Raw genomic sequence first — 141,235 nt, 5'->3', positions numbered from 1 at the left:
CCCCTGCCCGGGATGGGCCGGCTGCTCTCTCCTCACAGCAAGTGGCCGCGGTTTCGTCTCAGTCATCATTTCTATTGTTATCTGCCCATTATCTGATCCTCTCCCAGGCTGGGCCAGGAAACATCCTTCTGTCTCTGTCTTCGATGGCGCTCCATCCTCTTCCTCCTTGGAGAAGACAAAAGCAAAACAAGCGCATAATGAATCAGCCGTTTCCCTTCTCACTTCGCCCCTTATTTCCCCCTCTCATTTTTCACACAGGCCGGTTTCTGCCTTTTCCCTCCTGTTTGTTTGGGATGTGGCCTGCGCTCAGCATCCCGGGGAGTCTGGCCGGCTCCTCTCGGAGTCAGCGGGAGTTCAGCGGTGGGTAAGGCTGATAGGGCTCCTCTGGCCCCCACTGCGTCCTCAAACGTCTGCAAGAAGCTTGGCCTCCTGACACCGGGGCATGGGATCAACTCCAGGGCAAGCTGGAGGTTCATACAGGTTCAAGAAAGCAACTGGACAGTTGGGTGGAGGAAAAATGTTCTATCAAGGGCGATTAAATATGAGATCAGCTTATCCAGCTCAGGATGTCACGTGGCAGAAAGGCGCTGAAGGCTGGAAGAGGGTGTTGGGGAAGCATTGCTCTGTCCTTGCCCTCGTTTTGTATTTCTCCATGGCATTCCTGGAGGAGAGGCGGGGCACTCACCTCTGTGCACTCCATGGGTTTTGTTTCGGCTGTAGAACAAGATGGGGCAAAGCTCTGCCCCTGAAGCCCAGCACTCCTTAGCCTCCGGGGACCTTTCCCTTTTGCTGTTCCAAACCAACATTGGGCGCCACATCTAACATTCAGTGGGATTCTGCTTCTAAGCCCGGTGGTCCTGGTCTTCCCTGGACCTGGTCAGGGTGGGAATATTGAGGGGCTGTAAAGAAAGCTCCCCTAAAACACCCACACCAGTCCCCATCTGAACAACACCTCCCTCCCCTTCACCTCTCCCCGCTACCCAACAGTGCTGTGCTTTGGTTCTCCTGTTAATTAGCCAGCTTTTCTTGGGATTTTCAGAAATCCCTGCAGTCCAGGCTCAGTGCTGCTGTGGGCTTGGTTGTGTCTTCCAGGTAGGAGTCAGGTCTTTGGAAGCTTAGCTGCTTTTTAGGGAACTCAACTGCCAGCTGGCCAAGGGCAAAGGCCAGTGGCAAAGACTTTGATGTCATTGGTGTGTGTGACGGGGGTCGGTGCCAATGGGTGTTCCTGGCCCCATTTCCATGACTGGGGGAAAGACAAGAATCTCCAGGGACTGATTCCAGTCCTGAAACTTTCCTGCTCTTTTCAGAAAATGAAGGTGAAAAACAAGACACACACACACACCCCAGATAGACGAGTTCCCCCAAATTCAGATTCTGCAGTGATTTTTTTATTATGAGTTTTCACTGTAAGTAGAAAGGAACAAATCATAGAATAATTAAGGTTAGAAAAGGCCTCCTAGGTCATCAAGTCCAGCCTTTCACTCATCACTACCACACCCACTGAACCATGTCCTGAAGTGCCACGTCTGCTCATTTTTTTAACACTTCCAGGGATGGTGACTCCACCACTTCCCTGGACAGCCTGTTCCAGTGCTTAACCACTCTTTCAGCAAAGAAATCTTTCCTGATAACCAACCTGAACATCTCCTGGCATAGCTTGAGGCCGTTTCCCCTTGTCCTATCTCTGGTTCTCTGGGCAAAGAGGCCAAATATGAGAATGCAGAAAGGAAAGATGAAAACATCCTTATTTCTTTACCTTTATAAAACACCCTGACTTTTCCTGTCATTTCTAACCAGGCCACATGGCCGAAACCAGAGGGATCTTCTCTCAGTGGATGCTGGGATAGTTTGTGGTTAGACACTGGGAAAGCCAAACTGCTGCTTTAGAGAAGACCCTGGAAAATAAGAAAGGGCATGGAAAAGGGGCTACAGAGATTATCTGAAGAGTGAAGAGGAAGCCTTGGCATGACAGTCTCAGAAAGCTTGGGCTGCTTGGCTTATCAGAAAAGGAGATGGAGATGTAACTGGAGAAGCACTGCCTGGGGAAAAAAATGCCTGATGAAAAAAGTGTCTTTAATCTAGCAAAAAGTGGCCTTGCCATGGCTGCAAAGCAGAGCCAAAACACCCAGGCTTGTGGTTGCTGCTGAGGGGAATTAGTCACCTGGCTAACCCAGGTTCTTCATCCCTGGATACCTTTAAATTAGGAGCAGATGGATTTCTGGAAGCAATGCTTCAGTCAGGTGCAAGCTGCTGAGTTTGCAGGCAGGAGCTGCATCTGAATATCACACTCACAGTGCTGAAATGAGATGGGATGAGCTCTGATGGATGGAGATTCCAGTTGGATTTGCTTCAGAAGTTCTGGAAGGACTGCAAAGGGAGACCTGACACCTCCTTGCTGACTGGTTTATGGGAGTTATGAGATTTCTTACTGGTTTGAGGGCACAGCCTTTATTCCTATCCCAGAGCTTCTGACTGGGGTAAGGCAATGGCTCAGCAAATCAAGGTGATGGGGAAGCCATAGTGAGAATCACAGAATCATCAGGGCTGGAAGAGACCTTCAAGATCATCTAGTCCAACTAGAATTTCCACTGGGAAATCTTGGAGTAGGCCAGGAAATGTTTCTGCTTATGAAGACATGCTGGGAGAGCTTGTGGTGTCCAGCCTGGAGAAGAGAAGGCTCCAGGGAGACCTCAGAGCCCCTTCCAGTGCCTAAAGGGGCTCCAGGAGAGCTGGAGAGGGGCTTGGGACAGGAGATGGAGGGACAGAACAAGGGTGAATGGCTTCCCACTGCCAGAGGGCAGGGTTAGATGGGATATTGGGAAGGAATTGTTCTCTGTGAGGGTGGTGGTGGGGCCCTGGCACAGGTTTCCCAGAGAAGCTGCAGCTGTCCCATTCCTTGAAGTGTCCAAGGCCAGGTTGGATGGGGCTTGGAGCAACCTGGGATAGAGGAAGTTGTCGCTGCCCATGGCAGGGGTTTGCAACTAGGTGACATGTAAGGTCCTTTCCAACCCAAATAATTCTCTGAGTCTATGGATTTTTGTGCTTTTCTGCTGGTGTTTTTACACTCTTTATCCTTCTGGGTGTGCAGGTCATAAGCAAACAGGGAGGCTGTTGGATTTAGTACTTCACCTCTTCAAAATGGACTTGTCCTTTCTTTAATACTTATCCTCTTCTTCCTTCTTTTGTTTCATTGTTTTTTTCTCTTTGAAGGGATATTTCACTCCCAGCTGCTTCATTATCAATGTTCGGTTTTCTCACCGGGCAAGATTTACAGGAGAGACTTTCAACAAATGTGTTGCTTGAAAAATGTTCTTCCTGAGCTCTGCCTGCCATTCTGAGGAGGATTCTCTGTTGGGGAGAGCCTCCAGCAGCTAAACAGGGTGTAAAAACCCCATTTAGACCACAGGCTGCAAGGTGTGAGCATCAAGAGAGCAACTTGAAGGAATTTTGAGCAAATTTTCAGCAACAGAGGGATAAAAAGTGAACAGGACTGAAGGATACTGTGACAGGTAGGGGGCCTTGAAGAACTCAGTCAGTCCAAACAGTGGATTAAACCTCCATAACCTTTCCTCCTTGTGCAGCCTGTTCTTGTAAACCACTGGTGATGGAGACACTGTTCTTCCTCTCCCTTCTCTCCCTAGACAGGGAAATGAGGAACATATCACATTTACCCCGTGCCTTATCTAGGACTGAACACTCCATGTCCTTCAGCTGCTCCTCCTCGTCTGTGTTTTTCACTCTTCTCCTCATCCTTGTTGCTGTTTTCTGCATTTCCCCCACTTCCTGCTGTAGCTCCGTGTGGTGCCCAGGCTGGATCCTGTGCTGGACCTCCTCTATTGCAGGTTTTGGACCAGTTTATGCATCTCAGTGTGGAATAAAAGCCCCTTGCTCCAGCTGATTGATGCTCAGCCTCTGATCTGCAATGCAGATTCCCTTCTGCTCCTGCTATGCTGCCTGGTGGCTGGTCCCCATCAATCCCACCTTATTGCATGCAGGATCTCTTTCCTAAATCCACCTTTTCCTCACAAACCTTTGTTCCCTGGAGATTACTGTATTCTCACAAACACTCAGCTTCCAGGAGTTTTTATATTGATATGCCAATGGAAATACTGTGTTCTCTTCTTGCTGAGTTTCTCAAACTCCCACAGAACCAGTGGTGATCCAAATCTTTTGGAAGTCAGACCAGTCCCATCCATATGAGGCGGAGGTGGGCTCCCAACCCTGGGGGACATCAAGGATTTTGTGCCCTGTGTACACAGCCCTCGGCATGGCAGGGAGGGGCTGCAGCCTCCTGCGTAGAGAGAGGCCCTGATACCTTTCATTACATGGCTGAAGACAAAAAAAAGCCTTTCCATTCATTCTGAGCAGGTTTTCCAGCCCCTCCCGTTTTGACCCTGATTGCTTATCAGCTGAGATATGTTTATCCTAAATCTTTCTTTTCTCCTTTTTGTGTCTCCCCCTCACCCTCTCCCTTTCCTGCTTTTTCTCCCACTGTTTCTCTCTCCCAGCAGCCCACATGCACACCCCCTTCCCAAGGCCAGGGCTGAGCTTGCAGAGGAGTGAAGCTTCAGACTAAACTTTATTTTGCACGCTCCCTCTCTCAAGGGCACCCGGCGTTTTTTCAGCTGTTGATCACTGCAGAACTGGAAGGTTCTGGTTTGTGCCATTGAGACAGCACCAGTGTAATTACAGCGTGTTCCCTCCCTGTGGAATTCAGGAGACACCAGCTCCTTTTATAGCCTGGCCAGAGCCCCTCTGAGGGGCTGCTCCTGTGTCTCTCTTACACCCTCTGTCCCTGGGAGTGGCGTGAAAGTGCTGCAGCGTTGACCTCAAGCCCTGCAGGTCCTTTAAGTGGTTCCTAGAAAACCCTCCTGGCATTTTGCCCGTGGGGTACAGTCACAGCTCTGCCCTGGGACAGCTGTGCTGGTGCTGGCTTGTGTCTCTGCAAAGTCTCTGCTGCTGCAGACACTATTCAGAGACAAGGTCCTGAAAAATTCCACATTATGGCTTAGAGACGTGGTTTAGGGCTAGGCTTGGCAGCACCGGGTTCATGGTTGGACTCAATCTTAGAGGGCTTTTCCAACCTTAATGGTTCTGTGATTCTCTGCAGCGTGAACTGCCCAGTTGTGCACATCTCCTGTTTCCAGGAGCTCTGCTTCTACCACTTCCTAGAGAATCCAGGAGCCCTTTACCTCAGCCTAGGTTTTGCCCATGCCAGGGCAGGTGTTAGGACGCAGATCAGGAGCCACCCTCCCTGCAATGGTCTGCTCCCAGAGCAGTGGTGCTGGTGGGGAAGATGCAAGAGGTGGGGTGAGACGAGAAATCCTGCACTTCTGTTGTCTGGGAGGTGCTTGTGCTGTGGGAAATCTGGGCCTTTTTGGCATCCTGGGAGTTGACAGCAGTGTCTAGTCAGGACGATTAAATAGGAAGAAGGGAGAACATCACTACATGCTGCTTTCCCAGCTGTTCAAACCCAACTTTCAGCCTAAATCACATGGAAATATCAAAGCACCAATGAGCATCATCTTCTCCCTGTGGACCTGTGACTTCCATTCTGTTTCTGTCTCTGGGAGCCCATCCTCTGGTTGCCCCCACACATCCCAGCCTGCTGTTGTTTTCCACATTCCCACCTATTGGATGGTATTAGCAGAAAATCAAGTGCATGCAATTCTTGGGGATTGGAGAGAAGTCCCTCCTGCTCCTTCTGTAAGGACACAGTGTTTCTGTGAAGCCATCCTGGAGTGTTCCTCTTAGATTGCAAAAGCAGGATATTGCAAAATCTCTGAGGACTCTGGGAGACTGAGACTGGATGGAAACCGAGGAGTCTTGTTCTCCAGAATTGCTTGGATGTTTTGGCTTTCCTCATTCCGAGGTCCATGGAGTGTGTTGTGTCCCAAGTGAGACAGATTTATTTATCCACTGGGTAGTGTTGGTCTGGGAAGTGAGGTGGGATTTAAACTCTCCTCCTTGAGTGTCTCATCATGCTTCTCCCCAGCTGTGAAACAGAGGCAGTGCAAGAGTGGGATGAAGAGAGCTCAGTGTTATCATGAATTGCAAGAACAAGTGTGTTTCTAATCTTGGAGATGAGATGATCTTTTCCGTCACAGGACACAGCTCCACTAATAAATAAGACAGTGGCAAACACAGACACTGGAGCTTGATTGTCTCTGTCGTTGACACGGTGCTTGGCATAGTTTTGGCTCCAGCCAGCTACTGCCATCCTAAATCTGCACAGGGCAGAGCACAGGGGTGCTGCTTCACCCAGACAAAATCCTGATGGAACACCCAGTCTTTTGGGGTGCCCTGTAAGAACCCCCTCTGGGTGCAAGGAGCATGTGGCCAAGCACAGCTGAGCCTGTTGATGCATCACTCCTCTTGCGCTGCTTCTTAGACCCTTTGCATAAACATTTGCGAGTGGCCAGGGTTGGGAAAGAGCCCGTGAGAAGATAGGGCTCTGCTCTGACTCCATGCGGCCACTCAGATGTTCTTGCCCTGCTTTTCATGCAGATGAGCTCAGACCATGGCAGAGGTCAAACCAGCACAGGATATCTTTAAAAAGCCCAGCGCTGAACATGATAGCTCTTCCCAAAAGCTTTCTTCGTCAATTTTTTTTCCACTCCTGCTGTAGTCAGGTCATGCCAGCATTTCTGCTTGTAGCGCATGGAAAGTGCAGCAACTGCATGTCAAAAAATGTGGGGAATAAAGAACTACAGAAGAAAAGGGCAGATAGCACAGGGCAGTTCTTGTTTATCTCGCACTGGGGCTTGCAAGGTTGCAGAGATCCTCAGGCTAAGCTTGGATGGAGAGGAGATGTCCATTAGCTCCGTCTCCTTCATTTTCCATGTAAAGCTTTCCCCCCACTTTGCCACTCCGGTCCCCCCAGCACTGCCCCTGGCCCCTGTCCCATTAGGACCCAGCGGGCTGTCGGAAGCGTAATGGAAGAGAGAGCTTTCATCCATCACAGACCTTGAAGAGTTCAGCGAGGCAGAGCCATCACAGAGGAGAAACATTCCTCCGCGAATCCCCTCTTGTCTCTCGGGTGGGAAGGGGGAGGAGGAGGGAGAGATAAGGACAAACTAATTTGTCTTTTTTAATTGGCTCAGAATACTTGAACGAAAGCTGGTTTGTTATCCTTGGCTTTGCTCTGGCAGGCGTCCAGGATGTAGGGCAGGGCCGGAGGCTTCTGAAGAGTTAACCTCTCCTAAATATCCTATTAGGATCCTCTCCATTTAGTGTAAGGCCAATGTAAGCAGAGTCAGAGTGGGAGAGCCTCTTTGGCTTTCTTTTTTCCCTTTTTCTGGTGGAAACCCAGCTTTGGAAGGGACACAGGGACACAGCGAAGGCCTGAGGGTGAGAGTCTGCTGGTCAGATTTTGCTGTATGCACTGTAAACATCCAGAGCTGAGCTAATCACCCCCAGCTCACTCTGTAGTCAGCGAAGAGAGACAGGCGCTTTCTGAGGGACAATCGAGTCACACTAAGACAGGATCTGAAAGACGTCAAATGATTCAGACCTGGAGTGGCTGGAAAGGGACAATAGAATGATTTGGGTTGGAATCAGAGAATCACAGAATGGTTTGGGATGGACTGGACATTAAAGATCATCTAGACTCAACTCCAAGACAATTTTTCACAGGATGTTTATATTTATCTGGTGTCACACAGATGGGACAACAGATCTGTGGGAGGCCTGTGCAGGTCTTGGAGAGCAGCTGGGGGCTGAGGGCATCTAAAATGGCACTTGATGCCAAGGCATGGGCAATGGATCAATCTGATAAAGTCACTGTGGATGACTCAGACTCTAGATGTTTGGCCTTAGCTGATCATGTCTTCAATACACAGTTGTGCAGAATCATGGAATCACAGAAGGGTCTGGGTTGGAAGGGACTCTAAAAATCATCCATTCCAATCCCCGTGCCACGAGCAGGGGCACCTCCCACTAGACCAGGTTAAGAGGCGGCACTGAAGTCAGGCTTGGGGTCAGATTGCCCGGCCACCCATGATTTCTGTTGAGTGACCTGTTTGTTGTAAGAGGGAGATCACCAAATCCTTTACAGCAAACTCAAAAGGCATATTTACAAGACTGTTTAGGCATGAACTCCACCTTCATCAGTCTTTATGGTCATGATGTCTGACAGACAAAGTGGCTCAGTGCTTCCTTGAAGGGTCCCAACTGTACCTTTCATGAAGATGGATGATGTGGGCCAGGCTGGTCCATGGGCCTTGGAGCAACCTGGGCTAGTGAAAGGTGTCCCTGCCCATGGCAGGAGGGTGGAGGAAGATGAGCTTTAAGTCCTTTCCAACCCATGACATTCAATGATTTTATGTGTGTGGAGCTGAGCTCAGGACAGTGCTGGTGGATCTTAGAACGACCCTGGACTTTTCCAGGGCTCCTCACATGCCCAGCTGAGGTCCAGCCAAGGGGCATTCTGCAGAAAACCAGTGAAGCTGCACTCTTTGGCTTCCTCCTGTGCTTGAAGGGGTGGATCCTGTGTTTGCAGATGGTTGCAGTCCCAGGTCAAGGCCTGTGCCCTCCACATGTCTGGGAGCATCAGATTTGCTTTGGTCTCTGACAACATTACTGCAAAGTAATTTCTCTCTTCAGGCCGTGCAACTTCAGCAGGGGAAGAGGCGAGAGGCAGAGCTCAGCAGCTCTGACAGACAGTTTGACAGGTCCAAGGGTTAATTCTGTGCTCCGTTATGAATTTCCCTTTGTAGAGCTGGCAGGCCTAATTGATTTAGGAGCCAAATTCCCGTTTCTCAAACAAAACTTATCCGGACTTGTAAAAAGTGGAGCTTGCTTTCAACCCCAAAGCAGGAGAGTTAATGTGCTCTCTACATGTTCTGCCATCTTAAATCATGCTAATTAACAATGTCATTTAATTCACAGAAATGCCTGATTCCATTTTTTTTTAGAAACCCATGTTGTGATCAAAACCCATCATGTGGGCAGTTTAGTTGCATTCCCCAGCCTTATGGAAAGGAAATCTACCTTGTAGGGGAGTTGTTTGTGCAAATAAAAGCTGACAAAGTGAGAAAGGGAAAAATGTTCTGGAGAAAGATATCCAAGACTGGAATGGCACAGCCAGGGCTGTGTTTTCCAGGGCTGGAAGTCCCTGCTCCTTTTTTCGTTGATGGAATATCCTGGAGTTCACCCAGTGTGACCCAAGTAACGCCATCGCACACCAGTCCCAGCCCCTGGGTTTTGCTTTTCTCAGAGGGTTTAATCAGCTCCTTTGACAGATGCAGGCAGAGAGGGGGTGGCCCTGCAGCCGAACACTGCCATGGGTGCCCCTAGAGATGGGTCTTGTTCCCTGCTCCATCCCAAAAGTCCCAAGACGCCTGGGGCAAGTCCCATTCCATGGCAGCTGCAACAGCCTCAGCCAAGGATCAAAGAACCCCGGGAGTGAAGGGGCTCCTTGAGGGCATCTCCCCCACCCTCCTGCCCCAAGGCAGAGTCAGTATTTGCCTCCTTACCCTTGCCAGGGCTGTTCTGAGCAATATTGAGTTTTCCAGGCAGTTTCTCCTTCCTGCACTTCCCTGTCCTTGCCACTAAAAGTCCCTTCCCTCCCTTCTTTTACCTCTCATGAAGGAATGTCACTCCTCAAGCGTCTCTGCAGACGAACCAATTTCACTGCTCCCTCCTTAATCTGACTTTCCTGCTCCTTTAGTCATTCTCTTGGCATTTTTTTGGGCTGTCCCCAGTCTGACCCCTTTTTCCCTTAAAGCCTGGAGGGGGGCCCAGTGCTCCAGCTGAGACCTTCCCAGCACCAAGGAGATAACTCCAGAGCTGACTTCAAAGATAATGCCGAAACTCCATGGAGCCTTCCAACGGCTCAGAGGCTTCCCAGCTTCACAGAGGTTGGGAAGAGGAGTTCCCATTGTGAAAGGAGACTGGGAAGGCAGATCTAAGACATTTTGGTGTCCACATCCACCTGGCCAAGCCTAGGGCTCTGCTGCTGAGGGGAGCAAGGAGCTGTGGTGGCTCCATCAGCACTGGGGTGGGATTTGGTTGCCACAGGGGTGTCTAAGGTCATTTTAGTCTGAGATCCTGCCACCAGTTGGCCTCCTGTTGACATCTCAGGTGCTTTCAGACTTTCCCAGTGCCTCTATTCAGCCAACTGAATAATATCTAAGGGTATAAAGGGAATAAAGGGAAAATAAAGGGAATTTAGACATCCAGGTCACACAAAGACACTGACCTGGAGAAATTTATTAGTCTTAATCCACAACTGAGCCCTGACTTGTCATGCCAAGTCTCACAGCTTCCCTTGGTATTTCAAATCTCCCTTCTCCATTCCCATCACTTTTCCCTGTGCAAAGACTCCCCTTTCCCTGCTCGGTGGAAGCACTGCAAGACCCCTTCCCTCTCTGTCCCTGAGCATCCCCTGGGAGCAGGGGACTAAGATATCCAACATTTGGGACTTGAGTCTTGTACAGAGGAAAAACACCTTCCCTCAACTCTCCTCTCACTGTTGAGCTTAGCCTGGAGAGGAGCTGCCTCCTCCTGCCTGGGGATGTGCTGGAGGCCGAGCAGAGCCCATTCCTTCATGGAAACCCCCCTTCCCATTTCCATGGCTCCCAGACCCGGGCACCCCCAGCCCCGGGAGGGCTCTGACAGTAACCATGCCATGGGGGGCTGTCAGTCAGGGCAACGTTGGGCAGTGTCAGCCACAGTTCGCTGTAATCTCCCGGGGGGAGAGCGGTGCCAGAAGTGACAGCTACCTTTATCCACTTCCCAGGGATATAAACAATATCCTGAAATAATGACAGGGGGAGCATAAGCATCAATATCCTTCAGCTGCTTCTCCTCCCGCTCTCTCCACCCCAGAGTACGTTCCTGAAAAGCCTCGTTTCCTAATACCTGGGGTTTCTTTGCTTATTAGCCTTATCTGCTGGAGCAAAGTACCTCGGTGAAAGACATTTTTTGGTGACGTTTTTTGGAATGTTTTTGTAATCCTTGCATTTATAGGCAAAGACAAGGAGATCAAAGCTGCCCGGGGTTTATAAAGCATGTCAGGCTGAAAGTTTGACATCAATTAGGGTGATATACACGTTGTCCAGATTTATGAGAAAACACTGATTTGGCCCCATCCCCTGCCCCCAAATCACTGAGACTCTTTGCAGTGACTTGCATCTCTTTTCAGGGCCTGCTGATGAGTGATCAGGGATCTGTGGCCCAGTGGTTCTTCCCAGCTGGAATCCTGCATGCCCTGCATGCACTGAGCTGGCCGGACTCAGCTGCTTCCATTCACTCTGCCCATGGCACTGCAGTGGCAGCAACCAGAAATTACTCACTTGAAATGTGTTTGGAAGGGGAAAGGGGGATACAGGACTGAGGATTTAGTTTTCTTCTTAATGCTTTTCTGCTCAATGCTTTTTTTTTTTTGTGTGTGTGTGTGTGTGTGTCTTTTTTTGCTTTCTTTTGCAGTAGAAATTACTGTCACCAGAAGGAATGGCTGAAAACTGTAAATTCATCACGGTTTGGTTGCAAACGGACAAATTCCTTCTCAAAAGGCTGCTGAGGGATTTCCTAATGAGAGAGGTTTGGGTCCCCATCCCCACCATGCTCACAAACACTGTCCCAGTCTGGACACCCTCTCTGTGACACAGCAGGGAAAGTGCAGGGGAGCCTCATGGCTGAGTTGTTCAGGAGAAAAGAAGAGATTTCAGTTCACAGCCTCTCTCAGGCTCAGGAAAGTGAAACTGGAATCATCTGGTTCCCAGAAAGGAGCCATGACCTTCTCTCCAGTCCTCCTGCTGAAGGTGGCCATGTCTATTAACAAAAAATAAGTGACTTGTGGAGCGTGAAGGTAGCAGAGGGGAGGGAAGGCTGTGCCTTTCATCTTCGGGCTGCTCCCCTGCACAGGTGGCTGTGCTGTCTTTGCTTTTGCCTTATGCAGTGAGAAGGTGGGGATGGAGCTGGAATCTGATTTATGGACACAGACTCCCTCTCTTGTGGTCTTCTGGGATTTGTGCTAAGAATCATGGAATAGTTTGAGTTGGAAGGGACATTTAATGGTCAGCTAGTCTACTCTTCCTGCAGTAAACAGGGACACCTTCCACTAGCCCAGGTTGCTCCAAGCCCCGTCCAACCTGGCCTTGGACACTTCCAGGGATCCAGGGGCAGCCACAGCTTCTCTGGGCACCCTTTGCCAGGGCCTCACCACCCCCAGTGTAAAAAATTTCTTCCTTATATGTAGTCAAAATACAGCCTCTTTTAGTTTAAAATCATTACTCCACATCACAACAGGCCCTACTGAAATTTTGTCACCACTCGTGCAAGGTGATTGTGATTAGCAAACCCTGACCTGCAGGAGCATCTTAAAAAAGCATTTTTGGTGCTCAACTGTGTGTTTTGCAGTTCCCCTGCCTTTGGGAATTTGGTCCAGGGAGAAGATCTGAAATGTCAGGAGAAAGCCACCTTTCCCCCAGCTGGAGGAAGTCCCTAGACATGGATTTGGAAGCAGTGGAGCTGTGTATGTATCTGTTCTGCAGATTTCATTTACGTCTGGTGTCTGGACAGGCAACAAATCCCACAGAATCATTTACCTCTGCATGGCTGGAGTAAATATGAAAGCAATCCTGAACATCTGGGAGCCTAAAAAAGGTTCTGGATCTAAAAATGGTCAAAGCAAAGGCAGGGAGGGGGATGAGGATAATAAATGCGAATTGGACTGTTTATCCCTAAATTAGACCTCACTTCCATCTCATATCCCGTGCTGCCTTAGATATCCTCCAAGTGTTTCCTGGCAGTCCCTCTGCATTTTTAACATCCAAATTTTCCTTGTTCACCCCAGCGTTCACTGCTCTTCCTGTGTCTTGTGACCGAGGGTTGATTGCAATGGACATTGTTCCTCCAGAGCAAACCAGGAGCTGATTGTCCCTTTAAACCTCCTGGAACGCAGAAATCCACCCAAACCAAGGAATTCTCCGAAAGTACCTGTGACAATTAGAAATGGAGTTTGCCAGGAGGAGGGAACAGGAGGTGAAGATTTCAGCGGGGATTTTTGTCCCTGTGTTGTCACAAGTCATTCTGTGCCACAGTTTTGTAATGAGAACAGAAACTTCCACCAGGATTTTCCATTTCCTCCAAGCAAAGCCCAGTGCTGCAAGGATTCTCTCAAATCTCAAGGCTCCTACACATCTCAATACCTCCTCCAGATCAGACTCCAGGCAAAGGATAAGATTTAATAATTTATTGCTTTTGCATTGAAAATATCTCAGCACAGGGCTTTTTCCACTCCTTTTTGCTCACGGTGGCTGTCAAACGTGTCCTGTGATGGTCGCTGGAGGTGTCACCCAGACACTCAGCAAAGCCTGGAGGGATTCAGCTCATCTTAAAGCAGACACCTCCATCCTGCTGAATTGCTCTCCAAGCTCCACTGACTGTGGAGCCTGGGGGGCTACAGTGAATTCAGATGCCTAAAAACATCCTTGATCATTTTTTGGGTCCGTTGGCTCTGATGCAGAGTGGTGCCATTTATCTGGGAAGAGGAGATGTGCTGTGATGTTTGTGTGGTCCAACAAAGCCCATGCATGTGACCCAACCTGTCTTCTGCCCATCCTTTAGAGCAGCACTCTGAAAATTCCTGTAGATCCATGAGCTGGCCTGGCAGCTTCTGTGTCTCTGCAGCAAGGGATGCTTGAAAATGGACCAGAATCAACATTCAGGGACAAAGAGCTGATGTGGGGGTGTCCAGTACAGCTATTTTAGGATGAAATGAATGAGGAACTCCTATGGGACCCCCATTATTGCCCTTTTGCTGATCTCTGGAGCCATTTAGGATGTCAAGGTGTGCAGGTTTTCTTGAAAGACCTTTTCTTGAAAGACCTTTCTTCCTGCAGACCCCGGTGGCTCAGCACTTCCCACCTTGGGATCTTACAGTGGGAGCTGATGTTTTATCAGTGAACTGAGCTGAGTGATCCAACTCACCAGGGAAAGCAATATTAGTTACAGCTTCTCTACAAGGGATGTTAGAAGGTTGGCTTTAGTTGTGGTGCAGCCACATCCTTTATTCCTTACTCCAGGCCAAACCAGAAATGACCTTGAGTGCCTACTCTGCTAATTTCTCCCAAATTTTGGGACCTTCAGCTTCTCCAAGCTGCGCTATTCAGTCCATGCTTGCACTTGCTCCTCATTTACAAAGCCATAATGAACAAATTCAGTCTGGGAAAGGCACCAGAATGTGGGAGCCCTCTTCCAAAGAGCTGCTCGTGGAAAGGTGCCAACCAGGGAGAGAAATGCCCTGGTGTCCCCTGATGTCCACATGGCAGTGGGATATGGGGCTGTACCTTTAGCTGTCCTGGCTGCAATGATTCCTCCTATGATTGCAGACAGGAAGAAATGGGAAGCCATGGAAATGATTAGAGGAAAGGCTGAGATAATTGGCATTGTTCAGTAATTTTGAAACTCAGGGCAAAATGCATCCAAGTTTTCTCTGGGGCTCTTTCGGATTGGTTTTTTTTTTGTTGTTTTTGTTTGTTTGGGGTTTGTTCTGTTTTGTTTTGTTTTGTTTTGTTTTGTTCTGTTTTGTTTTGTTTTGTTTTTTGGCTGGACTTGCCAAATTTGGCCTGAACTTGCAAAGAGACTTGATCTGCCAAAACCTGCATTTTTGAGTGAATTAATGATGGTTGTGAAAAATTTCAGCCAGCTCAGACAAAACCCAGAGCTGTCTTGAAGAGATAAAGTTGAAATGGTGCAAAAGTCTTTCCAGACAAGCCTTTATGGTTAGCTCCTTAAAGGAATGCATGTACCTAACTCCCTCTCAAATGATGGAGAGTCACTACTTAATTCTTGGATGACATCGGCCTTTCATGCTTAGATGGTGATGGCTGTTCTTGACAGCAGAAGGGACTGAACCAACAACCACTGAAAGCAAAAAGCAGAGTTCACACTAATTCCATGCACCCCATCCAAGGATTTGCACAGATTTCCTTTTAGGACAGTGTGAGAAACATTTGGTGGCACAGGACTGGATCTAACCCTTCTTCCTCTGAGCAAATTCCTGCACTTGGCACGTTTCAAGCCCAGTTTGCTTTAGCCTTAGCTGTAGAATGCAGATTCTGTTGAAAAATGCCAGTGACTGTCTCTACTCTTTGGCCTTGCTTCGTTTTCAAATCAAAGAATGGCCTCAGCATCCTCCCTCATCCTCCCTTTTATTTCCCTCTTGGCAAAAAATAAACGCGTATATTTTTCCTAGGATGCTGGTATCTCTGCCCAGAACATGCCATGACATTATTTTTAACTCTGTTTTCTCTTTCTTGCCTTTCTTTATGGAAGAGCCTTGGAAACCTGTCTCTTTTTTTTCATCTGTGCCTGCATCTGCTTTGCCCTTTCATTCCCTTCCTCGCTGCTCCTGATAAAACACCTTGGTCTGATTCCAGCAAAATGCCAAATGCACCGTGCAGGGAGCTGGGCAGAAATACCTCTGCTGATTAAATCACCCTTTTTAAATAGCCTGAGCTGTTCATGTCAGCCCTGGTGCCAAAGAGTTTCTTGCCTACCCAAATCCACTCAGCAGCAGCAGATCAGTGGCAGCCAACCTCTCTTGCTCCGGGCTTGTGCTGAGGAAAGGCAGCTAAAAACCAGACAGATATGGAGATATCTCCTGAAACAACAGGAGGAGGTGAAGGAGCTGGAAGAAACATTTCTGGGCAGACTGGATGCTGTATTTCACCAAAATTCTGTTGTTTTCTTGCTGAGTGTGGGCTGAGAGTTGTGTTTAGGGCCTTAGAGGGCCGACTGTCAGCTGTGGTGTGTGCTGGATGGACAGGGCACTGAGGGGTTTTGGGAGGCTCAGATGTGTCTTGGTGACCACCAAGGTCCTGCCTTATCTTTGAGATCTTGTGGCACTTCCTGGTGCTGAGTTTTCTCCTCAGGGACACGGAGCAAAGGGACTGCCCTGCTCATGGGTGGCTGAGCTTCCCATGGCTCCAATGCTCCTGTTCAGGTAGGGAGGAGGGTGGAACTGATTCCATCTTGCTGGGCACTCAGGACCTTGCAGATGTTGCATCTCTGACAAAAGGTTAAAGGAGGAAAGGCATGAGGAGGAGAGCTGACCTCCTCTGGGCTGGCTGTGCTCAGTGGGTGACCAGGGAAGGAGAAATGTTCTCTGGCTAAATGCAGACTTCTCTTTAGGATGGAAAAGACCTTTTTTCCCCCCACTATCCATACTGGTGGGCTGACTGGACTGCAGCAAAAGCTGAAAGATTGTCCCTGTTCACGGTGGGTGCAGGTTCCAGTGCACTTTTGCATCTCATCTCCAGGCATTCCAGGGCCTTGTCCTAGTTTGGGTCCAGGCCATTAGCACTAACAGGTGACTGGGACTGTGGACCAGGGAAAATCCTGGTCAAATTCATGGTGGATTTATAATCCACATGAAAACAGTGTGGATTATACATGGATAGATAGAAAGAAAGAAAGAAAACCCAGTTTTACACCAGCAAGACTTTAAATAACACACCAGGGCTTTGTAAGGGGTACAAATCCTTATGTCTGAGGGAGGAGGAGAAGAATGGAATCTAAAAAATATCGCATGGGATCTGCTCAAGCTGCTGCTGGGGGTATCTGGCACTTTCTGTTGAAGCATCACCCTGGAGCCACCAGCCTGGGGAGGGGACACCGGACCAGAGCATCCTGCACCCCAACCCCGTTACTCCACACTCGTCTGCCAGCGCAGCCCTGGCCTGTCCTTCCCGTTCCCAGGCAGGAGTCAAGGTCTCCGTGGCAGGAGAGCCTGACGCAGGCAGCTCCCGCGGTGACGCTCCCGCTCCCGGGGACAGAACATTCCCGAGGGGAGGCGAGGGGTGGCCGGGGGGGACAGGGCACGGATGCGCACAGACAGTCACCTTGAGGAGCTCTGGAGCAAGCAGGGACACAGCAGGATTGTTTTGCCATCCTGCTCCAAGCAACAGGAGGAGGAGGAGGAGGAGGAGGAGGAGGAGGAGGAGGAGGAGTGGGGCTGACAGCAGGGATTTTGTGGGAGATTGTGTTGGAAGTAGCCGGCACAGCTGGGCTCCGTCCCGTGGCCTTCACCTGCTGCTTTGCCAAGGGAAAAAGGAAAGGGGAGATGTGGCTGCAGAGCTCTTTGGTTTCTCCTGCTTTCATACTTTGTTTTCTTTCCAGGTGGAAGGACCCTCTGGTCCTGCAGCATGGGTTGGGTCCATCCTGTTAGGCTGTCTTCACCTTCAGAAAAGGGTGGCCAGACTCACAGTGATTATTGGGAATTTGTGAATGGTGTCTGGTTCATAAAAACCCCCAAACTATGCCTGGGACTCACCTGGGTCAGTGCTACCCAGGCCAAGCCAGACCTGTGCCAGACTAAGCAGGATGGACTGTTTGGAGGTGGAGCTTCAAAGGGTTTTTTCCATGTTTCTAGGAGAGACAGAGCAATGAGGTCATCCCCTTTCCCTCCATCCATCTTTTGAGCTCCTCCTGCTTCAGAGGGAACATTGGTTGGGCATTTCCCCTGCAACAAATTATCCTGATATTCCTTCCTTTTCAATCCAATGGGACAAGGCTGTGGGAGTCCCTCTGAGTAAAATACAGTCCATCCCCAGGGCTCAGGCCCTCCTTGCTTGTGTACAAGGAGTTGATGATGGGAAGCTGGAGCAGGGCTTTGGACAAGGGCCGGCGGGACAGGACACAGGGAATGGCTTCCCACTGACAGAGGTCAGGGTTAGATGGGATATTAGGAAAGAATTCTTCCCTGTGAGGGTGGGGAGGCCCTGGCACAGGGTGCCCAGAGAAGCTGTGGCTGCCCCTGGATCCCTGGCAGTGCCCAAGGCCAGGTTGAACAGGTCTTGGAGTACCCTGGGAGAGTGGAACAAGATGATCTTTAAGGTCCCTTCCAACCCAAAGCATTCAAGGATTCTATGAAACTGGAGGCGAAATTAGATCACCAGCCTGGTGCTTGTTGCTTTTATCCCAACAAATGGCTTTAAACTTTCAGGCCACACCTTGGGGCTGGGATGCTGTTGGTCCATGCCGAAGGCTTTGCAGTCTTCCACTGTCCCACTCTTTTTAGACCAAATCCATAAGAGACAAAGCAAGGCAATATTTTAGAAACACCCACAAGTGCTTCTGTAGCACCACACACTCAAACTGTGCACGCAGAGCACACACACAAACCAGTGCTCCCGCCCCTGCAGCCTTCCCCAACTCCCCAGCCCACCATATCCAACACTCAGCCCCAGCCTGAGCCTCTCCCAGCAATTTTGCCTCAGAGCAGCCAAAGTGGGAGTGAGAAGAGGGCAGGGGGCTGGGGGGGAAGGGTGTAAATTGCTCACGGAGGATGCTATCACGTCAAACGCTCTGTTTACAAGCTGCTGCCAGGTTATTGAAGATCAGAGAGTCACTGGCTCTAAACACAGCTACTCCTGGAGTGCAGCGTGCCGGGGCTGGGTGATACATGTCCCCTCGCTGCCCTTGGGGTGACCTTTGAGACCCTGGAGTTATCAGGGGGAAGCGACCATGCGGTGGGGCTGGGGGACCACCTAGGGTGTGAGGGGAGCTGTGGGGAGATGCTGCACAGCCCAAGGGGATGAGATCTGGAGATACAGAGGGCTCCTGGCCTGTACAGAGCCAGGGCTGGGAACGTACAGGAGCATCTAAACACCTGGGATAAACATTTGCCGGACCATGGATGGCAGAGGTGACTTTTTCCAGTCTGACCAGTTGGGTTGACTGGCATCCTCTGTGGTGCTGGCGCATGGAGAGGTGGCTCTGTCCACCAGATGAAAACCAATGCTGGTGATTTCAGGCAGAATTTGGTTTATTGGATGTATCTGTAGCATTAAATTCAACAGAGCCAGGAATCTGATCCTCTGCACTGCTAAAGTCTTAACCTGTTCCCAGAAACTGTCAAAGACCCAAACAATCCCTGGGCATCAGACTGGAGACAGCACACACCAAGAACTGCTCCCAAAATATATTTTGGATCTGTCCACACTGGTCTGGAGGCTGCGAGAGTTTAATAGCATGGACACGGCCAGGGCAGACCAACTGGCCTCGGGATCAGGGGAAAGAACTGGTATTTTTTGTTTACCAGCACAGCTGTACGGAGTAGGTGCCAAAGTTTAAGGTACTGGAGAGTGAACAGCAGACAGAGCAGCCCTGGCAGTGTTTGTCAAGCCAGAGGAAGGCCCCTGAGTCTTTGTTTGAAGATGGCAATGGCAAAGTCTGGTGGAAGTGTCCCTGTCCGTGGCAGGGAGGCTGTAACTGGATGATCTTTAAGGTGTCTTCCAACCCAAACCATTCTGTGATTCTGTGATTTTATGAAAGTTGGTCAGATGCAGATGGGAGAAGCAAGGTTTGATATTAATTTCTGATCTGGATGGGACAGGCGAGTTGTTCTGGGCGTTGGATCTGGGTAAGAAAACAGGGGTAAAGCCTCTCACATTCACCTGTTCAGAGCAGCTGAAGATCCCCCTGCTTGCCAGAGCACATTCCCCAGTCAAGGCTTTTCCCTGTGGCTTGGAGTCTCCCTGTGGTTATGGAATCATTTAGGCTGGAAAAGCCCTTTGGGATCACCAAGTCCAACCATCCCCCAACACTGCCAAGGCCACCATTCGCCCATGTCCCCAAGTGCCACATCCATGTGTCTTTTCATCCCTCCAGGGATGGGGATTCAGCCACTGCCCTGGGCACGCTGTTCCCTCATTACCAGCGGTGTCCTCATTCCCAGATACGAATATGGCTTTAACTCCCATTCCTGGTCATGACCCCGAGCATCCTCAGCCCAGGGTAGTGGACTGACCACAGCAAAATTCCCACCACCCTGCCAGAGCTGCCTTTCCACTGTCTCCACCCTGTGGCTTCAGCCTGCCCTGGAAAAATAAAAACAAAAGAGGAAAGATAAGGCCAGAAAGAAGGTTCAGGTGAGGATGAGTTAAATATAGATTTGAAAGGTTGAGGGGAATCTCCTGCTATCACAGAGACAATGATGGCCAGCAAAACATCTGTCTCTGGTACAATTAGGCTGACATCTGGCATTTAGAGGATGGTGTCAGGAACTGGAGACTCCAGGGAGATGCTCCTTCCTCCTGCTTTGCTGGCAGAGGGCTGGAGCTCAGGTTTAAGGCAGAGAGGATGAGCTGGCTGCAAATCCTTCGCTTGTGACCATGGGGATGGCAAGGCCATCCCCATCTCCAAGGACAGTCGGAGCTGGATTTCCTCTTGCCAGCTCCCAGGATTGTGAACAGGCCAGAGTAGCTGTCCATCCCTTCTCTCCAAAGCTGGATAAACTCCTAATTTTAACTGGGAATGACCTTGGGCAGATTGAGGGAGGAGGAAACCCTGGAGAAAGGAGGTCTGGAAGCAGCCTAGTAAAGGAGAACCCATGGCAGGTCACAGCCTGTCTGCAGCGGTGGGCAATCCCAGATCCCCTGGAGGAAGGTGCAGCCCATGCCCTGGGAGAGCAGAACAAGGAAATCAGAGATTTAGAGGCTTTCCAAGCCAGGCTCGTAACACCCGGCTCAGCCCCCTGAGGGATGAGCAATCCTCCAGAAACAGCCCCAACCCTCTGCCTGCAACCCAACACAAACCTCTTTGGGGCAGCCACGGGCCCTGAGTGATTAAGGAAAATCTTAATCCTTCTCTTGAGTCCTTCCCTTGAGTCCTCTTATCCATGAAGAGTTCTCCTGGCTGGTATCACAGATGGAATGTTGCCCTGAGCACCCACTGGGGATGGAGACAACTTTCCTTGGGCAGATGAGGACTCTGCTTCCCACCAGGAACACATCTCTGCTCTCTGCCACCCTCACAGCCTGGCTGTGACACATGGCCCCAGCATCTCCTTGGTTAGGGGTGCTCAGGGATGGCCACAAACGCTTTTCAGAGCCAGCCTGGAGCACCACAACCCTTGGGGATGTTCTGAACCAAGATTCCTTGGAGAAGCAAGCTGGGTGAAATCTCCTTGGCACTGGGCTCCTGAGCTGTCTGGCCAGGGGAAGCAGCCCTCCTGGAAAAAGTGGTCATTGTTCCCTTTGGTGGAGCAGCTCGGAGACCAGAGCTCAGCCTGGCAGGACATTGGTGCCCTTGTTTGCTCTGCAGTGTTTGCCAGGGAATATTTACCCTGCTGTGTGTGGGTGGAGGTAAAACAGAGCCAGGTGAGGGCTCCTCACCACCTCCCTTCCCCAGCAGCCATGCCTTGGTTTTCAGTGGCAGCGTGGCAAGCTCCAGGCACCCTGTCCTGCACAGAGAAGGTGGAGACACTTGGGTCATCCCTTTGGGAGTGATCCTGAGCTCCTGTAATGTGGCAGCGTGCATGTGGGTGAGCTGTGCCAGCCAGTGTGCTCCAGACAAAAGCCCAGCATGGGATGGCATTGAAATAAAATCCCATTTCCCAGGATGTGGGACAACGGCTTTCAGCTGAAGGGAGGTAGATTTAGATTAGGTATTAGGAAGAAATTCTTGTCTGTGGAGAAGCTGTGGCTGCTCCATCCCTGGAAGTGTCCAAGGCCAGGTTGGACGAGGCTTGAAGCAACCTGAGATAGTGGAAGGTGTCCCTGCCCATGGCAGGGGGGTGGAATGAGATGAACTTTCAGGTCCCTTCTATCCTAAATCTTTCTGTGATTCTGTGGTTCTGTGACATGACTTTGGTGCTGCTTTGGTCTTCTCTACCCAGCTGACCAAGCCCATCTCGCAGCTCCAGAGTCCAGCTGCAGATGGAGCATGTGCTGTGCTGAGTCTTCTACTGGTGATGAGAAAACCCACACTGCTGGGAGTGCCTGGGTTCTGAGGAAAGCTGGAGCTCACACCTTATCAGATAGACAGCAGGAAAACCACCCAGTGCTGTAGCTCCCCAGTCCCACCCTCTCACTGGTTTTCCTGTGCTCTCCCTCCCTCTCCCACCTCTCTCCCCTCAGCACCTGCTGGTTTTTCCATGCCTGTCTCCCCCTCTGGCCCTGGCTCCAGGTATCCAGATGAACTTCCCACTTTGCCAAGACATCACAGTGCACAGCTATTGCCTGGAGAAGGTTTTACACTGCAGCATCTGCAAGGTGAAGAACTGAGAAATACCACAAAAACCTTCTCTCCAAAGCCTCAAACCACTTGTAAATAGGTGTTAATGACAACGAGCTCAGCACAAGACCAGACATTACCCACAGAGATGAAATTTCAGACAGAAGATGGGGATGCAGTAGCAGGACCAAGGCCACATGGGAAAGCAAAGACTGATAATGGAAGTCTGAATCTTTCAGTGTGAGAATTGGAAAGACCATCCCAGTGGCACCCAGGGAAGAAATGAAAGGATTATCTCGGATATTGTGCAGGATACACATCACTGGGCAATTCTTTTAATCCTTGTCTGAGACATCCAGTGCTTCATGCTCTGTCTGTGGCAGGAATTGACTCATATCTTGTAAAACACCTTTGCACAGCCCAACAGGTTCTTCTTGGTTAGGTTCACAAACTGAATTTGAGAGCCTGGATCACTCTTATCACCTTCCTCCTGCTCCAAGACACCCCTGTGAGCCTCTGGCTGGAGCTCACCCATGTGAAGAGACGCCTCTTAGGCTGCCAGGTTGGTGACAAAGGGGCTCTTGCAGAGCTTTCTGATGGCATTGGAGCCATCCTGGGCTGGAAGTCACAGAGGACAGCACCCCACTCCTCGCCTGGGATTGTGACTGCAATCCCTGGTGTCCATGCTCAGGAGGGCAGGTCCTTTTCTGTCCGGCTGTGGTGGAGGAGTAGCAGGCTCCGTTTCTCAGAGGTTTGGGTGGGTGCTTTGTAAAACAGAGGATATTTTTTAAAACCACAGCTGCTCACAGAGCTCACACTCTCCCTCCATCCCTTGGAGAGGCTCAGCTTGGTGGCACAGCCCCAGTCCACTCCCCAAAGCAAGGGAGGAGTTTCCAGTGGCTTCTTCCAGGCCTTCATGGAGGAGATTATGGAGCCGGGTCTGCTGCAGGGAACAAATTTAATGTGTTTGTGCAGCAGGAACAAAAAGGACAGCGGTGTCCAGAGCAGAGGAAGCTCAGCTCACAGACTCTTGTTATGTTCACCCTGGGCTCGGCCAAGTGCTGCTACTGGCCATAAAAATATCCATTTCCTTTCTAATTTGAGCTACAACACTTGACACTTTGGCCTTGGGCAATAATGCAATGTACAAGTGCTCAGCAGACACCCTGCAGCCCTTCTTCCTGCTTTGCTCCAGCACAAATAACCCACAGTTTTCACTTCAATAAAATATTAACAGCCAAGGAGTCAAATAGCTTTTATCTGTATTTATTTCCTGACTATCATCTCATTAGCAGGAATCTGCTGGTTCTGCATGGAGTTCCTGGGATCTGGGAGAGACCAAGCTGGAGTTCAAGCAAGGAGAAAGACTTTTCCTTCCACTCCAGTGAAGTTATTAAATAAATGGCTTTTCCCCCCCCCACCGTGGTTTAAGATGGGCTTTGTGTAGTTACAGCACAAGTAACTTGTCCCTAGGGAACCATGAAGGAACTAGGCTGAGGCTGATTCATCTTAAATTATTTCTAGGTCTTACTAGCACTGAGTTCATGGGGATCAGATTGTGAGGATGGGGATCTTTTCCACTGCCCAAGGTTTCCCACCCAGCTCCAGTGCAGTCCTAGAGGGGTACAGGTCTCCCATAGACTTCCATCCATCATCCCTATGGAAAAATCCCAGACACCCTGGGGTTTCTCCCCTAGACCAGCATTTCTGAGGCTGGATCATCTCAGCCAGTTCCCTTCATCTTGAGCCTGGGAGATCATTAATTGTTATTAAATCCTCCTTCCCCTGCAGGCAGACAACTCCTTTTACTCTGAGGCTCTTGTGCAGCAGTGGCATGAACAGATAATTCTGTGTCATGTCTTGGGGTGTGTTGGGTGTTTTTTCTGGCACACAGGTCATAGAATCATGGGTTGGGTTGGGAGGGATCTTAAAGCTCATCTCATTTCCACCCCCTGCCATGGCCAGGGACACCTTCCACTAGCCCAGGTTGCTCCAAGCCCTGCCAACCTGGCCTTGGACACTTCCAGGGATCCAGGGGCAGCCCCAGCTTCTCTGGTCACCCTGTGCCAGTGTTTTACACCCTCATTGTAAAAAATCATCTTCCTTATACCTTTCTTAGGGTTTAAATCTACCCTATTTTAGTTCAAAAACATCACTCCTGATCATGCTGCAACAGATTCTGGTAAAAAGTTTGTCTCCATCTTTCTTATAAACTCACTTTGGATCTTAGAAGGTCACCCCAAAGATTTCTCTTTCCATCTCTGCTGTTTCTTTCCCGTCGCTTCCCTGTTCCCCTGTGAAACGCACCCTTTACAGCTGGACTCAAAGTCTCCTCCTTGGAGAAGAAAACAGCAGATGAAGCACCCCGGGGGGATGATTCGGGAGAGCTCCCCGTGTCCCAGCCTGGAGCTCGCTCCTGCGGCCCTCACACCCCTCCCATGTGCCATCTGTGCCTTATTTCTTTGCTCTCCGCTCACCAGCCCAGTGAAACTCCTGACTGGAGACCAGCCTGAAGCCTCTTGAGGGCATTTCCCTGGTCAGAGATTCACCAGAAACCAGGGAAATGGATTTGAACCCTGCCGGCGCTGGGTGCGGAGCGGGACCGGCCGTGATGCTGCAGCGGGAGCTTGTGCGGCGAAGGCTCAGCCAAGCGAGGAGGGGTTTCATTTCTGAGCTCTTTTATTACACGAATTTTTACTTCCCATGAGCCGTCCAGATTCGCTGGGAGGGAGGGACACCTCGTGGCCACAGCACGAATGCATCTCCTGCTCCTCGGGCATCCTCCCCTCCCAGCCCCGGGTACATCACCCCGCGCTGCCCGCGGAGCCCCCCGGCCTCTCCCTTCTCCTCCAGGGGCTGGAGGTGGTCACGGGAAGGACAAGGGAAGGACAGGGGCTGGCCACGGGAAGGACAGGGCCTCACTCTCACCCTGATGCCCCAATAGAGAGATGGGAAATTCTCGTATCCAGTTTTTCTTTTATTACTGACTTGAGGCGGAGCGGGGGCATCGCCTGGAAGGAACGCTCCAGAGCTGGTGTGGCCCCAGGAGGTGCGGACAGGACACGCTCCCACCCTGCCCGTGGCACGGAGGGGGTGTAGTATTGCCAGCAGTGGCATCAGAGGTGGGGCAGAGATTCTTCACCCCCATACCACCACCCTGGCCACGGTCCCCTCTTCCCGGGGTTGCATTTGAGGAGCTGAGGGGTTTTTCTGTACCCAGGTGGATCACGAAGGAGCTTTCTGTCCTTCGTGCCAGAGGTGATGCCTGCAAAGTGGGTACAGCCCTCCGAGGCGGACGAGGAAGGAGCTGTGCCGTCTCTCAGGCACCTTTTCAGTCTCTGCGACAACCACAGAGCCGGCAGCATCCGCCTCCCTCACGTCCCTCCTCATTCCCCATCTCCAGGCGCGGACAGGAGGAAGGGAAACGCCTGCACCGGGCCACCGCCGGGTGGTGGCCGTCCTGCGGCGCCGTCCCCAGCCGCTGGCGGGGCGGTGGCTCAGGGCTGCGGCTCGGGCTCGTACTGCTTCTCCGTGGAGGTGTAGAAGTCCTCGAGCACCGACTGCAGGTACTCGAAGGTGGGGCGCTCCTCGGGGTTGCTGCGCCAGCACTTGAGGATGACGCTGTAGAGCTCCCCGGGACACGTCTCCGGGCAAGGCATGCGGTAGCCCCGCTCCAGGTTGCGGATCACCTCGGGGTTGGTCATCCCTGGAGGGGAACAGAGCCCGGCAGGAGTTATTCAGCATCCCGGGGGTGGGGAGAAGGTCAGCGCTCCCAGCAGCAGCTCACACCCAGGGAGGGGCTGGAGGGGCTGCGGTGGTTCCCATACCTGGGAATCATCCCTTCCTCAGGGCTGAGCTTCCCCTCCGTCCCTCTGTCCCACCCCTGACTCCCCTCTGTAAGTTTGGCTTTGGACAGGGAACTGAGGGAAGGAAACCCAGCTTGAGGAACCCCTCAGGACACTGAGGGACACGTGAGTGTCCCCAAGAGGGACGCTGAGGGGCTGGAGCACGTCCAGGGAAGGGAATGGAACTGGGGAAGGGGCTGGATCACCAGGAGTGGCTGAGGGAGCTGGGGAAGGGGCTCAGCCTGGAGCAAAGGAGGCTCAGGGGGAACCTTGTGGCTCTGCACAACTCCCTGACAGGAGGGGGCAGCTGGGGAGGGGTCAGGCTCTGCTCCCAGGGAACAAGTGAAATAACAAGAGGAAATGGCCTCAAGTTGTACCAGGAGAGGTTTAGATGGGATATTAGCAAAAATTTCTTCACTGGAAGGGTTGTCCAGCCCTGGCACAGCTGCCCGGGGCAGTGGTGGAGCCCCCATCCCTGGAGGGATTTCCCAGACGTGTAAATGTGGCACCTGGGGACATGGGGCAGGGGTGGCCTCGGGTTAAACCAATTTAGAGGCCTTTTCCAACTTAAAGGATTCCCTGATTCTAAGAGGCAGCTGAGTGTGTCTGGGCACACGTCAGTGAGTGCCTCCAAGCCTGAAGCAGTGCTGGATGCTTGGAAGTGGCTGGACACTCATCCGGTGTTCCCAGAGCCCTGTAGCTGGGTAAGGGATCCTGTACCTGGATAAGGGATCCTGCCGTAGGTGATGATCTCTGTCAGGAGGATCCCAAAAGACCACACGTCAGATTTGATGGTGAACACCCCATAGTTAATGGCCTCTGGAGCTGTCCATTTGATGGGAAATTTGGCACCTGTCCCAAAGGAAACAAAGGGAAATAACACCTGGAGTTGGAGCATCTCCCTCACCTCCCACAGGCACAGCAGATCCCCAAAACTGATCCCTGATTCCTTTGGGCTGTTGATTATGATTCTGTGATTCTTCCTAGGAGAGGAGCTCCAGCCCTCTGATCATCTCCATGGCCTCCTCTGGACCTGCTCCACCCCAGAGCTGGATGGAGGATTCAAAACCAATGTCTCTGGCAGATTTATTATCAGACAACAACAGTAGGATTTTATTCTGTATAAAATTTCTTTGGAGTTTGCCAAGAAAAATTGGATCAGATGATCCTTGAGGTCCCCTTCCAACCTGGTACTCTGTGGTTCTGTGAAACCACTTATCAGAAGGGAGTTGTTTTTAGCAAAAATGCATAAATATTACAGCAAATATAAATTCCCCAGTCCTTAAAGCTGCATATTTATATTAAAACCAGAATAATCCCCATCTTATTTTGTCCACCAAGTTCTTGCTTAACCTGCTGTGGATGGCAATGACTGTAAGGTTGCAATTTCAGTTTAGCTAAGAGAAAAAAAAAAAAAGCCAGCAGCCAAACCACCTTGATAAGTGGGAACTGATCATGTTACGCTGAGGAGGAAACCACATTTTTATTTATACACATCCTCACAGGACTGAAAATCCAACTGCGGGGTGTGAAACAAGCGCCTCAGTTGTTGCACATCACGCTCTGAGTGACAAGGCTGGGAAATGCAATCTACGAAGTGAGAATTGCTCAGAGCAGACAGAGGGGAGCTGCTATTCCAGAGCAAAGCTAGCTGGAGAAATGCTGATGGAAGCTGCTTTGCACTGGAAAAGAAGCTCCTTTGGTTATTAACAGAAGCACACTGATTTCATCAAACCTTCTCTGAAGGATAAAACTGCCTTAAAAACTTGCAGCAAAGCCAAAGTTCCCCTTCATGGCAGTTTCCAAATTACATTTGGGATCTTTTACTACTCCGAAATAGTTTTGCATGTTGAAATGGGTATGATTTGTATCAAAAAGTGTTTTGGGGACAGGAAATTGAAAGAAATGTTTCTTACTTTATTAAAAAAGCCCACAGAGTATGTCTTAAGGGGTATTTTATCTCTTCCCAACTCTAGACGAGGACAGATTCCAAAATTTGAAAATCTTCTGGTAAGTGCCACTTATGCCCGACTTAATTGTGTTATTTCAGCCGCTGCTGCTGCTTTCCCTGGTGCTTTGTAGAGTCTCTTTGCAGTCTGAATGATTTGACCTCATACCTGGCTCAGAGTCAGAGCTCAATACAGGGATGATCTCAGAAGTATTTTCCACACTAAATGATTCTGTGATTTATTGTTTTTAAAGTTGTCCCGCTGCTGTGGAAGAGACCTGATGTGGTCAGGCCTTGGTTTGCCTGGCACACCCAGAAGCTGCTGCTGGGCCCAGATTTGTGCCTCCAGCTCCCCTCTGCAGTGCAGTGACTGAGTTACTCTGTTATTCCTTCCCTCTGGACTGAATCCCTGGGAAAACCTGGGCACAGGCATCAGCTTTTGTTAGCAGAGGCCAAATTTCTCCAGCAAACAACTGGAGGGCCAGCAGAACTCCCACAAACAGAGCCAAAAGGGTTTTTTCCCATTTCCCTCTGCAGTTTTCAGTTGGTTTTATAGTCCCCAAGCGCTGCTGCCTCTCCCAGGACTGGATTTTTGGGTGTTTCTGTTTCTCTGCCTCTTGCCTGGCGCTGGCAGCAGCAGCCACGTGGGCTCTGGTGCCCTGTGCCTGATCCCAGCCCAGTGTCCTGGCATTCCCGAGGGCAGCAGAGAGGGAGATGAGGGCAGTGCTGGGAAGGACACCCACCTTCCTGTGCCAAGTACTCGTCCTCGATGAGCCTGGCCAGGCCGAAATCAGCGATTTTGCAGCAGAGCGTCTCCGAGACGAGGATATTGGCAGCCCTCAGGTCCCGGTGGATGAAGTTCATGCGCTCAATGTAGGCCATGCCCTCTGCCACCTGTGAGGGGAGGAAGAGCCCTTCTTCATCATCACCTTCCCATTTTATCTCGGCTGTTTCCCACCCACCTTTACAAAGCATTTGTACGGCGTTGCTGGTATCTCTCCCTGATTGTGGATGTGCCTATGTTCCCCACGGATGGATGGATGGATGGACAGGTGGATCAGCAGACAGGTGAATAAATTGATATTGCCCTTGTACAGGTGCAGATATTCAGCTTCAGCAGCCTGAGCAGCTGAGTGAAGCAGAACTGAAGTGCCACTCTCTGTTTTGCTCAGAAGTCCTGAGTTGTGTCTGCAGCAAGACCTGAAACCACATCATCGGATTCCCAGTTTCTGCCACAAGTCTCTCCTCCCCTGGGGATTTTAGTCATAAACAATCCAGGTTAAATACATGAATTAAGAAAAGGAAGAAAAAAACCCAAAACCCCCCAAACTAGCAAATCATAGAATCATGGAATGGTTGGAAGGGACCTTAAAGATCTCATTCCACCCCATGGGCAGGGACACCTTCCACTAGCACAGGTTGCTCCAAGCCCCGTCCAACCTGGCCTTGGACACTTCCAGGGATCCAGGGGCAGCCACAGCTCCTATGGGCAACCTGTGCCAGGGCCTCCCCACCCTCACAGGGAAGAATTTCTTCTTAAAATCTTATCAGGGTACCTGGTGTGTGATGAGCCTTTATCAATGACAGCAGCAATATTTCATTGATGAGTGCTGGGGGTTGAAAAAGAAGATTGATAGAAGACAGAGATTGCCAGGCTGAGTCTCAGACTTGGATTGGGCATTTATTGGGAAGGTGAGTGGGTCTGTGCAGCCCTGGCCAGCACTGGGTAGTACCTATTAAAGCTTTTAGATGCCTGTGCGTGAGGGCAGAGCAATTTTCCACTCCATGCAGATTCTCATGAGCCTCAGAAGTCACATGTGGTTTCAGACAGGATACTCACACATACTTTCCAGTGCTGCATTTCTAACCTGTGTCAACACCCCTCTAGTGCAAGGGCTGCTTTCTGCAGCGGAAAATGGAAGAATTGATGTAATTTCCTGTCCTGATGTTAATGAGATAGGACCTGGTGCTCAGCCCGTTCCAGCCCAGAGTGTTTTTAAGCATTTACCCTCAAGATTGACCACAGGATTGAGTGCATGGGCCCAGACTGTTCTAATTTTAACTCCCATGGATGTCATTGGATCAAAAATTACGCTCGAGAGGGTCGAGTGCCTGTTGGGCTATGATGTCGCCCCAACACCGCAGATAAACAGATTGCAAAATAGCTCAGTAGACTGCCCTTTCCTCCTGCTGCTCCTCCCAGAGATAGCCAGGGAGTGTTTGAGTCCCTGTCTTGGGGAGGTGGTGCTGGAGTGGGAGAGAGAAGGATGAAAGTTGTTCTTCCAGTTGACACCAATGCCTCAGGGATGGATAAAATCCTTCCTACCCCATGCTGAGGGTGACTTCTGTGAGTTTGGCACCACTGAGGTGTGGGGATTTGGTCTGTGCCCAATTGTCCTGGTCCTGGTGTGTGGTGCAGGTTGCCCACAGGAGCTGTGGCTGCCCCTGGATCCCTGGAAGTGTCCAAGGCCAGGTTGGATGGGGCTTGGAGCAACCTGGGCTAGTGGAAGGTGTCCCTGACCATGGCAGGGGGTGGAAATGGGATGATTTTTCAGGTCCCTTCCCACCCAAACCATTCTGTGATTCCAAAGTTCTGTAACATTGACCAAAATCTTTGCTCTGAGTCACACACGGATTGCTCTGGCTGCAGGAATTTCCTCCTGCACAGAAATGCATCAAGGCAATTTCTGGGGAATGCTCCCCCTAAACCCAAGGGCTCTGTAATATGGATTAACTGGGATCATATTCCTTACCCTCAGGAATTTAAAACAAACCACAGGCTATAGTTTTCAAGAGAGGGGCTGAAACAATGAAAGATGGAGGAAGGGAAGTGGGGATTTCAAGAGAGGAGGGAAGGAGGGAAGTAATTAAGTCAAAGACACTAAATGGGGAGGGTGCATTTGTCTCCATAACATCTCACAGACAACAATGATTAAGCTGCAGATACAGAAAATTTATCAGTAGTGAAGAGGGAAGGAACAGAAAGAGGTTTCTCTGCACCCCTATGGACGGTTCAAAGGAAAAATTACAGAAGGTGGCACTGCTTTAAAGTATTTTCATCCTGGTTAAAGCAAGAAGGAAAGTCTTCCACTATTATAAAACATTTCCTCAAATATCAAGATTCCCCAGTTGTTAATTCATTAAAAAGTAACTCTATTTAATGGCTGGAACCAGAGAACCTTCACACATTTTTTCCTCAGGTCTACTTTGCCAAGAGAGGCTGAGTGACGCTACGGATAAATCCCAGACCTTTATTCAGCTTTATTCAGCCTGATGCTTCAGGTTTTTTTGTTTTCCCAATATTTCCTAATTAGCCTAACTGTGCTCTGGGTGAGCCAAATTCTGTCAGCAGCTGGCTGGGACCAAAGTGCAGTGATTTTGCAATTCTCATTCTTCATGTGGTTTCCCTAATTTTGCCCTATTTGTGTTTAGAGGCACTTTGGGACTAAAATGTTACAGTGCAGCTGCAGCTGTTAAGATTTGCAGCCTTTTAACTTTAAAGTTAAAGGTTTGTCTTCATAAAGAGCAATATTCCCAGATTTGAGGGTCAGAACATCCTTTGTGCCTCATCATCAGAAGGGCAGAACTGCTGGTCCTGCATTGGGAGTCTCTTTTTTGAGCTTTTTCTTCTTTTTCAGTAAAAAGAAAAAGAAACTTTTTTCCTGCTCAGCAAGGCAGAAAAGCAAAATAAAAAAATCAGACCAAAATAAACGCAACCACCCCCCAAAAAACCCCAGACTCGAGATCTCTAGCTCTGCACTAAGCTATCAGAGGCTGCCCTAGGGACAGAGCTGACATGCACAGGGACACGAGGGGGATGAGGAGAATCCCTCAGAAAGCACACCAGGAGGAGCTGTTTTTCTCCAGGACATCTTTGCTCTGACTGACTTCAGACTTGCAGGAATTCCACTGAGGCAATAACAAACCTTGGATCCTTTTCCCAGTGACTGTTCACTGACCTGAGCAGAGATGTCAATGAGTTTGGGGAGATTCAGTTGGCTTCCTTCTTCTGTCTTCAGGAAATCCAGCAAACACCCTGCAGGAGAGGAGGGACTGCTGTAACTCTTCTGAATAATCTATAAATTTCTTTCCCCTGGTGCTTCTCTGAACGTAGGCAACAAATCTGCCTCCATCCTAAAGAAAATCTGAGGAACCAGAATGGGTGTCCACTGGAGCATCTTCCTTTAGGAAAGCTCCCAAACAGCCCAAATTCCTCTGTGTTTTGCACAGATCAGTTGCAAACTGCTGGGCATTCATCATTTAAACTGTTATAAACAAGAGGGGCAAAAGAAAGGACAATTTTACCACGAGGGGAGTAAAAACCTGAACCAAACTTCCAGTGAGAACAGTGGAGGGGAGAATTTTAAATACTCTTCAAATGGAGCATCACCATTTTTTTTCATCACCCAGAAAGCCTCTTTCTGTATTAGAATCAAACTTTTGGGTCACTTTCTTGCAGATTTGGTACAACCCCCTCTTCCCCACCCCCATTCTGCATGGGACACTGGCCAGTTCACCAAACTGGTTTTGCAGAAGCCCAGCAAAGAGCTCCAGGAGGGTTTTACCATTGGCCATGTACTCTGTCACGATGTAGATGGGCTGCTTGGTGACCACAGCGTACAACTGGACCAGTTTGTTGTGCCGGAGCTTCTTCATCAGGTTTGCCTCTGCCAGGAAGGCATCAGGATCCATGCTGCCCTCCTTCATGGTCTTCACAGCCACCTTGACGTTGTTCTTGTAGTAGCCTGCAGAGAGAGAAAGATGCTTTTCAGGGATTTTGGGCTCCCTGCAGGCGCTGTGGGGTTGTGCAATAAGGAGGAGAAGAGCTCATGGAGCAGAAAACCACAGGAACAGCTTGAATCCCTCATAAAAAACCACGGGGTAAATGCCAGTGCCAGCAGGTGTGAGAGGAGAAGGGGCACTCATGTCACAGCTGCATCAGGGATCATCCCTGCAATGAGCCCATCCTCACACAACCCTCCCTGACCCTTTCTGGGTGAAATCCCTGGGGCATCCCACCAGCTGGGCTCTCAAATCACCCAAATGCCATCCAAAAGAGGCAGGACTGTGCAGCCAGGACATGAACTCAGCCTGGTCCTGTCCGCAATCTCGATTTCCAAGGCAACCAGCAACCGCAAAGAGGGCGGCAGAGGAAGCTGAGCTCCCCCCACATCCTCTCCTGCTGATTAGCAGTGGGCAGGAAGGCATCAGGGATTGCAATCTGGGGTATAAAGTGGAGCAGGGAAGCAGAAAAAGAGGGAAAATGTCCCCCAGGTACCCTGCTGGGTGTGACTTAGGATCCTACAGCTGTGCCCAGAATTCCCAGGAGGAATGAGTGCATATCCTGAGAGATGAGTAAATAGTGACTTCAACACCCACCCCCTGTGAAACCCTTGCTCAGCCACTGATCTGTGCAAACATGAGCTGTCCAGTCCTCCCCAGGAACCCTGCAGGGTGTGTACCCATAAATATCTGTTCATCCTGAAGGATTCCCACTCCCAGAACAGTCTTGCCTTAGGGGAAAAAAAAAACGGGCTTTCCATCTCCTCTCTGTATGTCTTTGTTTCCTGGAATGGAGGGAATTCCACTTACCCATCCACACTTCCCCAAACTGCCCGCTGCCCAGCTTCTTCACCAGCTTCAGGGCCTCCCGAGGGATCTCCCACTCATCCTGAGCCCAGGGTCTCTGGGGAGCCAGGGATGTGCAGGGGGCTGTGAGCCGCTGGCAGAGCCCATCTCCTTTCTCTGTAAGAGGACAAAGCAGAGGACAGTTCAGTGGGATGGCAGAGAAAACCTCCTCCTCTATCCACACATGCCGGGAAAAATCAGCCCATGGCAACCTCCACAACCACACAGGGTAGGGGCGGAGCCCCCAGCCCTGGAGGGATTTAAAAGCCGTGTGGATGTGGCACTTGGGGACATGGGTTAGTGGTGGCCTTGGCCTTGCCTTGGACTCCATGGTCTTAGAGGGCTTTTCCAACCTTAATAATTCCGTGATTCCATGAAAAGTTTCAGCCAGAGGGATCAAGGCATCTGGAATGGTCCCAATCAAAGGAAAAAGCTCAAAGGGCAATAGAGGAGCAAATCATCCTGCCCAGTTATTCCAAACCCTGCTTCCCAAGCATCCCTCCTGCATATCCCAGCAGCATTCATCTCTTTCCTGTCCTGATGGGACACACTCCCTGACTTCAGGGCTGCGGGCAGAGCTCACCCTTGTAATTCCCTAGGATGGAAACCAGGACGTGGGTTCTGGTTGTAGGATCACACCTGGCCCATGGGAGCAGCTGGAGCAGCTGTGGTGTCTCCCAAGCCCATCCTCCCTCTGTCCCCACTCTCTTCCAGGACACAAATCCAAACAACTTACGGCTGTAATGATGGATGAGCTCTGGCAGGCTGGAGAAAGTCACCCTGGGGGAGATGTAGTACCCCCCACCATCCAGGGAGCGGATCCTGTAGTGTTTGATGATGTCCCCGTGAGAGGAGCTGTTGTCTCTCACGGACAGGGAATAGGCGTCTGGAGAAGGAGCAGAAGGAGCTGTGAGGACAAAGTGCACCCCAGCCAGGGACCAGCTGCCTCCTCTTCCCTTGGCTGCCTCCAGCTGCAAACCAGCCCTGGCTGGTACCTTTCCAGGGCAAGTGCCCCAGAATTTACAGCTATACATTTCCCTCTCTCCAAGGTGAGGGGAGAGGAAGAAAGTTCATCAGAGCTTAACTGATGCTGTCCAGGCTTCCTGGAGTAAGACGTGCCTGTGCTGTGTTCCAGCAGCCCCGTGGAAGCACTGTGGGAAGCAGCAGCACCTCCCCAGGCAGGGCAATCAGATGTTCCTTAGGTCAGGATGGTCTTTCCACAGCTCCATATTCCCATCTGAGATCTGTCAACCTCAGCATCACAAAATCAGAACGGTTTGGGTTGGAAAGGACCTTAAATTTCATCCTGTTCCAACCCTCTGCCATGGGCAGGGACACCTTCCACTAGCACAGGGTGCTCCAAGCCGCATCCAGCCTGGCCTTGGACACTTCCAGGGATCCAGGGGCAGCCACAGCTTCTCTGGGCACCTTGTGCCAGGGCCTCTCTACCCTCACAGGGAAGAATTTCTTCCTAACGTCTAATCTGACCCTGCTCTCTTTCAATTTAAAGCCATTTAAAGCCATTTTCCCCTCAATTAAACATTATGAAGCCTTTGTGCCAAGGTCAGTGGTTCAGCTGGAGGGGTACAGAAGGGGAGTTAGGGAGATTTGTCTTGTTCAGTCATGAAGTTGTGACTCTGGCTAAACCAGGTCTAGAGATTCCCATCTGGAATCTTGTCCCTTTTGGGCTTCAAGAGAGCTGCTCAGCCATCCACCACTCCAACCTCCTATTCCCTCCGTGAGAATCTAACCCAAGGTTGGTTTTCAGTGCACAAAAGCATCACTAGATGTTGCTGCAGAGCAGAACTTCCAGCCTGTGTCAGCGTGACTCAACGCAGCTCAGCAGTGGGGTTTTTTCCCTTCATCTGGATCCTGTTTCTGGAGTGAGTTGCTACAAGCCCGCTGGGCTTTTCTAAGTCTAATATGTCACCTGGGCTGATAAACTGCCCATTTTGATGTTTTTTAATGAAAAGACAAGGCTGTACATGCTTAAAAGTGTGTGTCTGTTCATGCAGGATCATAAAAAGAAGCAGGGCCATCCACAGCAACTCTGAAACCCCAATCCTGCATGTGAGGGGAAAGTTTATTAACATAAAATCCTCACTGGCTGGTGTTTCTCCATCCCAGCATCAGCGGTTTTCGTTACACCGTGCCTGAAAACCATTTGCATTTATAAAAAGCAGCAAAAAACCCCACCTCTGGGGATATTTGCTCTGTTGAAGTGATCATAAATCTTTACAAGCGGAGTTTGGAAGAGCCTAAAGTTTTTCCAAGTGACAGCAATCATTTTGAGGGGACTCCCTTCCTGCAGAGATCAGATCTGGCAGTGTAAAGTTCATGGAAAAACCTGGTGGTTTAAATGCAGGGCCAGGGAACCTCAAATTTGACATGGTGGTCTCCTCAGCAGAGGAAGCTCTTCTGATTCTCTTTCCTTCACCTTGAATGTCAGGCAGAAGACAGATTGAGAAGCCCTTTTGGTTTGATCAGTCTTGCAGCTGAACAACTGAGAAACAGCCCTGAAACATCTCCAACAGGGCAACAAAACCACAAGAGAAGGCAAGAGAATGGCTCCTCTGGCTCCTCTGTGGTACCCATGTGGCCCTAAGTTCCAAAATAATGATAATAAACATCAAGGCCAAAGGTTGGGCTTGAGAATCTTAAGGGATCGTTTTCAAGCTAAATGATTCTGTGAGGAAGAATATGACAATGATGACAACACCTATATGTCATTATTATTACTATTACTATTACTGCTATTATTAACTTCCACTATTGCTGTTGAGGGTGATGATGATGTTTTAATTTCAAAGAGACTGAAATATTGCGCAGGCCAGGCTGCAGCCCAAGAGAGTTGGGCTCACATGGCACAAGACCAAGAGGGTGCTTGGCGTGCCTGGGACACGGCTTAGGGTTTGTGTGTTACAAATTTTTACAGGGCAAGGCCTGCTCGAGGAAGGAGCCAAATGTGGTGTGAAGGCCAAACAACCCTGGGGAAGGAAATCCAGGAACTGATGATGAACATGTCTGTCAGGGAGCGTCTGGGGGCTGAGAGTCAGCAGGGAAGAGGAGACCTGCCCTGTTTGCCAGTGTGGTTGCACCCAAAATGCTTCCTCTCCCGCAGGATCTCCTTTCCAGGCCCCACCAACCCTCTAAACTCTCCTGCACCTTTCAGAGACAGGGCCAACCTCTGGCCTACTACCTGTGTTAATTTTTACCCTATGATTAAGCTAATGACTGAATTTCACCCCCAGCCACAGTTAATTTGCTGCAGGGAGTGTGGTGGATCTTCCCTGTCATTCTCCATGGCCGGTTACTGTTCCCTTGGGAGTTGCTGTGCAGAGGCAAAGCACCAAGGCTGGAAAGATTCAGTTCTTCCTTTGCAAAATCATGGAATGGTTTGGGTTGGAAGGGTCCTTAAATTTCATCTTGTTCCAGCCCCTGCCATTGACAGAGACACCTTCCACTAAACCAACTTGTTCCAAGCCCCATCCAACCTGGTCCCTTCTCCCAGTGACAGCAGCAAACGAAGATCATTACGTGGACTCCTAATTCCCCCTGACGATATATCCAGGATAGACAAAAGGAATTCTTGCTCCTCAGCCACAAGGGGCATTCACCTGTCCTGCAGTCCTGCACCACATCCCCGCACAGACCTGGGTAAAGAATCTGGAGTACAAAATTTATGGAACAATCTCTTCATCAAAATGTTGACCAGCCCTGTCACAGCATCCCAGGGCAGTGGTGGAGTCCCCATCCCCGGCAGGGTTTAAAAGCCATGTGGAGGTGGCACCTGGGGACATGGTTTAGTCCATTTCTTGGTCCTCTAGCTCTCAACAGCCCCTTAAATTCTTCCCGATGGGAAGCGCAGGAGCTCGGCTGGATGCAGAGGCTGAGCTCAGCGAGGTCCCTCCTGCCAGGAGCAGAGATGCAGGAATCCTGCCGGGAGCCAGGAGCCTGTGGCTCGGCACAGCTGGGAGATTGTGTTCCTGCAGCTTTTGGAATGATTATTACTTCAGGGGGACTTTGTTTATTTGCAGCAGCTTCAGCAAGGACAGTGCTCCGCCGATGATTTCACTGCCGGCCTGCTTCCCACACTGTCCCCATATTCCCATCTTCCCAGGATGCTGGATGTGCCTTTCATGAACTCTGAGAAATGTTGGCTCTGAAGATTTGCAGAGTTTCTGCACCTCAAACCATGAGGCAAATGAGATTCTGCTCAGGGTGGGCTGGAAATAGGTGCTGCTCTTAGTCAGGGTGCAGAACCCATCCCGCTGTGCCTGAGACATCCCAGTATGAGACAACCACCTCCCAGTTTAAGTCACTAATGGGGATTACCTCAGCCCAGTGCTTGTCCCTGATGGTCAAATTTTGCTGGTGATGTGCAAAGTGAATGAAAACACACGTCATGGGGAAGGAAAACGGGAAAAAACAGTGGGGCTCTAAGGGCAGGGTTAACTCCATGTCCGCTGCTCTGGACATCTCTTGGTGGGCCACAGGATGCTTTACATCAGGGAATTCAGCTTCATGGCACATTTGGAGATGCAGGGCTTTGTCTTTTCCCCTTCTCTTTAGGGAGGAGGAAGCTGTGGCTAAGATGGATCAAATGTGGTCATTCAGGCAGCCCAAAGCACGGGGTGCTCAGGTAGCAGCTGGGCACACAGGATGATTCAGAGGATGAGGTGTTTGAAGGAAGAACACCCATATTTTATACCAAATATCAGAAAAGGCACAAGGCAGGGACACATTTCAGAGCAGAACGCAATCTATGAGCATTTGGGGCTCACATGGGGCTTCTACAGAGTGGAACCCACCACACCTGCTAATGCAGAATATCCCACACCTCGTTCTTCTTGACAGCAGAGACAGGGCATTAAGGATCTGGTGATTTCTCCTTGGATTTCAGGACTCCACCTCTGCTCAAGCCCTGTGTGACCAAGAACCACCCAAACTCCAGATAATTGCAGAAGTTGGGGACAATTGTCCTGCACAAGTGTAGAGAAAGGTCTGATCCCATGCAGGTGTGGTATCTAGAGATGTCACAAAGACCAGGACCACGTGTGGACAGAGCTTCAGACACAGCATGTGAGTATTTGGTCTGTGTTGCTCCCTGCCCTTCCTGGGTGTGACAAACAATCACACCAGTTCCCCAAATATCCCAGCAAACAAAGGGAGAGTGGGAATGGGATAAACAGAAGAGCAGCATGTGTTGACAAGTCCCAACCAAGCCTGATCATTGCAAAGGCACCGCAAAGGTAGCAGGGAAAACCAGATACAGAAGAAAAAGTGACTCATAAAGTGAAATGCTTAGGAACAAATCTTTTAAATGTTTCCTGAACTAAAACTTCTGAAAGCTGCAAATCCCTAAAAATTCTGAAAGCTGCTCCTGCTTGCCATCAGCTCAGCAGGGATGTGGGGAGGTGAGCCCCGGCACGGGGCAGAGGGGGGAATTCAAAGTAGGGTGCTAAAGTCTGACACAGCCGCACTGCCTGAGGGCTGAGGGAGACAGATACAGGAGGATGAGATTCCAGCTGCTGCATCCAGAGCCTGGCACTATTTAATTTTCTCTGGAAATGGTGGAAGGAGTGCTTCCATGGTGGAAGGAACAGATGCTGCCTTGGAGACCTCCCTTGTGAGCAGGAGAAAAAGGAGATAGGAAAAGAAGAAGGAGAAGCTACAGAAGGCAAAGCCAGGTGTAGGATGGAGGATCCAGACTGTCTGTTCCCTCTCTTACTGTTTGGCCTGGGCCTTTGGAAGTGTTTGGGAAACTAGTCAAGGAAAAAAAAGAAGGCTCCATATGATTTCAGATGGATGCTCCAACTCTCTACCGATCGAGTCATGGTTGGACACCATGATCTCAGAGGTTTTCCAACGTCAACAATTCCTTGATTCTACTGGGAAGACACAAAGCACCTTTTTTCCATGTTTCAAGGAAAGACTCCTGCATCCATTTGAAAGGAAATGAACCAAATGACAACAAGACTGATGAAACCGGATCCTGATCTACTCCAAGGATTTGGTTCAGAGCAGAACCATGGGACCACCATGAGCATCATTTCCTCCATGCTGTAAACATGATGGCCCAGAGGAAACAAGGAGGAAAATGTAGGAAAGAAACAATATGGAATTCCCATGGGACAACCTAAACTTTCTTCCAGACTCTGTGAATTAATAGCACAGAGCAAAGAAATTGAAATTACATGGTTAAATATTATGGTTAATAACTATACCCAGTGCCCAAGAGGAGTGGCCACAATGCTGGGCCCTTTCCATCCTCATTGGATCATTTCTTCAAAAGTCATGTTCATATGGATAGAAAGTGGATGAAATCCATCTATCCTGCTCCAGTCAGTCTCCTTCCAAAAGTTCTGGTTTGTATGAATTCCCCTTGCTACCAGAAAAAACATATTTCCCCTGGGAAAATAACTTTTTCCAAATTTCTGCAAGTTTCTGTTGAAGATGGGAGAAACACTCCTTCAAGACTGCATAGAAATACTCCAAAAAAGCAGAGACATTTCCTTGGGAAGAAAAGGGAAAGAAAATGGAAAATAAAACCCCATACCTGTTTTAGGAAATCTGCTTATTTGTGCTCCTGTGTCTCTGCCATGAACTCCAGTGGAAGAGCCACCCTTACCACAGACAGAACTGCAGATCTCAGTGGCATCACGAGCAAATCTTTGCCCTCCAAGCCCCCAGCTCGCTCCTAGAGCCCTGCTGAAGGTTTTCCAAGTCTGGACAAAAACGAGGAGTTACCTTTGCTCCACAGATCTCACCTTTGGTGCTTTCACTCTCCCGGATGAGGAAAGAGCCAACTTTGTTCCCAGAAGACAACAGCAGCCGTTCAGCATCTTTTCTGCTCAGAGTTCTAAAATACCACCTGAGAGAGAGAAAAGGCAAAATCATGGCTGGAAAAGGAAAAACTCTAAAAAAATGGAATTCTTTCCAGTTAGTTCTTTCTTTTATCATTACACTGGGAAACTGAGGGTAGTTTTTATCACCAAATAGTTTTTTATCTGCTGGAAACTGGCAGTAACAGACTGTTTTGGGTAGATTAACACCAGATTTGGGTCACTTTGGGCTTGTTTCACAGCCTGGAAATCCAGACAGCACAAGGAGTAGATGGGATGTGCAGGATCCCATACACAGGAGAAGTTCTGGGTTTGGATACAAAGAGCTTTTATGTCTCAGCCACATTTCTGTGCGCTGCTAAATATTTGCTGAACTCAGTGACGGTTGTGTCCTTCCAAGAGAGATTGAAAGCAGGACTGATCATTTAGGGCTGAATGCCACAGAGGAGGATAACTCATGGAAAAAAATTCTCCTTCTGTTTGTATTATAGGCAAAATAAACTCTTCTGACTCCAGTCTTTCATTCCATCTTCCTTGCAGGGAGGCTGCATCTGGGCTCGTTAAAAAAGCAGCACTGTGGGTCTGGGCACTGGCACTCAGTTTTCCTGTTAAACTGTTGGTGTGGCCCTTGGCACATCCAAGACCTGGATCAGTGCACCCCATCCAGAGATTCCCAGTTTACACATGGATACCCTTTGGAGGGTGAAGAGGTTTAACACCATTTGTGTGGGTGGACTGGCCCAGTGGGAGCATAGGATGGTCCCTGGCAGTGCCACCATAACCCTTCTGTTGTCCCCCCCAAATCCTTGTTTTCCACAGTGGGTGGGACAAGAACCTTTGCCCACTTCCCCATAACCACCTCATCCTCCCTTTCCACCCCAATATGATGCTTAAAAATTTGTCCTGAGCTTTTGGGCGGCGTTGTTTGGGATGAGGAAAGACCTCCTGCCATCCAGCCCAGCATTGACATCTTCCGGCCATCAATAAAGCTCATCCTGGAGCTTGTTGAGATCCAGGGCACTGCACTCGTGTTCACCACTCAAAAGCTTTCCCACTTACTTTTCCTCTTCCAAACTGTCCACTTGTGCCACAAAGTTACTGGGGATGTATCCTTTCTTCCCAGTGCTGAGGGACTTTGCCAGCCACCAGTCCCCCTCGCTGCAAAGGGAGCAGAGGAAAAGGTGTGAGTGCCCAGAGGGGGTTTTGTGACAAGCTGAGGCTGTGAGGACGTGGACTGTGGGGTTTGAGCACTGCAGATGGACTCGGATTCCTTCATCCACTCTGCAGCTCCCTCTGGATTCCCTAGGATGGAAATCAGGTGTTTGGTGTTTCAGGGACTTGTGGAGGTGTCAGGCTCTTTCCATGAATGCTGAGCGACCACAGACCCAAACCTTTGCCACACACCTCAAGTGAGAGAAGGGGAATCTGGGTCATGGGGTTTATTTTGTCTCTTGAACAGGGGCGTTGAGAGTCCTTTTTGCTCCTTCCTTTGCCTTCCGGACACCCCACCTTACTGTCCCACTGATGACTGAGCCACCAGCCATGACCCAAAGCCATCCCCATGCAGGGGTTCTCCATCTCCCTGTCCCACAGGTCCCAGTCTACGCAGTCTGGGTGAGAAATGTCACCTCTTGAGGCCCCCTCACAGAGCAGCCAAAGACTGAGCAGCCCTACAGGGTCTGGGGCCCCCAAGCCCACCTATGCCCTGTTATGGACTGTGCCTCTTCTGTGGTGAGTTTGAGAAGTTGAAATGAAACCTCACAAGTCTCTGGCTCAGTTCTGTCCTTTCCTCTGACTACACCCAACCCACATCCTTTGCAGAAGCACAATCAGCACAAACACAGGACAGGAGCTGTTTTTTTCTCTTGTTGTTATTTATGCTACTTCTGCACCCACAGGCCCCAAGGTCCCAGTACCACTCAGGCAGGGACAATACCCAGCCCAGAGTATCTGTGACCCATGGAAGTGTCACCGTGCAGAGAGAAGAGGGCACCCACAGCCAAGGCACAGGCTTAGCTCTGGTTAGCTGCAAAGTGGTGGCTGACCCCAAGGTCCCCTTTCCCAGCCTCCCCATGCTCCTCATAGAACTTCCTTCCGGCAGCAGGTCACTTACTTGGAGAGGACCTGGAGTTTCTCCCCCTTGACCAGCTCCAGGTCACGGTCACTTGAGGCAGGAAAATCGTACAGTGCAACCACAAACAAGTGATCTGAAAGAAGAATTAACTCCTTTGAAGCCAGCCTGTTCCTTGAGTGGCTTGATGCACACCTGGGTGTATGGTATGGCATTTCAGCCCCTAAACACGGGGCTCTGTCACCCTCCCACCCCCAAATCCAACCTTTGCACCAACGCAGCTTTCCTGCTCACCCCAACCTCTGCTCAGGGATTAACACTGATTCAACAAAGCATTTCCTGTGCATGTATTTTTAAACACTGCAGAACCATTCCCCATTCACAAAACTCAGAGTGTCAACAAAAAAAAGGGGGTTGTGTGGAATTAGAGGGGTCATAAATAACCTGTCAGAGTTCAGCCTGAGTTTTACACTGTGGTAAATGAAAACTGCCCTAGCAACCTTTCCCAAGGTGGCTGTGGAATTTGACTCAAAATTATGAGTTTTTTAATTGAAAAAAAATATAAAGTCATTTCAGTTTCCATTGTTTGAGGCCTTTTCTAGGATTTAGCTCTCCCTGGGCTCGTGGTCTGTGGCCTGTGCACTGGGCTCATCCGGTATCTTGCCATCCCTCCCTCTTGCACACAATTCCTTGCAGATCATAGAATGAAGCATAGAATGGTTTGGGTTGGAAGGGACCTTAAAGATTATCTTGTTCCACCCTCCTGCCATGGGCAGGGACATTTTCCATTAACCCATTTTCCACTGTCACACACTGTTCCAAGCCATATCCAACCTGGCCTTGGACACTCCCAGTGGCGGGGCAGCCACAGCTTCTCTTGGCACCCTGTGCCAGAGTCTCACCACCCTCACAGAGAACAATTTCTTGTTCACGTCTAACACAAACCTGCCCTGTGCCAGTTTAAAACTGCTGACCCTTGTCCTGTCAATATCTGCCCATATAAAAAGTCCCTCTCTCTCCTTTTTATGAGCCTTGTCCACGTGCCACAATCCTCTGACACAGCCCGGGGCAGATCCTTGTGGGCTGGGGCTGAACCTCTTGGTTTGCACACCCGAGAGGTGCTGAGGTTGCTCTCGGGGAAGTGGTGCAACCCTTCCCCTGTGCTCTGCACACTTGGAGCTGCTGAAGCAGAATGGAGCAGCTATTTTGGGCCAGATCTAACTTTATAAAAAAGATCAGCACAAGCACAGGACCACAGAAATCCAACCATAACACCGTGGTGAAAAAGAAAAGGAAAGGAGGAGGAGAGAAAGAAGAAGGAGAAGGAGAAGAAGGAGAAGGAGAAGGAGAAGGAGAAGGAGAAGGAGAAGGAGAAAAAGGAGAAGGAGGATGATGATGAGGAGGAGGTGAAGAAGAAAAGAAGAAGAAGGAGAAGCAGAAGATTGAGAATAAGGAGAAAGAGAAAAAGAAAAATAGAATAAAAATAAAACTAAAATTTAAAGCAAAAAGAAAAGAAAAAAATAATAATAAAAGAAAATGAAAAAGAAAGAAAAAGAAAAAGAAAAAGAAAAAGAAAAAGAAAAAGAAAAAGAAAAAGAAAAAGAAAAAGAAAAAAACAAAAAAGAAAAAGAAAAAGAAAAAGAAAAAAGAAAAAGAAAAAGAAAAAAAGAAAAAGAAAAAGAAAAAAAGAAGAAAAAGAAAAAGAAGAAAAAGACAGAATGGGAACTGTGCTGCAGCAAGGCTTCAGCTTGTGCTCAGCCTAATTAATGCACTGAGAGCGATGGACAGCCTATTATTAGCATTTTTCAAAACAGCCTGTCAAGCCACTGTCTCTGGGTGACCTTTTCAAATAATGCCACCAGCAAGAGAGCCAGACTGGCCCTTTGTCACGGCAAGATAACAGTGTCTCTGGGGCAGCTTGGGTTCGTGTCTGTGCAAGGCCGGCTGCTGCTCCAGTGGCAATTTGTAAGGGAGGAGAAAGGGTGAGCGTGGGAGGAAAGGCAGCTTTGGAAAGCAGAGCCCTGAGCAGCTCCCTTCAGGCTTTTCAGAAGGAAATAAGAGATCCATGAGAGGTTCCAGCAGAGTCTCTCTCCCAGGATGGGGAAAGGATGATCAGTCACAAGGGAGAATGCTTTGAAGTCTGAAAATAGCTGGCACGGTTGGGGGCTTCCCCCTGAGGCAGCTCGAATTAGCAATGCACCCAAACTCTGTCTGCCTCCTTGAGAAAGTTGTTATCACACATCTGCTCTGACATGAAAGGGTTTGGGGCATGTGCTTCCTGCGAGGTGTCCACAACCAGCCTGCGATCCACACACACCCTCCTGGTCCTCTTGAAAGGGAAATAATGCAGTGATCACACTTGTGCTTGGAAAAATAGGAGCAAATGTGTAAATATCTTCAAGCCCAGAGTGGCTGTGTACTCCAGAAAATGAAGATGGAGTTTTGGTGTGGAAGGAACTGACGTAAGTGAAAATAAATGAAATTAAAAAGAGCAAACACAGCAAGGACAAAAAGGGTTTGTATGCTGAAAAAAAACTTTATCACCTCTTATCCCAAAATAGGCGCTGAGAACACTGCACACTAAAAATGAGCCAGAAGTAAAGCTCTCTCTGCCCAAGCCAGCAGGAGCTGCCATGCCAGGATGAAAGGGGCTCTCCCTGTCTCTGAGTCCATCACCCCACAAGAAACACATGGCTGACACTGCCTTGGCCTGTTTGATCCACTCAGGCCATGAGAGGCTCCGCAGCGGAGAAGCTGTTGGGTCTGCGAGGAGCGACTGCTCTGCAGATAAAGCTGCCAGCCCCGGGACTTTGTTTGGGAGCCAAACACATCCTGCCTCAGAGCTGCTGTCAGGAAAGTCTGATACCAGCAGGGTTTGCAGAGGCTGAGGGCCAGCGTGGTGGCTCAATAGGAATGATTCAACCAGTCCTCCCACCACTGGCCTGTCTCAAATGGAAGGTCTCTGCAACCGTCTTGTGGCGGTGAAGCTGGGCTGAGACTGTGCCAGGGTGCCCCAGAGGATCATCCATTGGTTTAGAGCCCTTTTAGGATGGCCATGGTGTAAGTGACACCTTGCAGGACACGTTGGCCAGCTGGGTGCACTGAGCTATGAGTTACTGCTGCTGGAAATGTGGTCAGCTTTCTGTCTCAGCCTGGCATGGCCTGGTTGGAATCACTGAATCAGTGAAGCTGGAAAAGACCTCTAAGGTCATCAAGTCCAACCATTCCCCCAGCACTGCCAAGGCCACCCCTAAACCATGTCCCCAAGTGCCACATCCACATGGCTTTTAAATCCTTCCAGGGATGGTGATTCCATTGCTTGGGCAGCCTGTTCTGAAGATTCATAACCCTTTCTGTGAAAAAAATTTTCCTAATATCCAATTTAACCCTCCCCTGGTGCAACTTGAAGCCTTCTCTTCCTGTCCTTTCACTTTTTACCCGGGCGAAGAGCCCAACCCCTACCTAGCTACAGTCTGTCCCCTCCTGTCAGGGAGTTGTGCAGAGCCACAAGGTCCCCCCTGAGCCTCCTTTGCTCCAGGCTGAGCCCCTTTCCCAGCTCCCTCAGCTGCTCCTCCTCAGATGTGCTCCAGATCAAAGTAAACATTTTTGATGAGAAATTTCAATTTCTCACTGAAAACTCAGCCTTTTCAGTAGAAATAACCCTTCCTTTTCCCACTTCTGCTCAAACCTACATTTCTGACACAATTCCTTTCAAACACAAAACCGTATCGGGAACAATAAAAAATGACCAAGAATTTCAGCATTAACTTTGAGATGCCGCAAAAGAGCTCAAGTTCCAGAGCATGATGAGCTTCCACCCCCTGAAACTCAGTCCCATTCAGCAAAATTCAAGTGAAGAGGTGGGAGAAGTTGTGGTTCCTCATCAGAAGGAAGGACCTCGCAGAGAGTTCAACTCCTTGTGTTGTTGCAGGTTATTAAAATGCCTGAGAACAGGCACCCAAAACAACCAATTCTTTCCATCAGTGGGATTTAAATCCAGCTGTGAGCAGCTGGCAGGGCAAAGGCAGGGGTCATTCTCCCTATTTTCTATGTCTTACCCATCCAAGGCAAGCGAACAGCAGCTCTAACATGGGTTGGGTTTGGGGCCCACCATGGGCCAGGACTTTGCTGTGCCGGGGGCTTTGGCGGTTCAGAATTAAAATTTTGACTCCACAGAGACCTAAAACCAGCCTTAAAAACTTTGTGATTGCTCAGGGAACAATGTTAAAATGAATGGGAGGCTCACACTGTGGAAGAACTACCTCCAGTGAAAAAAAGGATCGGTGGTGCCACGTGCACCACGTTGAATCCAGTTTTGCACTCCTTGCCTGGCTTTGTGTTACTTCCATGAGGATAAATAATGTCAGGAGCCGCTAGGCTTTTGTTAAAAATGAATGAATAAATAAATAAATAAATTCTGAGACAGGGGTGTGAAAGCTGGAAAGTGTGAAACAATTTCAACAACTCGAGATCAGAAAAAACCCAAACATTCAAAATGCAAGGAGACCAAAAAAACGCCCACGAAAATTAAAAAAAAAAAAAACAAGGGGAAAAAAAGGGTTGATTTTACATTACATGCCACACTTCCACAGCCAGTAATTTTCCCTGATTGAATTTTAAGTGCTCCCACAGGATTTAATTCATCTCTTTGAATTTTTTTTATATGAAGTGATTGCCTGGATTTTGTGCTTTCTCTTTCGATTCACTTGAATTGCTGTCATTTAGGAGAAGATCTCTGGTATCTCAAATACCTTGCATGGTTCTTATCAGCCCATTTTACCACAAAGGGCACAGTCAGATGTACCATCATTTCAGGAAATTCAGACACTGGCAGAGAAAAATAGGAAGTTTCCCAGACTGTCAGTGTGAATATTCCTCCAGAACTGGAACTGAATCTAATGAACAAAATTATTTTTGAGAGCTGAAAATGGCTAATACGGTACTTAATCCATTTTTTAGCATCTTTCCACTTCTGCCTTTGGGCATGAAGGAGAAGTAAAATCTGCCTCCCTGATCACAATTTCTGCTGTGACTCTGACCAGGGTGAAAAAACCCTGTGATAAAAATCCTGTGAAAAACTGTCACTCTCTGCTCAGCTGGGGAGGTAGGAGAGCATGGCCACTTGGAATTGTGCCATGAAAACAATTCTGCAAAAGAAAATGTGGTTTCTGGAAAAGTGGTATTTCCATGAAAACACACCCCAGCTCACGTGGCTGAGGAACTTCACCTCCCACAGATTTGATCTCCATAACAAACGCCGAACTTGAAGAAAATGTTGGCCTTGCAGGGGTTCCCGTGCTTGGACCATGGCAGGCACCCTCCATCATCATCCACAAGATCTAAGAAGACCTAATGCTGTCATTCCACCCACCCCATTTATTCACCACCCCTTTTTTCTTCCCTCATGCCCTGTCTCCCCTAATCCTACGTTTCCATCCACGTGAAGAACTTTCATGTGTTGCTGACTGCTTTCCTCCAAGCTTCTTCTATTTTTTCCCCCTCTTCTAATTATCTCTCTCTCTGTCCTTAATCTGCAGAACTTCTTTGATAAGAATACACACGAACTGCTGCTGAAGGCTGGGCAGAAGGAGCAGAGGGTTCCCTGCTAAAAGACACCATCTGTGATCCGCAGATAATTGCAGGGGTGGATGAAGCCAACGGCCCATCTCCAGGCAGGGGCTCTGTGTATCCTTATTTTGTGCTCTTCCCTTTCTTCTCCTTCTCTTTGTAGCCTCTCTGGGCTCTCTGATGCCTGTGATTTCCTCTGAAATTTTCAGCTGGCTGCATAAAGCATCCATGACTTGTCACACTGCAGACAGGGCAAGAGCAATCTCACGCAGCTCCAGTCTCAGATCTCCCTTTGCTCCACCAATCACAGAATTGGAAGCGACCTTAAAGATCACCTGCTTCCAAAGGAGAGGGAGTGATTTTCCCTCTTGGTTTCTTTGATGAGCAGGGGAAAGTTGGCAGCTGCAAAGACTTGGTCATGTAAACTGAGTTTTCTGAACCACTCTGATAAACTCCCTGTCAGGCATGGCTGCAGATACAGAAACCACACGCCTGTGACGTGATGGCTCGTCCTCAAACTCTGCCATTTGGGGACCACCACCCTGCAAAACCCCACGGGGAGGCAAAGAAAACAGAACCTTACCTTGTGCAGAGGCTTGGTTTAGATGAGGGTTGTTGATAACTTGTCTCGCCTGAGATAGAAATAGAAAGGAAAAAGGAGATATTTATTACTTTGCTGTGTTTCAGGAAGAACTGATTTCAGCTTCACAGACGAGTGGGAGTCTGGTCCAGAGACCACTGCTGGCAGTCAGCAGCCTCCGTGTCTGGCTCCACACGTGTTGTGATGGCCTTAGCACATTTTGCCATGAGGTGTTTGTAGCTGAATTAACAGAAAGCTGGAATAACCCTTGGCTTCCCTCTGAGTTAAAGCAGAAATCTGCTGCCAACTCATTCGGACCCTGCTCTATCCCATCTGATGCCAGATTTCAGACCAGTGAGGGATGAGATATGAATGGCCCAATTGAGAAATGGCAATTGCAGTATCATTTCAAGCAGAAACCCAGAAATATTGTCTGTCATAATTGTCCCAAGGCTCATGGAATATCCTTTGCTCAGGGTTACGTTCAGAAAACAGAGGCAGTGGCTATAGCAACAAATTAATCAGAGAATTGTAGAAATCATAGAGTATTTGATGGTCCTTGTGGATATCCACTCAGGATGTTCTATGATTCAATGATTCTGTGACTTCTGAGTTGGAAGAGACCCACAAGGATCATTGATCGATCTCCTGGCCCTGCACAGACACCCCAACAATCCCACCCTGTGCATCCCTGAGAGCGTTGTCCAAATGCTCCTGGAGCTCCGGCAGCCTTGGGGCAGTGCCCATTCTCTGGGGAGCCTGTTCGGTGCCTGACCATCCTCTGGGGGAAGAACATTTTCCCCAATATCCAGCCTAAATCTCCCCTGGCATGGCTCCAAGCTGTTCCCTCAGGTCCTGTCTCTGGTCACAGAGGGCAGAGATCGGAGCTGCCCCTCCGCTGCCCCTCAGGAGGAAGTTACAGACTGAAATTAAATAGCAACAAGTTACTGCAACTTATTGGGGCACACTTTTAAAATGCTGTCATGGTCCCTGGTTTGGTTTGGCCCTGCTGTGGGAGCTGTCAAACTGTCCATAGATCATTCCAAATGAGCTGGGATGGAACCACCTTGTTTTGGGGGATAACAGTTTGAAATTGGCCTTCACCCAAGTTCCAGCGCCAGCCTTGTGATCACTCCAAGGTGCCCAGTGCCTCTAGTGGGTGTTTGACCACTCCCAGGTATTTTTATACACGTGCAAAAGTGGTGAAATACGGACACAGAACTAAAAACACCTTGTGTTTTCTGCCTGCACCACCCTTTGACCCCTACTTAGCTGAAATGTGGGGTGGGGGAGCAGCTCATCCGCTGCCATTTCTCATTTAACTGGAAGAAATTTGGATTTCCCCTGACATGTGAGAGCTGAGTGCCTGTGGCAAAAAAATAAGGAATGGTCAATGATACTGTATTTACAGTGATACTGGCTCCTCTCCAGTGAGCTGGAGAGAATGAAATTTAGGAAAATAACATCTTCTTGGTCAATTTGACATCTGCTGTCATGAAAACTGGGCTGAATAGCCATGGGAGAACTCAGAAATTACACTAAAGGAGTGAAAAGCATCTCCAGCTGTCATAAAAAGCAATAACTGGCAATTCCTCCCCTCTCCCAGGGTTCGAGATGGTTTTCACATGAGAGTTGCACCTCGAGTTTGTCTTGTGCTGGCTGCTGGCTGCAGTGCTGTCAGGGGCAAGGAAAGACAAAACAATTTCATGTCCTCTGGACGGCAACAGAGGTGAAGTGACTTGCAGCGTTTAAACAAGGAGAGTGTCTTTTGAGGTCTCCTAAATCCTGCCCCGGTTCCTTCCTGCTCTGTGTCCATGCCAGCAGAGGCTGAGTGACCGCAAAGGGAGCAGCGGATGCCCAGCGTTTCTGATTGTCAGCTCACCCTGACACAGATTGGCTGCAGACCCTCTTTGCCGAAGCTGTTGAGGACTCACAGTGGTGAAGTTTCCATTGTGGTTTGCAACTTTGAATCTTAGCCTGAATCTGACCCATCTTGCAAGTCAGCAACATCAGCTTGGGTTTCAAAGTGCTGATGAGAAGATATTTCTAAGTACCAACATACTGTATTTTAGGGTTTTTTAATACACAGAGGTTCCTCAGAGCCCTTCCCACCCCTGTCCAAAAGATACAGGGATCAGCTGGGAGGACCAAGCTGCCCAGAGAAGCTGTGGCTGCCCCTGGATCCCTGGAAGTGTCCAAGGCCAGGCTGGACAGGGCTTGGAGCAACCTGGGATGGTGGAAGGTGTCCCTGCCCATGGCAGAGGGTGGAACAGGATGAGCTTTTGAGTTCCTTCCAGCCCCAATAATTCTGTGATTCTGTGATTCTAAATATTGCCTGCATCACTCCAGACAACAACTGAGCTGTGGGGGGACCCCAAAAGGACACAAAACTGCAGGCTTACCTGGAGTGGGGCAGGAGGAGGTTTGCCTTTGGTTTTTGGGTTGCCTCCAGAAGTGTGTTTCTCATTGGGCATCCGCTGAATTTTGCTGCCGAACAACCCCATTCTGGAAGGAAGAGCAGAAATTGTTTTTTAATGAGACTGCTCATGGGGAAAGGCACAGGCACTGAGGAAAAAAAGTCTTTGCATTCATGAAGAACAAATTGGAGAAGATCAGAATGCAGGACGATGGGACAGCGAAGAGAGGAGTCTAAAACCATCCTGTCTACAGTCCTCCTGCCACCCTGGACCTTGCGAACCCCACGATTTCTGTTCCCATGTGACTCTGGTGTTTCACACTTTGCAAATGAGGTTCAGACAGACACTATATGTCACCAGAGGAAAAAAAAAAGAGGCACAAATGACTGCTTTGGATATGTCCCCTCTCCAGTGTAGAGATCCCCATCTGATATCGAACTTGCTCCAGAGCCGGGGGATGCCAGAGAGATGAAGATGGGTTTATCAACAGCCTTGTGCTGAGCTGCTCAGCTGCACCAGGGCTTCAGGAGGGTCACACAGTCCCTGGCCCAAGAACGAGTCACCTCAGGCTGCTCAGAGCTTTCTGCAGCTCGTGTCCCTCCCACGCAGCAAGGGCAGTGCGCGGATGTGGCCGCGCCGTGCACGGAACCAGTCCCACTGCTCCTCATGTTTCAGCAGCACAGACTCGCACTTGGTTTGTCCAGGAAGCCACAGGACCTCTTCAACCCCTTGGAATACTATAAGAAATGTAAGGAATATGGTGTAGCTTGCATCCATCCTGCCAGTGAAGTGTGGGCTGAGGGCTTGTCTCATCCATCTGCAATACTCTGGTACTTTTTGATGTGCTCTGGATCCTCTCAGAAATCATGGATTAGGTTTCCCTATACCCTATGCACATCCCAGACCTGGACACCTCAAGGATCACCGGACACAAATGAATCAAAGCTTTTCCATGGATCATCATCTGGTCTGCATTAAGGTTTCCAAATTCGGGCTTGAGAACTGTTTGATTTCATCCTAGAAATGTAATTTCAGCTCTGGTCAGGAATCCAAGGATAATAATGGGTCTAGGTAGCCAAAATGGCCAAACTCTGCTTGGAGCCTCAAAAATGAAGGAGCAGATGAAGGCAGTGTTACTGAAGTGCAATATCCAGGGCCAAAGTCTGCCCCAGTCCCTGCTTTGAACCAAAGGCATTGGATGGTGTAGGCTACATGCCCAAAAAAACCCAAAATCCAAACCCTGAATACTCATAGCTGTGCAGAGACACATCGACTCCTATTCTTGCCAAAATACCCCAAGGTCTGCAGTGATCATGGAGGTTCAGGGACCTCAGGCCCAGGGACACCCCCAAATGTCAGTCTGGCACTGTGTCATGGTAGTCAGACTCCAACCGCTGTGTTCAGAAAAGCTCCCAGCAAACAGACTTACAGGAAAAAATATTCCAGTAAAAGCAACTTTTTTTTTGCTTTCTAGCATGAATCTAATATCTCAAAATCTGGGACTCTGAAATGAGGCTCCAAATGGAGCCATCACAATATTTTAAGGTGTTATTTTTCTAAATGTTTTCTCCTTTCTGCCTCATATCTGCCTCTTTATATCTGATAAAGAGAAAAATGGAAGGAAGTGGTGAAATATTTCAGAGTAGTCCAACATACATTTTCCCCCCATCCAAAACTTTTTCACCTCTGAGATTTCCTTTGACCTGAGTTTACAGATGGCCCATCCATCTGTCCCCAGGCCTCAGCTCTGCTCCAGGCACTGTCAGCACAGGCAGAGGGGGAGTTTCACCTATTAAATCAACCAGAGCAGCTCCTGCAGCAATTTCATTTTCCTTTGGCAGCCTCCAGGTTGCACCCAGGGCTTGCTCTGCTTAGCAGATCTGGCGGTGCAATGGCACAGGATTTATTAGGGGAACTTTTCCTGCTCCTCCCCTCACAACTTTGTGCCAGGACTTCTGATTCTGGATCGTGGTTTTTTGCCATGAGAGTGGCTGGAATTTTCTTTTCACCCAGGGACCAGAAAGATATCCTTTTAATTAAAGATGGATGATGGATAAGTTTTAGATATCACTCATTACCAACCATGAAAGACAGAAAATCCATCTACATGTTTGACATCGATCTGTGGTTCTTGTTACAGTCTCACTGGGAAGTCCTGGGATCTTTGATATACTCTGCTCCCAAATGAGAGATAATGTGGTCAATTGCCATGTTTTTGGCAGATTTAGGGAATGTGAGATATAGCACGAGTCCGCAATTTGCTTTGATTGTCAGTCAAGTCACCAGGATGATCTTATGAGAGAATTGATGGACCATCTACGGCATCATGGATGCATCTTTTGGGGTTTTCAGCTGCTCTCAATGTGTGATGGCAATGAAAGATATTCGGATCTTCAAATATATCCTCCCACACACATCCTCCCTCTCCCCTTCCGCTTTATGTCGGGCAGTGCAGTTCATCTGAACACAAGAACACCAGGTGCTCACGTAATTAATGGAATACATAATTAGTAATAATAATAATAATAAAAGTAATAGTAGTAGTAGCAGTAGTAGCAGTAGTAGCAGTAGTAGTAGTAGCAGTAGTAGTAGTAGCAGTAGTAGTAGTAATATATTTGCGATGATTTTGGGGCCTGCAAAGGGGTATAAAATGCTGTTGGAGACTGGACCCACTGGACCAACTGGTCTTCCAAGATGGAAGGCAGCTTCTGGGTGGGTTTTCACCCTGGAAGGGACACCTGCAAGACATCCAGCCCCAAGATGGGGAACACCCACTTTTGGGTGGGTGAGTAAAAGTGCTCAGACAAGGTCAAATACAGAGAAAAATCCTGAAGTAGCTCCATAGGCGCTTTGCAACTGTGAATTCTGCAGGGCCAAAGAATGAAAATCTACATTTCTAGCTGAACTTTCTTTTATCGTAATCCTTTAGTCACAGGCTGTTGACCAAATCTGAGACTAAGTGGAGTGAGCCGCATTTCGATTTCTTTGAGCAGTTCAGAAAGTGAGGAGCCTCATGACTCAATAGGTTATATATATATATAATATCTATAATATATATATAATCTATATATTATCATGACCTGGTGACGCTATAACCATTGCAATAGGTGATGGAGCTGCTATTTAGATATTTATTAGCCATATTTCTTGTATTGGCTATAAATCTAATCATAATCATCCACATCACCACCGTGTCCTACTTCTCCCACTGAGGCAAGAACCCTCTTTCACGTACTGTGGTACCCAGTCATGGCATTGGTGAGGCAGAATGGGAAAGTCCTGGAGGAATGTCAACCTCAGCAAGTCCCACCAGGGGCCTGTGGCTTCTCTGGTAGGGTTTGAGAGGAGTAGGGACCACAACTTGTCCTGTGCACCCCTGTGGGGACACTGCGGCCCTTTCTGCACCCTGCTGACACTGGAAACACCTCTCTGCACCCTTGCACAGGCTCAGCTTTTTCCCCATGCACGGGCCAGAGACACAGTCATGCAAAAGCAGCTCAGAGAGAAGAACAACACGGCCCACCTCAGGTCAAGCAAAGGTCACTCTCTCCCGCAAAGGTCACTCGCTCCCACCCACGCACAGAAGGGGTTTGAACAGCTCTGGGGATTCACAGTCCCTACAAAATCTACCAGTCCCACTCTCCCAGTTGCCTCCATCACCATTCTTCAGGCCAGCAGGTGTTTTGCAAAATCCCAAAATAGTCCTGCAGACAAATGTTGTTGGATAGAGAGAGCTGCTGGTTCCCATTTCACAGCTGGTGGAACCTTCAATTGTTAAAAAGTAATTCTGTTTTCAAAAATAAAGGCAGCTGAGTTGAACGTACGTTGTGCCAACGTGTTTCCACTTCGGATTAGTGCTTTTAAAAATTACCTTCACAAGAAAAAAACAAATGAGAAAAGACATTCAGAATAGTTCTCCCACCCTGTTTTTATTTTTTTTTTTCCAATGGAAAAGAGCACTGGGGAGTACACAATAACTCAGAAAAGCATAGAAATTTCCTTTTGTGAGTTTATAGTTTTTCACACCAAAAAATGTTGGTTTATATTTAATAACTGAGCGAGGGGAAACTGTTTTCCTCAAACCCTCAAATTTATAAAACAAGTTCTTTTTAAAGTGACCAGAAATCAAAGCAGAACACAAAGTTTTTCCATATTCTTCTTCATCAGGAGCTGTAGTGATAGGGCAAAGAGCAGAGGGTTTAAACTGGAAGAAGTGAAATTTAGGTTCTATATACAGAAGAAATTCTTCCCTGTGAGGGTGGGGAGGCCCTGGCACAGGGTGCCCAGAGAAGCTGTGGCTGCCCCTGGATCCCTGGAAGTGTCCAAGGCCAGGTTGGACGGGACTTGGAGCAACCTGGGGCAGTGGAAGGTGTCCCTGTCCATGGCAGGGGTGGGAATAGGATGATCTTTAAGGTCCATTCCAACCCAAACCATTCAGGGATTTTATTATTCTATATGCATAAAAAAAATTTAGCAACAAAACAGTTTTAGAAAAAAATGGTGATGTTCTTGGGGTGGTCCTGTGCAGGCTGAGGAGTTGGACTCAATGATCCTTATCTGTCCCTTCCAACTCAGGATAATCTATGATTTTATGAGTCCCCGTTAGCTGCTAAGTCTTGAGTAAAAAATATGTGACGCAGAGGTGCTCCTGGAAGAGCCAAGCTGAAGAAGCCAACAGACACCAGGACAAGGGGCTCTGTGGTGCAGCCAGCTCTGAATTAGTGTGGGACAGACATGAAGGGCACAGGAACACCGGATGCACGGGCAGAACCTCTAAAATGTGCTGAATGTCCACGTCAGCGGATGACAATGCAATTTTAGCAACCTTCAGAGGGGTAGCTGAGGGGGCATTTTGGCTACAGAGAGGCGGATGCAGGTGCAAATGTTCCTGCAGGAATGGGTCAAAGGGAGCTCTTCTGAAGATGATAGAATCACAGAATATCCTAAGTTGGAAGGAACCCACAAGGATCATTGATCCAGCTCCAGACCCTACACAGACACCCCAACAATCCCACCCTGTGCATCCCTGAGAGCGTTGTCCAAACGCTCCTGGAGCTCTGGCAGCCCTGGGGCTGTGCCCATTCCCTGGGGAGCTGCTCCAGTGCCCCAGCACCCTCTGGGAGAGGAACCTTTCCCTGATATCCTACCTAAAGCTCCCTGGACTCAGTTTCATGCCATTGCCTCAGGTTCTGTCATTTCAAACCTTTGCCCATCTCATTTTTACAATGAGCAGCCCTGCACCACCTACTGCCATTGGCTGCTTTCCTCTACCAGGGCAAAAGAGATCTGAAGTCATTTCTGATGTGAATCCAGCACTTTCTGCAAGAGGGATGGGGATGACACTGACAGACAGCCTTGGGATTGCATGGGGGGGTACAGGAAAGGAAACAAGACCAAATAGAGAAGAAAAGCAGAAGTCTTGGCTCATCATTTGCCTCAACCCCATGAAACTGCCATGGAAAAACAGGTTAATACCCAAGCAAGCCAATAGAGTTTCATTCTGAGGGCAGGTCCAAAAAAACCCCTAAGTTTACTGAAATCACAGAATGAGCCCCCTTTCCATCCAGATTCTGCGGTGGGTGCAACAAAGTGTTTTAACAGTTCACTAAGATCAGATATTTCAATTCATTTTAAAACTCAAGAACGTCTCTTTTTTTAAGAACATGTTTTTTAAAAGGAAATGGGTTCAAAAACCCTAAAAAAATTACTTTGAAAATGCAGATCTAGCCTATTATGAAGGGTTTTAAATGCTGAATTTCTCTTTGCAAGTCCTCCCCCATCCTGAAAGAATTGCTGAAATCACTTCACTGCAGATGCAATAATTTAAGTATTCCAGATTTGCATTTTTGCATCGGCGAGGAGCAAAAAAGTTCAGTAAAAGAAAAATTTCCTCCACTTCTCAGCACATCACAGATGCATTCAATTCTCTTTTCCCTCAAAAAAATAGCTTTTCAAAACGCTTCCTGACCTGGCACCCTTGGATCTCTTTGCAAGACACAAAATTGAAGAATTACTGAAGATCTTGGTGGATCAGCTCCTTAAATAAGAAGGAAGATTTGCTTTTTGCTACTGAAGCGGTTTTTGCTGTGACCGTTTTCTACTTCTGCTGGGTTTTGGTCAAGTCCTTTTTAGCTCATATTTTGAGATAATTTTCAGCTTTGTTGCTAAGAGAAGGTAAGAAGACAACTCAGAACCAATGCGCTGTGCTATAAAGAGCACTGAAACCATGAGCAAGGTCTTTCTCAGAGGCAGAAGGTAGAGGCTACGGCCACCATTCTCTGTAACACAGTGGCCAAACTCTGGCTGCCACACCCCTGGAAGGGTTCAGGGCCAGGCCGGATGAATCTTGGAGAAACCTGGTCTAGTGGAAAGTCCCTGCCCATGGCTTTAAGGTCCCTTCCAATCGAATCCAAACCATTCCGTCGTTCCATTACTCCAGCACTGCTATCTCTGTGAAGAGCTGGAGAGCAAGAAGCATCGTGGCTCTTGCTGGGGAGTGAAGCAGATGTTGGGTTTGCGTGTTGCGTCCTCGCTGAAGAACTAGGAATATCCTACTGGCAGTGTTCAGACCCATTCCAGTCCTGGTCTTTGATGGATACCAGGCTGTATTTGCGCATTGAGGACTCTCTCAAGCACTCTGGTCCATTTAAAAGGTCCTTGAGGAAAGGTGAAAAACCCCCAGGAGCAGCCGGGCTCTCCTTCCGAGGTGAGGTGCTGATGTTGGTGCTGGTCCCTCATAAAACCTCTCACACCCGAAGAACCCCAAAGTAGCTGTGGGTGCCTCCTTCTCCTGGCCCCACCCTTCTCCTTCCCCACTCCAGGGCAGCCCACCTCCCTGTCTTGGACCCTGTCCTGGTCCCAGTCTTGAGCAGAGCTGGTGTGGCCAAATTGTCTTGGAGGTATCTGTTCCCTGCCAGCCCAGGACAGACCAACAACAAATCTGGGAGCTTTGTGGTCCTGTGGTTTATCCTTAAGTGAGGGGTACGCATTTCAGGAAGGAGACTGAGGCCCACTGGCTTATTTTAGGATCTCCTGCTGCAATCCAAGCCAGCTTTCCATTTCCATTACAACTTATATCTGCCCTAAATCTACCATTTTTCTTAGGCCATGATTTGCAGGAGAACCTGGCTCAAGCAAACGAACCAAGCAGAAAAGCCATCTGTTCCAGGCCTTTCTGAAGAGCTGGGACAATCCATGGGAGAAGGCTGTGTGAGGCTGGGGGGTGTGGGAGCGCACAAATTTCCAGGACCTTGAGTTTAAGCAGATGCAGAAAGTTTTTTGACAGGGAATTAAAAAAAAAATAAAGAGAAGAAGATAATAAAAGCTTCTTGCTCACTCCAGAAGTAGAAAACAGCCTCCTGTTGCCAAAGTTGTCATTCTCTAATCAAAACATCTGTCTGGAGGAAAAATGGCTGCTTACATTGAGCTTTGCATCCCGCTGGAAGCCAACAGATGCTCGGCTGGGCTGCAGGAGGCTGCAGGCCAGGAAACAGAGCCAGGGATCAGGGTCTTGGAGAGGGGAAAAGCAGGAAGGCAGACTGCTTATCCCACCTCCCTTCAACACGCTTCCCTCACGAGCTCAGCCCAGGTGTTCCAGCAGCCAAGTGGAATGCCTGCTGGGAGTGTCTCTGCAGGACTTGGGAGATGTGAGGTGCACTGGAATGGCCAAGAAGGAGGAGGGAAGGCACATCTCTTCGGGTACCTGAAGCAACTCCATGATTCATCAGGTGTGACAGACTTTATGACAAAACTGCATTTCCCAGCAGAAATTCCTGCAGTGCCTGAAATTTCAGCTCAGGTTTCAACTCAAACCTCTCTCTGCCCAATGTTGGTGCAGGCCAAATTGTGGATGGGTCCTGGGTGGGTTGGAGCACAGCAGGGTGAAATCCTCTCTGCAGGCCACCCCTATCTGACATCCAAATCCTATGGAAGTGGGCAAGGGCCATGGTCCCTTGGCCAGAATCCCTGAAGCTCCGTTTCCCAGCATTTAGAGGACATATCACAGGGATCTGTAGGGATGTGGAGAGGTCCTGGCCCTCCCAGCCCTCAGAACATGAGGAGATGGATGGGATGTTCCTCCACACCTCTTTATGTGGCCACCCAAACTTCTGCCCTGGGAAAGGCCTTCCTGGAGGCCCTGCATCCCAGAGATGAATTTTCCTAGGAAGAGGACAGCATTTTATAGGACCAAGAGGAGGAATGAAGCTGGTGGCAGGCTGGTGCTCAGGAATTTGATTCCTTGGATCAGGTCTCAGAGGGAATGATGCTCCCTCCCACCACCCTCAGTGGAGGCAAAGGGCTATGGGGAAAGATAAACATCTCCAGCTGCCCACCTGAACACCTCCAGCTGCGTGTCAGGAATAGCTATGGGATGCCAGAGCACTTCCCTACTCATCACAGCTGTGTCCAGCTCCTGCCAGCCTTCCCCACATGTAAATCCTCTCTTCCCCTCCAGGCCCTGGGGGACAGGGCAGGATGGGAGTGCCAGGATGTGCACACCTGGCACTTCTTTGTCCTCCCCTCCTTTTGCAGCAGACCAAGGGAACAGCATCCCCGCAAACCATCCCTTGGCGCCAGATCCAGCAGTCACCGGGAAGTGCCTCCGTCATCTCTTTAACCCACAGATTGTGGGGAAAGGAAAGAGGACAAGGAGGGATGGGAGAGTGGATGAAGACAGAGAAAAACCTGCTGGGCTTCTCCCCACCCTCAGGGGAACGTGGATAGGGGTAGGATGTTCCCGACTTGCCTGCTTCCTACGCTGCTGCTCCTGGGGACACGATCCGAGGACGCACGAGCCACCGGTTGGACCCATGACAGATGCTCCATGGGGCTGAAAGCCCTTTCCAATTTTTCTTTTAGAGGCCTCTGGCTTCCACCACATCCACACCATCCATGGGACCGACAGCTTTGCAGCCCCAGATCGCAGGAGCAGCCTGGTTTTGCAAATGCTTTTAATGGGCTTTCTTTTTTTAATTAGGTCTTTGTGTCAGAACTGACTCTTTTCTCACCCCCTAAGGATTCCTTGCTCTATTTTGAATATAAAAATGATCACCTGGGAGGGGGTGGGAGTTGCACTTCCCAGACAACCCGGGCAATGAAAATAGCAGTGAGGAAGGCAAGAAACACAAAGAGAACCCAGACACAAACCCCAGCAAATGCCACAGACTATTAACAGCTGTCATTAAAAACAGTGAAAATGACTGTGAATGGATTGTGCTTCCACTATGCAAACCACCAAATTTTAGGAAACAACCAAAAAAACTGGCTTTGCCAAGATCTTTCCTTTCTGTGACTAAAAAAAGACCTTTTTCTGATGAAACAAATCTTGTTCCAGCCAATCCCATCCCTCTATGAACCTACTCAACCATAGCAGCGTGGTCTAACGAATGAAGACCTGGTCAGGGACTTGTGGGTGGCTCTGAGGAAGTGACTTTTTCATTTTGCCTCAGCATGTTTGATTGAGAGACCGAAACTCTGTCCTGGGAGATAAATATTGTATAAGAAGCAGGATTTGTTTCTACAGAGGCTTCCCATGGCGGGTGTGTAACAAGTTGGCTCCTCCGGGGTGTTCTCAGTGTATTTTCTTAAGCTGGTGCAGACACGAGGCCCCAGAAGCCACCATGTAAACCTCTGTGGGTAGTTGCATGACGACATCTTTGTGTTGGATGTGGCAGCAAGAGGGAAAAGGACGCTTGGTCTCGGCCAGCTCAAGGCTGGGATGACCTCACATCGTTTACACTTCAGCTGCCCCCACTGAGCAGGACAAACATGAGCCGACAGCTGCTGGGTGTGATGCACAAGATAAAGGTCACCCCACACTGGTGATGTTGTTTACGGGAGGAAAAGCTTCACGGGGCAGATCTGAGCTGAGGTCACAGCAGAAGACCTTTACCAGCCATAGGACACAAGGACAACAAGAGGGTGCCTGAGGACACGATGATGTGTGAGGTGGGGGCGGCTGCTCCAGGGTGCACGTGCCTGGTTTCCATCCCTCTGGAAACACGGTATGGAAATCAGCCTTGGCTCTGCCGCTGTGCTCCTGACAAAGGAAGACAACCTCATGGAGGGCTGCAAGTCCGTGGGGCTCATACTGCGTCCCTAGTCCTGGAGGGTCAGCACAGAATCTCAGAATCTCTAAATCCCAGAATCTCTAAATCCCAGAATCCCAGAATCCCAGAATCCCAGAATAGTATGGGATTGGAAGGGCCCTCTGAAGATCACCCAATCCAACCCTCTTGCTAAGGCAGGATCACCTGTAACAGGTGACACAGGGACACGTCCAGGTGGGTTTGGAATGTCTCCAGACTGGGAACTCCACACCCTCTCTGGGCAGATGTTCCAGGGCTCTGACACCCTCAACATAAAGAATTTCTTCCTCATGGTTGAGGTGGAACTTTTTGTGGTATATTTTATGGCCATTGCTGTTCATCCTGTGGCTGGGCACCACTGAGAAGAGCCTGGCACCATCCTCTGACACCCTCCAAGCCTGGGTGACTCTGAAGACAACCAGGACAGACACCCAGACCAGCAGGCCTCAGCCACGTGTGCCTGCTCCTAGAGACACAGAAATGAGGGATTTGGCAGATTTGCCAAACTTCTCCCTTGTCAATTTGCATTTTCCCTTCCCAATTCTCCTCCAGCTAAGGGCAGGGGGTGGAGGTGGAGCTGCTCAGGTCTGGAGCTGGGGAAGAAGAGGACAGTGTCAGGTTTAGGTGGAGTGCTTTGAGCTTTAGGGCAGGGCCTCATCATTTGGTGGGTGACCTCTCTTTGCTAAATGAGCTTCACTTCCTATCCCTATGAAAAGGGAAGTTGCTCTTTTAGAAAGCTGCTGTCATCCACTGCTGAGGTGGGAAGGAGGAGCCTACCACGAGGTGCAGCAAGGGCTGAGCAGTGAAGTAGTGTCTGCCAAGTCATCCTGGGAACAGGGCGATGGCGTGGCAGCTCCAGACAGAAACCTGCTTCTGATCTGAGACACATTCCCACTGCTGGCAGCGGGGAAACCCAGCAGCTGCAGCCGCCTGCTGCAAAGGCTCTCCCAGTGATGGCCGCAGTTCAAGCAGCTCAAAACCAAGAACTAAAAATAAAAAAATTGGAAATGGTGTGGTTTGCCAACTGCATCCCAGGGAGGTCGTTCTGGTATCTATGGTATCCTGTGTGTCATCTGGGGCACATCCCTTCATCCTTGTGCCTCCTCTGTTCCCTCCAGCCTGGACATCTCATGGCCACGAGATGAGACCTGGCGTCCAGAAGCCCAGACAGTTGGCTTACTCAGCCCAGGGATGTCCTCTGAAAGTGGCTGGAGGGAGAACCCTGAGAAAGCTGGTGAGAAAGGGCACTAAAAAGGGGGAAAGTCTCTCATTTGCAGCTCCCAGTCACTCCAGATGGGCTCCATCTGTCCCTGTTCCCCCGACCTGAAAGCACAGGCTGTGATCTCACCCAGACAAGCAGGGTCTTTCTGGTGGTGGCTTCCACCCTGTTTCCATGCATCAACTCCCAGATGTTCTCCAGTGTCTTTGCAGGCCCCTACACAAGTGTGAAATCATGGAATTATAGAATCACGGAACGGTTTGGGTTGGAAGGGATCTTAAAGATCATCCTGTTCCATCCCCTGCCATGGGCAGAGACACCTTCCTCTACCCCAGGTTGCTCCAAGCCCCGTCCAACCTGGCCTTGGACACTTCCAGGGATCCAGGGGCAGCCACAGCTTCTCTGGGCACCCTGGGCCAGGGCCTCACCACCCTCACAGGGAACAATTTCTTCCCAATATCCCATCTAAGTCTACTCTCTGTCAGTTTGAAGCCATTCCTGGAAACTGAGGAAATCTCCCTCCAGATGACCCCACAGCCAACCAGGATGACCCCACAGCCAAACTCCTGCAGTGGTGGGCCCTGCACAACCTCCCTGTGCAGCAATGCCCATCCCATGGCATTTTATCCACTTCACGCTGAACCAAAGGTGTTCCTGTTGGGATTTCTGCTGCAGAGGTGACTCCAGCTTTGCACTGAACCCACCAAGAGGGATGAAGGTAGCTCTCCTCTCCCATCTGGCCCCCAGGACTGCCTCCCCATCCTACTGCTGTAAAAGCTGGGCATCTCATTTCTGCCAGACATTTTCATGGGCTGGCCATGCTTTTCTCTTCCCTTTTAGGAATGACTAGTCTCCTTTACCATCAGAACCTCCCTGTTCCCACTCCTCTAGCAGATTAAAAGCTTATTTACAGTGTCCTGTTGCTCCTGAAAGAGGCTGATGTGTTATAGACAACCCACCAGATTCCATGTGGAGACTTTTGGAGCTTTTTGAACTCTGAGGACTTTTTGAATTCTGAGGCAGCATCTCAGCTACTAGAACAGGCAATATTGGGGGTCCTCTCCCACTCTTAAAAATTTGGTGGCTGCATCCAAACCCCTGGTGGTCCCCATTCTACAGGAGCTGTGGTGGCTCCTGGATTACATTGATCCATATATGTTTATTATGTTTATTTAGAATCTATCCTGACTTCACTGGCCCTCCTCTTTGGTCTCACATTCCAAGGGACAGGCTGTCCCTTTCCCCCTGATGTGGAGGAAAATAGAGGATCCCATCCCTGTGTTTGGGATGACACTCAGACACGGGCACCAGGTACCAGATCACCCCGGGCGCAGGATGAGGATGGACTCCCTCTTGTTTCACTATCGTTATTTATTATTAAATCCTTCTGGTTTTGAAGGGATATCTCCAGGGATTGGGATGAAAATATGAGTTTTGGTTGATGGTAGCTGGGACATAGTCTGCTAGGAAGGGCCACAAAGAGATTTTGTCTGGATCCCGTGAGGAAAAGCCTCTTCTGGACAGAGAAAGTGACTCCTACTCAGACCAGTCCTCCCTGCCAGGCTTCTCCTACACTCACAACTTGGCTATTCTTGGCTACTTGCAGCAGCCAAGACCTTGTCTCAATATTATTTCCTTTCTGATGCTCGTAAAGAAAGAAGGAACCCATTACTTTTTAATCCCTTATCCAAAATCAGAAGATTAACTCCGTTTTCAGAATTAAAATGATATCGAAACATCCTTATGGTGCTCGAAGGAGACAGAAATGTGGCAGAACAAGGCTGAACCTCGCAACCAGGTTAGTGACAGAAAGTCATTATTTATGGCACAGAAGTGATGGGGCTGATCCACTCTCAGGTTACCTCACACTTGATCTGGTCTGAATTTATTGCTTCAGAGCCAGAAGAAATCTTATTTCCTCAAGTTTCTTGCTTTGCCAGTGTCCCTGCTCTGCCTGGCATCAGCAGTACTGCACTAAAACAACCAGGATTTCTTCTCACCTGCTTAGGACCAGGCTTGTACCGAGTCCCACATTCACAATTCCCTTCCACTCACAGTTATTATTCCTTGGCAGATCACTCAGTGACTTTTGGAATGCTTTTTCCAACTTTTTCACCACAACTTTTAGGGGGAAAAAAAGCATTTCATGGGAAATCACCACCTTTCAAAAGGTTCTGTCACAGAAACACCACGAATATTGGCACCTTCCACTGGAAAAAAAAAAAAATACTAATCGTGCAAGTTCGCTGCATTAATGTCTCAAGCAGCTGTGCTCTTCTTCCTCTGCTTCTAAAATGGTCAAGGCCAAATATGCAAGAGACAGCCAGGAAAAACTGTCGAGATAAAAGTCAATTTAAAGCTTTTCTATCAGTTTCTCTGCATGCTTAGCACGACACCACTTCTCCCTCTTTCCATCACACATTGAGTGTGATGCCTTGATTTTTCCATAGGTCAAATTTAACCTCTATTCAAAGGCCACTTCTCAGGCATCATCCTCCCATAGACACATTTTGAGATGTTCTGCCCCAAATTGCATGGTTCCAAGTCGTTCACATAACCCTGGATGCCGCCACGGCTCAGGTTTTAGGCAAGAAACTCTCTGGGCTGAAAGAAGCCCAGCAGCTCCTCTGCCCACAGCATTTTGTTACGGTTTTTCTTTCCCACTTCAGGTTTCATGGAGATGAGGGACCTTCCATGAATGAGGAAACACCATCCTGTAGTACATTGGAACCAGGGGGACCTGGGCATGGGGCCCAGCACCTCTTTTGCCTCTTGGCCGTAAGGTCCTTTTATCAAGGGACAAAGAGTTTTTCAACCAACATTCATCCACCAAAATCATTCCTGATTCCGCCATCACCAAGGCAGACCAGATGTCCTGGACACGGAGTAATTTTTCACTCTTCTCTGCTCGTGAAGTAGCAAAGAATTCATTTGTGAGCCACATGTTTATTATTTGTGCTGTGTCTCCTACGTGCCTGACACACAGGACCGCAGGGGTACTGCTGGCTGCTTTTTGATCGGTAACAAATTCCACAGCTTCCAGAGGAGCAGAAATTGTCAGTGAGATTGGATCAAATTTGGAAAATGATTTTATAAGTGCGTAAGTAAATAAAAAAAGAGGGGAAAATGCAGGGGGATGAGTTTGAAAAGCACATTTCAGTTCAGGAGCCATGTGTATTTCACAGGGTGGCAGAAACATAGGACTGGCACCACGAAGGTTCTTAATCTCAGAAACCCCCTAACTCGGACTTCAAAGCTTTCAGTGATGGAAATTCCCACTGCTTCCTATCAGCCTATCCCAGCCCTCCAATTCCCATAGCCTTAAAATGACTTCCTAACAACCAGAACTAATTTCCTTCACTGAAAGACCCATGACTGCCTGTCCTGCCCATGGATCCCTGGAAGTGTCCAAGGCCAGGCTGGATGGGGCTTGGAAAAACCTGGGATAGTGGAAGGTGTCCCTGCCCATGGCAGAGGGTTGGAATGAGCTGATCCTTAAGGTGCCTTCCAACCCAAACCATTCCATGATGCCATGGTGGACAGCAAGTTTCTTCCCCCTCTCTTTGCTGTGTCTCCAGCAAAAGAAGCAACATCATTTCTTGCAGCAATTCCACACAGTCCACACTTCCCACACCTCTGCTCAATCGTGTCCCTCTACTTCAGGCATTTATCACTGGGTTTGGAAGTTTGAATAGGCAAGGCCACAATGTTTTTGAAATTAAAACTGACTAACATTAACATAGACAAAATTGCTCCGTAAAACCACAGGAACATTGTTCTCCTGCTCAGTTGCAGTTTTTTCTCAGAAAAAAACTATAATTAAACCCCATTTTTTTACTTCTACCCAAGGAGCTGCTGTGGTTTGAGCTTGGCTTTTGGTGGTGGGGGAGATTTTTTTTGCTGGACATTGTGATGGACTTAAACAGCAGGATGACTTGTGAGAAGAAAATATCTTGTCCAGCATGAAACATTGGAATTCTGGCTTACATTCCTATCTATTTTTGATCAAGAACTGTGACCCTGCATAGCCTGCTTTGTCCAGTGATGTCCAGTGGTGCAACTGCTCCTTCCACAAGCAGCATCAGGACCCTGGGGCTGTAATTTGTTGCCAAGACCTCTGCAAGGGGGAATTTCATCCTTTTTTACCCACCCCCAGCTACTTCTAATCTTGCAATGTGGTGTCAGCCTAACGAAAAAAGCTGATTTGCACCACATGGAACTAAGACATGGATGGAAACTTTGGGGCTGTCGAGGATTCCAGGAGGATTTAGCCCCAGGTGTCGATTTTTTGCCCATGATAGAACCCCTGCAGGAAATGATTGGCTGCAAAGGAACTCACCCACATGGAGGCAGCGCTTGGTTGCCTCCAGAGGCTCATGAACCGTGAAGGAGCAGTGAGAAAATTCCTTTTTTAAGACAGATGGAATGGAAAGAATGAGGGGAAGGAAGGAAGGCAAATGATGAAGTAACAGTGTGCCCGGGAGCTCCTACTCTGCTCAACACATCCCTGCGATCCCTGTGAAATCCATCCACGTGAATCCCTGTTTCCACACCCGCTTGAGATGACAAAAAACCTGGGCTGCTCCTGAAAATGTCCTAGAGGCCTTTTCAGATGCTGATGTGCCCATCAAGGCACCACAGAGAACTAAAGGTTGAAAGGCCAGTCAGGAAGAAAGTCATGATGTAGAAATAAAGGGGCTGATAGCTGTGTTTGAGACAGACACACAGCCCAAATTAGGAGGGAATGGGATGCCCATCCTGGGATATTTTGGGTTTAGCTAAGGGGAGCTGGGAGCGCACCATGTCAGATGAGAGCCCGGGGTATAACAGCATCCCAGAACACCCCACGCTGACTAAACCAAACATGGGAATTCATTGGAAAAGAAGATGAAGAATAATCAGCAGCATCTTAGCAAAATTTTCACTTAAATATGCCTTGGGTCTGTCCTCCTCCACCAGAAAATTCAGGTTTTGATTTCACAGTCCTCACGGGGCAGCAATAGCCCCGTATTGACAGAACAAAACAAGAATGTGCCAGAAGGGCTTTTTCACTGACTTTTGGGTATCAATATAATGAAAATGCTGCAGGAGGTCTGGGAGAAGAAAGCAAAACGTGAACAAGAAATCACAAGCTCTGCAGCCCTCAAATCTTCTGGTAAAAATTACTTAAGTCTTGACAGAATGACCGACCGAGAATATTAATGAGGGTGCCTTGGCTGCCCTGCAGCTGTCCTTTTTTAATTCCTCATTTCCATCTGCCTTCTCCATCTCCAGCACATACCCGAGCAGGGACCATGTGCGTGTGCTCTGCATGCAGCAGGATCCCTCACTGCTGGCAGTGTCCTGGTTTTGCACTGTTAAAGATCCATAATCAATTAAACACCAGAGCAGCCCAGCATGAGAGGCAAGAAACAGCCCCAAATCACGAATGGGCTAACTAAAGCACTTTGAAGAGCGTTCAGTGGGGCATCGCTGGCCACAAAGCCCTGAGGAAACACCTGAGGAGGTCTGAGATGCAAATACCCCACAACACGGCACACGCTCTTCTCTCCCAGAAGTGTCACAGCAAGCACGGATAACCTGAAATATCCACGCTCCAACTTAGAGCTCTGGAATTTTGAGCCTGACCTAAATTCTAATCAGGAATGAAAGTTACGGGCTTAGTGCAGATCCTGCAAAGTGACCACGGTAGAAGCAGCAAGTCCACTCTTCCTATAGCTCTGCTGGAGATTTCCAACTTTGCCAGAAGCTTTGTCCACAACCAACATTAACTTTGCAGTGATTTTACCAGCTTCAGTGGAGGAGCTGATGGAAATAAAATATTACGTCCAAGGAAACCATTTAAACCATCTGTGGGGTGGAATAAAGCAAAAAACCCTCAAAGATCCCAAACGTGCCTCTCCAAATATGGGGAATTAAAGATTCGACCCTTCCCCACGCCGTCCACAGCACCCAAAGGTTGCTGAGTTGGAAGCTGAGCACCCTAACTTCCACCTCCCCTCAGCTTCAGAACTGATTTCACTTTCTCCTGTCACTCTCATTCCCAAGAAATTCAGTTGGATGAAACTCATTCACTCCTTGCTGTCATCTACTTTCACTATTTTTAAGAGAAAATAAGTTGATCTGTGCCTGAGAGAGAACCCACTGGGTGAGCGTCCGACTTGGAGCATCAGTCCCACCTCAGAGCGTTCCCAAATCCAGCACTGGGAAGCTGCCAGAAGGAAAGACAGAGACGCACCCCCTATCCTGGTCCACAGCAGCAGTTTGGCTCATTGGACATCCCACCCTAATCCTAAAGGCTTTAATAATCACTGGTCCAGAGATGGGCCAAATCTTTAAATACCCTAAGGGAATATGCCCAGGGGAGCACCAGACAACAAACAGGCATCAGGGAGGAAGGAAAACTGCTGGAAAATCATTTATACTTACTTTGAGAGCCCTGTGTTCAGATTAAATCATATCCCACTCGATCTTAGCTGTCCACCAGAGCTGAAAAACCCCTTCCAGATCATCAGCTTAGGACCATCAGCTCCTTTTGATGAGTTTCAATCCTTGGAGCACGCAGAAGGAGAAGCCCTAATTCTTCTTCTTGTCGTGTGTTGAGTTGCTGTTGGTGGTTTCCTGTTGCCAGCAGCTGAATGATAAATGGAACTGGTTTGTTACACTTAGAGCAGTGGAGGGCTGACAGTATGACCACACTTCTCACACACTACTAATATTAGAACGGGGTCTACCTTAGAAGAACCCACAAAGGCTCCTCAGGCTGTAGAAAGTCTGGTCCTACTGCAAACAACACCCTGAATTGCCCTCATTCAGGCTGGGGTGAGGTGAAGTTGCCCCCTGCAGCCTCAGGGTATAAAGCTGGTCTCAAAATGGGAGGAGAAATATGGGTCTGGAGTTGTCTAAATTGGCCCATTCACAGCTCAGAGCAGCCTGGGCCAATAGAAGGGGTGGAGTTACTTATTGCGTGCACTTAACTTTCAGAGAGCTTATCACCAGTCAGGTTCAAGTTTGAGAAGTTTCCCTTTTTGTAATCAGCTGGGTTACGGGGCTGTAACCTCACTCACTTTCCATCTGAGGTTCTGTTTCCACTTCAGAGCTCACCTAAAGAGGCTGGTCATGTTCTTCCTCCTTTCTTCAACGAGTACAAGACAGCTGATGCCATTTAGGGCATAGGGGGAAGAGCCCAGGAGACAGCTGACAGCACATCCTGATATCTCTTTATCACTTGTGTGTAAGATTTCGTGAGATCTGCCTTCACTCTGTTCTGTGCAATTAGCTGCTCGTGGTGCTGCACAAAGCTCTGCCCGTGCTGAGGACCCAGCGGTCACCTGGAGCTGCTGCGGGCAAGGCCCAGCTCAGATCTCACTGCACTGGGGGGGTCCAGTGCCTTCCATTCCCAAGGGTCTTCGGGCACTGGAGAATCACAGAATGGTTTGGGTTGGAAGGGGAAATCAAGCTTTCCTTGTTCCATCCCCTTGCCATGGACAGGGACACCTTCCACTAGACCACTAGGTTGCTCTAAGCCCCATCCAGCCTGGCCTTGGACACTTCCAGGGATCCAGGGGCAGCCACAGCTTCTCTGGGCACCCTGTGCCAGGGCCTCCCCACCCTCACAGCCAACAATTCCTTCCCAATATCCCATCTAACCCTGCCCTCTGGCAGTGGGAAGCCATTCCCCCTTGTCCTGTCCCTTGTCCCAAGTCCCTCTCCAGCTCTCCTGGAGCCCCTTCATGCACTGGAAGGGGCTCTGAGGTCTCCCTGGAGCCTTCTTCTCTCCCAGTGAACATGCCCAGCTCTCCCAGCCTGGTTCCAGAGCAGAGGGGCTCTAGGCCTCAGAGCATCTCCATGGCCTCCTCTGGAATCACTCAGAAGTTCCTGGTCCTTCCTATTTTTACCATGCAATGCTCTGAAGCTCCATCATTCTCATTTCCACCCTCACCTGCAGGTTCCAGACCCACCAACTCATCTGAAGGCCAGGAAGCTGATGAGTGTCACCTACAGATCCTGCTGGGTTCTGGATAAAGCCTCCACACATTGAGACAAGGAGAAAGGAAAATCAGCCAGAGCTTCAACAAACAGGACAACAAGGATCCTGCCTGAGACTGGCTGAGCAATGAGATGTTTATCAGCTCTTTTTTGAGATGAGGGATGAAAATCTTATATAGCAGAAGGTTGGATCTTCACTCTTGGTCCTGCAGTTTCAAGGATCACCCCTGGCTGAGATAACACCCTCCTGCTGATGGATTTCTGCAGGGGAAGTTGTCTGGAGGCAAATTGCAAAGTATGGATCTCTCTGGAATAGTGGACATCGGGACTGTTGCAAGCATTTGATTTTATGGCTCATTCATCAGGCTGAACAAACAGCAAAGCAGAGGAATCTAACAGGCAAACACATTTCAGGTGCCGTTCACATTTTAATGTCCCCAAAAGAGTCGGTTTGGTTTATAAATAGGAAAAAACCTCCAACAGTTGGGGTGAAAGAAAAAGAAGATAAAAATCCAATTATTGGTCTTTCATTTTATTGTCCTGGGTTGAGGAGATTGTCCAGATTCCATTTGTCAAGCCACCAGCTGCTGAAGTAGAACTGTGTTTCCTGACAATCAGTTACAAATCCAGGAAATTTCACCCAGCTCTTGCTGCAGGAGTGAGCAGGAAGTGACTTTGGGGTGACAGGGGAGGGAAGCTGCAGCTTGGACTCCACCTTTTATTCACCCCAACTTAAAGCAGGGGTCTGAGATGGGCTTTTCTTACCTTTCCCTTCCTCACAAAGCCAAGGAAATAAGTTCAGGGCAATCAGAGCATTTTAAAACTGAATTTTGGGGAGATGATGTTCACTCAAGACCCCTCCAATCCTGTGGGTTTTGGTGATGAAGCCTTACAGGGTGGAATGGTAAGACTGGGAGCGGGGGGGAATTTTTATTCACTAGCACTTCTGGAATTAATTTACAACAAATATTTTGAGTGAAAGTGGAACGGAAATCCCTTTTTTCCAGCAGAGAGGTGAAAAAAATATATATCAGTCTTGAGATTTTAAATGCTTTTTACCTTTATGGATTGCTGCAATGGATTGGGTTAGTAGCTTTATCAAAGGAAAGCCATTACAAATCAGTCAAAATCTTTGGAAAGGGTCTTGATTTTATTTGGAAATGATTTCTAGTTCTTCAGGTCTTGGGATTTTTTTTTTGAGTTGAGGGAAGGATAATTCACTAACTCAATATACACACAAAGTTAGTTATGGAATCACCAAGTGGATCTGCTTTTACCTTTGAAAAAAACAAATGAGCTGAAAATTCCCACCATGACTTTGGCAGGATTTCAGGCACAATCGTCCTCTGTTTTGTCTTTGATGTTTGACTCACCTGGGAGAAACCCATAGAGAAAATAATGTAGATACCCCAAGGAAGGAACCTGATCTAGTGGAAGATGTCCCTGCCCATGGCAAGGGATTGGAACGAGATGATCTTTAAGGTCCCTTCCAACCCAAACCATCCCATGATTCTGTGAAGGCTGAAACAGGCCAGTGCCAGGTCCCTCAGTGATCCACAGAGATGAGCAGCCAGGTGAGTTCAACTGACCTCTGCAGCCCTCGGGATACCAGGGGACAGCATCACCTGGAGACCTGCTGCCCTCTGCAGGTGCCTCTGCCGCATCTCCAGGTTGATTGGCCCCCAGGTGATCCTCCAGCCATGCCAGAGCACCTTCCCAGTACAAGTCCCTGGGGAGGTAAAGGAGTTTGAACCTGTCTAGGAGAGGATGATGATGGTTGGGAGCACCACAGACTCCTCTTCCCATCCTTGGAAGGCTGAGCCCCAGGGAGCCATAGGATCAGAATGGTTTGAGTTGGAAGGGACCTTAAAGATCATCTCATTCCACCCCCTGCCACAGGCAGGGACACCTTCCACTATCTCACGTTGCTCCAAGCCCTGCCCAGCCTGGCCTTGGAAACTCCCAGGGATCCAGGGGCAGCCACAGCTTCTCTGGGCACCCTGTGCCAGGGCCTCCCCACCTCACAGGGAACAATTTCTTCCCAATATCTCATCTAAAGATACTCTCTTTCAGTTTGAACCCTTTCCCCTTTGTCCTGTCACTCCATGTTCTTGCCCCAGCTTTCCTGCAAGTTCCCTTCAGGTACTTTAGGAACTTTTCTTTACAGGGTCTTTGCTTTAGGGGAAAAGCATTTATCTGGGGATTAACTGAGAAGAAACCATTGATGGTCCTGTGAGATTCCAGTACTGGTCCCACACAATGGCCACACAAGCCTGCCAGGAGATCCAGCTCCTCCATGCTTTGCTAGCAGGATACCTGCAAGGACAAATCATCCAAATCCAGCAGAAAGGGCAAGAAGCAGAAGGTTCAAATCCAAACGGAGTTGAGCTGCTGCTGTTGTGATAGAGGAATGGGCATTCCTGCCCATTTTGGGTGGTAAGAGGCAGCTCAGAAGGTCCAGGTAAGATTTAGGGGGCTCTAAGGCACCTTACAGTGTTTGTGGTGTTCAGATCAGCACAGGGGTTCCCAAGGAGGTCTGGCTGCCTCATCCCTGGAAGTGTCCAAGGTCAGGTTGGACAGGGCTTGGAGCACCCTGGGATAGTGGAAGGTGTCCCTGCCCATGGCAGGGGATTGGAATGGGATGATCTTTAAGGTCCCAAACCCTTCCATGATTCTACAAATGACCACTACAACAAGAAATTCCCAGGTTGGGCTTTGCAAAACCACATCCCAGCAAGAACCCAGGCTTGGATCCATGTGTTCCCAAGAATTCACCAGTCCTCTGGAAAAGGTCCTGTGCCCAGGGATGGTGTGGGAACTGGCAGTCTCTGGAGCTCTGAGTGCAACAGAAAGGATTCCTTGTATCTGAGGAAAAGAAAAAAACACTGAGCCATATATGTGGACAGTGCTGGTGTTGCACAGGTTTATTTTGACTCATCCCACATAATCTCAGGTGTCCACTGCAGGTGGTTGGTGTCAGAGCATCACCAGCAGGAGCAGCACTGTTCTTCAGCAGCTCCCCACCAGTTTTTTTGGATGAGGACAACTTATCCAAGATAAATCTGGGCCAAAAAAACATTCAAACCCCATGCACTGGCTTCAGAGGGACGTGGCTGCAGCCTTTCAGTGCTATCTTATGGCAGCTCATCTGAAATCCATTACGCAACTGAATTAAAAATAAACATTTACAGAAGAGGGAGCAGGTGACAGTGTGTGGTCTGTTCCTGCGAGGAGACAGACAGACAGACATCCAGCCTTGGGAGCAACACCTCTGCTGTAAGCTCACCCTGCTAGACCTGGGCTCTGGCCCTGTCTGGCCACGTCCCTGCGAGTCAGCTCTCCTGGCTATCAAATCTGGGTGGCTGAATCCGACTTGTTTGTCAGGAAAGGGCCCCAGTCTTGGTCATTCCTGAGCCATGTCCTGGGATTGCTCATCCTACATCAAAACCAGGCCAGGGGCTGTTTCACCCTGTGCCTGTCTGTTCCCTGGCACTGTTTGGGTTCCCTGACCCAGTTTTGGCTGAAATGTTGCAGGAAATGTTGAACCTCCACGTGCTTGATGGACCAGGCTCTGCTCCATGGGACCCAGCAACAGGATAGCAGGAACGGGCAGGAACTGATGCCCAGGGAGTTCCACCTGGATATGAGGAAGAACTTCCCTTGACTGAGCACTGAACAGAGACCAGAGATGGTGGGGAGTCTCCCTCACTGGGGATATTCCTGTGGGATGGCCCTGCTGGAGCAGGGAGGCTGGACCAGTTGACCCACCGTGATCCCTTCCAACCTGACCCATCCCTGGGATTCTGGGATTCCTTGCTAAGAGTTCCAAGGCAGCTGTAGGTCTCTGTCAGACAGTTTTAACAAGCAGGCAACAGCTCTTCCATCTCCCTTGGCGCCTCTCCATCATCATCAGCCTTCAGGTGTGTCCCTGCAGCACAGCGAGAGCTGATCACCAGGCTGAGTTTGCATATGCAGATCTGAAATCTGACAAAAAACGGGTGCTGGCAAAGCAAAAAAATTTAAAAGAAAAATTGAAAAATTTGCATTTTCATCAGAAATGTGAAAATACTGCTCTTCACTCTGAATCTGCATTGATGCACCCAGGGCACCCCCCTTCTCTGCACTCCAAACTTCCAAACCCTGTATGGGCACAGCCTCTAAATTACTGGGGGGGGGGGGGGGGGGGGGTCTGGGGTACCCTTGGCATTTGAAGGGAGGTGGGAAATCCCAGCCCTTCCATGAGGAGCTCAGGAAGGGGCTGTAAATCTCTCCCTGTTGCCCACAGGGGGGAGGAGGGATGGTTTAGGCACGAGAAGGGAAGGGTGAAAAAAAGGGGGAAAAAATGTTGTGAAGGGGTTTCTCTCACAAAAGCTGAATGTGGGAATGTGGGAAGGGACCTGGATGGTTGGGGGTCACTGGCCAAGGCTTAACTCTTCACAGCACCAGATTTGCAAATGCAGGTGGTGGCTCTGAGCCACCAGATGTGAGATGTGTGGGGTGCTTTGGAGAGCAGTCCCCAGGCTTTGAGGGGTTAACCTCCATCTTCTGGTGAAGGAAGAAAACCCCCTCTGTCCCCTGCCTTTGATTCTGGACCCCACTCAGCCAGCAGCCGGGGCACTGCCTCTCTCAGTCCCTCCTTGGAAGCAGCTAAAATGGTTTCCAGCCCCACTGGGGCAGCTGTGGAAGCAACAGGCACTTTCCCAGTACAAAATTCAGGCACAGGCTAGTTCCTAAGCTGGTTTTCTGCCCGGGGATGGATGGTATCAGCAAGCTGGTACCAGCCACGGTGCCCCGAGGCACCACCCTGGGGCTTCCCAGAGATGCTGATGCATCCTTGCAAAATTCCCCTCGGCACACGCAGTCACCCTGGGCAAGCTGTGGCACCTGGAAAACGTTATCCCAAAGCTCTCCCGAGCGCCAGAGGACCACAGGCTCCTTGAAGGGCTGATATCCGTGGTGTGAGACAGGAGTAGCGTGGGGACATCATCCCGGTTGGTGTCGGGAAGAGCCACAGATTCCTTTGGGAGCACAGCAGCTCTCCGGGCATCTCCTGCAAGCCCTGAGGGTACCCGGCCTCCACTGGACCGCTCCATCCCTGTTCTCCACGCCGAAAGCATCGTGATCCTGCTCCCTCTCCTGGGTGCCGGAGGATGTTTAGGACCCAGGCTGAGCAGCTCCTCCCTTTCAGGTCTCTCCAGGGTTATTGCTTGGTGGGAGGTAGGTTCAGGGCTCGGTGGTATGAATGAAAGAGAGAGAGGAAATCGGCACTGAAAAGCTCAAACTGGAATAGCTCGCCTGTCTCCAGGCAACAGCCCTGACGCAACCGCTGGGGGGGGGAAAAAAAAAAAAGTCCCTTAAATGAAAAAAAAACCCCAACAAAAAAACCACCACACACACAGATTTCTGAAGCGAGACACAGAGGGGAAGGATGAGACAGACTCCTGGAGGCACTGGTGACACCGCTCTGCAAACACCAAGTTGGGGACCCGAGGTGGAAGGAGGGAGCCAAGATGTCCGTGCAATCCCCTCTCTGATTCCAGCCCCGGTAAGTTTGCTGCTCGTGGTGGCTTGGGGGGACACAGCCACCCTGGGGACACCCAGCACGGGAGCTGCTGCAGAGCTGCCGGGTGCTGGAGGAGACCCCGGGCGTTTTGAGCCCTCGGGAAGGGGGAGCAGCAAGGACCAGGTCCCTGGGGAGCAGCAGTGAGGGGTGATGGGGACCCCACCGAGCAGCAGTCCAGCACTGGGGTCTGGCGTGCTGGTTCTGCTCTGCTGGGGCTGGGGTTTGCAAAGTGTCCCCCCAGCCTCAATCTCCTGCCCCGCCGATATTCCCCGGAGATGGCCGGCACGGCGGCTCCCCAATGACTGGGAATCAGCGCAGGGTCTGAATCCTGCTTCCCGATGATATCTGTGGATTTTGCTCCGAGCTGGGAGCAGCGTAGGGCTCCTCACCCCCTCCAGGAGGATTTTTCCGCACTGGGTGAGGTGTGACAAGGAAGAGGCTGCCCAGGTTTTGGGACAATCACCTGTTGCTCCCTCTGCCCCCAACCTGAGATGTGCAAGGAGCCCTGGAAAGGTTTGTGGGGTTGTGCAGTGCAGACATGGTGGGATGAGCGCGGTGGCCTCGCAGGGCGTAGCTACCTCGGGTTTTTGAAGCAGGCATCGTCTGCTGAGCAGAGCAGGTTTCCACCTGCTCAGGGCTGGCCCTCGCAGCTCACGTTTACACCAAGGAGGGGGGAAAAAAACACAGCCAGAACTTCTTCAGAGCCCTTTATAACAGCTTGGGGTTAATTGTTAAAATAATAGCGCCAGCCCACACCCCTCCCAGCACGAGTGTTTGTGCAAGCCCAGCCCGAATGCCCCGGGGTGTTGCACACCAGGGCACCATCCCCATCCTACAGCCCGGACCCGCTCCGGCCCGGGCAGGCTGACAGCTCTCCCGCCACAGGCACCTGGCTAAGGACACCCCCCCCCTGCTTTCCTGCGATGCTCCCCCTGTTATTCCACAATCCTGCACCCTCCGGACCTTTTCTACCTCGGGGACCTCAGCGGAGCGGGGGGAAAATGGATGAAAATCAAGTTCCTGGCTTCCAGCGAGGAGCCGTGCCCAGCTGATTCCCTTGGCTTTGTCTGCTCATCCCTTGTATCCGAGGAACTCCCCACTTTCCAGCGGGAACGAGCCTGTTTTGGCTGCTGTGGGCTCGCTCTGTGCCAGCCATCATTTCAGCACACGGGGGCTGCTGCTGGGTTCTGCGTCCCAGCTCTTCTCTGCTTTCAAATGCCCATGAAAGTCCCACCTCCCCCCCACCACCTCCATCCTTCGGGGGGGGGGGGGGGGGGGGGAGGTCTGCACACCACAAAAATCCAGCAGAATGGGAGGAATCCGGCTTCTCCCGGGCTCCGGGCTCGCAATCAGCCCTGCAGCCATTAGGTGTTTGCAAAATGTAGCAGAGACACTGCAGGGAGAAAGAAAAAAAAAATACAAATAATCAGCCTCAGAGCACCGTAGCCCTTCTGGGGGGAGGGAGAGGAGGGTCTGTTTGCAACCAGCCGATCTGAAATGATATTAAGTGCCAAAGAGCAGCTCTGCACTGGGAGAGGACAGGGCTGAGGATAGAGGTTGGACGATCACGGCTCAGATAATTGGATGGGACAGGGGGCATGTAAAGGGGATTAGGGGGTCACCGAGGGGCTGACCCCACTCCCCTGATCACGTTAACTTGGAGCCTGGGGGTCTCCAGTGGGAGCTGGCTGGCCCTGGCGTTGTCCCTGCAGGGGCTGAACTGGGTGCTGGGCAGATTGGAGCTCAGCAAAGCCAAAAAAAAAAAAAAAAAAAAGAGGTTGTTTTTGTTTTTTTTTCTTTCTGAAAACACACCCTTGCGTGCTGCATTTGGGGAAAAAATAACTCCTCATACTAGTCTCCTGGGAAGAGAGCATTTCTCAGCCTGCCCTGGCTCATTCCCAAGGAATCCCAGCCCTTTTCATTACCCTGGGCACACGGGCAGAGAGGTCTGTGCCTCTTCGTGCTGAAACGTGGCCGTGCTTGGGGTGGCAGCAGGGAAAATAAGGGGACAACCGGCTGTGCCAAGCCACAGGTCCTTTGGGGGCATCTCTGGGAACAGGCTGGCCGTGCCACCTCCGAGATTAGGGCCAAAACCTGCCAGGGGCCTGGGGCAGTGTGTGGAGAAGAAACCTTTGCCCGTAATCTGTGGCTCCACCGACCTCACCAGAACACACCGAGGGTGGACATGGTGGCTTCACCAAGAGCCTGTAAACTTGCCTTTGCTCTGCTCCTTAATCCTTTTCCTCCTCAGAGGAATCCTACCTGGTTTGGGCTGATGGGTTGAGAGCATTGACCCCATCCAGCTCCCCAGTTTGCAGCTACTTCCAACCAACTGGAAGACTGGTTCGCTGGAATGCCAAATATTTCTTCATGCAGGATTTCCACACAAAGCCTGGAAATCTGCTGATCGAGGGGAGTCTGACCGGTCTGAAAATGGAGCTACAAGGGTCCATCTGAAGCAGGCAGCAGCCTCAGCCCTGCTCCCTCACCAGGAGCCTTCTGGAAGCTGTGGAGGACGCAGGAGGGATGAGCTGTAGTCGGGCAGGAAGGTGCAGATGTGTTTATTGAAACAGGTTCTGACTCCTCCCGCGATGCTGGAAATCAGCCAGGGAGAAGTGCCTCGGGGCAGGGAGTGCAAATTGGTCCCTTCTAATCTCACAGAATCACAGAATGGTTTGGGTTGGAAGGGAGGTCTCTTCCATAAAGCTCATCCTGTTCCACCCCCTGCCATGGGCAGGGACACCTTCCTCTATCCCAGGTTGCTCCAAGCCCCATCCAACCTGGCCTTGGACACTCCCAGGGATCCAGGGGCAGCCATCTCTGCACTTCTCCACTCCTCTGATGGGTTTTCTGCAACCCCTACTGCTCTCCCCTCCCCCTTGCAGTGTTTAGGGCTCTTTCTGGACACCATTTGGGCAGAAGGACGGGCCAGGGCAAACCCTTGTCCTGCTCCAGGTCATACGTGAATGGAAAGCCCCTCTTTTTCCCTTTTCCCCATTTTTCTGTGAATGCCATGTCCACATCCATGCTTGTGATGCCCATTTTGGTCACATCAGTGCTGCCATCCTTCCATGAGGAAAGGAACAAGTTCACAGTACCTGAGTGTGGCCCGAAGGTCTCTATGGGCACCGTGCCCAGTGACACTGAGGCCTCTGCTGTGGTTCCTCCAGCATGGGCAGAGCCGTTTCCATCCTGTCCCGACCATGCTGAGCAGGCAGAGAGCGTCTGATCCTGACAGCACCAATTCCAGCCCTGGAGCATGTCCTGGCTTCGGGATCAGACAGCTCTTCATGGTGCTGGAGTCTTGTCCTTTTGAGGGGAGGGAGGATGAAGGTCACTTTGGGACCAGGCTGGTTTTCTGCAGGAGAGGATTTCAGCTGCTATAGAAAAGGATTGGGTGGGTAAACACTGAATGATAAAATCCAGGGAAACCAGCTCTCCTCGGAGTCAGTGGGGTGGCTGGGGATTTGCTCTGCATCTCTGCAGGACCCCTGTGCAGAGCAGCAGGATGGGGGGCTCTGGCAGGGTGAGGAAGCCCCCAGCTCACCAAATCCACACAGCTCAGCAGCTCCTCTCCCGAGTGAGGCCATTCTGGCATGGAGAAAAGAATGACTGATGTGCAGCCACCCTGAAAGGGAACCACTAGCTCCAGGGAGCTGCAGTGTTTATCCTGATGGGTCTCTCCTTCCCTCACCCCACTCCTGAGGCCTCTGAGTCTCCGCTGCCCCAAGGATGCTGCAGAGCATCCATCCAGCCCCGTGAGCAGCTGGAGTGCTCCCTTACTCCATTGCTATGGCAACCCCTTCTCACAGGCATCTCCTCCTCTCTGCCCCTCTCCCACCCTGCCACAGACACCCGGGGGGGTCAGAGACTCGAGGGGCGTCAGTCATCCCCACCCCATCCCTGTGTCACTGCTGTGCTAAGGAGGGAAGCAAACACAGCTCTGCCTGCACACCAGGCACTGTCCCCTGCCTCTAGCTCCACCTCGGTGTTCCTTCATCCCACCTTTTCAGGCTCAGGATCCTCCTCTCCCACTGGGAGAGCTGCATGGTGATGTTGGCAGGTCGGATTTACTCCAGGGGTTTCCTCTGTAGGATCAGGGGGTGTCTGCGTGGCCCAGGGTGACCCCTGTGCGAACCTTCAGAGCAAACTGTCAGGGGAGTCACATCCCAAACTCCATGGATCATAGAGGGTGTCCCTGCACCGACTGGAGTGTGGGCATGGGCACCCAGATGAGACCTGGAGACACCAAAGGTGAATTCTTTACACCGCTGAAAGTCCTCAGAGCTTTTTGCCTGAAGGCCTGTTGCATGGACCGACTTCTCAGTGAGAGGGAAACTGAGGCACAAAGCGGCTGAGGTGCTTTCTGAAGGTCATTCACAGGCTGAACCATCGCCTCTGCCCTGTTTGCTCCATGCCAGAGGCGCCATCTGTGGTCTATGTGGGCAAAAGGGTTTCTGTCAGCTGGGTTTTTTCTCCTATTGAGGCTTTTTTGTCGTCCCAGTCTCCAGAGGAGCAGAATTCCTCCAACACAGACTCCTACAGTCACTGCTGCTCCTTTGCAATAAGAATTGGGGTTACAGGAATCCACAGTCCACCAGGAACAGTGAAGGAAGAAGAATAATTTGTTCCCCACACCTCCACCTCGGCCAATTGATGAACTCCCAGTTTAACATTCCTGTTACTTCTCCATCCCAGGCTTGTGCTCCTGCTGATCGCTTGGGATAGGTCAGTTGACTTCTCCAATGGAAACCTAACCCAAGAAAGAAATTAAAAGGCTTTTTGTTGTTGTTTCAGTGACCTGTTGTGTCCTGTGCTTTCAGGACTCATCTAAAGGAAGGGGGAACCCCCTGAGCAAAGGTTCTTAGTGAGGTGTGAGCAAACCCTCACCCCATTTTGGAGCTGAACTCATTACCCCTAATTAGGGCTGGCAGGCTCTCCCTGCAGCGAGTGTGATAATGAGACAAATCAAGGATTAATCACTTAGATCCCCTCACACAGGGCAGCCCAGGGGGAGCCCAGCCTAGGGCAGGGAGACTGGGAGTATGTGGATTTGAGCCAGAGGCACGTTTGTTCCTGGGAATTTGGTAGCTCTCCGGCACCAAAGGGTTTGTGTTACAGCACAAGGGCATTTTCACACGCTTACAACTTTCAGATCTCTTTCTCCACAGCAGGTCTTTGATCCAAGTCCAAGATATTGATAGGAAATTAGAGGTGGCTCCATTCTGTCACTTCAGAGTTTGGACAGGCTGGGGAGCAGAGCTGCTTATTTAGGGGGTGTCCCTGCAGAGGGAACGAGGCGTTTCGTGTTACACCAGGGAGGAAGTGAAGGATAGGCTGAATCAATGCTGCTTTTAGGGTAGAAAAACCAAACCTCCTCCAAAGCTGCTGGGACTTGTGGTGACAGGGAGGGGGAGATGGCAGCAGGGCTGTGACAAAGGGGATGCTCCAAGCCACTGTCCTGCTTTCATGGTCCAATGCTCTAAATGTTAACTGAGCTGTGCCCAAGGCTCAAATACCAGGGGCCTTTCCCACCCTGAGGATTCCATACACGCTGGAGAACAGGACAAAAGAGTTTGTGTGGGGCTCTGCTTTGTAGCTGTGGCATTCAGAAAATGATAAAAGTATGATCTTTGCTGGGGACTAGCAAATCCAGCAGCCCAGTGTGGAACTGCAGCAGACTCTTGGACTGCTGGGTTTGGGCCACCCTCAGCAACCTGCACAGAGGTCTCAATGGACAAAAAAAAACCCCTCAGAGATGAAGTCTTTGAAGTCATTACTTCTTTTCCTTTATTGATCTATTGAGGCTGGAGCTGGAGGAAAGGTAAATTCATCGACATGCCCTGAGCCCTGCAGAGCACCCCTCCCCCAGGGCAGCCCACTGCTTTCCCCTCTATTTTTCAAGAGAAGAAGGAAAATTGTTGCTGTTCCAGGCACGAGAGCTGTTGGCTTCAACCTGACAGTGTCTGTGAGGGCTCCCTCTCCTGTAAAACTCTCATTAACATAAATAGGAGCAGGAAAGAGACCACAACATGACTAATCCTCCACCCCCACACTGTCTGTGTGTACGCTATCAACTCCTCGTTCAGCTCATGTGCCCCCACACAATTGTTGGGATAAATCTTGCGCGCTCTCTCTCTCTCTCTGTGTTTATTTTAAATTGAATCTTCTTACTGAAAAGGTTGGAGAGGCATAATTATGGTCTGGATTTCAGAGCTGCACACGCTTTTGTGGAAATGGCAGGGAGAAGAATGGCTGAGTAACTCTAGGAAGCTGCACACATCCTGCCTGCTTTTCCAGGCATCTCACCAGGCAGGCAAAAAAGTATTTCGTTTTGCTCCTGGCATTCAGAGGAGAGCTCTGGAACTATTCCTAGCTCAGCTATAGATGAGCACACGACCTTGAGAACGTCCCTTACCTGATCCTGCAGGCAGATGAATACAGAAGCTGCCTGAGCTTAACTCTTGGAGAGTTGTTTGAGTCCTCTGCCCCTCCAGGGCCCAGGGTTTGTCAGAGCAGCTTTGGGCACAGCTTCCATGAGTGCTGACAGGAGCAGAAGTGGGGAGGAAGCTCCTGGTTTCTCTGTGCTACTGCTCCTAAGGGGTGTTACAAGGGACCGTTCCCACTGGATAAAGTGGATGTGGCCAGTGGTGGAAACCACAAGTCCAAGTCTTCCTGGATGTCTGAACCCAAACCATGCCAGCAGCCCAGTTAGTTCCTCACATGGCTGGGAGCACATTCCGGGCTGGAACCAGGGGGTCAGAAGAGAGCTGAGTCCTAAAGCTGCATCTTCAGCAAACCCAGACCTAAACCCTGATCTGTAAAACTGGAGTGTGGTGTGGGGAAGAATAAATCCCTTTTTCCAGTTCTCCTTTTGACTCAAACTCTTGGGAGAAGTTTGGGTTCACAGAATCCCAGAATGGTTTGGGTTGGAAGGGACCTTAAAGATCATCCCATTCCACCCCCTGCCATGGGCAGGGACACCTCCCACTAGCCCAGGTTGCTCCAAGCCCCATCCAACCTGGCCTTGGACACTTCCAGGGATCCAGGGGCAGCCACAGCTTCTCTGGGCACCCTTTGCCAGGGCCTCACCACCCATACAGGGAAGAATTTCCCCCTAATATTTCATCCAAACTTCCCCTCTTTCAGGTTGTCTTACTTGATTTGCCCAAATGGGGAAATGTGGGTTTGCCAGGCAGAAAATCAACAAGACCAGACAGTCCAAAACCCAGCAGTAGCCACTGGTGTTTCCAGAGAATGCTGGGGTCTGGGAATGTGTCCTGGCCTCCTTGGCAACCTTTCCATGGCCCCTTGAGTTAAGATTGGAGGTGTAGGTAACCAGAGCTTTGCTAAAAGCCAGAGCCTGTCTGTTCCTGCCCCAAAGCACTCAGATAACCGAGGTGAGATCACCCTCCCCAGCAGCACTCTGGCACTGAGCCTCTCCCAAAGCCCTCACTCCCCTGCTCCAGCAAGAGCTGTCTCTCTTTCCTCACTCCCTTTTTCCTTCTCAAAACCAATCCTTTTTTTCTCTTCTAGGTCTCCATCCAAGGCTGGTTTGCTGCTTGAGCAGGGGCCCACACCTCAGCTGTCCTCCAGGGTGCTGTGTTGGGCACCTCGTGACACCAGGTCAAACCTTGAGGGTTCTCATCCCCATCCCTGGCCCTTTCCAGCCCACCTCTATGCCTTTGGACTCCCAGAGAGGATGTCTGTCCCCCAAATCCAAATAGAGGAGGCGCTAGACAGCACGGATGCTGGCTCTGGGGGGGTTCCTCCTCCAGATGATCACCTGAGGACCCTCAAGGCATTGACAGAGAAGCTGAGACTGGAGACCAGGCGCCCTTCCTACTTGGAATGGAAGGCAAAGCTGGAGGAGCAGGCTTGGAAGAGCCCCCAGTCTGAGGGAGATGGGGAGGACGAGGCCACCAAGGCCAAAAAGACCCCAGGGGAGACTGTCCCCATGAGGAAGGTGCAGCTGCACCTCAACGGGAGCCCTGCCCAGGACAAGGGGACTGTCACCTCAGGGAGAATAGGTGGCTTTGAGAGCATCGACGAAGCTTTGACGTGGCTCAGGAAGGAGCTGGTAAGTGATTGCCTGTCCCTGTTAGCACAAATTTTGAAGAGGGATAAAAATGAAAGAGTGGGGAAACTCCTTGTTCCTGCCTGCCTTCAGCCCCAGGTGGAAAGGCAACAATCAGTCATTGTGTTTTCCATCAGTCGTTGTGTTTTCCACACCTGGCTCTTCCAGGTCCATCTTCTGTTGCCTTTTTCTTCATTCAAATCCAGTCCACATTTCAGTCATCCTCCCATCCCAATCTTGGGCCCTGTCTCACACATCTGTTTATTTCTGGACATTCGCAGAGAAAAGAGAGGACAAAAATGCTTTGTTTTTTCTAGGAATGTGTGCTATAGGAAAATCCACAGAGCCAGGGCACAAGGGCTGGAATTCACCTTTTCTCTGTCACTTTGCTATCATGGTCTTCAGCACAAATTTATCCTGGGCCTGACCCAGCTCCCGACCCAGCTCAGGAGTCAGCACAGCCTGGGGATAATTCCCAGGAGGATGCACCAAGCCTGACAGAGTTCAAGAAATGTTTGGAAAACACTCTCAGGCACATAGAGTGATTCTGGGGTTGTCCTGTGCAGGGCCAGGAGTTGGACATAATGATCCTTGTGGGTCCCTTCCAGCTCAGGGTATTCTATGATTTTCTGGAGGCCGATAGGATGGATGTGTCCCTGTCAGGGCAGCCTGAATTCAGGTCTGGAGAACCAGTCCAGGTGATCTTCACAAGGGTAGAAGCAACCAGGTTCCAAAAACACACTTCCCAGAGATCCTTGCCTTCTCCTCACTGGCATGAAAAGTCCTTATTATTTGGCCCAAATTACTGGAAGTGACTCATGACACGTGGCTCTGTTTCTGTTGCCCAGTTGGAACTTTGCCTGTGAGTCCCAGCAGGAATATTTGCAGCAGGGGCTGGGACATCACTTGTGGCCAACACTTGTGAAAATGTTCCTGTGCAGATGCTTTGTTTTTGAGAAATACTGAAATCTTTGAGGGGAACTTCTGACAACAGTGAATAATAGTTTTAAAGATTTCTTTGTGACTTTTGCTTCAGGTAATGTTGACTTGTCAACTTTCTGTTGCTGTATTCACCCAACTCCTCTGATCCCCTGAGAATTTATTTACAGAGGTGGTTCTGGGTGCTGTGCTTTGGTGACTTTGTTTCTCAGGATCTTGGCTTTCAGGCATTCAGGACTATTAGGAACAGTGTTGACATGATCCCCTACAACCCCTCAGTGCTCTGGAGAACCTCAGCTCCAGATGTGTGACCTGAATCTGGGTGCAATCCTAAATTCACACTTGATGTAAACCCTGAATCTCGAGATGGTCAAAGACAGCAAGAAGCAGATTTTCCTTCTCAGAATCCTGGATTTTAAAAGATTTGGGGTTTTTTTCAATCTCTGCCCATGATGGAAGTATAAATTGTCTCAGAGTCTGATTCTACCCCTTAGACTGGGGTGTGGTATCTAAACCACCATCTGTCAAAAACTGAAAGTTTAAATTAAGGAAGAGAAAAGGCCAAGCAAACCTTAATTGTTCCCCACTTTTCATTTTCCAGACACTTAATTACACTGGTCTTTGCTGGATCTGGACGTAACTGGTAATTTAGAACAATTTCCCCAAAAGAGAGAGCAGTTTTTTGACTGACCACAGGGTGAAATAGCTGTGCTGGAGGCACGAGTGTGGGTAAGAGCTGCCAGCAGGCAGAGGGAGCACAGCCAGGCCATCCCATCACACGGTGTTGGAACCAAAAGGTGCATTTTGCATTGCATTTCAAGGGTGAAATCCAGCTTTTTGTCAAATAAAGGAACAAGCTTCCAAACATCCCAACATAGCCAGGATTTTTCCTTGGTTTTGCCCATGTTGTGGTAAGAAAGGCATCGGGAAGGCTCCATAGCAGGATGAAGCCCAGCGACCAACCAGATCCTGGGCTGATCCCCCAGCATGGACAGGAGGGGACGGGGGATTCTGCTCCTGTGCCCTGCTCAGGTGAGACCCCACATGCAGAGCTGCCTCCAGATCTGGGGCCCAGCACAGGAAGGACATGGAGCTGCTGGAGCAATTCCAGAGGTGGCACCAGGATGATCAGAGGGATGGAGCAGCTCTGCTGTGAGGAAAGGCTGAGAGAATTGGGATTGTTCATCATGGAGAAGGCTTCAGGCTGACCTAATTGTGGTCTTCCAGTTCCTGAAGGGAGCCTACAAGAAAGATGGAGAGGGACTTTGGACAAGGGCCTGGAACGACAGGACAAGGGGGAATGGCTTCCCACTGCCAGAGAGCAGGGATAGATGGGATTTTGGGAAGGAATTCCTGGCTGTGAGGGTGGAAAGACCCTGGCACAGGGTGCCCAGAGAAGCTGGGAAGTGTCCAAGGCCAGGTCAGATGGGGCTTGGAGCAACCTGGGCTAGTGGAAGGTGTCCCTGCCCATGGCAGAGGGTGGGATGGGATGATCTTTAAGGTCCCTTCCAACCCAAACCATTCCATGATTCTGTGATTCCATTAGATGGTTATTTAGGGTCTGTAGGATTCATCTATCCAATGAAAGGGCAAAAGCTGGTGAAGGTGGAGACTCTTTCCATGCAGGAAAGAAGTGCAGCAGCCATGTCCCTACTGAATGAAATGCAGAGTGTGCAGCTCCATCACCCCCAACCCTCAGCACAGCTCCCAGCGTGTTCAGGCCAGGTTGTTTCAACAGCATCACCCTGGAATGGTTCTGGCTTGTCCCAGGGAGCATCCTGCCAAGCACTTGGAGCTTCAGGAGTCTGCACATGCTGGGGACTGTTCCCAACAGGCAATGGGTACAGGACCACCCAGCTTTGGATTTATCTCTATCCCAGACAAAAGCAGCAGAGGCAGGAGAGTAAATTTCATGCTATCATAGAAGAGTTTAGGTTGGGAAAGCCCTCTAAGATCATTGAGTCCAAGCACTCCCCAGCTCTGCCAAGGCAGCACTAAACCATGTCCCCAAATGCCACCCTCACACAGCTTTTCAGTCGCTCTGGGGATGGGGATTCCTCCACTGCACTGGCCAGCTGCGCCAGGGCTGGACAATCCTTTTCCTGAAGAATTTTTTCCTAGTATCCAATTTAAACCTCTCTTGGGACAACTTGAGGCCATTTCCTCTTGCCCTATCTCTTGTTACTCCCAATCCACAGAAAAGCCATCATCTGATGCTGCAAGGAATTTTCCTCTGTGTGTCCAGAGTCTGCTCAGGTTTAGCTTCAGCCAGGTTCAGGCTGCTCATGTTCAGAAGTGAAGGAAAAGACAAACCCAAGGTTTTCTTGTCCATCTGGTTTTCTTGGCCTGTCACCTGCCATGGCCAGCCCCAGGCCCTGGTTCTGCACACCAGGCCCTGGCCCTGGTTTGTAGGACTGACATAAGCCCACGGAGCCTCAGCCAGCCACGTCAGCTGGGCCCTGCTGAGAACCTGGCCCCGAGAAGCTGATTTATTCAGACATGCGAACTGCTCTTGTTTTTGTGCTGAGAGGCTCTGTGGAGGTGTAGGAGCAAATTGCAGCTCTCAGCATGCGCTGAGCTGCCCCGGGGCTGGAGCATTTCCCTCCCCAGCTCCTCCTGCCTCTTCTTTGCCCTTGTGTTTGCCTTTGCACTGTCAAGTGTGGCAGCTCCTCATCTGTGCTGAGAGCAAAACCATCACCAGCCTGGGGATGGTGACAGACTTGAGGACTGGAGGGGTCACACTTTGCTCTTTGTTTTTGAAATTTGCCAGGTTTTACAAGTTATAAAATTAAGCACTCAGAGTTCTCTCCCTCTCAAGTATGGCCAAAGTACAAACCTATGAACAGGGACATCTTAGAATAGTTGTAACTTTGTCCCCTTAGGAAAAATGAGTTTTCTGTCTCAAATTCACCAGTTTGGTACTCAGATCTGAGTGAGCCTGCATTCTGTGAGCCAGAATGCAGGAAGGAGTTGAAAAGGAACACAAATATCTGATGTCCTCTCCTGGGAAATTGTAAAACACCAGTGTCCTGTTGGTCACACATTTATTATTACGTATTAGGCACTATTGTTATCATTTGGGATACTGATATTGGCTGAGCAAGTGCTTGAGTGAATTTAAACAAAATTTCCTCATTATGAGGGTGCAGAGGCCCTGGCAAAGGGTGCCCAGAGAAGCTGTGGCTGCCCCTGGATCCCTGGAAGTATCCAAGGCCAGGTTAGACGGGGCTTGGAGCAACCTGGGCTAGTGGAAGGTGTCCCTGCCCATGGAACAGGATGATCTTTAAGGGTCTCTTGCAACCCAAGGCATTCCATGACTCTGTGACCTCTACTGTTAAGTTGCTGAAACTAGGGAAGAGTTCAGGATTTATTATGGAACAGGACCATGCCCAAGGGTCAGCTTGGGTGCAGCCACCCTGTTTTCAGGAGAGAGGGAGCCAACACAGACTAAACAACACTGAGGAAGAGTGAGATTTGGTACCCACGACAGGCTTTGCATGGGCTGCACCACAAGGACATGAGTACCTAAAATTACCCACAACAGGGTGGTATCTGAGCACCTTTGAAGAAGCTCCAAACCAAAACACAGACAATGTGGACTTCTCTGAAGGGTTTGGCAAGGATCTGACAAGTGGCCTGTGCTTCTCCGTGCTTGAACCCAAGTGGCTGCATGCAGGAAAGCACCAATTCACATCTCAGTTTCTTTTGATCTTTTGGAAATAAAAAGGGCTGGCCCTGTGGGAGCAGCTGTTTCTCCACAGAGCGTCCCCCTGAGCTTCATGGGCCAGGCTGGGACTTCATCCATGGGACTCTTCTCTTCTGGGAGGAGAGGGAAATCTCAAAGAGCTCCCCATCTCCATGCCTTGGGGTGTTCCCTGCTGAAACACCCCCCACAACAATGCAGGGAAAAGATGGACTGCTGGAAATGGGAAAATTATTGGAAAATTATTCCTGTCTGTTGAAGGCAAAATTGAAGGCAACTGCTTGTATCTGTTTGGGCTGAGCCACCTCAACTGGAAAACAGGAAAGAATACATCCAAAGCTTTCTCTCCCTGGGAGAGAACAACCCTGGGAGACTTTGAGGCTTAATCCAAGCGGAAAATCCTCCCTGGCTTCATAAGATTCTGTAGTCCAGCTTTGCATTTCAACCCAGCAGTTGCTTCACTGCCGGGAAGGAGCTGAGTTTGGTTCCCCCTTCCACCCTGGCAAGTTCAACCCAGCATCCTGTGCACCCCAACAGCATTCCCCAGCCATGCTGGTGAGAAACAGCTGGAGCTGGGTGTGCAGGAAGAGCCCAAATGTGTTAGAAATTTGGGTTTTATGAGCAAGACACACCTAAGGTCTTCCTGTCCTGGCCATGAGAGGATCAAAGGAGATGGAAAGCCTGGCTTCTGCTGGATGCTCCCCATGGGTTTCTCCAGGACGTTGCACTCCGTGTGGGGGATCCTGCTGCTGTCCCACATGGGTGAACTGGAGCGTGGAGTTACCTCGTGGTGCCCGCCCCTGTGGGCGAACTCTGCCAACCAAAAACCCCACAGCTTCCCGTGAGGTGGCCCCTGTAATCCCGTTATTCATTCCCAGGCAGCTCTGTGGGGCTCTGCTGGCCTGTCAGTGCTGCTTTTAAAGGGACATCACTCATCCTTTCCAGCGATTGTTTGGTCCTCAGCATGGGACGGGGGGAATGGCTTTAGTATTTGTGCAGAGCCTCTGGGAAAGGGAAGGAGAATGAGGATTTCTGGGTTCTGGCTGAAATTCCACTAAGTATTCCGGGAGGGTTTGACCAGAGCAGTGTTTAATGGGAGAGCTCCATGGATGCAGGACAGGGGGTTTGCACCTCAAGCCAAGCCCCAGGGATGAGTGTGAGGAGTGAGAGTTCATGTCCTGCAGAGCAGCCCAACTTTCGTGCTCCACCCTCTGCCCAGATGTCACCCCGTGGAGCTGCCTCTGCAGGACCTGTCACCAGCCAAGGAACTCCCAAGCCCTCGGGAAGACAAGGCAGCCTTCCAAGGAGCGCAGGCAGTCACAGCCCTCACCCCGTGTGCCATCTCCTCCTTGTGCACATCATCCTCTCCTAGAAACATGGAATCGCTAAGGTTGGAAAAGCCCTCGAAGATCGTTGAGTCCAAGGCCACCTCTAAACCATGTCCAAAAGTGCCACATCCACATGCTTTTAGTGAACCATTGCCAGGCTTTGTTCCTCATCTTCATTTTCTAGAGGGCTTTGCCTTCCAGCTTGCATGAAACCAAACGGCTTCCTCAAAAGAGAGGGAAAACAAGAACCGGTCAAAAAATGTAAAGCTGGTTTGCAAGAGGAAAAAAGCACCTACAGCTCACACCCCTCTGCACAATGGCCTCATAATTCTCTTTTAAATGCTTTTTTTTGTTGGCAGCAGAGGCTTTTTTAATCCCACATTCTTCCAAATATTAAATGAAAGCCTTTGTTGGCATTTCTTAGGTAAGTTGATACACCGAGAAGAAAGAATGACCCAGGGTCTCTTCAATAGCACCTGTGATCACCTCCCTGATAAAGTGTCAGCATTTGTTGTGAGACAGGGAAAATTATCAACAGAATGATTTTTTTTATTACTGCAACTCAGGTGGGAGAATAAAAGCCTGCCTGGCATGGCTCTGCTGGGGGCACAGGTTATGGAGTCTGAGAGGAAGTAGTGGAGTGTTTTTTGAAAAAGGTGAATGGCCACAACCCTGCCAACAATTTGAGAGAGATTTCCTGAGAGAGGGAGAGAGATTCACTCAGAGATTGGTACAAAGGTGACTTAATCCCCTCCAGACAGCCGAGCTGGAGTCCAGCTGCTGGCTGGGAGCATCAGACAAGGTCCTCCAGGATGCCTCTGTAGTGTCAGAGAAACACACAACGGTTTGGGTTTGAAGGGATTTAGATGGGATATTGGAAAGAAATTCTACCCTGAGAGCGTGGTGAGGCCCTGGCACAGGTTCCCATCCCTGGAAGTGTTCAAGGCCAGGTTGGACAGGACTTGGAGCAACCTGGGACAGTGGAAGGGGTCCCTGCCATGGCAGAGGGTGGGGCTGGATGAGCTTTAAGGTCCCTTCCAACCCAAACCATTCTGGGATGCTCTGATTGTCTGGAGGAGGAGGGATTATGGCAGAAGCTAAAGCAACCCTGAGGCTGCTTTGGTTCACACCCTCCTTGCAGCAGCCCTTGTTTCAGGCGTGGAAAGGTCTCATGTAGGAATATCAGGGTCTCTGTGGGGTCTCTCAAGGGGAATTTTCCCTCCTCCCTTCCCTTCTGCATCTCCATGCACAAGCCACCAGGCCAGGAATAATTTACTGCCTACACCCAGAGCTACATCTGTACCCACAAATTGAGCAGATCATTTTCAGGCCTGGAGGGAAACTGATATGGTCTGATCACATCCCTGCTGCTAAAATCCAGACAAGGGAAATTTATCCCAAAACCTAGAATCATGGAGTCCTGGAAGTGCCTGAGCTGGAAAGGACCTTTGAGATCACCCTTCTGGGGGGCCTGTTTGGCTTCTCTCCCACCCCCTTTTCTCTGCAGCTTTTGTGGTTTTGTTGCTTTTCTGTGAGGAGGGAAGTGGGGTGAGAAAAGGGAATTGCCTTGATCTGCTTTTCCAGCCCTGCCTGCTCCTGCTCCCCAGGCTGATTCCCACACCAAGTGTTCACCTCCTTCCTTCACTACCCACAGCATCCTGTGGCAATAGATTTTCTTAATTATGAGTTAGATTTTTTTAAAGAATAGAAGACCTCTTTTCTTTCATTATTTCTGAATCTTCCGCCTTTCCAAGCCAGGTGCCAGGGGAGAGAAAAATACGTCCAAAACACTTAGATCATTAGCTTGGAGGTGGTAGTTCTCTCTCCTGGGGGAAACCATGGAGGTCCCATCCTGAGAGCCACTTCAAATCACCGAGATAAAATAAGCCACAGGGGAGGTGGAGACTGTCATGGACCAGCTCTGATTTATGCAGGCTGGAAACCCAGGCTGAGTATTTGGGGATCAGTTATTTGGTGTTCTTTTAATTGGTCCTTTCCACCTCTAATTGCTCCATCTCCCTGTGGCTGCTGCCTTATGAGCAAAATTAATTTGGGCTTTGTTTAATGTTGAGATGGAGGCTCTGAAGCCTGACGGATACCCAAGCCAACAGCCTTGGCACGGCTTTAATTCCAGTTTCCTGGTGCTCCTGAAAACACGAGCAGGCACAGACTTTCTCGATTGTTAAAAATTCCCCATCCTGAGCTGCTATATTTTTGGGATGCGTTGCTGGCTTGGAAGATCCCCATCTCCCTCCCAGATGGAGCACCTCTAGATGAGTTTACAGAATCGCAGAAGCAGCTAGGTTGGAAAAGACCTTTGAGATCATCAAGTCCAACCTGTGACCCAACACCACTTATCAACCAGACCATGGCACTGAGTGCCGCATCCAGTCTTTTTTTAAACACCTCCAGGGATGGTGACTCCACCACCTCCCTGGGCAGCCCATTCCATGCCCAATCACTCCTTCTGTGAAGAAATTTTTCCTCATGTCCAGCCTAAACCTCTCCTGGCGCAGCTTAAGGCTGTGTCTTCTTGTCCAGTCGCTGGATGCTTGGGAAAAGAGCCCGATCCCCACCTGGCTGCCCCCTCCTGTCAGGGAGTTGTAGAGAGTGATGAGGTCTCTCTGAGCCTCCTCTTCTCCAGGCTGAGCCCCCCCCAGCTCCCTCAGCTGCTCCTCACAGGGCTTGTGCTCCAGACCCTTCAGCCTTGTCACCCTTCTCTGGACACATCCAAGCACCTCAACATCCTTCCATTCCGTGCTCTGGTGCAGCTTCGAGCAGGACGCAGCAAATTTGCCACTAAAAACCCTCTTCCCTCCCCGTTGCAGGCAGAAATGCGTCTGCAGGACCAGCAGCTGGCCAGGCAGCTCATGCGGCTGCGCAGCGACATCAACAAGCTGAAGATCGAGCAGACGTGCCACCTGCACCAGCGCATGCTCAACGATGCCACCTACGAGCTGGAGGAGAGGGACGAGCTCGCCGACCTCTTCTGTGACTTCCCCCTCGTGAGCTCCTTCAGCCTCTCCACGCCCCTCAAGCTCATCGGGGTCACCAAGATGAACATCAACTCCCGCCGGTTCTCGCTGTGCTGAATGGGGGGGAAGGAGAGGGAAGGATGGGAGAGAAAGAGGGAGACGGGTCTCTCTGCCTCATGGCTGGGTGAGGAAAGGCCAACGAGGAGCAGAGGGAATGGGAGCAAACGGGGAACCCGCAGCTGGTCTTGGTGGCAGCGCAGAGGTGGGCACTGGAATGGCCCAGGGATGCTCATGGGGAAGGCAGGACCTGCATGGAGGAGGCCTGGAGAGCATCCGAACCCAACACGTGCACTCAGCTCCTTTGCCAAGTCCCTTCTCCTCCTCTTCCCCCCGCAGGACGCAGCTTGGTGTAGGTGGCTGTGCTCAAAAATCAAAGGAGGGGTCGAAGATCAGCCACAAAGCAAAATCCCTCTTCCCTTCCCCTTCCTCTCCTCCCAGGCTGGAGCAAGAGTGTTGCTCTCCTCCATGGATGTCTCCCTGGGCACCAACCCTCAGCCTCTGCTGCTGCAAGCGCAGGGTCCGTGGGGCTGTTTCAGGTGGGAAGTTGATTTCCAGTGGGAAGGAGCCCTCCCAGCAAGCAAAGGGCTGTGGGTTAAATGGTACCAGCCCCAACAAGTGGTGAGAAGATGTGTTTGTTGGATTGCTCCATAGAGTCCAGGTCACTACAGCTTCCTTTTGCCTGTGGTATAGATTATGGATTCTCCATGGGCACATTCAGAGATTCCAGCTGACCAGAAATCTCCTGTGTGCTCTGGAAGTCATACCCAGAGCAATACATGTTTCTGATCCTGTTGGATCCCGTTGTCAGCCACAAGACACCCTGTGGTTCTCCCTGCAAATGAGGAAATGTCGTACCCAAGACATCGCCTATCAGAGAAATCCCCAGGCTGACACCCCCCAGCAGCAGCACCAGCAAATCCTGGATCCTCTGTAGCAACACACATCCATCAGAGACAGGAACTTCAAGAGGAGAAAAGGGACTTTTGGGTAATGAACTCAAAAAGGGACTTAAAATTTAAGGGAGAAATTGCTGTGATGAGCTTTGGACCTGCAGCAACGTAGGGGTTCCCCCCCTGCCCAGCAGAATGTGAGATGGATGCTGGATTTTCTTGCCTTTCAGTGCACACAGCTGCCTGTACCTGGCACAGGGGGCAGAGACCTCTGGTGCTGCCCAGCAAGGGCAGGGACTCCAGAGGCTTTGCCATGGCAATTTTGGGACACTTGGCACCCAAGACAGTACAGATGAAGCGTGGGTGCCGTCAGGTGCTCCCTCCTGTGCCCACACCGCTCCTGACCCTGTCAGGGTGGAACAATCCTGCTCATGTCATCCCTGCCCATGGCAGGAGGGTTGGGATCAGATGATCTTTATGGTCCCATCCAACCCAAACCGTTCTACGAACCCAGCCCAACTCTGCTCCTCACCATGTGCCTGAGCAGGAGCAGCTCTTGGCTGAGCAGACCTGGCTGTGTCCGCAGCATCAGCCTGGGAAGGAGCAGGAGGAGCAATCCCGCTGCTCTGGAAGCTGTGGCTGTGTCGATGTGCCTGTGGCTGTCTGTGAGCTCTGTGTGTGTGTCAGTCTCTGTGTGTGTGCATCTGAGCCTGCAGGACGCCTCTCCCGGGAGGCTCCGGGCTGGGTTCGTGCCTTTGTTCCGAAAGGTGACGGGAGCCGAGATCCGGCGAGACTCCGACGTGCCTGGGAGGATGCAATGAGGCTTCCAGACCTGGGGGCTCCACAGGGAGTTTTAGGTTGGTGCAGAGAAGACAGATAATTCGTGTGCCTCCACAGGTCTCCGTGGGAGGGACAAATTAAGGGGTTCACAGACGTGTGGGGCTGGGGACTCTGGAGCTGAGATCAGTCCTCCATCCCCCGCAACCCCCGGGTGATGCCTCCCCATCCACTCCAAAGCTCCCTGAGTATCTTTTCTTTCTGCTAAGGAAGAATTTTAGGCACCAGAGCTTTATCTACACCATCAGCACCATGCCTGGGTGCTGAATCTTGTGCTCCCCAGGTGAGGAAGGTTTATTTTGGGTTGTGACCAGACTGTCACTTGGCCTCTGGACAAGACAACAGCCGCGGTGCCGCTTAGTTTACTAGGAACAGCCTTATTTCCCCATCGACATCTTGGAAAAAAAACCAACCCACCTCATTAAAATTCTTCTTTGTTTACTTTTTTCATGAAAATAAATCAGTTTGTGTCCCACATGTTGATTTTCAGAGGCATTTTCAATCAGAAGATAGAAATGATGGTTTTTCAGTGAAAAGAATGCCTTGGAAAGGGGGATTGTTTCTCTCTAGGGGCAACTGGAGTCGAGTACAGGGTGGACCTGCCTTTGGGCTCTTGCCTGGTATCCAAAAGCAGGAGGTTAATTCAAGCACAGTCTTAGGGGGTCTTTACACGTGGCATTGGAAAATCAGACGTCTGGGTTCCAGACGTATTTTCTGCATTAAGGGGGATGAGGGGTGGGTGTAACTGCCAGCTATTTGTCAAAATGCACATTTTTTTAATTATAAAAGGTCTGTCTGTATTGATTTGTGCCTCTGGTCTCTCACTGTGCTGAGGAAGCACCAGGATGGTGCGTTCCAGGATTACAGGTGTGCCGGGTTTGTTCCTGGCAGGTTTCTGTATCCACTCACACCCATCAGCTCCACCTGGCAGTCCAGGAGAGATGGGAGGGGAAGAGGAAAATCAGGTGGGAGCACTTATGGTGTATTTGGACAAAAATGTATGGGAAAGAAAGCAAAAAACAGCAACAACAACAAAATCCCTTTTTTATGTTTTATGTTTTTCAGCCACTGAATAAAAAGTGGGTCCAGGCACTTAAAATATATCAAGGAGGAAAAAATAGATAGAAATAGGTCTGATTTTTGCTGAATTTTGTTTTAAAATAGAGAGTCACCCAAAAGCTGGGTCAGCTTTGAGGAACATGAGGAGAGGTCATTGCTCCCACCACAGAATTCCCAGCAAGGAGCCTGCAGGTCTCAGCTGTCCCCAGTGAGGTGATTCAAGCCCTCGAGTGCTGGTTCCTCTCCTGGGGCTTAGAGCCACATTCACTTCCCCAGATGCCTGGAGAGAAAAGCTGGTGGAAGTCAAGGTTGATCCTTCTGAGGTCCATCCTGAAAATGCCTTTTCGTGGACCGACAATCAGAGCTGCATCTCCATCTGGAGTACCAGTGGCTGCTGCTCCATCTCTTGGAAGCAGGAATCTTCTGGGCACTGATTCAAGTGTTGTCCTCAGCCGCCCAGTGAGACACGTTCCCCATGAAATGGAAGAGCCAGTTTGAGGCTAATCCATGGGAATAATTAACTGCATTTTTATTTTACATGATCAGACTGGAGGACCATGGATTTTTCCAGCCTATCTGGAGGACAAAATTTCAGATTGTTTTTTGTGCCCCCAAAAAGCTCAATGCAAATTTTCAAGGGGGAGGGGGGGGGAAATCTGTCTAGCATTTTAATTGGATAAATTTTGCTTTTACTCACAACTTAAATATTTCACTTAAAATTCTTTTCTTAGGAGGAAATTCTTCCTTGTGAGGGTGGGAGGCCCTGGCACAGGGTGCCCAGAGAAGCTGTGGCTGCCCCTGGATCCCTGGAAGTGTCCAAGGCCGGGTTGGACAGGCTTGGAGCAGCCTGGGCTAGTGGAAAGTGTCCCTGCCCATGGCAGGGGATGGAACAGGATGATCTTTAAGGTCCCTTCCCACCCAAACTGCTCTGGGATTCTGCAAAAATAGTTATAAAAAACTTAAATTACTGAGCTGAGACATTAACACTTCATTTTCATTCAAACATTGTTTTGCTATTAACAGTCAAAAAATTTTCCTTGGAAGAGCCTTAATAAAACTTCTCCACTTTCTCTTTTTCAGCTAGACCCAATCCCAGAAGTTTTAGTCAGTCCAAAGCCCTACCTTTTTGGCATGGAGAAATCAGTTAAAAATTAATTGGCCCAGATTTCTTTTTTCTTTTTACTTCCTTTGGGTCAATTAAGAGGAAGCACAAAATTTTGCACATTTTACCTCACGATCAGCTTGCTGCTCTCCCTGGCATGGCCACCACGACCCAGTAATGGACAGGACCTTGCTCCTCTGTCACAGCCCCAAAGCAGAAATGATGAACAGGGTCACTGTTCCCAGGAAAGTGTCTAATTCCTCACTCTTCTATCACTGGGAAGTGCTATCCCATAATCAGTGAGTGATTCGAGGTCTCCCACAGTCACCCCCATAAAACCTTAATTAAATTCGGTGGAGACACGGTCACAGAAATGCCACACTGGGTCCCCTTGCACCAGGAAAGCCAAGAAATGACACATTTGAGGACTTAAAGGCTGAATTTTCAGATGGACTCTGCTGCACAGGATTTCAGCTATCACAGTTTAACCTTTTTTATAGATATAGATGATGCAGATATGGATATATATAGGAAAAAATCCCAGCTGGAGTATTCCCAGCACCTCCTGGGTTTATTTCACAGCCTGACGCTGTCAGCTGAGTGGGTTTTCCTTCAGATCGAGGCAGACAGGAGGAGGGGGAAGGAAAAAACAGGGGATTGCAAGGAGGATGTGGCAGGCTCCACTCCAGAACCGGAGTCAGACTTGCTTCCCCCGCTGCACGTTTTACAACCAAGGGTTGTGTCTGAGGGGATGCACACACGACATCCCAAAACCCCGGGGAGAAACCACCCCTCTGGCATCACTCATAAACCAGATGGTGGCCAGAGGAGCCGTGCAGCAGCTCCAAGGAGGAGCAGCACCCAAAGGTGTGCAAACGGCTCCTAAGATCCTCACTCATGTCTGTGTGACCTCTGGGAAATCTGGGAAGCTGACTGGCACCAGCACATCCCTCCCCTCTCCAGGCACGGGACACTCCTGAGTCCTGGATCATCACACTCCTGGGAGCTCCAAGCTGCGATGGTTGGGAAGTTAAGGTGAAATGTAAATGTGGGATTTAAGGTAAGCAATGATCGAATCTGGGGAAAACTCCTGATTTCAGCCTTTCATCTTTTCAACCTATTTTATGAAGAAGAATCAAGAAACCACCTTCATTCACACACCACTCAGAGCAGCCAAGACCTGGACCGGCCCCATCCTTGCAGAAGATGGACATTAGAGAGTCTTTGTGGTCAGACAAAGCATTCTGGCCACTGCTGCCCTCAGCACTAAATGTGCTTTAAAATGCTCTGGGGCAGCCACTGAGAGGGGCGTGCAGTGCCAAAGCTGTGGCTGTCCCATCCCTGGAAGAGTCCAAGGCCAGGCTGGACAGGGTTTGGAGCACCCTGGCATGGTGGAAGGTTGGAAAGGGATAATCTTTATTTTCCCTTCCAACCCAATCCATTCTGTGATTCCATGAGGATGCTCAGTGCTTCACCACTGCTCCTTCTCTACCCCCCCCTCGCCCTTGTGGCTGTCTCAGCTCCCCCCAAGAGGGAGGAGGGAGGTTATTACACAATGTTTTTGTTCCGCTGACAATTTCCCTCTGCCAGTTGGAACAGGCTGCTCATAAATTTCGGCTTTTTGGAGGGGTTTCAGGAGTTTTGCATTCTCAGATCATTGTCTGCCTTTCCCAGGAACAATGGGGGTAGGAGGGAGCTGCTCCAGAAATGCCATGTGCTACAAGGGGATCTCTCTTGGATAGGGATTGCTCAAGGGGGCAGAGGGAGTTGCCCTCAACTGCTTCAGCTCACAGCCTGGGTAGCCAAGGAGGCAGCTCAGTGGGAAGCAGGAATGCTGCTGGCAGTGCCCTGTGCAGATCTGCAAAGGTCAGCTCCTTCCTGCCACCCCAGAAAGATGATTGGAGGGGTTATCCTGTGATTATAAGGTGGGAAATGAGACGTGGGATGCCCCAAGCTGTGGGTGCTCAGCCTGAGATGCAGCCGGGCACCTTCTGGACTCCCAGGTGTGAACACCTTGGCAGGCTCAGCACGTCCTTCACCACCCTGGAAGCTGCCGGGGCTGGGATTTCAGAGAAAATCCTGTCCTGCAGGTGAGATAAAATCGAAAGCCTGTTGTAAGTCTTCTAACCAGATCAGAGGGATCAAGTTCCTAATTCTCTCCAGCTCATCCTGTGAAAGCAGCAGCCTTTCAGAGAGCTCTGTCCCCTTCCCGTGCTGCCAATTCTAGCCAAGCTTGGCTTGCCAAGGGTGGGCTCTGCCTGCTCCACAAAGTTCCTGGCACGGTGTTGGTCCAGCCCAACCAGCACTGACTCCAACCACCAGCAGGCTGGGTTCAGGAGATGTGGGAGCCAGGGATCATCCCAAACTGCCAATCTGGGTGCTGCTACCTCTCTGGGGGCATGAGGGTTTAACCATATCAACCTGTCTGGGCTGTGCCAGCTGGAGGAATGTCCCTGGTGCTGTTCAGCTCACCCACAGAGTTGCAGCAGCTGCTTGAGGGAACTCAGCCGGGACAGAGTGCAACAATCCTTCCTCAGAGAGAGCAGTCACTGAGGACTCAGAAATCCTGCAAAGGGACAATTCCCCAGTGCATTTTTAAGCCAAGGATGTAGGGACAAAGTTTTCTTGACCCGTGGCACACAAACCTCTCCCCCAGAGGTGGAATCACTCATTTGGATGGGAACAGCTGGAGTTGTGCTTCACCAGCAACCAGGACCCATCCTCTGACCCGAGGCCAAGTGCCCAATCTGACCAAGTCTGTATTATTAATTATGAAACAGCAGCCACAGCCAAATGACATCTCAGGAATGTCCTTGACCCGTGAAAGCTCCCAAATTTGCCTGGGGTTGTTTTCCTGTGCCTAATCCATGCCAGGAACTGTGATGACCATTGAAATCCAGCACCTGGAAATGCTCTCAGCCTTTTGGTTTGCTCCCAGCCCTAATACAGCTCCAGCACTGACACCAGCAAAGTCCTGAAGAAGTTATTTTTCCTTCTCTGGGTCTCTTCCAAGCCCAGTCAGCACAGGCAGAGGACCCCAGCCCTCTCAGACCCCCTCGGAGAGGATTGGCCAGCTCGTTCAGAAAGGTGGCTATAAAATCTTAATTATCTTCATTAGCTGCCAGCCTGCTCCGAGTTGCAGTCCCAGGGATGCCAGGATGTTTCCTAGTAACAGCATGCAATCAGCCAAAAAAGAGAGAGAATTATTTATCAGAGAGTTGCTTGCCATGCAGGAGGAGAGGATGGCAGAGGAAGGACGTCCCAGGGGCTCTGCAGGGAGGAGCTGCAGTCTCCAGCACCTCTGTGAAGGATGGCAGGGTGCAGCACTCCTGGAAATCCCTCCTTTGGGCAAAAGACAACCACCAAAAAATCTTCTTCTTCCCCTGGGTGGGAAAAGCCAGGATATCACACAAGAGCCAGGCTGAGCTCCTGCCCTGAGCTAAAAGGAACACTTCAGGCCAGGGGCTGGCTGTATATACCCAGCCATATTTCCTGGGAAAAGCCCTTTTTGGAGTTTTTCACCATTTTCCCATCCCAGCTTTGGGATGAACAAAGGCAGGGACTGATCTTGGTGCAGACAAAGCTTGAGATTTGCCATGTTCCACAGAGTGAGGTGAAATTTGCCTCATTGCTCGTGATTTCTTCCCAGTTCTGGCAGGGAACGAAAGGATTTAGCACCAGGATTTCAGTCCTAAGAGGTTTCTTCACATCCTCAAAATGCCAGCCTTCCTCCTGGCCCCAGTTCAGAGCTATTGCCACTGAAGAAGGAAAGTTGATTGCTTTGTGTGCTTTCTCTCACCTGGAATTCCCTGGAATTCTGTTTCTGCAGAGCAGCTTATGCACCAGCCTCCAGAGAACTAAGTTTGGAGTCTATGACTTTTGGTCTTCTTGCTCTTCCCATGCCCAGAAATTAATTCCCAGAGGACATGCTCCACGATTTTTCTAGGGTGTGAGGAGGACCTGACCTCCAGAGCTCTCCAAATCCTCCTTTTTCCCTTTCTTAAGGTGTGTGTAAAGCTCAGAGACACCTGAGGGTGGGCAGAGATCAGACATTAGGAGTTTTTTGTAGATGACAGGCAGCAGCCTCACAATCCCACCAGAGAGATCCATTAGAGCGCTAGGATGGCTCTCATGGATGTAAATACATTTAATTTCACTAAGCAGCCCCTGAAATTTTATTTCCCCAGCTGCTGGTTATTCTCCTTCCCAAACTGTCGTTAAGTGCAGGAGCTTGGAGCAAGTCTGACCGATAGGAACCGAGGCAAAAAAGGCCATTCAACCTTTCCCATAATCACCCTTTGTTAGGCTGTCCCCCCATCCAACAGTCCACACGCATTTTCCCTCAAGTGTGCTGTTAAAACACTCGCAAACCCCCTTTCTGCCACTCTTAGCATCCCTGGCCACTCTCTGCTCCAGCTGGTCCTCAGCCCTCCAGCTTTCATCCCTAAGTACCCCAGCCTTGCATTTGCTCTCTTCTTTCATTTCCCCTCCTTATTTCCATTTCTTGTATGCTCCCTTTTAACAGCTCAGCTCACTAAGAAGTGTCTTAATTAGCCAAGGAGGCTTTGTGCTGAAATTCCTGATTTTCATGTGCAAAGGCAGGGTTTGTTCCCAAGCTCTGAATGAGTGTTCTTTAAAAATAAATCAGCCAGCTGTCTTGGACACCTTCTCCCCTTCATAGCAACCTCAGAGTTCCCCAAAAAATCTGAAGTCAACTCTCCTGAAATCCAAAGCCCTCAGTCTCGGCTTCCTAAGCCTCTCTCCAGGTGCAAGTCCAGTTACTTCACAGCTCTGAGAGCCCCAGCTGCCCCCCCTGAGCCCAGCTGTCCTCTGCTCCTCCTCCTTTATGAGGAGCAGGTCAAAAACTCTGATGGAAGTGGACAGGAACTGACCAAGGAGTCTCCCTGTACTCTGTGCTTGTGAAATCCCACCTGGAGCACTGAATCCAGCTCTGGACCCTCACTGTAAGGACAGGGAATCGTTGGAGCAGGTCCAGAGGAGGCCATGGAGATGCTCCAAGGGCTGGAGCCCCTCAGCTCTGGAGCCAGGCTGGGAGAGCTGGGGGTGTTCACCTGGAGAAGAGAAGGATCCAGGGAGACCTCAGAGCCCCTTGCAGGGCCTGAAGGGGCTTATAAAAAAGAGGATGCACAACTTTTTACATGGGCAGAGAGGGACAGGACAAGGGGAACACTTTTAAACCAGAGGAGGGGAGATTTAGACTGGATATTAAGAAGAAATCCTTCAGTGTGAGGGTGGTGAGGCCCTGGCCCAAGGTGCCCAGAGAAGCTGTGGCTGCCCCGGGATCCCTGGAAGTGTCCAAGGCCAGGCTGGATGGGGCTTGGAGCACCCTGGGATAGAGGAAGGTGTCCCTACCCATGGCAGGGGGTGGGAATGGGATGATCTTTGAGGTCCCTTCCAACCCAAACCATTCTGTGATTCCGTGGTTCTGGATTTATCCTTCCCTGGAGATACTCAAAAGCCGTCTGGACACAACCCTGAGCAAGCAGCTCTAGGGAATCCTAGGACCAGGTGACCTCCAGTGTCCCTTCCAACCTAAACCATCCCGTGAACCTCTGATTCTGTGAACTGAAGCCAAGCTCTTGCACTTGCCAGAAGCTCAGCTGCAGTCCTTCAGCCGCTGCTCGTGGCGCGGGGGATTTTCAGATGCCCCCTCTGCACACACGGGATCACCCCGACTTTCCCAGCCTGACCAGCCTGTAAAGGACACAAGGACATGGTTTTCCTTGATATCACCCTGCCTTCCTCCCACCTCTTTCTCACCCTTTATCATCTCCAGCCTGGCATCCTAGCCCAGAGGAAACACGGCTTTTAATGAGCTCAAGCCTGGCAGATCTAAGAGGTGCCACCGCGGCTCAGCCTCCCAGCGCTCCCAGCTCCTTTCTTTCCCATCACATCCCCGTGGAATGTTTGCTCTGCCTTCCCCGCTCCCCTCCCGCGCCTCTTTGTTCCCCTTTCACCGCTCCGCGGCCGCAGGGGTTTGATCACCTGCGGCTTTTTAATCCCCACGTGCAGCTCCCCTCCATCTTCCGGACAGCAGAGAAAGAAAGGTCCCCTTTGAGCTTCTCCCCGTTTTGTCTCCGGGCCCCCAATACCCTCCGAGAGCAGCTCTGCCCCATCCCCTTGAGCATCCCGCCCGCACAAAGCCCTCTTTGTGCCGGCCTGGGCTCCAGCCAGCCCGGGCTGCAGGCTCAGGCTTATCTTTAGGCAGAGCCAGCTTTACAGGCTTCAGCAGGACCACTCCAACGCTGAGTGGATCGTGCCAGGCATCCGAGTTCCTCCTGCAGCACTCAAAAATTCCCTGCCCCAGCCCTCACTGCCAAGAATTGCCCTTTTTTCCCCATGTTTTCGCTCGAAGATGATGAGGGGATGATGCTCCTGCTGTTGTTGTCTGCCATCGCTTACTGGTGCTATCCAGGGGGAAATTGGGCTGCTTGGCCAGGCTTTGGGAAGCTCTTGCCAGCTCAGGATTCCCCGGGGGCTCACACTGGTCTCTCCGGGTGATTGCCAAGGGGAGCAGGGGGAACAGCAGGAATCTCTGCCAATATGGGATGCAAAGGTTGAGTTCATCCTGTCCAGGCACCTGGAGGGTTCCGTGCACTGCTGAGACCGATTCCCTCAGGGAAGGAGATGGAAGGATTCAAGGGCTGCTCTTAAAATGGTTTTCATGTGTGGAGTGGGCTCAGTGAGAGAGGTCAGAGAGGGTTTGGGGGGATTCCCTCTAGCCTGGTTTTGCTTGGAAAGGAAAATTCCCCTGTTCCTACTGATTTATCCTCAGCAAGCTGCACTTGCAGGCCTCAGGCAAGGCATGGACTCCAGGCTGGTTTTAGCCGGAATGTTCTGTGAGTCCCAGAGGGAAAAAGTGCTGCTTCACTGCTCCAGGAGCGCCCTTAACCCCAAAGGAGGCCCCTGTGCTATGTTAGGGTCTTTTCTCAGGGGAACACCCTGATCTCTAATTGCCAGGTGGTTGTTGAAAAGATTTTTGCAGTCACAGCCTGATTTTTTTTCCCCCTGTGCTGCTTGCAGGTGGAAATCATCTCCTTGGGGGCATCTGTCCAGGGTATTTACCCATCTCTAGAACAAGCCTAAATCCTGATTACACAAAGGTTCCCCAGCAAAAGGAATAGAAGTGTCCCTTACAGGTAAAGGAGAAAACCTGAATCCTCTTGTTCCCTGGCCAGCTCTGCCCAGAGAGGAAGAGAAGAGCAAAGCTGCTCCCTCCAAAATCCAGGAGAGCAAAAAGTGAGGGCTTGAGGGATGTGCCAGCAGCAGACAAAGGCTTCTGAGCAGGGGAGGGAGCGAGGAGCTGGCTCCGAGGCTGCTGGCCGGGTTGCCATGGATTTTGTGCTAATCAGCCCCTTTCTTGCCGGGAAGCAGAGGGAAAAGGGAGGATTTTGAGCGTGGAGGAGTTGCCTCCCTACCTGAGCCGTGTCCTGCCACCATCTGCACGGTGGATGTGCCAGAGCAAAGGGCCAAAACTCGCTGGTACGGGATATTTTGGGAAATGATGTCCCTGGCTGTGGCTCGGACCTGGCCGTGCTCTCCTGCAGGGCTGCCCGCATCGTGCCACCTTTGGGGTGTGGGTGTTGTGAAGGGGGAATTTACAGGGGTGGACGGCAGGGGCAGGATTTGGGGGTGCCTGTGTGAGCTGCGGGACACCTCCAGACCCCAGATAAACCCCCAAGGCCCTCCTGTAAGCGCGCACATCAGTGTGCAAACCCGTGTGTGCTCCGCTCTGCCCCTGTGTGGGGGCTGGCACCGTGCCTGGGGCTCCCCACAACATTGCATTTTCATTTCCAGGATGTTTCCTTGAACAGACCAGAGGGGCAGAGGCAGGCTGCGGAGCTGAACGTGGACCAGGGGAGGTTTATACTGGATATTAGGAACAATTTCTTCACTGAAACCGTGAAGGTTTCTTGGAACTTGGAACAGGCTGCCCAGGGCAGTGCTGAAGTCACCAGCCCTGGAGGGATTTAAAAGATGGATGTGGCACGTGGGGACATGGGGCAGCGGTGGGCTTGGCAGTGCTGGGGGAATGGTTGGACTCAAGGATTTTAAGCTCTTTTCCAACATAAATTATTTGCAGTATTCCTCCAGAGTGGCTTTTCATGTTTGCAGTCTCTTGGACATGGATTTATATATCAAAAAAACCCCAAACCCAAACAACAAACAAACCCACAAAACCTTAAAATCCAGATAACATGAAAAATATAATATAGACAAACTACTCAGTAGCCTGAAAAATATAAAATACACAGGTTTCTCAGTAACCTGCAGCCTCCCTCTCTCCCTGGAGCACTTTTTGGGACATCTGTTGACATGCAGGGAGATCCTGTGAGAAGGACTGGAATAGACTTCCTGGGGAAAGGGTGGAATCACCATCCCTGGATGTGTTCAAAAGCCGTGTGTATGTGACATTTGATGTCATGGGCTAGTGGTGGGTTTGGTAGTGCTGGGGGAACTGTGGGACTCAGTGATTTCAAAGGTCTTTTCCACCTTAAATATTTCAAAGTTTCTATGATTTTATGTCCATGCTCCGGGGTGGGGTTCCACACCAGCCCTGGGGAGCTGTCACCCCATGGGCTGTGCGATGTGTCTGTGACCTCCAGCCAGCTTGTCCCTACCTCCACGGAGCCTCTGTGGCCATAGGGGATGCCCAGGGACAGGGGACAACCCCGCTGCTCCCAGGAGCCCACGCCAGCACAGGCAGGCTGCAGGGAGGAGATCTGTGCTGGCTGTCCTTGGTGGCAGCAGGTGAAGGGCATCTCTTTGGAACTGAAATAACACCCCAAGGGCCACTGCCTGAAGATGGATCCTCATGGCAGATTTCATTCCCAAATCCCTTTTTCCTCCTTTACACCAGTCTTCCAAGCCTCCTCCTTGCACTGTTGTCTCCCAGGGAGGTTTCCTCCTCTCCTCTCCCAAGCAGCTTCTCCAACACCATTTTTCCTCTGGAACACCCTTGGCTGTGGGACTGAGGTAAGGGCACAGGCTCAAAAAGGATGCAGGTGTTCTTCCTCCATCCTGCCTTCCACCTGGCTCCAGGGCCCGTTGCTCCAGCCCCTCTGGAGGGCTGTGTCCGTGTCACAGAGAGCTCTGCTTCAGTAACGAGCTGCTTGCTGGCTCACGTTTCAGTTTCTCCTTTCTCAGCATCCCAAACAATCAAATATTTGCCTTTCCTTGCAGCATCTCTTTGTACAAACAAGGAGGAGGGGGAGTAGAGAATGGTCTCAGCTTGCCCAGCCCATCTGTCCCTCTATCACTGTGGAGCTCTTTAAAAGAAAGGACATAATTACAGAAGAAATAAAGAATAGCTGTGCTGGTCCTGCTCTGCTGTTGACTTGTGTTCCCAGATATTTCTCTGCTCCATTTGGTGCTCATCCTGTGCTGGCTGTATCCCAGGAAATCCCTCTTGGCTGCTGTGGGGTTTAGAGCACCACAGACATGCACACTCCAAGCCTGCAGCAGGCAGGAGCCGATTTTGGCATTGCAAGGCTGATGAGGGATGGAGACCCTGCTGCCCAAAGTTCTTCTGGGTACCACATTCCTTTTTATTCCTGGATTTTCCATAATGGCTCTTGAGATACTCCTCCAATTCTGCTGCTGCAAAATCCAGAGCTGGTAAGGAGGCAGGCTGGGCTTAAAACACACAAACCTGGGCTTAGAGGACCTGTGAACTTTTTAAAACCACAGCAAAATCTCCCAACGCCATCACTGCCATGGGCAGCTGCTTTGCACTCCGAGGCTGTGGAGTTCAGGTGCCAAAGCCCAAAAACCAGAGGTCTGGATGCTCTGCACAAATCCATGGCTCTCCATCCAGGTCCTGCAGGATGAGTGGCAGCATCCCAAGAGCCTTCACTGGCCCATCAGGTGGGACAATCCTCATCATGGCAAGGGCCAACTGAGCACAGGATTTCAGTGGGAAGGGGTGAAGGCACCCTGCCTCCTCAGGATCTCATTTTGGAGGATCTCATCTTCACCCTGGGCCCCACTTTTAAGCTTCTGACACCAGTGTGAGGTTTTCCTGAGTGAGATTTCATTCAATTCCTATGGATTGGCCAACCCTGCATGAATTTCTCTCATCCCTTCCTTGAATCTCCACAACCCCTGGGGAGGATGCAGCAGTCCAGAAGTCAGGAGCTTTTTAAGGTTTTTGCTCAAATCCAGGCTGGGGGTTGAGGTGCTTGGGCCAGTGCTCAGCCTCCAGAGCCAGGAGCAGCCATTCCCCACAACACCAGCATGGACTGATCCCTGGAACGGGGTTCACTGTGCTCCCAGTCCTTCCCAAAGGATGCCTGAGCTGGGAGGCTGAGAAGTGGGAAGAGCCAGAGCTGCTCTGGTTTTTGAAACAGCAGCATCATTTCCAAAGCCAGCAGCTTCCAGATCGAGCTAAAAACAACCCCAGGTGAATCCCCTGCTCCTCCTCCTTCTCCTCCAGCATTCCCAGTTCCCTTTTACCCCAGGAAGGGAACTTCGAGCAGGCATTTTGCTCTGGAGAGTGAAGGGAGGCAGGGAAGGGGGGTTGCAACCCCAGACAAAACTGGGTTAATTCAGCATGGAAAGGTTTTTGTCTCCCCATTGCTTCCCTGCCGAGGGAGGAGTGTGCTCCTTCCCCTCTCCATTGGTATTCCAAGCTCATTCGCTACCGCGGGAGCTGCACAGCCACCAGCCGGGCTGGGAAGCACATCTGCATCATGACGTAGTCAGAAATTCGGGTCTCCAAATCAATTACTGACCTTCGGCTGCTCCAAAAATTGCTCAGGATGCATTTGCATGCTGGGTGTGGGGAGAGGGAGAGGCTCAGCCTCGTTTTCTGCTTCCCTGCTTCTCCGGCTGCCTCAGAGGCAGAGCTGTGGTTTATTTTTTGGATCTGATTAATTGAGCCTTGTAGAATTTTCCCACTTGTCTTGATTTCCCTTCTCCTGGTATAAATTTGGGTTGCTGATGCACAAGCTGCTTTTGGAGTGTTTGTTTTATTCCTACGACACTCAAGAATGACGCTGGTTGTGTATCCCACTGTCACCCACCCCCTCTTCCCCCAAACAATTCTGGGACCTCCTCATCCTGGCCGGATTTGATGGACCAGTGACCCTCAGAGATGTCACATTCCCACAAATGTTTCTCAAGTGCTTTTCCATCAGTGCCCTTATCCAGAGGAGACTGAGAGTGTTGGGTTGTTCAGGCTGGAGAGGAGAAGGCTCCAGGGAGACCTCAGAGCCCCTTCCAGTGCCTAAAGGGGCTCCAGAAGAGCTGGAGAGGGACTTGGGACAAGGCATGGAGGGACAGGACAAGGGGGAATGGCTTCAAATTGGACACAGGGAAATTTGGGTGGGATATGGAGATGGAATTTTTCCCTGTGAGGGTGGTGAGGCCCTGGCACAGGGTGCCCAGAGAAGCTGTGGCTGCCCCTGGATCTCTGGAAGTGTCCAACCCAGGCTGGGTGAGGCTTGGAGCAACCTGGGCTAGTGGAAGGTGTCCCTGCAAGGGATAGGAATGAGATGATCCTTAAGATCCCTTCCAACCCAAACCATTCCATGTTTCCAGGGTGCTGGACACTGACTATATCCACACCAGTGAACTGACCAGTGCCTGGACTTGTCCCCTGGCCCAAGACAACCCTGGCTGTGTCAAGTGGCCGGGAAGGAGCTGGGTATGACAATTACAGACCCGACTTTCCCCAAATCCTGGGGAGCAAGGGTTGAAACCCTCAGGGAATCAGTTTAAAACCAGTAACATGAATTGGCTGTTGGCACAGTGGGCATCAGAAAATATAAGGGCGTTGGAGAAAGGGAGGGGAAATAGCAGCAAGGCCATGAATAAATGTTGAAGACCAAGCTGGGGTGTCCTCCCTGGCATCCCTGACTCCACGGATGAGGATGCAAAGGAAGCACTCGAGGATGGGCCCATGGAGAGCTCCTGCCCATGGATTAACAAGCTCTCCCTAAAAAGCATCTCTTTGGCCAGTGTGGGCTCAAGGGACCGTGCTGTGACCCTGGAGGGATTTCCTATCTCCACTCCTGCCTGTACCACCTGGATCCTCACAGTTCCTCTGGGGGCTGATGCTCCTGTGCCCAGATTGCTGTGGAATCACATCCCGAGGGACCCCACAGTCCAAGGGAGGCAGATGGGGGAAGGCAAAGCCGTCTCACAGTGCCCAGAAATCCTGCAGGGAGGGAGACCTTGGAAAACTGAGGAAGCTGAGGTCTCATGGGGAGACAATTTCCCCCTGGGAGCAACATTCCAGCTCTGTCTGCGTCACGTGCGGAGCGGAGCAGGAGAGCGGAGCGCCGGTGTTTGCTGAGCTGTGAACAGGCAGAGCCTGGTGTCATTTGTCTCAATGAACTGGTTATTAATCCTTGCAGGAAGGGATGATTTTGCATTTTCTTGGCAGCATCGTGTGCTGGCAGGAGAGGAAAAGGCAGGAATGTCGGCTCTTCCCTCCTTTAGAGAGGACATGGACACCCAGGCAGAGCCAGAGGCTGCTCAACCATCCACGGAGACACTGAGGAAGCATCCTGGGGGGGGTCTGGTCACTGCCAACTCTCAGATCTTCCTAAATTAGAGGGGTGAAGCCTGATCTTTGAGGAGAAAATAAAACCGAGCCAGCAAGGAAATCCAAGCCTGTGTTGGCTCAGAAATCCCTACACACACGAACAAACCTGCCCATGCCCACCGTGTCAGATCAGTAAGGGAATACAGGGAGGGTTCTTTAGTTCTCCGAGGGTTTTGGCCTCAGCTCACTGACAGAGATCAGAGCATCCCCTGGATAATGTCAGTGCTTGCATCACATTCCCAGCAGGCACCGAGGGGGCTTGGGAGCTGCTCCCTCTCTCAGATAAAAGATCAGCTTTGGAGGATTTGGGGTTTTGATTATTTCAGTTTCTGTTAAATCCTCTCCTTATTTTCCTGGTTGGTTGGAGCTCACAGGAGAGGGAGGGTGGCGGGAAATGCCCTTGTCAGGTGAATGTCAGTGATTGCAGGAAGAGAGGAGAAAATACAACAGGAGTCAAAGCACAAAAGGATCCCTGAACCTTCATGTTCAGCCCATCCCCATCCCTCTGTGGTGGAGAATCCAGAGCTTAAACTGAGAAAACTGATGGAGCTCAAAAGCTTCATTGAAGTTACTCAGATTCTTCCCCTGCATTGAAGTATCCCCCCTGGAGCTGTCCCTTGCAGGAATTTCACAGAGCCACAGAACGGTTTGGGTTGGAAAGGAGCTTAGAGATTGTCCCATCCCACCCCCTGCCATGGGCAGGGACACCTTCCACTATCCCACATTGATCCAAGCCCCATCCAACCTGGCCTTGGACAATTCCAGGGATCCAGGGGCAGCCACAGCTTCTCTGGGCACCCTGGGCCAGGGCCTCTCTACCCTCACAGCCAGGAATTCCTTCCCAATATCCCATCTATCCCTGCCCTCTGGCACTGGGAAGCCATTCCCTGTGTCCTGTCCCTCCATGCCTTGTCCCAAGTCCCTCTCCAGCTCTCCTGGAGCCCCTTTAGGCACTGGAAGGGGCTCTGAGATCTCCCTGGATCCTTCTCTTCTCCAGGTGAACACCCTCAATTTGGATGTACAAGGACACTTCTGGGATCACCTGAGTCAGCTCAAACAAGGTGCTGAGCCCCAGGAAGACCAGGAAAAAGCAGAAGTGGCCAGTGCCAAAAGCAGAGTGAGGAGAAGGGACCTTCCTGGCTTTGCACACAACATTTTCAAGGATCACAATTTCCTCCAGCACCTTTGGAGATGGGGGCAGGACATCCATTCCCAGGGAGAAGTCTGATAAGGCCTCTCGCCTGCAGAGATGAAGGAAGGCAGAAGATTCACTGAAAGGATTTCTGCATCCCCAGCAACCTTTGAAAAATGGCCTTTGATCACGAAAAAAGGCAAAGAAGCTCCATGAAATGGGTGAATCTTTACAGAGTTCATGTTTGTGTCCCACAGCTCCAAGGCTGCTTTTACCCATTCACACAAGACTCCAAGATATTCCAATAATCCTTATTTCTTCTGCTTAAGTCCCTTTTATCTCCCAGGCGCATTTTTTTACTGCTTTCTCTCCTCTGACCCTGTCTGCTCCCCATCCTTGCTCTCCTGGCTGTGGGTACACCTTGTCTTGGTCTTGTTTGGAGCGTTCCAGGTGCTGAGCAAGAGCGCAGAGGCACATCCTGGCTGCTGGATCTGTGCTTTAAGGAATATAAACAATCTCAGGCACTGTCACCCCCACCCTTCCTTCAGTGCCAGCAGTGAAACATCTCCTGTCCTCCAGCCAGCAACCAGTCTTACTTAAAACCTTCAAAACCCACCCATTTTTGAGAGCTGCACCCCCAGATCAGCCATGGCTGTGATTTGTCACCTATTTCAGGTGACTAAACTTGCAGGCAAGCAAGTGACAAAGGTCTGCATGTCACGTGGGCCCTTTTCTTTAGAAAACCCCCCAAAATCATAGTCTTGGAGCCTTGAGTTGGCTGCTGGCTCTGGTGTGGTTTCATTTCTTCCCAATGTTGCTGTGTAAACACTAATCAGTCCAAATTATTCACATCACAACTGTCGAGCATGGAAGCGGCGTTAATGAGGAAAAATAGGGAACAGATTGGTGGAGCAGAATATGTCCTTTGGCTGGAGGTTGGTGGCTCCCATCCAGCACATGCAACTCACACCCCTTCCTCTGCCACAGCCCTTGGAAATCCATCCTGCTGGGAGAGAGCTCAGGGACAGCTTGTCCAGCCCCAGGGTGCCTGGATGGCCAAACACCAGGGGATATTTCCCACCAGGAGTATGAGTCCCTTGAGGTCTGACTTCAACATGTTTTGGGTTGGGAGGGACCTTAAAGCTCATCCCATTCCCACCCCCGTTCCACGGGCAGGGACACCTTCCACTAGCCCAGGCTGCTCCAAGCCCCGTCCAACCTGGCCTTGGACACTTCCAGGGATCCAGGGGCAGCCACAGCTTCTCTGGGCACCCTGTGCCAGGGCCTCACCACCCTCACAGGGAACAATTCCATCTCCATATCCCACCCAAATTTCCCCTTTTCCAGTTTGAAGCCATTCCCTGTGTCCTGTCCCTCCATCCCTTGTCCTAAGTCCCTCTCCAGCTCTCCTGGAGTCCCTTTAGGCACTGGAAGGGGCTCTGAGGTCTCTCTGGAGCTTCTCTTCTCTGGCTGAACACCCCCAGCTCTCTCAGGACAAGTCTCCAGAGCCCAGGACTGTGAAGAGCATGGAAATTACCATTTCCCAACCCAGTCCAGGAGCACCACGTCTGCAGAGTGACATTTATTCATCACTGCCCCTGCCCAGCTCCACATTAGACCACAGAGATTTTGCCAGACATGGGGAACAGGCTCCCATCCTTCCTCAAAATTTTACACAACATGGCCAGGCCCTTCTTGGCCTCCCTCATCCTTGCAGGTGTATAAGACACACCTGGACATGGCCATCAGTGACCTGATTTAATTTTACGTGCACTGAGCAGGACATGGAATGAGATGAGTTCCAAGAATTCCTTCCAACTCAAATTATTCCATGATTTGAGATTACTGCTGTTGTTTGTATTAATAAAATAACCACTACCAGCCACCAGGCCAGGAACAAATTCCCCCCCTGGGGGCTACATCTGGTGGTTGGTTTCTCTTTTAAGATAAACTTTTCCAGATCATTTTTGAACATCAGTAACACCAATACCTGGAATAGATGGAAACCACTCACCCAGAAAGGTCCTGGCAGAGCCTTGCAGGAGGCTCTTCAAAGGTGGGAATGGGATCTCTTGGGATCTCTGTTCAGAATCAGCAAGATTTTCATATTGGAGCAATTTTCCAAAAGCAAAGCACGTGTTGTGGGTGGAAAGGGTAAAGTGGATTCTGAGGAGTGGCAAATCCACATCTTTCCATGGAAACTTGTTGTTCTACAGAGAAAGCCAGCCAGAAATCACCTGCATCCATCCCTGCACCCAACTGCAGCACAAACTAAAGCAGGAAACCATCCAGTCAGCCCTCAAAGCTGGTGTTTAAACTACCTGGAAAATGTCCCAGACATTAAACACTTGGAGCTGCTACAATAAGGTCAGAATAAGAGGAATTACACTTGGGAAGGGAAGGAATGAACCCATCAATCTTCAGCCTCAGGAAGAGCAATTTTAAAACCTTCAGGGGGAAGAATTTTGAATTTGGCTGGAGCACCATGAAACGCTGCACCCAAGGTGTTTGGGTTTCCCTCCTTGCTCCACTGGCAGTCTCATTTTCCACCTGTCTGGCCCAGAAACGTGGAAAATCTGGGTGTTTTGCATTGTGGCCCTGCTCCCTTCTCCTCTGAAGTATGAAAGGATCCGTTGTCCCCATCCTTGCTTCAGAGGCAGCAGCATTTTGGAGGGACAGAAGCCAATGCTGTGTCCAGAAGTTGGAGGAGGTGTCGGTATTTCCCAGAGACCGACTGGAACCCTGTTTTCCACCCAGGCACAATTCAGCTGGGAAAGTGCTTAAAAATGGACTCACTTCCCAGAAATGTGGCAACTCCTTGCTGCAAGGTGCTGCTCCTGCTGAAAGCTGAAATTGTTGGGATGCCGGATGATTCTATGTCAGTGAAATTCCATGTTGGTAAATGAGAGGATGGAAACACAAGATAAATTCAGGAATATTTTGAGGCAAAACTGAATCATTCTTAGTGAAGGATATTTCAGGTTTGCCTTATCCTCTTGGGACAGAACAAGGGTTGTTGGGTTTAAGATGAAGAAGGGTTGATTTAGATTAGATAAAGAGAGATTATTTTTTACAACGAGGGTGGTAAAACACTGGCAAAGGTGAGAAGCTGCCCCACCCTGGAAGTGTCTAACGCCAGGTTGGACTCAGAACAACCTGGACTAGTGGAAGGTGTCCCTGCCCATGGCAGGGTTTTTGGACTGGACCACGTTTAAAAGGGTCATCCCTTCAAATCCAAAGTATTCCATGATTGCACAATTCTCCGCAATCCATTCTCCAGCTCTTTACGCCTCTCCTGGTCTGTTCTGATTAACAAGACTTTGTGGTTTGTCTTTATAGGGATAATTTCTCCCAAATGAGACATCTGAATGCTCTCAGCTGTGCTTGGCTCCAGCTTTTTCCTGAGGGTGGTGAGATCAGTTCATGCAACTCCAGAGACTCCCGTGTCTCCTCCTGGTTTCCCACCGCAAAGGAAGCCAGCCCCATCTGTGTCTCCATCCACCTGATTTCCATCTGTCCCTGTCCTGCTCTAAGTGGATGTTTGCACTGGAGCTAAACTGAGGTTGGGATAATATTTACAATTCCCAGATGTCCTCTACCAATGGCTAAATAAATCCCTGGGACTAATAAGGATGTTCTCCAGGTTGGTGCAGGCTCCTCTACTCCAGTCAGACCCTGCACCCACATCAGTGAGGTGGGTCAGGGCTGCGCCTCAGCCTCCAGCACCCAAAATCAAGCCCTTTTAGATGCAGACCCACAAAAATTCCTCAGATTTTATGTATCCTGCAGGCTTTCAGGAGTCTTTGGCCCTGGGAGCATGGTGGGTTTGTGGAAATTAAGCTTTTAGCAGCTGCGAGGTGTTGTTAAGGTCAGAAAAGGGAACCTTTTCCAATGGGACTGATTTTGGGAGGGAATTTGGCCCACTGATCCCATGTGATGTAAGTCTGGCATGAAGCAGACCCCTCCCTGCTCAGGGACCCACCTTCCCCACCGTGACACCACGTGGGTGGCCCACGGAGCCTTGGGCTTCAGCCAAGTTAAAGGGCAAAGAGAGCAAAGAGCGAGGATTGCTGCTCTCCATCACAAAACGTGTCCTCAGGCAGGTCCTGATCTCCTTGAAGGTGTCCCTGCTCATGGCAGGGGCTTGGAATAAATGACCTTTAAAGGTCTCTTCCAATTGAAGCCACTCTGTGAGGCCCTGCCTTGGTGGACACAGAGTCCCTTGGCAGAAGGAGCTCCATAACTCAGAGGTCACACAGACCAACCTCGGGGAAGGAGTCCTGGTTCCCAGACCCTCCACCATCCCTCCCTTCCAGATTTGAGGTAAAACCCCTTTATTTTTGCAAGCAGTGGGACCAAAACCATGTGAGAAAGTATCACAACCCAGTGGAGATGTCCCTGGTCCAGCACATCCATCTCCCAGCCTTCAGGAACCCTCTCTGGGAACGCAATAATGAATCCCACTTTGAATCCCACTTCAGTCCGAGTCCATTTTCACAGAGCCTTACATAAGATTTATAAGGGATTTCACCTCCTATCAACCCCACGTTCTCTCAGGGAAGAGTGGCAGGGACTCAGAGCTCCTCAGAGGCCAGGACACAGTTCATTAGTGTGGAATTGCAGGACCAATTACACCAGAAAAGCTGAAAGAAACCGAAACGGAAAGGTCAGCCTCAGTCCCCAGCTACCAGGTCATATCCAGGTCCTTGCACAGTGCATGGAAATGCAAAGGGAAGTCTGATGGTTCCAGGAAGGGTAATTAGCTCACAGTGATGAGTGGGAGACTGGGGACAATGTTAGGGCAGCATAAATCATCTCTTAAACAAGCCTTGTTTATATATTATGGGCTCCCATGACCTGTGCCCTGAACTTCCATCCCCCCCTCTGCTCCCTTATCCACTCATCTCCAGGCTTTTGCTGGGCTGGGTGGAAGGGAAGGTCAGCCTGTGGGTTAGCAGGCTCGCTGGGCCCTTCAGAAATGCGGATGAAGAGATCTGCAAAGCGCCTTGAGAGGTTTTTCCAATCATTTCCGTGCCCTGATGGAGCAGAAATGACACAGAAATCAGAGCTGGCAACATCCACGTGAGGGTCTCATCAAGTACCACACCTACATCACGAACATCACCTTCCACCCCAGCTGCCCTGGGTTTCCTCTGCCACAGGCTGAAGGATCCCCTTTATCCCTGCTTACTTCCACGGCTGCACACACCTCAGTGGCCTCCTTCATCCCTTGTCTTTGTCTTTTCACCCCAGGATGATGCTCGTAATGTAGAGGTCATAAAATCACAGAATGGTTTGGGTTGGAAGGGGCCTTAAAGCTCATCCAGTCCCACCCCCTGCCATGGGCAGGGACACCTTCTACTATCCCACGTTGCTCCAAGCCCCATCCAGCCTGGCCTTGGACATTTCAGGGATCCAGGGGCAGCCACAGGTCGAAGCAGGATTCTTCGTCTCCATCCAAACCCTGCAAGTATCTTCAGGAAAATCCTCCTTTTCCCAAAAAGCCCATTTTTTTTCAGCCCACCACCCCGTCGTGCACATGTACAGTGGGTGTTTGGGTCAATGGGATTGGTCCTGGCCACACCTCTGCCCAAAGCCCAGGGTGAGCAGGTGCAGAGCAGGAGCACAGCCCTGAGCCTGCCTGCAGCCCTTCCCACGCCACTGGAACGAAATCAACTCTGTAATTATGGCAATTTTAGCAAAAAAGAGACAATTTCTAGGGAATGCACTAAAATATATATATTTAATACACATCTTGAAGCAAGAAGGGGCAGGATGGGTTCTTGGTGGTGCTGGGAGAAAGGTGACCTGTCCCTTGCTCAGCCTGTCCTGTGAATGGGATACAAGGGTCACTCATGGGTCAGCTCTGCCCTAAACTATGCAGATACCCTATAAATAGATGCAGTTTCCTGCTGGAGCCTGGTTGCTGCTGTTTTAAACCAGATCTTGATGCTGGAGTCCCCAAGGAAAGTGGAGGGTGTGCTGGAATAGGCAAGAGTGACCCTCAGAACAGTGTTGTCCTGGCTGACCCCAGCACCAGCTTTTCTCCAAGGCAGAGCTCCTGTCACCGTGCTGGGGAAGGCCAAGACTTTCTGGGATCGAAGACAACTCATCTCCTTCTTGTTGAGATGAGATAATTCCCTGCCTTTATTCCCTTTGACCTGCTGCATCTCCCTGGAAGAATTGTTCTGTTGAAAGGTCAAGTGCCTGTCTCATCCAAGAAAGGAAATTCCTTGATCTCCATCCATTCTTTAAAGTAGCCCAGAGAAATTCTTGCCAGGTTTAGTTGGCTTTGAGCAGCCTGGTCTAGTGGAAGGTGTCCCTGCCCATGGCACAGGGTTGGAATGAGATGAGCTTTAAGGTCTCTTCCAATCCCAACTGTTCCATGATTCTATGATTCCACCCTGGAGCAAGGATGTGGGAATGGGAGCTCTCCTGGCAGGTCTTTGATCACCCCCCAGACCCAAAGGAGCGCTGGCAGCAGTGGCACAGATCTTACTGTGAGTCCTTGCTGCTGCTGGCCCTGGCTCCCACCTCTGCTCCACGCCCGAGGGTTTTCCAGGCAGGGCTTGCAGGGAGGTCTGTGCCATGCTCAGCTGAGGTGAGAGGGAGATGATTGTCCTCAGACTCAATCTTACAGCTCCTCTGGCAACCAAAAACATCCTGCCCACCTTTACCTGCCAGTTTTTCCCTCTGGCACTGTGGAGTGGGATTTCCACCAGCCAAAAAAAGGGAGACCTCAGGCTGGAGAGGGCCTTTGGCCTCCAGCAGTCCTTGGCCAAGCCTTTCATGGAATGGTTTGGGTTGGAAGGGACTTTAAAGACCATCCTGTTCCAACCCCCTGCCATAGGACACCTTCCACTAGCCCAGGTTGCTCCAAGCCCTGTCCAACCTGGCCTGGAACACTTCCAGAAGTGTTATAAGTGTATAAGCAAAACATCCCCAGCACAACCACGGAGCCCCTGAACTGGGGTTGTGGGAGTTGAGGCACTCTGCAGGTGCCACTCTGCACTGCAGCTCAGACTGGGTTAAACTCAGCTCAAACTGCCTGTTTTTCACAAAGCAATTCACAGACTTAAATTTGAGGGCTGGTGCCTCTGACCTCAGAACCCCAGGGAATCCGTGCTCCTGTTTTGTTTGGGATTTAGGGTCTCAAGGAATGAGTGTTACTGTGCCCAGACCCCATAGAAATCACTGGAGCCCTTTTTAGGCTATGACTGGCTCTTAAAGAAGAGCTTTAGGATACTGAACTGCCCCTTTGCTGCCCAGCTGTGCCTCTAACCCATCATTTTCTGTGTCCAAACTCGCACAAACCCAGCCCATTGTCCACTCGAGATGGAGTCTGGTTTTCCCCGAACAGCCAGGGCTCAGTGTTTTTCTCCCTCTGACCTGTCAGTCCATGAGCACTGTGGCTGAGGAGGCTCCTAAAAGTGACATGAAGACCCTTTGCCTTCTCCTGGCTCCTGGCACAGCTTCCACGCTGTTCAAGTTGGGTTTAAGACCCCTCAGACGGCCCAGGCTCTGCCTAAACCCGTTTCCCTGAGGGTGGCCACTCTTAAACCGCATTCAAAGCCATCCTTGCTGTCCCCCAAGGTGCCCATCCATCCCTTACTCCCCTCCTCCCTCCTCAATCTGCTCAACTCAGAGCAAAACCACTGACAGGGAAAGAGTGTTCCCAGCTCCAGCCCACAGGGAAAAGGTCTGGGGAGCTAATTATAAACTCCTGCATCAGAGCCATCAATAATTCAGGGAGCTCTGAAATGGAGCTGGAGACGAGTGACAGGACAGGGCTCACTCAGTGCCTGAAGCACCCGGGGTCAGGGTGGCCAAATCATGGAGATCTGTGGGATGCAGCACTGTCACCTCTGCATTTCCAGGGCCAGGCACCAAATTCAGGCTCCCCATCATTCCTGCTGCTTCACTGACAGGTGAAGGGGGCAGGATCCAGGAGTTCAGGCCACCAGGCTCCAGGTTTCCCTCCCAAAACAGACACAAGTGCCATTCACCACCGCTTCCCACACTCAGCTCTGCATTTTTCTCTGCCCTGAGTGAGGTTTTGAATTTGTTAGAACAGGGGTTTATCCATGAGGTTGGGGTTGGAGCATCCAGCCAGCAGAAATGCTTCTCTCTTCCCATCCTTGAGACTTTGGGACAGGGCTGCCCCATCTTCCTGAGCATCCCTTAAATTCAGAGGGAAGGAAAACGGGAAGGAAAAAGCCTGAAACTGAAGTTAACAGCACAGAGGGTGCATTTTGCTAAATTGTGAGTTCAACCCATATTGGGATGCATTTCCCATCAGCTGAGTGGACTCAGCAAAAGAGGGATTGCATTTGCTGTGGCAGATAAAAATGGGATGTAGGTTCCTAAGGCCACAGGAGAGGGGACGAGGGGACATCCCACCCACAGCACAGTGCACCCCATGCAGTTAAAATTCCAGGCAAAACTCACACAGGGCTTAAAATTATTGTCCTGACTACCCTGGGATGTGACTTCATCCTGATTTAACCAGCCATGCAGAATCCTAACAGCTACTAGGAAGGAAATGAACTCTATCCCAGCCAAAACAGCCGGAGTCAGGGATCTTGGAGGGCTTTTTCCAAGCTTTGATTCTCTGAAACAAGGACAGTCTCCAAAAATTAGGGCCCTGACATGTTCTGAATATCCTCGAATGTGGCTGGGACCAGCTCCAAAGGGGCGGTTGTGTAATTTGGGATGTCCCTACAGCGGTGAGAGCCCTTCCCTGCAGCTCTCACAGCTCACAGCTGAGGCTCTGGCTCCCTCTCCTGACTCCTTTTACTGGTCCAGCCATCCTCTAAAAGCTGGTGGGGAAGGCACTGGGATTGCTTTTCACCCATCAGGTCCAGGCCAGGGGCTTAAAAAAAACCTCTGGGTGGCCCAAGCGTCCCCAAAATCCAGTTGTGGAGATGGTTCACTCACAGAAGCTCCTGAAGGAATAACGGAGTGGAATGTGCTTCAAAAGTTCTTCCAAAAACCCTGTCAAACAGGTTGCACCAAATCAAAGCACCTCCAGCACCATGCCAAGCATGGTCTTGCATATTTGGGACACATCCCCCAGGCCTACAGGGAGTGTCTCCCATGTCCATCTCCTCCCAGTGCATCTGTGTTTTCACATGGGACAGATCCTCTTGGTTCTCCAAGCTCCGGTGTCCATCCCATATCCTGGGATGGGTTTCACAGCCTCCTAACTCCATCAAAATCCACGCCGGGCCACCTGCAGCTCATCCTCGGGATCTCTGTGTCAAGGAAGGTGGAACCAGGAGAGCAGCAGCAGCGATGAGACAGAGGAGGGAACATCCCTGAGCCAAGCCTGGGGTCCAGGGAAGGGACCCTGAGCAGGTTTAGGAGAGGGATGATGCACCATGAGGATAAACATGTTTAAACAGGAATTAGTAGCTCCAGGAGTAAAGAAATCCTTCTGGAAAACAAAAAGTTACCTTGCAAGGCAGTGCTTGGTCCCTTCCTGACCAGGCTGGGCGCCTCCAGGGGTGACAACAGCAACACAGGGCTCAGTCCTCCCCTTGTCCTTGTCCTCGAGGTCCTCTGTCCCCCAGTCCTGCTCCTCTGACGGGCTCCAGACTACACCAGTAGATGGCAAGACGAGCCCACATTTTGGGGTGACAGTAACCACGAGTGAGAGAGAGACCTGGGAGCCACCTGTGCCAGGGTGGGGCTTCTCTTGTGTCTGCTGCGGGGTTCAGCTCACCCCAGGGCATCTCACTCTCTCCTTCCAGATGCTCCTGCCTCAAATTTTTTGTATGTTTGGTATTTTTTGTCTCGCTGCCTCTCAGTGAAATCACTCTTGGGGTGCCAGGATTGCTTGGGAAGGGGTGATGGGCAAATGGAATAACACTCAGGCATGTAATGCTTGATTTCCTTGGGAAGAAGGCTGTAAAATACCTATGGCATGGGAGACTGGGGGAGAAAAGAGGGGAATGGTATCAAGGTATTTTAAAAAAAAAGTGGGAAAGCAGTGCTGGTCCCATGTATCCTGTCCCAACAGATCAGCTGCTTGTGTCCCCTGCCTGAATCTGACCTGCTAGGGAGAGATTTGGTTCCCATCCCACCACTTCCCATTCCCATTATTGGGAATTTATTGAGATTTATTTCAAGCAGCTATTTTCTCTCTCTCTCTCTTGCTGTCTTTCCATCCTGGCCTCCTGCTTATTCTGTGATTCCATGATTCTGTGATTCTGTGATTCTGTGGCTCCATGAAAATAGTGACACATCTGGAGAGGGGAGAGCTGCTTTCACAGAAAGGAGTGTATCCCAACTGTGCATAACCATCATTTTCCCTTGAGAATACAAAACGATCAAATATCCAAACAAAACCCAGTATTGGGGGAGTTTTCAAACATCAGCCCCTGCTGATGTCATCATGCACAAGGTCCTCAAAATCCAGGGTGCAGAGGAGAGAGGATGTGATGAAGCAAAGCAGCGTTTTGGCCTGGGCTCAATGTGGGAGGATGGAGAAGCCTCCACCTTCCCACTTCTTCAAAAGCATTCTTTGAGCCACTTCTCTGCAGTTCAGAAGAAACCTGGGCCAGCTGTTCCTCTGACACCAAGCTTGGACACAGAAAAAACCTTTCATAGAATCCCAGAATGATTTGGGTTGGAAGGGACCTTAAAGTTCATCTCCTTCCACCCCCTGCCATGGCCAGGGACACTTTCCACTAGCCCAGGGTGCTCCAAGCCCCATCCAGCCTGGCCTTGGACACTTCCAGGGATCCAGGGGCAGTCCCAGCTTCTCTGGGCAACCTGTGCCTCACCACCCTCACAGCCAGGAATTCCTTCCCAATATCCCATCTGACTTTGTCCTCTTTCAGCTTAAAGCCATTCCCCCTTGTCCTGTCCATCCATGCTGTTCCAGTTTGGCCAAATTTAGAAATACAGCCTCTGAGAGAAGGCAGGTTACAACCATCCCTCCCCCACCAGGTTCAGGAAAAAATAATTTTTCCTTGAAGGAAAGTGAAAGAGATAAAAACTATTTATTTAACAAACACACAGAAAAAGGGATAATGATGCTCAGTAATAAAATCTCTCACTCTGCTGAGAGAAACCTGGGAAAATTTCAGAGTCCTTCCATAGATCTCTCTCCCTCCTTGGAGCTGGGATCGGGTGGTGGGCCCCCCTCCAGGGCCAAGGCCTCGGTGGAAAGTCCTCCCAATGTATTCTGATGTTGAAACCATCCAGCAGAGAAGAAGGGAAAAATCTGAGTCCCAGGAAAACAAAGTTCAACTCTCTGGAGGAAAAGGAGCTGAAAAAAACTGACCGAAAGCTGGCTGGAAAAAAACAAGCTTGGAGCTTCCTCCTGCTCCCACCACAGCAGAACGCAGAGCCGTCTCTACCTCTGTGTGTCCTTGAAACACTGCTTTGAAAGTTCTGCCCAGTTTTTTTTTCTCTTCCCCCTCTCAGGCTCAGTTTAAAGGCATAGAAAGGCACAAAATTAATTTCTGGGCATAGAACAACGATATGAGATACAAAATCATAAAGTCACCCCCAAGACACATGGCCAGGGACACCTCCCACTAGCCCAGGTTGCTCCAAGCCCCATCCAACCTGGCCTTGGACACTCACAGGGATCCAGGGGCAGCCGCAGCTTCTCTGGACACCCTGTGCCAGGGCCTCGCCACCCTCACAGCCAGGAATTCCTTCTCAATATCCCATCTGGCTTTGTCCTCTTTCAACTTAAAGCCATTCCCCCTTGTCCTGTCTGTCCATCCCTTGTCCCAAGTCCCTCTCCAGCTCTCATGGAGCCCCTTTAGGCACTGGAAGGGGCTCTGAGGTCTCCCTGGAGCCTTCTCCTCTCCAGATGAACACCCCCAGCTCTCCCAGCCTGGCTCCAGAGCAGAGGGGCTCCAGCCCTTGGAGCATCTTCCTTCCAAAGACTTCTCCTGCCCCAGCAGTGCTGCTTGCCCCAAGCACACCCCAAATTTGTGCTGTTGCTGCATCTTCGACGCCCAGAGCAGAGCAACCTCCACCACTTCTGCTCCAGCCTCCTGGCCAAACCAGCACCAGTTATTTAATGGCTTCTGGGGAGAGGACAAGTTAAGCCTTAAATTAAACTTTCCACTTCAACAGGCACCTTGGCAGGATGGAGACCCCTGCCCTGGCCAGACAAGCAAATCTGTGTCTGGCTCCAAGTGTCTTGGAAGAGATGGAGAGGCAGCTTCTGGTGGAGTGGCAGGTGGCTGCCATGGGAAGGGATTTGGGAACTGGCAGGAGAGCAGCACAAGCCTCCAGCCCAGCAAAAATCTGATCCCAGCCATGGAAAAAAAGCCATCATTAAAAAGCATCAGCCAGAGCCATAAGTGGAATCTTCCTGGCAATAATGGAGCAGTGTTGGAAGAGCATTCAGGCTTTGAGCTCGGTGTAAGTGGCACTGCTGTCACTGCATCATCAGCACTGCATTCAGAGTCTGAATCAGGCCTGAAAACTGAAATAAGGCCTCTCAAACTGACACAGGGCGGGGTTAGATGGGATATTGGGAAGGAATTCTTGGCTGTGAGGGTGGTGAGACCCCAGCACAGAGTGCCCAGAGAAGCTGTGGCTGCCCCTGGATCCCTGGAGTGTCCAAGGCCAGGTTGGACAGGGCTTGGAGCAACCTGGGATGGTGGAAGGTGTCCCTGCCCATGGCAGGGGGAGGAACAAACTGATCTTTAAGGTCCCAACACAAATCATACAGTGATTCTACCATTTTAATGGGGTTTTTCGAATAAAATTATGATTTCTTATATTTGTCTCCAGCAAGAAGCTTGGGGGCTGTGGGCTGCAGTCCCTCCCCAGATTCCCAGCCCAACAATGCCATTTTCTTCCTGTGCACAGCAAAGTTGCCCTTCCCCATCACAGCGCCCTTCACTCCGTGGCTGGAGCTCTGTTGTAACCTTTGGAGAGCCAAAGCCTCCCCGGAATTCCCCAGGCCCTTGCACAGACACATTGTCTGGAGAGGGCCATGGTGTGTCCCCAGCCACTGAGGTGCCACCATGCCCATGGAATGCAGACCCTGATGGCCTCAGTCTCCTGCCAGCTGAGGCCCTGGGGTCACTGCCAGGCCTACGTGCCTGGGGATGGGTGGGAAATGTCCCCCAAAGGCTCAGGATTACCTCAGGCCAACGGGCCCGGCTGCTGTTGCCAGGCAGAAAGGCCAGAGGTGGGAAATCGGCTCCTGGCACTGATCCCGGGACACGCTGCCAACAGAGCAAACACCCCTGGGGTCATCAGCACCCAGACATCTGCTCTGTCATCCACAGGGTGCACAGTGACACCCTGCTGCCTGTGTGCCATGGATGGGGCAGCTTTCCACCCAGAAGGGCTGAGGGTCCTGTGGATGGATGGAGGGATGGATGGAGGGGTGGATGGAGGGATGGATGGAGGGGTGGATGGAGGGATGGATGGATGGATGGATGGATGGATGGATGGATGGATGGACGGATGGATGGATGGATGGATGGATGGATGGATGGAGGGATGGATGGATGGATGGAGGGATGGAGGGATGGATGGAGGGATGGAGGGATGCATGGATGGATGGATAGATGGATGGAGGGATGCATGGATGGATGGATAGATGGATGGAGGGATGGATGGATGGAGGGATAGATGGAGGGATGGATGGATGGACGGATGCATGGATGCATGGATGCATGGAGGAATAAAGGTGTTGCTCTTTTCTTGGCAGCTCCTCAGCCAGACAGCAGATTAAAAACAGCTCAACAAAATTCTGGGTGGGCCCTGCACCCTGGTTAGGGCTTTGCAAGGCCTCTACCTGCCATAGAGGATGAAATAGTCATGGAGAAGTGAGAGGAGGGGTGGTGGGATCAAGGGACTTGTGGGGGGAACCAGAAGATTCTTCACAATGTGGTTTAGTGGGAATGATGGTATCCAGTCAAAGGTTTGACTTGATGATCTTGGAGGTTCGTTCCCACCTTAATGATAACATTCCATTCTCTGCTTCTGTGATCAGCTGTCCTGGGCTTGGATGAGCAGGATCTGCACCTCACTGACCCCTCTTCCTCCTCCTGCTGCTCTCAGTTCTGGCAAATTCATCTCTGACCCAATTGGGAATTACTTTTCTTTGTTTTATGTGTCAGGTCTCACACCACCTTCACATGGGGGAAAGGTTGCGGGAGGAATTGGGGTTATCCCCAGTTTCCAAAGTACATTTTCCTCCAACAGGGCCAAGTGTGACATCTCTTGGTCCCTGGCACAACTTCAGACCTGCTTAACCCACACCGACCCATGGAAAAAACATGTGGATGTGGAAGGAGGAGAGATGATAAAAAAGGAGGAACATGAAGAAAAGGAAATTGCTCATTTATCGACCTTTCCTCCTTTTACATTCCCCAAAGGCAAGTGCAGCTGGGAAGAGTGTGGAGTCCCCTGTGATGGGGCTGGGCTCAGGCAGAAGGAGAAGGCATCTCTTTGCAAAAGGAACGTTTTTAATTTCATTATAAGACACCCACATCAATCACAAATCCACACCAAACCGAGTTTCCCTAGCGCTGGAGCTCAATAAACCACTTATCCCATGAAACAGCATCCTGGGAGTGGTGTTTGTGTGCAGCCAAACACACTCAGACACTCTGTGATGAGTCCCCTATAAGACACCCTACCAAAAAAAAGTCATTTCAGCAGTTTATCACAATTTAGGAAATGCTGGCAAGCCATATCTGAGCAATTATGGGGTCATTCCTGTATTTACCAAATATATGTTGCTGTGGAAATAGCGAAAAACTGATCCCACTAAAGTAAGCAAGATAGTAAAATGAAGAATTATTATAAATAAAACAGTGATAAAATACTAAAACTTGACTGTCTTAAAAATTAATTACAGATTTTGGAGCTCACACAGTCCATATTCATTTCCAGAAGATCAATTTTTCTTGAAATTACAAGAATGAAAAGGACTACGAGAAAAGAATGGCAAGAAAGGTAAGAACTGGTCCTAAACCTCCTATGAGAGTTTCTCAGCATCACAAGAGTCCAGGACGAAGAGCTTTAAAAATCCGCCAAATCTGATGAATTTTGGGCGGTGTTGGGCAAAGGGGGCGAACTCTGGACTTTGCTTTCTCTCCTCTGACTCGTCCCTTTCGCAACAGCTCTGCCGGTGACAGATCTTTAATCGGGAATTGTGGAAAGGCTGGGGAGATGAAGGACCTGTTGCTTCACACAGGTGAGGTGACGTCACCCTGGCAGCAATGCCCCCGCCTTGCCAAAAAACGATCGGCTCACTGCGTCCTTGGAGCCCGGTGTGCCCTGCCAAGAACCTCCTGTTTTATAGGATTGGGCCAAAGCCCATCCCACACATCCAGGAACGTGCCGTGGCCTCACTGGGGATGCATCCCCAGCCCTTCCCCCTGGATGAAGCTCACAAGACCAGGAACAGAGTGGGGGATGTGCTGAGCAAGCAGTGGCAAGGTGGAGGACACACTGGCCAGGGACAAGGGACATAGGATTTGATTATGGGAAGATATTCCGGAGCATCCTGCTTCTTCCCAAGCCTGCCTGGATGTCTGAGTCCCAGGCTCGTGGTGGGAAGGGAGGCTGGAGATGTTGGTGTGGGGTCCCAAGGGATGGAGTTAACCTGAACCCCCTCTGGCTGGCACAGCCTTGCTGTAGGCATTTACTGAATTAATTTGTCATCCAAAACAGGGTCACCGCCCCAAAATTTCCTGCTGGGAGTGGTTCTTACTCCAGGCTAATCCCTGAACTATGCTCAGGGATGGGGTTGGGAGGTAAAGAGAGCAGGGAACAGCTGTAAATTGGGTAAATCTGTGCTGTTCCCCCTCAGCCCCAAATCCCTTCCTGCCCCAAACCTCACTCCCAAACTGACAGGGATTTGGACACCCTGCTGCTTTCCCCTTCAGGACAGTGACAGATGGTGCCAACCAAAGCCACAGATCCAAGGACATCCACAGCCAGTCCAGGCTGGGAGCTCACACACATGAGGGGTCTCATTTGCTCCTCTGGGAAAGTTGGGATGGGAAAACCTGAGGTTACTTAAATGTGGGCTCAGAAATAACCTCTGCAGAGTCTGTTTTCCATTCGACTTCACATTCAACTGTGGAAGAGTTCACAGAATCACAGAGTGGTTTGGGTTGGAAGGGAACTTAGAGAGCATCCAATTCCAGCCTCTGCCATGGGCAGGGACACCTCCTGTTTTATAGTGTCCAACCTGGCCTTGGACACTTCCAGGGATCCAGGGGCAGCCACAGCTTCTCTGGGCACCCTGGGCCAGGGCCTCACCACCCTCACAGGGAAGGATTTCTTCCCAATATCCCATCTATCCCTGCCCTCTGGCAGTGAGAATCCATTCCCTGTGTCCTGTCCCTCCATGCCTTGTCCCAAGTCCCTCTGCAGCTCTCCTGGAGCCCCTTTAGTCTCTGGTAGGGGCTCTGAGGTCTCTCTGGAGCTTTCTTTTCTCCAAACTGAAATATCAGAGCTTTGCTTGAGGTCAGAAGAAATATTATCCAGCACTCAAGGTCTTTTCTACTGTGGGGATCCATCTGAGATGGGGGGAGAGGGCACAACACCGCTCATATTTTTTGTCAAAATTTTAAATGCCCCCAAAAGTGAATGCTAACCTGTGTGCTGCACCTTCTCAGGAGCTCCAGAAGGCTGCGCAAGGACTATAGAGGCAGGAAAACATCCTAAACTGCTCCCAGTTGCAGAATCAGGGGCAAGAAGCAACTTTCTCTCTTGGCTGAGCAATGCCCACTCCAGATTTAGCTTCCACAATGGTGCTGCTGAGGCATAAATGTCTTTTGAATTGCGTCTCCACAGCCGTGTGTGCCAGCTCTGTGTCATCCCAGCCATCCTGAAATCCCTGGGTTTGTTCCAGGAGCTGCCCCCTCCCTGCCCCTCAGCCCCCGCGTGCCACAGGCACTCAGTCCCACGGGAAATTTAGGATCACGTACAGTTATGGTGTGAAGCCAGAAATAGCCTGGAGGGCATTTGTCTGGCCCGAGGCTCCAGGAGAAGGGCAAACGCCCGCTGATGTTCACCTAAAATAGACACAACCTGCAGGGGGGCAGGAAACCACCGAGCTGACTGAAACACCGAGTGTGGGGAGGAAGGCTGCAAGAAATCCAGAGCCTGGATTTCCCTCTGGATAACGTGGGTGTTCTCCTCTCTTCACCTCCCTGGGCTCAGCTTCTCTTCCCTGAAGGAATGAGGAGCTCCTGACAGTTAGGAGCTTGATTCTATCCCGAGGAGCGGCCGGAGGGGTTTTCCAAAACCACAGGGGTTAATCCCCCACATCCCTCACACCTTTCCACTGAGGGAAGGAGCTTCCTCCTCCTCCTGCACCTGCCTGATGTCTTAAGCAGCCAAGAGGACAAAGCAGCTCCAAGCTCCATCCAGCCTGGCCTTGGAAACTTCCAGGGATGGGGCAGCCACAGCTTCTCTGGAAAACCTGTGCCAGGGCCTCACCACCCTCACAGGCAGAATTTCTTCCTAATATCCCATCTAAACCCACCATCCTTCAGTTTAAGGCCATTTCCCCTTTTCCTGTCACTCCATGCCTTGTCCCAAGTCCCTCTCCAGCTCTCCTGGAGCTCCTTTAGGCCCTGGAAGGGGCTCTGAAGTCTGTCTGAATCCTTCTCTTCTCCAGGTGAACACCCCAGCTCTCCCAGCCTGGCTCCAGCTGCAGCAGCTCTGGAGGCAGCACCATCACCTCTGGCACTTCTAAAAACCAGGCTGGGCTTGTGTCAAACAGGACTCGACAAGATCCAGACCAAGGCTCAAAGGGAAGCAGCTGGGAAGAGCACGGTGCTGCAGTACCTCCCGCAGCACGATGGCCACGTTGGCCACTCAGTCGTGGTCAAGAGGAACGTTCCCTCCACCAGAGGTTCCCCTCATTAGAAAGGCGAGGTGTGGGAGGAGGGAAAGGCCTCGTTTCACCTGCAGGGTTTATCCATGGATTGAGGAGGCAGGATGGGGCTGTGGGGAGTTAGGAGGAGCGTGCTCTTCTCACCCAAGCTTCTCCTGCTGACCCATCACAGGTTGTGCAACAGCTGGAGACAGAACCTGCTGAGACAGAGAAACAGGGACCCAACAAGGCCTCCCCACCCTCACAGGGAGGAATTGCTTCCCAGTATCCCATCCATCCCTGCCCTCTGGCAGTTTGAAGCCATTCCCTGTGTCCTGTCCCTCCATCCTTTGTCCAAAGTCCCTCTCCAGCTCTCTTGGATCAATCAGTGCTGACCAGGACCCCCAGCCCTGACCAGGATCCCCCAGCACTGCTCCAATCAAGGATGACAAACCCAAGATCCATCTGCATAGGATTTTATTAAAGTAGGCATCATCCACAACTTAAAATAGTTGAAAAAATATTCTTAACAACTTTTTTTTTTTTAATATTTTTTTCCTGAATAGGTAATTTATCAGCCACAGTGCTCAAGTGTCGTGAGGGAAGTCTCTGCCCAGAAGTCGAACTTTAAAATGGAAGCAAAAGGTAAATATTTTGTACCACATCAAGTTGATTTAATACAGAAAAAAAATCATGACATCATTACAGGAGAAGTTAATGTGAAAGACATGGGGGGAAAAAAATATACAGATCATTGGTCAGATTGAAAATGAGAATTTCAAACAGGACTGAGACCTCGCAGACACATTTAATGACATTCCCTGATTGTCACCAGTTTCCTCCAGACCACTCTCTATTGGAACATGGTTTATTTCAGATTTAAAAATAATTAAGTTGCTTAAAAGGCTGCTCCTAAATGAAGCCAGCCAACATCATGGCAAGAAAACCAAAATTGTGTTCAAAATGCCACAGGTTTGAATTTCACCTTTTGCTGTGACACCCGTTCCAAGGCTTGTGTGTAATTCCACCACCAAGGACAGTGTTTTCCAGAAAAAAGAACGTTCCTGCTCCTAACTCTTGTTGAGTCCAATTAAACTGGAGCTGGGAATGAGGGAGAGGGGGTCAGACCCCAGGGCTTTGAGTGATGGAAGGAAATGGGAGTGAGACCCATCAACAACTCTTTATTTTACACTTCCTGAGGGTGGAACAGAGGCACTGAGGAGTGGAAAAGACACTGCAGCTCCTTTCCAGCCCTTCATCTGCTGGCTCCAGGTCCCTGGGAGATAATCCAGTCTGGATCCATCCTTTTGGGCAGGGCAGAGGACAAAGCCCAGCCAGTCTCTCCTCGCAGGGTGTGAAGGGAGGGCTGACTTCGCTGGCCCATTGGGCCAAAAATTACACTTGAGCTACATGAGAGTTACAACAGTGGCCAAAGTTTAACAACTTGTCTTTTCAGCAATGTAAACAATATAAAAATGTTTCAGTAACAGCCACGACCCTTGAGCTTAAATACCTGGGAAATTCCTACTTTGCCCACAGATGAAACGATAAAATACATACAAAACCAAGAGATACAAGTGTAACAAATGTTTCAAATAACTGAGTTTCACCACAGAATCTTCATTGGAAGGTTACTTTTGTGAGGAAACATATTCCCTGCAGGAGGACTCCTGCACAAAGAGACGAAAATCTGATCATGTCAGGGTTACAGAGAACGCAACAGACTCACAACCACCAAAGCACTGTCACAGAAAACAGAGCAAACAAGTTGTAGGCAAAAAAAAAAAAAAAAAAACCAACAAAAATACTTGAATGTGTTTACCTACACACACTACTGGAGTATACAAGACAAAAAAAAAAAAACAAAAGGGGAGCTTCCTGTAGGGAATTTCCAGTCATTTTGAAAATGAAAGATATTTTTTCTTTGAAAAAAAAAGTAAAATCCAAAGCTCCCAGAGGCTGTTTCTCAGCTAGAGTAGCTGACAGCTCAGGCTCACATCCATGGAAACTGGTATTTTACCTACAGTGACTTTCCTGTCTCTCCACTTTGTCATTTCCTGAAGTCTCCTAAGTAGCTTTTGAACTGACATCTCTTCCTCTCACGCATCTACTAAAACTCCCTTGTTCATCCCAGAATCTCCTGTGCATGAAACTCAACAAGCAGAACAGCCCTTAGCTGTAGCTAGAAGATGGTTTCAGCTTCTGGATCCCTCTCTGAAGAATAAAAGGGTATGAGTTATACACAAACAGCATCTACAAACACAGTGCACGTGGCAAAATGGGGTGAACAGGAAAGATTTCCAAGGCTGACCTGACTCTACCGTAAGGCTCCATCCTCAGCCCACCTTTAAAACTTGTTCCAGGCAATCTGTCACCGTGCAGGGACACCGAACAGCTGGGAGAAACAAAAGTACTGCTAAAAACCCCAGGTGGGCTTGGCCCCCCTGAAATCCCACCCAGACTCACATCCATGGAACAGCTCTTCGGATTTCAGCTCTCCCTCCGAGGTTGCATTGAAGGCAGCAGCACTTGCAGAGAACAGGACAAAGCTTTGCTTGTAAACCCTGCTGTTTTTTAAAGCATCATGAGAATTCAAGTCCTATTCCACTTCACATTTATAAGCAGCATCATAAGAATGCTACTCTGTATGCCCTATGTATAGAAAAGTGTATGCTGAGACAGCACTAAGAGAGATATAAATAGGAGCTATCGACCAAAGTTTGATTTCAAACTGGAATTGCAACGACTCCCTGCAATTTGGAAACATGAAACAGCTCTTCTGATGCCTCTTTTGTAAGCCAAGAGTAGAAAGGATCTTATCTTCCTACAACCTGACATCCTCCACCAGGAAAATGCAAAACCTACTGCTAACTTTTTGGGATACGCCTGAAATGCCAGGTTGGATAATGCCATCTCACATTGTTTGCCAAGGAAGAAGCAGGAATGATTGGAGAGCCATCAGCCAGGAGTAAGTCCTTTCTTTTTTTGTGTGGTTTTTTTTTCCTAAGTGTGAAAGTTCGAGAATTCTGTGTTTGTCAGCAATGCTGTGTTTGGGGACAGCACCCAGTGATGCTGTTTATCTAAAGGACATTCCAGCTACAGGACGTTTCTGCCCAACTCTGTTGCTACTTACGAAAATTAGTAACTGACATGCTCTAAGACTCAGAAAATTAGAAACTAAAATTCAGCCATTTCTTCCTGGTCCTCTGTGGAAATCTGGAAACATCTGAAAGCATTTCAGTTAGCTTGGGCAATCCTGGAGTCAGAGCCAAGGTAGCTAAACATCGTGGTCACCAGCTCGGGGAGGTCATAATCATGTTTCCAACCCCAATCCCTGCGGGCGTTGCTGTCGTCAAAGTTCATGGGCCAGGTGTCAGCTGCAGGGAAAAAAAAAGAAAAAGAACCAAGAAAGGTGAGGTTTAGGAAAAATCCCTCTGAACTTTGATATGTTTCATCACTACTAAAGCTGAACCATAGGGCTTGAACTGCACAGGAGCAATTTGTAAGTGCCTAAAAGGAAAAGAGACTTTATTTTGCCCTTGATGATGTTTTTTCTTACCTGCTGCCAGGGAAGATACTAACCTATGGCCTGCCTGACTTGATCCACGTTGTAGGTCATCTGGAGCTCAGGGATGTATTTCTGCACCTCCTGGGCCAGTTCCTCAGGAGTGAAGCTCATGGCACTGATGTTGTAGGTCCTCATGGTCAGGGATTCTGCAGGGGCCTCCATGACCTCCAGCGTGGCCTTCAGGCAGTCGTCGATGTACATCATGGGCAGCCGGGTGTCCGGCCTCAGGTAACACTTGAACTTGCCAGTCTTTATGGCATCGTGGAAAATCTTGACAGCATAATCTGGGGGAGAGAATAATGGATGTGTATGATGTGTGTTGTGCCCTTCATGACAGTCAACAAACCTCAGACCAACTCCAAAGTCTCCTGAAGTCGACAATGTGGTGATATTCATCATAAAATCACAGAGGGGTTTGGGTTGGAAGGGAGCTTAAAGACCATCCAGTTTCAATTCCCTGCCATGGGAAGGGATGCCACCCGCCATCCCAGCTTGGTCCAAGCCCCTCAGCCTGGCCTCGGACACTGCCAGGGATCCAGGAGCAGCCACAGCTTCTCTGGGAAACCTGTGCCAGGGCCTCCCCACCCTCACAGGGAACAATTCCTTCCCAATATCCCATCTAACCCTGCCCTCTGGCAGTGGGAAGCCATTCCCCCTTGTCCTGGCACTCCACATCCTCATGAAAAGTCCTCCCCAGCCCTCCTGTCACACACCAGTCACTCACCAGTTGTTCCCCCCCCAGGCTGGGAGTCAGCAGAGATAATCCCGGGATACCTGAGGCAGCGGAAGTCCAGGCCATAGCGGTAGTGGTAGTACTGGGGAGGGAGGGGAGAAACACAGAGTTACACACCAAGAGTTGGTCACACACACACTGATTTCACAGGAAAAATCTGCCACAGGATGACCCTTCAGCTGTCCCAGGACAGGGATGAAAGGAAAGGAATCACTGAGCAATCCCCATTCCCTGCCTGGCAGCTGATGTCCCTGCTTGCCCTTTTCTAGCTCACACCCACATCAGCAAATATGGATGTTTGCCATGGATTGGTTACTCAAGCAGCTCTAACTGCTGCTCAGAAACTGCACATTCCCAAGTTTGTGAGACTTGCTAGGGTAATACAGTCCTCAGACCCACGTGAGGAAACCGTATAAAACTATCAGCTTTAAAAATGTTGTTTATAAATAACTAGAAAGCCACAAGAGAAGTTGAGCATGTGCAGGCTCACCTGGCTTTGGCTTTAAAGTCTTTTTTTGGAGAGGAAGAGCAAGAGTCATCACTGTGTACCTGCTGTCACAAGGCGTTGTGCACTGTCCTTTCTGCAGTGCCATTCACGTTGGCAGGCAAGGCAGAGAGGCCAAAGCCATAAAAAACAGGGAAAGAAATGACACTGGAGGCAGCTGTTTGCCACCTTCCCATGCTTTGTGCTTTTCCCAACAAAACTCAAAAGATATTTGACCTTCAGAGCTGCCTCAGAATACTGCTGAGTACTAAAGTCTGAAGGAAGGAAAAATGGGGAAAAGAATGATCCACTGGAGGAATCTTACAAAAGCGATTAACTTCCAATTACGGAATCATGGAATGGTTTGGGTTGGAAGAGACCTTAAAGAACATTCCAACCCCTGCCAAGGGCAGGGACACCTTCCGCTATCCCAGGTTGCTCCAAACCCTGTCCAACCTGGCCTTGGACACTTCCAGGGAAGGAACAGCCACAGCTTCTCTGGGCAACCTGTACCAGTGAAATTCTCCCAGAACTTTCAGGACATGAATAAAATAAAAAATTCTCACTTCTCCCATGAGCTCAGCGTGGACCTTGGAGACTCCATAGATTGTCCTTGGTCTCTGAATGCAGAGATCAGGAGTTGGATCTCGAGGAGAGGTGGGTCCAAAGGCTCCAATAGTGCTTGGAACAAAGAGCCTCAAATTATGCTCAGCTGCAATATCCAGAACATTGTGTAAACCTGGGAAAAAAAACCCAACAGGATTTACCAGAATATTTCTCAAGCCATTGTGGGAATTATAAAGTACCCTGAGCTGGAAGGGACCAATCAGGATCATCCAGTCCAGCTCCTGGCCCAGCACAGACACCCCAACAATCCCACCCTGTGCATCCCTGAGAGCGGTGTCCAAACGCTCCTGGAGCTCTGGCAGCCTTGGGGCAGTGCCCATTCTCTGAGGAGCTGCTCCAGTGCCCCAGCACCCTCTGGGGGAAGAACCTTTCCCTGGTATCCAACTCAAACCTCCCCTCACACATCTTTAAGCTCTCAAAACCCAGCACATACCAGTGATATTGACAGCTCTGGCCAAGGGCACGTTGGCCTCTCCCACGGCGCTGAGCAGGGCGCTGTAGTGGAACAGCCACGTGATCCGGTTGTTCACCACGATCTCCTGCAGGTTCTTGTAGTCCAAGATATCCGCAAAGATAAAAGGACCTGGAGGAGAAGGAAGCACTGGGAAATTGGCTGTCAGGAATGGATGGAAGGAAAGGTTCTGCATGAAGCTCAGGCTGCTGTTTCTACCACCTAAACACATCACTAAACAGCAACGGTGAGGAAAAATTTTAGCAAGTTTCCAGTGAAAATCAAAGAATCTTAAATCCTACTCCATATCCATCTCATATTAAAATTCCCTGAGCAGGTAAAAACAAAGCACAAGTTTCTTTTTCAGCTTCCTCCCTCCAAAAGAATAAAAGCACCTCTTTTGACAGCAGGAGCACAACGTGCCTCAAGTAGCTACTCAGGTCAGCAAAGTGGCGAAGCAGCAGTGAAAAAATGCAAAGAGAAATCTTTAGGAAAAGGGAATAATAGAAGAAACCAACATCTTGGCAAGATTTCACAGCAGGGAGGCATTATGCAGAAGGTTTGAACAGCAGCTTGTCAGTGTAATCCACTTATCACTTTGATAATTAGTTTAGGAACATCAGAGGTAAAGCCAAGACTTTTTTTTTCCCGTGTGCTTCCCCAGTCACTTACCACTGTAAAAAACATTATCTGCAGGCTTTCTAATGTCAGACAAGATCACGTTGTTCTTTCCAAAGCGTTTCCTGTGTAAAAATACCCACATGGAACAGTGAGTCCACAGCTTTTTGAGATAATCCATCAGTTGCTATTTTGTTTTGCAGGAGCGATAGCGGAGGAACAATAATTTCCACAATAAAATCAGTTATTGCACTAAACAAAAAAAAAACCCCAACAATCCTTTAAATGCCAAAGCATAAAATACTTCTAGTAGCAGTCAAGGTCTGCATAAGGATGGAGAAATTTTTCGCAAAGTGAAAACATGTTAGGAAAAGAGACTTTCCTACCCCTGGCTTACTGAAAATTCTACCCAGGGATAATTTACTCCCCTGCAGACAACAAAAAGCCACTGGGCTCGTTGTAACTGCAGCTACTTTTATATCAACAAAGCAAAATAAAAGAGAGAAATTGTGACCTTGTGCTAATCAACACAAGGCTGTTGGGGAGAGAAAGTCTGGGGGCACTGGAGCACAGTCTGGCCTCCCATCATTTGAATAATTTAAAAATATATCATAGAGATGGTAGAAAATATTCAAACTGCAACAGTGTTGAGTGCAGTGAGTCTGCTCACTTTTGGTCTTGGTCCAAACCCCCTCCAGCAAAGACTGGGAGCAAATGATACCCTGGAGCTGAGCTGGATATGGACAAGGACACGGATCAGGGAGAGCTCATGGAGCATTTCACACTTCTTGAGAAGATATCATAAAAAAAGGAGGCAACTGTGCTTGAGGAGGGGGAAGAGGAGAAGGAAAAAGAAGGAAAACTCTGAGGGTTCAGACTCTGAATACTCCCATTTAACTGGAAGCAAACAACTCAGCACACAGTCCCTTAGACAAAATCCTGCTATTTTGGGAATCGTGACCAGTGGACACGCAGGAAGGACGTCAGGAACCCACAGCAAGCACAGGAGGGACAAATAAAATGATGGTGAAAATTTAATTATAGAATCATTAAGAATCATAGAAAAGACCTTTAAGATCATCAAGTCCAACCATTAAAGTAATTTACAAAGACAAGAGGCAAAAACAGCATTTGAAAAATAGGATTTCTTTTATAAACAACTTTCCAGACAACTATTGCTCCCATCAGTGATGGCTAAAGCTGGAATTCCTCACTCACAGCAAGCCAGGGAATGGTGACCTACCTCAGCAGCTTTGCAAGTCCCACCCCAAGCTGACCAAGACCACCTAAGAGACAAAAATCAGAGGAAAAGGGGGGTCACAATGCAGAATTTCATTATTATCTGTACCACAACAGGAATTAGTATAATTTTCTCAGCGAGCCAGGAAGCTTTTACATTTTTTTCTCAAGCAACTGGTTTTAGAAGAGCTCTGGAATGAAAACAGGAAAGTTCACATAGGACCCTGATCTCACTGCCCGATGGGAAAGATCATCCCAATTCCAGGATATTTTGGGCCGTTCTGCTGCCAGAATTGTGCTCTTTGGGGAGGGAGGAGAGCAGTGGGGGGCTCAGCTGAGAAGCAGGAACCCAGCTGGGACAGGAATGCTGACCTGTGATGAGCACCCGGGGATGATCCGACTCGGAGAACGTCACCGAGTGGAAGCTGGCGTCGGAGGCCACCTGGCGTGGGGACACCCCGATGGCCCGGACGGACACGAGAGAAACGCCACAGCCACAGCCAGAGCTCTGCAGCAGCTGGCTGGCAGCTCTGCTCAGGTTCCTGACGATTGGCATCTTCCCCCTTCAGATGTGCTTCAAGGAGAGAGACAGAAAAGATGAGTCACGAGCGATTCAACCCCGTTAAATGGGTTTTTAAATGCTCCCCCACGAAACTTTGCAGGAATCCAGAGGAATTTGATGCCATCCGAGGGCTGGGGGATTGTGCCAAGCAAGGGCTGCAAGCAGCCTGGGATGTAACATGAGCAGAGGTAATGTATTCCCTGGAGTGAGCTCAGGAAAATATCCACAGCCCAGGAAAATGGACACGGAGAAAACTGTAAAGCTCGAGTTGAAACCTCTTTTAAAAAAATCCCTCAAAACTGTGATTCTAAGCATAAATACAGAATAAAACAAAGCTGCTGTGATGCCACGTTTGGAGTGAAAGTTTTGCAGGCTGATGTGAATAAGCAAAACTCCTCAGGATTGCATCAGCAAGAGCAGCTGAGCCAACAGGGGCAGCAGGAAATCTCCCGGAGAAAAGGGAGATTTACTCCAACTGAACACTCAGGATGGACAGAAAGCAAACAGAGGAGTGGCAGGGTTTAGCCAGGCCTCAGGAAAATGTCCTAATTATTTCACAAAACTATAAGTTACTCTGTGCTGCATTCAAGTTTGGATTCTTTGTCTCCAAATTTTTCATACCAGGGAAGGAAATGCAAAGTACCCCAAATAAATCACAGCTGCAGCCACAACTGGTCATTTCCGTGGTGCAAATTCACTTCTCTCAATTATAATTCTCAAGACTGAATCATTTATTTTTTTGTTATTCCCTCTGAGCAACTTTTAACTCTTTCCCAAGGACGTAGAATACGTAAATTCCCAGCTGAAAGCATATTTCAAACTTGCCTGATGAGATTACCCTGTCAAATCCTTTCCTGGGGCATATATTCTAAAAAGGAGAGTCAGGCAGAAGGAAACTCAGCACAAGAAATTGCTGCAGATGAATTCCGGTTACAGAGAAAAGCAAACAAGTGATCAATGTGGGTCTTCCTTTCACCTCTCAGCTCACCTGGCTGAGAATTTTCTGGTACTTGAGGGAGTTTTTCTACTTAAATACAGATTTGCTAAACTACTTATTGTCTAATAAGACAGCCCCATAAAAAGTGCATTATTAAAAAATTACATTTAAACTGGTCAAAAAGACTCAGTCTCAGATTCCTAGAGAGGTGACGGGAGTCTCTATCCCTGGAAATATTCAAATTCCATCTGGACACAGACCCAGGCACCCAGCTCTCATGGTAATCCCTTCCTATTTCAGCAAGGAAAAATAAAATGTTCCTGCATCGAGAGAGGCTCACTGGTCTGTGTGACAAAAATTTTCCACTCCAAGTACCTGAAAAGGCATTTTGAGCTCTGCAAACCACAAACAAAAGTTGGCTGTGACTCAATTTGGTTTTCCAATGACTGGACTGGTATTTTGAAATGCACCTGGAGTGAAACCACAAAGGCTTAAGCTGAGAATTTACTCACAGGTCTGACTCAGAACAGTAAATGCATTTTATAGCAGGCACTGAAACAGCCGGGCAGCAGAACTGCTGCAAAACCCTCCACTGATGACATTTATTTCTATTTCAAATACAAAGGGGGAAAAAGCCAGGCATGACTGGCTACTAAAGTTGCCATAAATGCACAGATATATAAAGAAATCAATATTATGCCTTAAAAACACTTCCCCAAATAGCTGAAGTCAGCCTCAACACAGCAATTAACTTCTAAAAGCAACTCAGAGAGAGAAGCCCACTCTGGTAGATCCAAGTTTCCCAACAGATCCAAGCTTCCCATCTTAAATAACTTCCAGGAGTTATTAACAGCTCTGAACACACAAAAAAAATTAATTTATCTGGTGTAAAGTAACTAAGATTTTTTTTTTAGGCTTCCCTTTTTACTATTCCAAAGAGGAATACTTCTGTTCTGTTGGGAATTGAGGAGAAAAAAATTATCTATATAATATATAGATATAATTTATAGTGGAAGATGTCCTTGCCCATGAAACAGGATGAGCTTTAAGGTCCCTTCCAACCCAAACCATTCCATAATTCCATGATATATTTTCAAACCCCTCTCCCATATCCCCTTCTGAATAGTTTCTCAGTCCCTGATTTTATTTCTCAACTCAAACTGATATTAGTAAGTGTCAGCAAAATGAGGAAGTTATTTCCCCCACCCCACAAATTTCAATCAATAACCAATGTTAATTTCAAGGATTAGGCAATGGAATTGCTGCTGGGATTTTCCCTCTCCTGTACTCACCTGTCCCTCAGCTGGTGATAAGGCAGAAGCAGAGCGGAGAAGGCAATTTATAGGACACTGCCTCTTTGGAAAGCCAATCAAAACCTGGCAAAAAGTAGGCGTTGTCCCACACCTTAGGGAAAAAAAAAAGGAAAAAAAAAAAACAAACCCCGTGCGTGTGAGAGCAGCAGCAGCCAGGGATATCACTGCTCCCTCCTGCTTGATTTTGAAATGCCTGGAAATTTGGGATAGGCAGGGAAAGGGCTCTGAAGGTGCACAAGCAGCTCCTCCAAGTCCCAGAACCAGCCAGCTTCGGGTCATGGCTAAAGGACAGAGTTTAAACTAATTAGTGGCGGTGCAAAGGATTAGTAGAAAGCAAACACGTGTTCCAATGCACAGCAATAATCTGCCTGGGATAGCAGGAAATTTTGGGGGTTTGTAAGAAGATTAAAGCACAGGGAGAGGGAAAAGAGGGAATAAAGAAAAAAAAAAAGAAACATTAATAAAATGACATTTAGTGAGTGAACTGCCAGCTGCTGATCCTCTGCGAGGTTTCCAAGGTGTTACATACGCAGCAACACCTGTTGCTCACATAAAAGTCAAAAATGTTGATGGAAACCAGCAGTTCTTGTAAATTAGTTATTAATAGAATGTCAAGGTGATAAGAAAGATAAGAAAGTCATGGGCTTGGTCTGGAAAGTCCCACTGCAAGCTTCAAAGAAAATGGGAGAGAGGGAGGAGAGAGAGAACAAAGCAAATCCCAGAGTTCCCACAGGATTTCTGGGGGCTGCACAGCTGCTGGGATGCCACGGGATGCCCCTCCATGGAGCTAAACCAAAGAATCCAGAACTTTCTTCTTTCAGAGAAAATTAAGGGACTCTGCAAGGCACAGGATCTTGCAGATTCCCAACCACATCCTCGGGTCCACACCAACGCACTGAGTTCCAAGTTCTCAACTCCCATTTGGCTCCAAACCCCACAGCTTCTGCTTCAGACCTGGAGATTTGCTTATGCATTGGGAACCTCCTCTAATGCTCCCAATTGTATCAAGAGCTTGAGGAGAAAGACAGCACCTTCCTTGGGCATCCAGAAGATGAAGCACAAGTCACTCTGGCCATGGGAAACCCTCTCTGGTGCCCAAGTGCTGCCATGTGGAAACTCCATCAGATCCCTGCATTTGGGAGCACTCAAGCTGCAACAACGAAGGGATACTCTCAGCTCAACCCCAATGACTACTGCCTGGATAGCTGGACAGCCCAAATCCATTGCACATTCCCTGCTGGCAACTCCTCTGAGAGCTCCCCAAGCTGGGACGCTGCGTCCCTGCTGGTGTCCCCTGGCAGATGGGATGTGCCAGGGTGTCCAGGCTGGAGCTATTCTCTCTGACAAGCAGCTGTTGGCCAAGCTTGGCTGAAATAACCTTGACACACATGCATGGCTCCTGTCCCAGGGGTGACGCACGGCCAGGGATGACACGGAGCCCCTCGCGGAGCCCGCCAAGGGGAGACGTCAGCCCGAGCCATGAGGGACCCGCTGGTGAACCTGACCTCAGCCGCCAAAAATAAAAAAAAAAAGATTATGCAGCTGCTGAACGGCATGACGCTCCCGGAGCGGGTAAGGAAGACTGATCCAGAAAGACAAATGTATCCTGGGCAGAGCAGGCAGCAGGGGAGGGGGGGGATTCTGCCCCACTCAGGTGAGACCCCACCTGCAGAGCTGTCTCCAGATGTGGGATCCAACAGCAGAAGGACGTGGAGCTGCTGGAGCAAATCCAGAGGAGGCCACGGAGATGCTCTGAGGACTGGAGCCCCTCTGCTCTGGAGCCACGCTGGGAGAGCTGGGGGTGTTCATCTGGAGAAGAGAAGGCTCCAGGGAGACCTCAGAGCCTCCTCCAGTGCCTAAAAGGGCTCCAGGAGAGCTGGAGAGGGACTTAGGACAAGGCATGGAGCGACATGACAAGGGGGAATGGTTTTAAGCTGAAAGAAAGTAGGTTTAGACGAAATATTTAAGAGGAAGTTCTTCCCTGTGAGGGACGTGAGGACGTAGCACAGGTTGCCCAGAGAAGCTGTGGCTGCCCCTGGATCCCTGGAAGCGTCCAAGGCCAGGCTGGACAGGGTTTGGAGCAACCTGGTCTAATGGGAGATGTCCCTGCCCATGGCAAAGGATGGAGCTGGATGATCTTTGAGGTCCGTTCCAATCCAAACCATTCCCTGATTCCCTGGCTCTACACCCGGCACAGCCTCCGCTGATGAAGCCCAGCGGTCGGTGCGGGTGATGCGCACGAACAAAACCCGCCCGCCCGCAGCGAGTCTGCAGTGAGGCACAGCAGCGCCACGAGCACCGAACCGCCGCCCCGGTCCCGGCGCTTCCGCCAAGCGTCCCCAAACGAGGGGACCGCGCAGTGCTGGCGGAAGCCGCCCCTCCCCCGCCTCATTCATACGGTCGCGCCGGGAACGAGGCGGCCCCGCGATCCCAAATCCCCCCAACCCAACCCAACCCAGCCCTCCAAAGCCCCAGG

General features: G+C 50.0%; 3 protein-coding genes across 3 annotated transcripts; 1 reads left to right on the top strand and 2 right to left on the bottom strand.

The window, feature by feature from the left end:
* Positions 1–24,930: 24,930 nt before the first annotated feature.
* On the bottom strand, positions 24,931–69,054 carry BLK (BLK proto-oncogene, Src family tyrosine kinase). Its single transcript, XM_048297522.1, has 14 exons — positions 68,910–69,054; positions 68,605–68,809; positions 50,854–50,956; positions 48,455–48,503; positions 42,346–42,439; positions 41,292–41,390; positions 40,158–40,261; positions 34,124–34,273; positions 33,352–33,504; positions 32,325–32,504; positions 31,719–31,795; positions 28,503–28,653; positions 26,532–26,663; positions 24,931–25,672 (listed from the first exon to the last, which is right to left on the bottom strand). Exons 3-14 carry the CDS (start codon positions 50,953–50,955, stop codon positions 25,464–25,466), a joined length of 1,500 nt encoding a protein of 499 aa, XP_048153479.1. The 5' UTR covers position 50,956; positions 68,605–68,809; positions 68,910–69,054; the 3' UTR covers positions 24,931–25,463.
* Positions 69,055–75,478: 6,424 nt separating this feature from the next.
* On the top strand, positions 75,479–95,340 carry FAM167A (family with sequence similarity 167 member A). The gene is made up of 3 exons (XM_048297534.1): positions 75,479–75,709; positions 83,264–83,807; positions 92,603–95,340. The coding sequence occupies exons 2-3, from the start codon at positions 83,430–83,432 to the stop codon at positions 92,864–92,866; spliced, it is 642 nt and encodes a 213-aa protein (XP_048153491.1). The 5' UTR covers positions 75,479–75,709; positions 83,264–83,429; the 3' UTR covers positions 92,867–95,340.
* Positions 95,341–128,687: 33,347 nt separating this feature from the next.
* Positions 128,688–140,510, bottom strand: LOC125323013 (L-threonine 3-dehydrogenase, mitochondrial-like). Its single transcript, XM_048297533.1, has 10 exons — positions 140,426–140,510; positions 138,739–138,850; positions 136,320–136,521; positions 135,952–135,994; positions 134,763–134,833; positions 134,073–134,222; positions 133,579–133,751; positions 132,520–132,610; positions 131,810–132,079; positions 128,688–131,604 (listed from the first exon to the last, which is right to left on the bottom strand). The coding sequence occupies exons 3-10, from the start codon at positions 136,501–136,503 to the stop codon at positions 131,465–131,467; spliced, it is 1,122 nt and encodes a 373-aa protein (XP_048153490.1). The 5' UTR covers positions 136,504–136,521; positions 138,739–138,850; positions 140,426–140,510; the 3' UTR covers positions 128,688–131,464.
* Positions 140,511–141,235: the final 725 nt, after the last annotated feature.

This window comes from Corvus hawaiiensis, chromosome 3 (genome assembly GCF_020740725.1).
Source record: "Corvus hawaiiensis isolate bCorHaw1 chromosome 3, bCorHaw1.pri.cur, whole genome shotgun sequence".
Taxonomy (NCBI): domain Eukaryota; kingdom Metazoa; phylum Chordata; class Aves; order Passeriformes; family Corvidae; genus Corvus; species Corvus hawaiiensis.
Note: the sequence above shows the minus strand (reverse complement) of the source record. Positions and strands in the feature narration are given on the sequence as shown.

Excerpts from the sequence above, each read along its gene's own strand:
- BLK (XM_048297522.1), bottom strand. The coding sequence starts at position 50,955 with ATGGGGTTGTTCGGCAGCAAAATTCAGCGGATGCCCAATGAGAAACAC. Across the intron at positions 34,274-40,157 it reads GGAGAGTGAAAGCACCAAAG|ACGCCTATTCCCTGTCCGTG; the intron begins GTGAGATCTGTG and ends CTCCTTCTCCAG. Across the intron at positions 31,796-32,324 it reads GACAGAGTACATGGCCAATG|GGTGTTTGCTGGATTTCCTG; the intron begins GTAAAACCCTCC and ends CCTCTCCTGCAG.
- FAM167A (XM_048297534.1), top strand. The coding sequence starts at position 83,430 with ATGTCTGTCCCCCAAATCCAAATAGAGGAGGCGCTAGACAGCACGGAT. Across the intron at positions 83,808-92,602 it reads CGTGGCTCAGGAAGGAGCTG|GCAGAAATGCGTCTGCAGGA; the intron begins GTAAGTGATTGC and ends TCCCCGTTGCAG.
- LOC125323013 (XM_048297533.1), bottom strand. The coding sequence starts at position 136,503 with ATGCCAATCGTCAGGAACCTGAGCAGAGCTGCCAGCCAGCTGCTGCAG. Across the intron at positions 134,223-134,762 it reads AGATAATGTTTTTTACAGTG|GTCCTTTTATCTTTGCGGAT; the intron begins GTAAGTGACTGG and ends CTTCTCCTCCAG. Across the intron at positions 132,080-132,519 it reads GCCTGGGGGGGGAACAACTG|ATTATGCTGTCAAGATTTTC; the intron begins GTGAGTGACTGG and ends TCTCTCCCCCAG.